Source organism: Ixodes scapularis, unplaced genomic scaffold (assembly GCF_016920785.2).
Source record: "Ixodes scapularis isolate PalLabHiFi unplaced genomic scaffold, ASM1692078v2 PGA_scaffold11__112_contigs__length_91849675, whole genome shotgun sequence".
Classification (NCBI taxonomy): Eukaryota; Metazoa; Arthropoda; class Arachnida; order Ixodida; family Ixodidae; genus Ixodes; species Ixodes scapularis.
Window position 1 is genome coordinate 3,071,831 of NW_024609837.1, and position 122,413 is coordinate 3,194,243.

The 122,413-nt window shown below is 45.6% G+C and overlaps 1 protein-coding gene across 1 annotated transcript; it reads right to left on the bottom strand.

Annotated features, from left to right (window-relative positions):
* Nucleotides 1–63,838: 63,838 nt before the first annotated feature.
* Nucleotides 63,839–119,418, bottom strand: LOC8043173 (hemicentin-1). The gene is made up of 9 exons (XM_040502037.1): nt 119,382–119,418; nt 118,832–119,179; nt 100,164–100,274; nt 95,093–95,296; nt 90,602–90,901; nt 81,691–81,981; nt 75,412–75,720; nt 66,549–66,852; nt 63,839–64,004 (listed from the first exon to the last, which is right to left on the bottom strand). The coding sequence occupies exons 1-9, from the start codon at nt 119,416–119,418 to the stop codon at nt 63,839–63,841; spliced, it is 2,070 nt and encodes a 689-aa protein (XP_040357971.1).
* Between the last annotated feature and the right edge of the window lie 2,995 nt (nt 119,419–122,413).

A 122,413-nucleotide genomic window follows, 5' to 3' on the forward strand; every position in this document is an offset into this window, starting at 1 on the left:
ACCTCGATTGAAATGACAGAGAATCGCTTGAGATCGGTGTTGCTTGTGGTGGCGTATTAGCAGGCACGTTCTGTTTTACCGTCTGTTCAGTCGGTAAAGTGGGCCTCGTCCTATTCTTTTTGTTCTTCTGCACCACTTGTTTCTAGGGGAGGGGGGGGGGGGGGGCGATGCGTTTGATGTTTCTTGCACTAAGGGCGGAAAGGACTCCAAAGAGGGTGGGTGATCTGTACGTGGGGGGCTTTGCCGTGGTCCTCGTACGAAGGTCTTGGTCTTTTTAAGGGCAGTAAGACGTACTTTGCAGTTTACGTAGTCTGCTGGATGATTGCCGCCGCAGTTAGGGCACTTCATAGGTGCTTCCCTTTTGCAATATTTCGTGAGGTGTGGTTATTCACACTTTTTGCACTTAGGGCTTTTTTTGCAATACTTCGCAATATGGCCGAGTGCTTGACAATTGTAGCACCTAGGTAGTGCCTCAATGTACTCAGTAACTTCATGCCGGGTGAACCCAAGGTTCACTTTCGATGGACGTTCTGTATTCAGACGGAAGGTGAGAACAACACAGTCGGATGGTGTTGCTGCTTCACAAGGCTCTTCTCGACGGCGATAGTGGCAGCGAGCCGCGACGACACTCTGGTTGCAGGAATTTAGCCAGTTGAGCGTCCGTGTACCTCAGACGTACTTCCTTCATTAGTCCAAAGTTCTGGAGGTAGGTAGTAGGAATGGTGACATGTACTGGTATGCCCCCGAGAGTTTGTACCTGCATGAGTGTCTTGACCGAAGAGACTTGTGCAACTTCGACCAGAAGACCACCCCTGGCGGTAAATCGGTGGCGTATAATAGGGGCCGCCTGCTGCCATGTTGACATCTGTGCTCAACATCAGCGGGTCTAGTTGCTGGAGGCGCTGTGTCTCGTTTATAGGCGTCAGGAGTACCGGGACTCCCGTTGTCCTTCGTCTGCGATGTTGCACAAGGATAAATCCTTCAAGGTCTCCTTCTGTTGATTCGTGATTCATTGTGATAACTTCTGCTGCCTGTTGTTCGGCAAATGTCATCGACGATTCAGCGGAGTCACCGTCAATGTCAGTAGGTCTTTTTCCCAGACTGGCGTGTCCTGACTGATTATCTTGGTTGTTGTGGTAGCTGTGGGCCATGTCAGCCGGTGTCTGCTGAGAGCATTTAGGACCCGACGCTGACGCCGGTGCAGGAGTACTGGGCAAAGAGGTCATGCAATAGGAGGTAGTTTCTGCTGGTGTTTAGCCATCAATACCTGCCTAGATGGAATGGGCAAGCGCAGCAGTAGGTTTAGTCGGTCCTGCTCCGATGCTCATCTTTGGACCCTTGAGCATCCCCTTTCGGGGAGCTCCAAGGGCCCTTTCGTGTGTCGGCTTGCTGGTTGGAGCGTCTTTGGCAGTCGTCGATGATAAAGGCGGGTGCAACTGGGTTCCAGGCCCCCTTCATGTTGGTGCAATGATTTGACCTTGGTCAGGAGTTCGGGATCGCACGTCTTGTTTCCTCGATAGCTCGTCGTCTTCATCGCCCTTTTAAAGAGAGATTAAAATCTTCTTCGTCCTTAACTTTATTCCTCAACTCAAACGCGCAATGGGAAATCACGTGGTCGTGCCGTGCTTGGGCACCGGTGCTATCCCTCCAAGTTTCCACCAGGCTTTCTAAACACACCACTCAACTTGTCATTCGCAAGTGATCATAACTGCCGTTACGACACTCATTGGCCACGAACGCGAATCCAAATATTCGTCAACAAATCACTTGCTGACGAGCACATACGTTCGAGTAACGCCGTGTTCGTGTCCGATGCGTGAGCTGGGGTCGGCTGATGTGCTTTGGGTCACCGTGGATGTATCACAGTGAAATAACGGAAAGGTTTCAAAGGAAAGGACACACGAAATAGTCTGCTATAATATAAAGTTTTCTCCCCGAAAAGCTGGGCTTTTGACTTGCTATCTTTTTTCCTTTTGACCCACCAAACAAAATCCATTTAGTAAAGTCCCAATTAAAAATCATTTATCCCAGCCCAAAATTTATTTCGTGTCCCCTTTAACTTGTATCTAAATCCTCAGCATTCCTTCAAGTACATTTATTTAGTTTTTTGAGTTAAAAAAAAAAACACTTATAAAATGTACTCCCAAAAACTAGTGATTGCTCTTGGTGGGTATGCAGTCTGGGCCAACTTAAGAATAGCAAAGGGGCTCCTCTGACAAACCCCTCCACTGTTTTTTTTTTTTTTTACTTTAGCAGAGCAATATTTTGAGGCAATAAGAAAGCTATCAATCATGGTGATCAGAAAGCTTTGTGGGCGGGGCTTCTCGTACAATTCTTGACCTGCCACGTCCTATAGAAATCCTGAAAAAATGAAACTGGTAAGTCAATCCTGCTCAAACCTTCCATGCGGATATCGGCCATGCACGGCGCCAACTACCCCTGCAATGCGTGCGACATCTTATTGAAGAGTGGCTATTTCCGCTCCAATTCCAATGGTGCAGACTCTGGCTCCGTGGGGATCAGAACGGCAGAAAGGTCCTTCGGTGCTCCTGCCTCCAGCGGGAGCTTCATACCTTCGATTGTGCTTCGCCATCTTGTGAGCTCCGAGCGTGCGCAGCCAGAAGCACGGCGGAAGGCGACGGGAAGAGATGCTCTGTCGTCCTCAATATCGTCGGTTACTACACATATTCAAAAGAGGCGCGAGATTTCATCTCCATCGGACACGAATAATTATCGAGAGATTCCGTTAAGAGAATTACGGGAAAACAGCGACCTCGGAAAGCAATGCACTTAGGTGGAGCTAATTGGATTACACCTCTCGTTTAAAACAAAAAAAAAAAAACACACAAGCAAACTGCTTTTTCTTATGTACAAATAACGATACGGCAGCCTCGAAACAAACAAAAGAATAAACAAACAAACAAAAACTAATCTGCATCGAACTTTTTCGTAATTAGACTCCGGAAGGTCTTTCCTTCCCACGCAACGAGTATTATTTGGTTCTGTTTTGTTTTTTTGTTTTTTTCTCGGAGCCGTTCCGCATCGGGGGATGTTTACACTTGCACAAACGCGTGATTGATGATGTTATGAGAACGCTAATAGAGAGAGACGCGTATGGCGTGTATAGTCATGTGCTGGGGGGCAGCAAACAAACCTGACGGAAAAAACAGAAAGTCGCCCACTTTTTGAGTCGTTAGGCCTTTTTGGCGGAATACTTTCCCAAGGGCCGTTTTGGCAGCCTGTACGAACTGGGATTAAGTTCCAGGTTTTTCGTTTGATATCTGCGTATACTCTGTGTGTGTGTGCCTTAGACACCGAACTGGTTGCAAGTCGCCTTTAAAGTCAGCTCTATAGTTTCAAAGAAAACAAACATTCTAGACTGAAGTTCACTTCAAAATGGTATATAGTAATGCTTCCTTCTCCTGAAAATTTTGCTTTTTTTTTTTAACGACATATTTTCACAAACGGCTTTTTGCACACTAATGATATCTTTTCTTTAAACTTGCCCACAGATTTTTCTAGTACCGCTGTCACACTAATAGTATAGAATTTTATGGAACCGTTTTTTCGCATCCGATACGGTACGACGGGCCCTCTGGTACGAACTGCGCATGCGCGAGTCTTCCGCGGTAGCGCATGCGCAGATCGTACCGAAGGACCCATCGTACCGTATCGGTTGCGCAAAAACGGTTTTCTAAAACAGTAGGACGGCCCTCTCACACCGGTCATACAAAAACCGCCGTCAGACATGTTCAAACATGCTTTAGGCGTGTCCCCAGGTCATGCCCGCATAAAACACCGTCTCTTTTGAATGATATATCAGAAGCATGAGTGAAGCTTTAATCAACGAATTATTCATCATGTTTTTAATTCGTGTTTTATTCGCGGTGAGAAGTTCGCTAGGGTCGCTTCTGTTATCCTCACTATGGGTAGTGCACGTGCTACCCACGCGGTAGTGTTTTCATTTTCATGGTGCATTGAAGCTTGGCATTGCACGCGCTTGCACCCGCAGAGCCAGTGAAGTTTCCTCACTCTGGATTGCAAACAAATTCCACCAGGCGGCGATACCTAAACTTCTCGCCGCGAATATCTGCAGAGGAAGAGGATGATGGTTCGCTGAGTAAGACGTGTCCTTGCAGCGCTCCGCTCAGCTTTGTTCGAAATGCTACATCCGATCAGCATTTCTGGTTTCGTCCCCTCAACGGAGGACAGGGAGCCCACCCAGGCTCACCTCACCACCATAGTCGCCCCCGTGGCGATCCCCGCCCTGCCCAGCAAGCAGCCCGATATCACCACCCTAAACTTCACTGGCCCAACGGGCTTTCACGTGGGCAACATCAAGTTTGAAGGCGGTTCTCTCCCCTCCACAAAACAACTAAATAAAATCTCGCAGCTTGTGCGTAACGCCCTTGCGGATCTACCTCAACATCTGCAAATCCAAGCCCTCCAATCCCCTATTGGAGAACGATTTTACATTCAAGTCCGTCTAAAAGAGACACCACCAAAGCTTCTGACCGAACAATCGTTAGACAAAAAACGCAAGGCTCAGAAGAAAGTGTCCACCCTCAATGGCGGGCACGGCAAAACGAGAGGCAATGGGCCGCTCGTCTAGGCAACAGTGCTAGAAACCTCTACGGAGGCATACCCGACAGCTAAGTCCACACCACATGACGCACAGCCGTTGAAACTCGACGCAGACACAAACAGCGAAGACTGGTACATGATTCCGTACAAAATAGAAAAGAAGGGGAAGGTGATCCTTCGTTCCCCCTGTCTCCCTCAACACCGGTGGCAACCCGCCGGCAAGAGCAAAGCAACCGAATTGCTGTGAGTTTGAGTACAAAATACGTCTTACGCACTCCCAAACATCTATCAAACCAATCTTACATCTGCTCCAAATGCAGCTCATTCCAATCTCAAAGGACTTTACGCTATTCCTGATGGAGAATAGTAACATAATCTCGCTTCGTACGAACTGCAAGAGCGTGGCAGAGGCCGTGGAGCATATGTTACCCATTTTTCCCTCAACTCCCAGCAAGTCCCTGCCCAAGTCTTCCGGACGTACGGCGCCACATACACGAAGGGGGTCATTTACGACATCTTGCCACTGAAAGAAGACCCGAAATACGAGACACTAAACTCGGACCTTGAAAGCCACAAAATACGCCTAGTCTCTGCACGACGATTAGAGAAATCAACAGGGCCGTTTTCACATTCGACGGCCTGAAGCTCCCGCACTCCGTATTATATGGACAACGCTTCATGAGAGTTTACCCAGACAAGCCAAAAGCGGTTACCTGTGGCAAATGTCACCGCCTCAGACGCAAGCAGGACATATGTTCTTACCCAGCCTTTTGCCCGCGTTGCGGCACAACTAACCCCACTTCACCCACGCCTGGCCAAGGCCCTAATTGTTTGTCTGAGGTACCCTAATGCCAGGGGTGCAAAAAGACGGGCCACCTGGGCACAGACCGTTCATGCCCTACCTGGCTAGAAACTAACAAAAAAAGTGCGCAAAGAAGTACAAAGGTATAAGGAGCAGCACAAAGGACATCAACAGCAACTGCATCAGAATAAACGGCCCCCACCTACATCTTTTTTTGAATACCTGCAGCTCCCCTCTTCACAGAGCCTGGAAAGAACCGACACAACATGTTGGAAACCTAGCCTCACCTCGACTAAAGAAATCCTAAATTACCTTGGGATTCAAGAGTCACCGACATGCAAGAAATCCGCAATATGTTCAGGTCTCTGAAAGACGAAATTGAAAGAGTTTCGACAGCCCTGAACGCCCGTATCGACAAGGCCCTCCTTGCCGAGCAGGAGTTTAACAAACGTTTACAACAGCAGCAACAGCAGCAGCAGCAACACCGAAGCTTTTTCAACCCAAATCCGGTCCGTCAGTAAAATCCCCCAGTCCGTCGCTAAACGATTAGGATCCTTCAATGAAATTGCCGCGTACTCGGTCAACGACCCGATTCCTCGAACGTCCTGATCAACGCCATACCTAGTTCTAATCCAAGAAGCCAATTCTGTTTTCATTAAATTTCGAGGCTTTACCTCCTATGCGTGCCCCTTTATCCCCAAACATCAAAGTGGCCCTCGTTCTACTTTTTGCGTGAAACCAGGCTACGCGCTAGTGTACGTTCGTACCGAGTGGCCGCAACATCAAATTGATCTCGCCCAACACTGCCACCACAGTCAAGAAATAGTCGCGGTTCGTGCAACCACCAATAAGCACAATAACGGGATCTTCGTCTCGGCATATCTTCGTCCTGGTGCAAAGCGGACAATCGATCACGATTGGATTTCTTACATTTATCAAATATACCCCCAAGAACAGAAGTTCTATGGAGGCTATTTCAACCTGCATCATCCATGCTGGGGATATACACGACAAACAAAAGAGGCCGTGCAGGTAATGGAAAGGATGACGATGTGTCACCTCCATGTCGTGAACTTGGCCGGGACTAAGACCCGCATGGAAGCCTGCGTAGGCCAGGAGACACTTCTCTTGACCTTACGTGGACCTCCAACGTCTTCTACCAACATCACGTCTGGAAATGTCTGCCTGATACCCGGGGCAGCAACCACTTTCCAATTGAAATACAATTTTCCCCCACCCGAAAGCCCTCACACACTCGGTGCCAAACGCAAGGTTCACATTACTGACTGGGATCGATTTCGCCAAGAGCTTGTCAACAGACCAAACTCTGAAGAAAACGACTTCACACCCTCAATCCAGAACGCACTAAAAACTGTCACCATTTCCGTCAACACGGACGAGGACGCTCTCACACCCGATCTTCACTTGGCTTGCCTCTGGGCAAAACGCCTTTAACTACTTCAACGTTATCGCAGAGGCCGAAAAACCCCTGTGGCTCGACAAGCCATCACCCGGGCCACCGTCGTGGCCAAGGAATACGCGAAACACCTTGAAAAGACCAGATGGCTCGATTACAGTTCGTCGCTATCCGACAGAACGTCAATTAAGCAGCTTTGGGCCACAAGTCGAGCCCTCATGGGCAAAAAGAAGAGCAAGACGGCATCCCGAACACTCGCCCTCCAGCTGGGTTTGACGGGACCTGAACTTGCGAATCTGGTGGGAGACGCGTTCTTCCCACAGCCAGCTACTCAGTTCGTATTAAAAGACCCTGTCTACTCACTCGAAATCGTTGTGCCCAACCACGGTATGGATCGGCCGTATTCCCTTGGGGAATTTAATTGGGTGGTCCACAAAAGCAAGACGCGGTCCGCACCCGGGGGCCGGAAAACGTCACCCCTGCCATGCTTCGGAACCTCCCTGACAAGACCCGCTCGCAGCTTCTTGACTGGATTAACGCAATCTGGGTATCTGGAGAGCTCCCCCAAGCATGGAAGCACTTGATCGTCGTGCCCATCCCCAAGGGGAACAAGGCCCGCAACACCATTAAAAACTTCCGCCCAATCTCGCTCACTTCCTTCATGTGCAAGACCATGGAGCGAATGGTTCTCGCCAGACTAGATTAGTACCTCGAAAACAGTAACGCATTTCACCCTGCACAGACCGGCTTTCGGACCGGCCTAGGTACGCAGGACCGTGTGGCTCTCATTTCCCACCATATCATCCGCACCAAAGGTCGAGGGCAGAATCACGCCTGCACCTTCGTCGCCGTAGATGTCAGTCGACCTTTCAACTCCGTCCAGCACTCCTCCATCATAACAGCTGCGGTCAGTCTTGGCATCTCTGGCCACGCACTCAATTTTATTCCTAGCTTTTTGGCCAACCGCTCGTTCTCAGTAGCCACTGGCCGAGAAGCAGAAAAAACCCAGCCCAGACCGAATCGGCTGGGAGTGCCTCAAGGCTCCGTTTTATCCCCGACACTTTTTAATATCGTGATGGCCGCCCTGCCGCACGCCTTAGCCGAGATTTTCGATATCGGCTTTACCATATATGCCGACGACCTGAAACTCTGGGCTTCCACACCTTGTGGGCACCCTGGCTGCTCCCCAGCCCAGTTGCCCAACTGCGAGGCAATGGTGCCGAACTTTTCCCGCGTGGCGGCGACGTTACGCCAGCCACGCGCACATCGGATGCGCCGCCTTGATAAGGCGCATCAGAGGCGGCGCACAGGGAGTCGCTGCCTGGACTCAGGCGCCGCTGGTAACCATGTTAATCGTCTCGTCCATGTCCCATTAAATGTAGTTCCTTGTTGTTGAAACCGTTGGCTCCGTGTTATTCCTCCGGGTCGGGTATGCTGGTTGGTTGTTGGTTGGTTGGTTGTTGGTTTTTATTTGCATCAAATACAGAGTACATGATACTGGAGGCTTGTGGAAAAAGCGGTCACAAGACCAGCTTGACAAAGCCACAGGCCCCCACATTGGCATTCGCAGCACTAAAAAGAAAATTATCAACATACCATACAGACTACAGCATTAACAGATAAAGCAAGATAAACAGAATAAAGAGAAGCAACAATGTTCACACTCAAATTACGAAACAACCACGCAATTGTAGGATATCTTGAAAGGCATTATCAATATAAAAAAAAAGATGACTTACATGCACAACTAGTTTCAAGTTTAATAATATTACACAGCATTTTTTACATAAGGAAAGTCGACTCAGGGCTGAAATAATGACGCAATGCTTTAAACGTAATATCTAAAAGCTCGACATTTTCGGCAGCTAATCTATTTAGTAACCTTGGCAGTTTGTTTTTCAACGTATCTTGCCCGTAGATTGTTCTGTAAGTGCTAACATTCCAAGGCTCACCATGGCGTGTTGTGTAGGCGGTAGTGTTGCTTTGTAAGTTAGCTAGTCCTTTTAAAAACTATGTTTTAGTTTTTACCTCTTGTTTAAAAGTTTTAGAGAGCCGATAATCGTACATTTTATGAATCGGCAATACATTATATTTTACGAACAACTCGTGCGTGTGAAAGTAAGACGGAATATTTTCAACAACTCTTAGGAACCGTTTTTGTAAGACATGTATTTTATGTAGATTTGCTTGAGTTGTGGATGCCCAGACTAAGTGGCGGTAGTTAAGCCTAGATGAAAACAAACTATTATAAATTAAAATCATAATATTTCGTGGCAGAATGTGCCGATTACGATAAACAAGTCCGACTATTTGGGACAGCTTAGCAACTACGGAATCAATATGTGTATCCCACGACAAAGTTTCTTGAAAAACAACCCCTAGTGCTTTAAAACTATAAACAACTGCAATGGGTGTCGAATTTAGCATTTATGGTCGATTTAACATGACACTTTTATTTTTACTACGAAACAAGACGGCTTTAGTTTTGTTTATATTTATCTTTAAGCTATTTTGGCACGTCCATTCGTCTAGTTTTTGTAACGTCGAATTTGCTTTATCGACTATCTCATTATATACATTTCCGGTTATAAATATGCTGGTATCATCAGCGTAAATAATCATATTAACATCTGATCCAACAGAGACGATGTCATTTAGATACATATTAAAAAGAAAAGTACCCAGAATACTCCCCTGTGGTACACCAAAAAGGCAAACCGACCACAACCTGCAGTTTAGAAAAACAGGAAAAGGTACTACGAAATGCACTGGACGTCGCCGAGGCACATCTTTTCCCGGTGGGACTTCGTGCCTCCCCCGAAAAGACCACTTATGTTTGTGTCGCGTCGAAAAAGTATCGTGATGCTCAAGTGGCGGAGCGACTTCATCTCGTTTTGGCCGGACGACGCATTAGTTCCTCCCCTTCTGTGCGAGTGCTCGGCACAGGAATCCGAGAGGACGCTGCTGCCGATTCCCGGTTTGAAGAAACGATAGAAACCTTTAACAAGGCGCTCAACGCCATCCGCCATATCTGCAGCTCTGGAGGGGGTGCTTCCAATATTATCACCGAACTACTGTACAAAGCACTCGTGGTGTCGCGAGTTAGCTATGGAGAACAACATTTTTGGCTCTCTAAGGCACATTGGACCAAATTAGAAACTCCCAACAACCGTGCTTGGCGCGTAATCACCGGACTTCCACACTTCACCCCCCTCAGCACTCTGAGAGCAACATCTAGAATAAATGACCTTCGGGATTTCGTCGAGACTAGAATGAGCGCTCACGAAAAGCGGCTACAACTCACCCCCTCAGGCCGAGGCATTTTGTCTCTTTTATACAAGACGACCACCAAACTTTCGCGCTATCCAGCCACACTTCCTCCATGGGAAGATCTGGCTGACATAACCACCACCCGCACACTTCCCCGAAAGGGCGATGCTCAACAGCTCGCCCGTCTAGTTTGCGCACACATAAAAACAGTCAGCCGCTGGGACCCCGCCTTTTTCGTTGCCGTATATACTGACGTCGCCTGTCTCGAAGGTCTACAACCAAAGAAGGCAATTGCGGCGCTCTTGCCTATGAGCAAGGTTGCATACCACGACGTCATCCATCCCTCCTCTTCGACCGAACAAGGAGAACTCCACGTCATTTGCCTGGCTTTAGCATCAGCCCAGGAAGCTATGTCCTGCTCCACATCCTCCTTGCGAACATTCGCCTATTTTCAGATCTACAGGAAGCAATCAAAGAATGCAAGGCTAAAGCCAGCCCTTCCAAGCTAGTGCGAAAAATTAAAAACCTCACGCCGCAACTTCGTGGCCAGGGAGTTCACGTCAAGATCGAATGGGTACCTGGCCACGCCGGGATTCCTGGAAATGAAGAGGCTCATCAATCACCCGTGCCGCACTCTTCCTCTCGGGCGAGGAGACTAGTCCCTCACATCAATCAGAACACGGATACGCGGCGCAGCGTGATCGCGCGCCTTCCTTCTGTACCTACAACCGCCAGCCCCCGTCCTCAACGTTCACGCGGAACTGGACCCGGACGAGCACTGTGCTCTAATAAGAGACGAATGTCACATTCGGCTCGAGGAACTTCTGCCCGAGGATTCGGACCCTTTTCCATCGGGGTTGGGTCGTCGAGTGGGAGTCCTCCTCCTGCGCATCTGAACGGACACAATGGTCGATTCAGCACGAATTGCAACATGGAGCTAAACCAAGTCCTCGGGCTTGTGTCAGCGCTGCAAACTCGGAGCCCGGGCCACCTTCGCCCACCGTACCTGGTCCTGCCCGGACCTGGCCCGCCACCGGCCGCTCGATATCATTTAGCTTGAAAGATGGACGCACCCTCCAGGAAAAGAGGGTGTATGCGAGCGTGTGCTGCGGACCCTTCTCGACTTCTTGTTCGAGGCGGGACTGCAAGCGGAAATCTGACTTCCCTCACGGCTTAGCAGCCAGGCGTCCGGCCATCGTTGCATTCTATCCTTCCTCTTTCCTTTTTTCGGCCAAATAATAAACGTTTTACTGACTGACTGACTGACTGAATAGTTGATTACAAAAAAATTCTTCTAAACTGGAGATTTTCTTTAAAATGGTATAATAATGCTTTCATTTCTTGGAAATCTTACTTCTGCCTTTACCGACATATTTTCTTTGGCCCAGTTTTGTGCGTTTATGTTTTTCTTTGTGTTTTAACACTGTATTCCACTCCTCCTATTGCTTTCAGTGGAGATCAACAGTCTTATTAAATAAAATAAGAAATCTCCACGCCTAATGTAAAATATGCCAACTTAAGCCATAGACAGAGTTTTGCTTTTGTGTGCCTTATTATTTGAAAAAAAGCGCTACCCGAATAATTATTTTTGGGGGGTCATTAGAAAGGTGGGAATTCATTCGCAGTGCGTAGCGTCGTAACGCAATTCGTCCTGTCAATTTGGAGATAGACTATTCATTACATTCCTAATGTTGCAAACGATTATAGAATCAAAAGCTACTTTAATACGATGTTCTTTTTTTTTTTTAATAACGAGAAAACTTAAGTCGCGGTCACACACTGTCTATACATCACACAAAAGACATGATGTCCACTGAAAACATGATAACATAATTATCTGAGGACACGCCTCAATCATGCTTGAAGCATGTTTTTAATGCATGTAAATGCATCGAACATGTCGAACATGTGCAGTATATGCAGGCTGTCTTTTGTATAATGTGTACTGTGACCGCCGCTTTAGAAAAAACACGTCGGGGATCGTTTTCCCTGTCTCCTCCTACTTGGTGAACAAGAGCCACGGATACTTACTGAGATATTCGTTGCACGTTATCCTTGGTGAAAACGTTCATCGATCACACTCCAAATAAAGGTTTGGCACCTTGGCGTTAGAAAAAAAAAAACACATCATACCCTCACCTTTTAATGTCTACCAGAGTTAAGATTCCCTCGAATTAGATTAGAAGCCCAGTTCTTAATCACCAACTTTAGTTGCGTATAATTAGAAGAAAAGTTGTGGCAGTCGCACATGGTGGTGGACATGTGCCACAGCTGGTCCCTCTAATAGCTGATTTTGTTAGGTTGAACCAAACAAACGTTGTCGGTATGTTTGCCCAGGGAAGCGAGTCCTACGAATGTTTGCCTCGACGATTCGCATACGGCCGAAATGAAGGTTCATCAACATCAATCATTAAATCTACAATTTTTTTTCGTTCTTTCTGTGCGTTTGAGCAAAGCGCTTTCCGCACTGCGTGGCCATGGAAAATCAAATTTGCACAAATCGTCTGCTAGATCAGCGCAGGTGCGCCTTTTGTGGTCAAAATATAAATAGTGGAAAGGAATTCTAGGAGTCTAATTGACCTTGCCTGATACTAAATAAATTTGTTAGATTCTAGGGTTGTGCGAATAGTCGTTCGAATCGAATAGCGCTGCGTCATTCATAGCCTTGACAGCGCATAGGAAAGCCAAGGTGGCGGTACTTTCAACAGTGCAGAAGCTAGGAAGGACGCTGCGCTATTCAATACGAACAACTATATTCGCGCACCCCTGGCTATTCAGCACACGTACACTCTACAACAAACTTCGCACGAACACTTCGCGACTTGCTTTGATCAGGGACTAATGAGCCTCAAACTTTATGCCCTATTTCGTTGACCAGGGCGAACATGTTTTACCATACTACTAGCTGTTTAATTTGTCAGAAACATGCAAGAATAAAACAGAAAGCCTGTAGCATTTTTGTGTTGTGTCGAGCGCTGCAGACATAGAAAGAAATACAAGCACTTCTTGCGTCAAGGAGCTACGAGGAGTCTTTTCTTTCAAACATTGGCCCTTCCGGAAGAGCTCATAGTTACAAAACCTTCTAACAAATAACCAAAAAGGATGCGACGATAACGAGACGATATTTCCAAGCAGTCCTTCCAAGCACTATCTACTACAACAAAATTTTATAAAACGTGCATTCTTTTTTTTACTTTTAGAAAAACCTTGTATGCATAGCAATATTATAGCTGAGGCTAATGGACTTTGTTGCAAAAATATAGTGGTAAGTCCATGGGTAAGCAAAACATTTTAAATTGAAATGTGGGTAAGCAAAATCTTTTTGATCCGGTGAAACTCTGAAACTCTGTATTAAAAAAGTAGTTGTGTGTGTGTATGCTTAAGCGTATTCGAGGAGTGTCTAGCAGGATAATCCTCACTCAATGTCTCACGTTAGAACGTCGGACGCCGGCGTTCGAAGGATTTAAAACAGTGAGTAGAAACAAGGGCAGGTAGTCTTTGCCTCTACCCTCAATCCTTCCATGACAAAAACCGTTACGGCCCAGTGTCAGATTCCATCGTCAGTTTCAAGTGATGCATAGTTACTGACAGGACACATAGACGCGTCATTATGTCACAGTTTATGCCACCTGACATCATGATGTCACGTGACATTACAGCGTCAAGTGAAGCCTGAGGTCACGTCACATTATGGCCTAACGTCGCTTGGTTACGTCAAGTGATGCCATTTCCTCGCGCTACATCGTGAGGTCGCGTACCCAGTGACGTCATGTGAGATTATGACGTCACGTGACCAGAAGACATTTTGTGACGTCATAAAGTCACGTGACGTCACACATACAGGGCGGGCCCAGCTCATTTTCATCGCGTTATCTGCGCCTCCGAGTTCATCATAATCAATACAAACTCATTTCTTCGAAGATATGCTCTAGCGCAGACTTGTACGTAATTCTTTACAAGTAACAAAATTACTTGTAATCCTTTACATTTATCAGTAATTTAGTAATAGAATAATTACATATTGGCTAGAGTAATTGTAAAGTAATTCCCTTACATATTTACGTAACGGATTCGTTGTAATCCTTACACTTTATTCACAACCAACTCCCCCCCCCCCCTTTCAAAAAAAAAAAGGTTGTTGTTATTTTGGTAAAGTCAAGCCCGGTCACACTGTCACGCGCAAAAGCGACAACCGCTAAAGAAGCATGGCACTCTTCAATTCCCCAAAGCCTTTCTTTACAACACCAAGCCCTATTTGACTATATACTTTTTAGACCCTAACAACACTGTCAGAAAATCCAAATGAATATTTCTACAAAAAAAAAAAAAGAAGTGGGGACAAGCTGTTTCCGTTTTTTCTAGTTCCTTTGATTTTCTTTTGCAATCGAAGATGGGGAAAGGAGGACACCAAGTAATTGTGTGCCTCTTGGAGAAGCTCGAGGCGGTAAGTGCACAGAAAATAATTATCAATGTTCTTCTCGGTTATAGTGACTACGACCATTTTTCTAATGTCGAAACACGAAACAACGCTCCGTTTGCCCTAAAATCAACTAAAAGAGATGTGATAATATGTGAAGGTGTTATTGCCACAAGAATCCTCGTTCGTTGCTTCACGCTTCTCATGTTCTCCTAATAAAACAGGATGTTTTTTTTCCTGCTTCTTTTCACCTATATGACCTTGCTTTAAACGCTACTTACTTTTATGTAGTTTAACTTTTAGGGTTGGCCCACTTTGTGAATACCAGCCAGGTTATCTGCATCTCAGCCGCCCTTTTTGTGCGTCAGCTTTTTGCGAGCACTTCGAAAATGATAAGAGTCTTCCTTTTTTTCTGTTTTTACACCAGCAGGACGCATCTTATCTCGAGCAGAGATTTTTACAAATAAGATAATATGATGGCTGACGTAGACTTGAGATTTTGAGAGCTTGAGGAGAGAGTGAAGCTCGTGAGCGGGGCCATAGTGTGGCTTAGTTCTCTGCCCTTCCCTGCCCGTGGCATCAGCGGACGTCACTCTAGAAAACACCGGAGCAAACTGCAGTCGGTCCGTGCTCCGTGCGTTTTTGAATGGCATCAAGAAAGGTACACACGGCAAAAGTGCCTTTACATTTTCTTGTTTTAACCGACGTTATAATTAGTTGTTATGATGATCGTTTCATTTTTTTTTTCATTTTACTTAAATTTATATATAGAACACGTTTTCTTAATCATTAATGTCTCAACTGAACCTCGACCTGTTCAGAGTCAGAATAAGAATATTGATCCAAGCCTTATTTATGATTTAATTATCACCTTACTGTTACCAACTATGTATTGCTATTGTCTGGCTACATACATAAATCAATTCTTATTCCAGCTTTGGCTAATTGTATGACGATTTCTACAGCTGCGCGATTTCGACACTAGAGAATTTTAGTAGATCCCTCCAATGGACTTCGATAACGAAAATTCCGCCGCCGCCTTTCCGCATGCACTATATCGTTATCGGGTTTCGTTATCGGAGGTATCCGAGATATCGGAATGATCTACTAAAACTCTCGAATATCAGGCAACGGCTGCAACGACGAAGCTTCGCTCTATCTTCGAGGTAAATAGTACTTCATTGCTTCGCTGAAAAAGCTCGGTGCAGAGCACAAAACATTCGTGAGGCACAATATGGCACTCCCATCCAGTGCTTCAGTTCAAAGGGTGTTCAGCGTAGCAGTCGACATCTTCGGTGAGAAATGACGCACAATGTCACACGAGACTTTCGAGAGTCAGGCGTTGCTCAAAACACTTAAACGGAACAGGTGGCAACATTAAGAGCTTAAATAACCTCTTCCCCTTCCGTTCTTACTTGAGGACAATAATGTTGGAAGCAATGCCACGAAAGTAACTAATTAGTTTTTGGGGTCACGGTACCTTACTTTTGTAGCAGGGTAACTGTAATTGTAGTTAATTACAATTTAGCCTGAAGTAATTGTAGATGTAATTCCTAACTTTTTTTTCAGTAACGTGTAGAAGTCTGCTCTAGCGTCGCCTTCATTACAAAACAAAACGTGTGAAATTTCTTTCATTGCTTCTTTAAGCCTCGTCGACTACAAATGGCAGCAATGCGAAAGTCTAGAAACGACCGTGCTCGCTGGCTGCCATACGATTATGTAGCTTCCATAACGCGATGCGGGTAATGCGGCTTATTCAACGCGCCTTGTTTTCCATATTGTACACAAGAGACGCAAACTCAGAAATCCACCAGATGGTAGCCACAAAAAAAAGAAAAACGAGTTTAATTTTTAGCAGGGAGCACAGACAACATTAAACATTGACGCGGACGTAGTGCGTCTTTCTGCATGACGAAAATAATGCAATAAAGCTAAAGCACGCTGAGCTTCTCGCAATAAAATTTAAGCAAAAAGATAACCAGTTCAATCAACAGAGTTACAGTAGAAGTCTCTTTTCTTCTCTCTCTTTGCGCGAGTGGAAGGAAAAATAAACTATACCGAATGAAGTCTGTTCATGCTAGACACTCCCAAGTCTTTTTAAGCGTCATTTTTATTTCTTTTTTTGGCTTTTTCCCTGCAGGGAAAGCTTTTTGTATGCAAAGAACAAAGGCATTTTGCTCCGAAAGGTTTATTACGAGACAATTTAGAATAGTTCATTAGTCTTCATTTGACGCGCACAATTCTTCTTTGATTCATGGAGCGCCTGAAAAATAAGCAAATTGCAAAGGAGAAACAAGATATATATTTTTTTGACACAATCATTTTTTTCCGGCAAAGGTTGTTTTTTTATATCTTCAGCTAAGCTTTTTTTTCTCTCTCTCTTTTTTAACATATCCTTAAAAGCACAGGAGAATAAATATTAGAAAACAAGTGTACACCACTAATCTGCTTCATTTTTTGCCTAAAATAAACTCATGTTTCTTGTTTTCTTTTATCAATAAATAAATGGGTTTCTTTTGATGTTGTTTACAGTGTAGCTGTTTGTGGAACTGGCATAATGGCTTCGTGAATATACTTTCGTTTTTCCTTCACTTTTTGAGTTAAGCGTAATTGTGAGCAGTAGCTCATGAAATCCCGAGGATCAGAACCAACTTTCATTACATAAAAGGATAAGTAAATTACAGTTACTTGAAAATGTAACAACTACTTTTTCGACTACTTCAGATTTTCAATAGGGCATATTTTTCTTCCGATTTAAAAATGGGCCTTTCGTACTTTTCATTATTGTATTAGAATCATTAGACTAAAAACTACACTTTTTTTTCTAAATCCACCACATATGATAAACCGTACTTGGTTCGAGGGGTCCTGGGTAGCGAGGTCGTGCAAACAAAGGGCAGGAAATGTGAAGAAAAAATAGTAACTGTTACTTTCCCATACAATCAGATTACTATTGTGATCACAACGTCATAAAGGTAACGAAATGATTACGAAATTACTCTAAAAAGTGATAGATTACAAGTAATGTGATTACTTGTAATGAGTTTGATAAGAATTTTCTACACGCGCCAAGAGGAGGACGCGTATGCGACAGTGCTGCGGAGTTGCCACTCCGGAGTTGGAATGATTCCCGGAATAATTCCGCATTTTCACGACCCCGGAATGGAATGGGAATAGAATGGCGGCAACGTTGAGCGGAATGGAATGGGAATGGAATTAAATGCCTTTTGCCCGGAATGGAATGGGAATGGAATGGGCCCGGTTCTTTATCGTTTTTTTATTCATTAAAATTTTTTTTACGTTTATCTATATCGAGTTGGTCAGCGAGTCAGTTGTTCTCAAATAAAATGAGACGGAAACGGGAAACCCGTGTAGAGCCCTTAACAGACTTATACGCAAAAAAAAGCATTACAAAAAACAAGCCTCAAAGCAAAGAACAAAGTGGGGAGGGAAGGGGGGCGGCGTGGCGCCTTTCCCTGGCGAAGTTCAACACAAATCCGAATGCGTCTGCGCCGGTTGCACGGCTCAAGGTTACATCATCAGCCGACGTGAACTTGACCCGCTGCTCTCGTGATCCGATACCCAGGAAGGAGGCCAGACGTGTCCTCGCTGTTCCGACAAAGACTTCCTACTCCTGAGTATCGTCTCAAGCGCGCTGTTTCTCGGACAGCTCAAACCTGTGCCGGCCATCTCAGGTCGCAATCCACAGGTCTCTGGATGATGCTAGCCGAAACTTGAGGACTGCCATTCATACGTTGGAGGCGGAAGGTCGGCAGGTAGGACTGTCACAAGAGGGATCACACTGTATCGATTTTTCAACCATAACAGAAGATAAGACATGTGCTCCAGGATGCGTCAGGTGGTCCACCCTATTCTCGAAAATTCCAAATGCAACTGCCGGCATGGTCTTCAACGAGTTCACCTACAACGAAAGTACGTATTGTCCTTTCATACAGCAGCGTGGGTAATGTTTAATGTTCAAGGCAACACCTACAGATACAAGGATACTCTACTTACGGTCAACTTTCTGGGGCAATCCGAGGACAAGAGAAAAGCGCGTCTACAGCTGTTGGCACACCCCATATAGCATTGGCTGCATTGCCACAGAAAGCTGACCTCCAGTATAGTTCATTCCGCCGTGACGTCATCTGATCAATGTTGACAGGGGCGCCCTTATTGGACAGGGAAGTGATGATGTTTTGATGGAATTTATCGAGAGGATGAAGTCCTTTCGCATCACTGGTCAGACAGACAGGAGGCCAGGGAAGGGGAGCGCGGTCAATCCATTGACGGAACGTTTTTTGAACCCATTAAAGACTCCTCCTCGTCCGGAACCACTACCTTTAAGGCGAAGCACCAAGCCTGCGGAAAAGTAATTTCGGGATAAAAAAAAAGAAAAACAACTTCCACTTCAAACTTAAAGCCTCATCTCAGTTGGCGTCTCAAAGAAATTTGAAAAAAATGTATTGCATTACGAGTATTTATATTTTTGCCCTCCCTAAAATGTATTCCTGTATTTGATTTTCCAAAGACTTTTTTACTCTTTTTCAAATGTATTTCCAATACTTGTCGCGATACATTTTGAAGGATATATTTTAGTATCAGTATTTTAGCTATTATGTTCATTTATCCCAGTATTTGTATTTTCAGATACATGTTTGACTATTTCTGCCCAACCCTGCAACGCAATGCAGCTGCCAAGTGCCAATTTTTACGCTTAGGAATTAGAGGAATGGAACGGAACGATTCAGCCATTCCAGGAGTGGGAATGGGCCCAGTGTTCCCATTCCTAGGAGTTCAAAGGAATTTAATTATCGAAAACTCCAATTCCCCGGAATGGAATTGGAATGGAATGGGGGGTGCCTATTCCGCAACACTGGTATGCGACTCTACCCGCGTAGTCACAAGAAGCTGAAGACATGCACGGCGTGGCTACTTTGGTTCAGGCGTTCTTGCGTCGTGGTTGGTTGTTCGGCCATCTTGTTGTACAATGCGGCAGTCTGATTGGCTCTTGGCCGATAGGAAGGTACTTGGGGTCTCGCCACACCCTGCGTACGTTTTAAGCTGTCGGTGACTACGGATCACCTCAACAGCCGTGACGTCACGCGACCGCGGTGGCGCTACTGTCCGAAATGCGCATGCGCAGATGCTTCGCCTCGGGCGAATCTGGAATCCGGTGTGGGCTAACGTGGGCCTGTTTATGAATAGCGTGTTCGTCAGTAAGAGAGCCCCGAATTCGTTTCATCTGTGGTAGACGTATCAGAATTACTTCGACTTCATAGTCAGAGGGTAGTGCAGGTCAGTTATTCGGGTGCGTTTAAGGTCTTCGATGAACACATCTTGATGAATAAAGCTGACTATGGTGCGCCAGAGGAAACGAAGAAACGCAACTAGAGATCTGCATTCAGTCGTGCGGCTACCATCGCTGCGTAAAGCCACAGCCTCGTCGCCGTGGTCAAGTGGGAAAACGTTTATGCGAATATTCCGTTGTGTCAGCTCCATTGGTTGCATACTCGGTCATGGGATGCCTCCGAACAGGGTTCGGAATACCTCAATGATTAATGGTTTTCGCAGCAAATCTAGCCGGTATTTTAAAGTTCCGCTGCGCGCACCCCTCAAAAACAATTAACGATGCGTCGAGGTAATTATTTGGTTTTACTACTACTATTTCACAAAGAAGCCAAACTCAATCTTTTCCCAGACTCTCGTCGCCATTGTAGGACGTGTAAACGCACGTCCCTCACAGAACAATAAATTCAACAATCCTTACTACATATATCCAACTACATTTCATTAGATAAAAAATTCAGGCGCACAAAGCCGTCGTCACGATGATAATAGATCGTACGTAAGACAGTGTGCAGACAATCTTAAAAAAATACGGTGACATTGGTCATACAAGAAACGCCTACAGATATGTTCGGAGCATACATATGTATAAAGAAAACATGCTTCGAAGATGTTTGAGGCTGGTCCCGCAATTAATTCGCTCATGATGTCAGCAGCAAACGCCGCGTCCTTTCTTGTACACAATGTTTAGGCAGAAGAGCGACTCCGGCATACCATCAGAAGCACCGTGCTCTCAAGAACATTCTTGTGAACGTGGCAATCATCAGTGAAACCTAAATCTTATGCTCTGCGAGTATCATAGGAACAGCGGCTGTTAAAGACCTACGCCCAGACTCGCGATTCTGCAAGGCAGAAGATCCTCCTCACCACGGGGGAGGAGGAAACAGGCAACGGTGGACAGGGTAGAAGGGGGAGAGGAGGAAGCGGAGGAAAAGGGAAAGCGCCAACTGGTCATCGGTCTTTACGACGATTCGTCGAGTTCCCAGGACCATACACCACGGGAACCAGCCGGGAAAGCTCCAGGGACGCGAGCACGTTTCGTTACTCAGTCCTGCTGCGATATGTAGCTTCATTTTTCTTGTTTTGTGGTGTGCAACGTTTAATTATTAATCTATAGAATATTTGCTGTAAAATAAGATCTTTATACTGAACATGGTTCAAAATCACGCAAAAAGAGACGAGGACAAACGAGGAGGGAACGCAGAACACAGACAGGCGCGCACTCACAACTCTGGTATATTAAGTGAAGAAAATAAAAATGAAGCGCGATTTCTTACAGGGGACAATGGCACCAGGGGGTAAACAGATCCGTCGCAGTCAAATGATCGCAAGAAGGCAACTTCTTTTTCGCTCAAAGTTACCGACGGCTGACTAACGCAGCGATCGGCCAGGCTCAAGATGGTGAACGCCTCGAGCACCTCGCGCGTTTGTTTTTCTTCAAAGTGGCCAAGGATTGATGTTTTTTTTTTTTTCCCAAGATAATGTGCACGTGCAGGTCTTACAGTGCACCAAAAGGTGACCCCTACAGTTGATGTTAAAGAAAGTGGGTGCTCTCGTAGCCGGTCATTCAGACACCGTTCGGTCTGTCCAACATTGCATCTTCCACATGAAAGAGGAACGCTGTATACAACGCCCGATGAACAGGGGACAAAAAACCGCACACGTTTTGTTGAGGCACGTGTTTTTTTTTTTTTTTAATTTTCCGCTTTTTTCCGAACTTTAGAATACATTTGTCGCATTTTTTAGGAGCTGATAGTACTACGGTTACTATCAATATCGATACTTTAAAACGTATCGAGGAAAATAAATGGCGATGTTGATGACAGTTTTTATACAGTATAGTATTCCAACTTGCTCAGAATTTCATTTTATGAATTCAGTCGACCTTTACGCTGAACGGATAGTTACACTTGCGCCATTTTTGTTTTAAGAAGTAGTAGTTTGCAGTAAACCGAAAGATAGAAACAATTTCGTTAAAGAGACATTTAGTTCGTAATATATTCCGTAAACTGTATACAGTGAAACTAAACTCTGACCAGTAAAGCGAAACAAGAAAGGATATACGCCAATAGAGTAGGTGGCAGTTGAGGGGTACACTTAATAAAAAGTAGACACTCACGCAGCTCGTAAGATGAAAACAGCTAAGGGGTAACGTCGAAGCAGCTAATATCTCATTTTGGAGCCGATAGACGGACTGCACGTTAAAGGTGCGAGCGCGATCCATACAGTGCGCATAGGCCGTTTCGTATTAAACCGAGTAACACACCGGACGAAAATTTTATAGTGTTTTGGAACCATTGAGGGTGAATTAGGTAGAGAGCATTTCGTGAGCCTCTTAGACATTTTATTAAACTATAATACTTCACTGTAGTAATTGCAGAACACTTCAAAAATCGCGCGGCCAAGTTTGGAATCCAGGGAACGACGAAACTGCATGTGTATGCCTAAACCATTCCCTGTCGTTGGTGCCGCTGGCTGAACGTCTTACGCAATGTTATTCAACATAAACTAACACCGCCTTGTGGTCACTGAAGAACGCTTCCCAAATCGGGCACTCATGTTTCGAGCGCGTACCTCCACCTAATATCACGGCCATGGATTTGCCGGCTTAACATTCGCCTAGCTGTATACTTTTCAGACGTAAATAGAGAAAATTTGCTTTGTTGTTATTTTTTAATTATCAACAGTCTCACGGTTTTGTTTCTACGTGGTGCCGTCACAGTGTCACGTGACGTCACGACAACACGTGACTCACGCTGTTATTTGACGTCATTAGGTCAAGTGGAGTCAGCGTGCAACCTGACATGACATGAAAATGTCACGTCACGGCGTCAGCTGACGCAAGGCGACAGGTGACGTGTGCTCCAAGTGAGGTCAGTGACGTGCCGAAAATGGCCCGCGTCGATATGGAGCGCGGTTGTCGGCGGTTCCACTAACTGCTATGGCGGTAAAATAAAGGAGAATAAACCTATGGACATTAATGCCTCGCTTAACACTGGCGCGGTATTTTCAGCTGAATCGACCAATATTCGGGCAGAGAACACCGCAAAACATCAAAGAACGCTTCTGCGTTAAAGCAAACAGCAACTGATTATACGTATCTTTCTCGTCCGATTCAACGAATATAAAAATATCTATAGCTTACGGTTCTCCGATTTATGAAGCCCCAAGCCCACCCACTGCTTCGTTAATCACCGATCCGAGTTGAACGCGGCCCTGATTCAACGCGAACGTTGCATGTCTAAACGCAACCAGGGCTATTTGCGAGCCAGAAACATAAATCTCATTGCGTTCCCGCTCCGTCTGATAGGCAAAAATACAGCCCGTCGTTTACGAAGGCGAAAGTCGATATTCGTTATGTGGGAGATCACTTAGGCGCTTATTTTATTAAAGATGGGATTGCGATGTTGTTATATACTCCGCTTCGCTTCCCGATGGACCGCGGAAAAGGCTATCGGAGATCGAAGCCAATTCAACGTCGTTGAATTGGCTAAGTAAACGCTCGATCATGCCGTAATTATTTGAAAGCCAATATATCAAAGTGAGAAAGCCAATAAATAAAGTGAGAAAGAGGGGTCAAACTGGTAACCAGTTTGGTCAAACTGGTTACCAGTTCGACCAGTTCGGCCAGTCTGGTGACCAGTTCGGCGTCTGGGGACCAGTTCGGCCGATCCGCTGACCAGCTCGGCTAATCTGGTGACCAGTTCGGCCAATCTGGTGACCAGTTCGGCCAATCTGGTGACCAGTTCGTCCAATCTGGTGACCACTTAGGCCTATCTGGTGACCAGTTAGAAGGCAATCTGGTGACCTGTTAGATCAATATGGTTACCAGTTAGACCAGTCTGGCTACCAGTTGCACCAGTTTGATTTCCTGTTAGACTAGTATGACCAGTCCAAATACCAGTTTGACCACTCCAAATACCAGTCTGACCAGTTAGATTTTCGAACTGGTTTTTCCAATAGGGGAATCCCAGATTCACCAGCTCTTCATGAAGCACAACACCGCTGTTTATTTGAGCGCGTCAGAAAAACGACTCTTCAGCCTCGCCGGAGATGTAGTCTCAAGAAAGTGGGAAAACATGATCGATGAACCCTTTGAGAGGCAGCTACTGCTTGAATGGGCCATGAAACAAATTTTGGGTTGGGATGAATGATTTTAAATTCGGACTTTACTAATCACATATCGTTTAGTTGGCCAAAAGAATGAGGGTAGAAAGTCAAAAGCCAGCTTTTCGGTACGAACATTTGAAAATATAGCGGACTATTTTGTACCTTCTTGCCTTCGAAAGCTCTCTTCCTTTTCACTATGATACATCCGCGGTTCAAAAAGCGCGTCACTGGCGTCAAACTGACGTCAGCAGAGCCCAGCTCACGCATTGGACACGAGAACTGCGTCACTCGGACGTATGCGCTCGTCAACAATCAATCCGGTAACGAATATTTGGATTCGCGTTCGTGGCCAGTGAGTGCCCTGACGGAACTTATTGTCACTGGGGCATGACAAGTTCTATGGTGTGCATAAAAAGCACGGTGGAAGCTAGGAGTCATCGCACCTAGGGTGCCTCAATGACCTTCTAATCGCACCGGTGCCGAAGAAATGTCACGACCACGTGATTTCACAATTCGCATTTGAGTTGAGGATTAAAGCTAAGGAGGAAGAAGTAGGGAAATCGTTTCATGACCCCTTTAAGTGCAACGACTACTGAAAAGAAAGCAATAAAGCATGAAACAAAAGCAGTTGTGTATTTGGCCGTCAAAGTAATGAGAAATGTAGCTCGTTACATTTGAGGTAAGGCAACGCGTTCTTTTAAAGAATCGGTAACGAGAAACGTATTTAATTACTCCTATAATTAGTAATGAGTAACGGTATTTAGACACTTTTTTTTTGGTAACGTATACCATACATGCCTGGAGACACCCGCATCCGCTACGTGGCGGGCGCACTCAGTGACGCGCCGGTCGCGTAGTCAAGTGATAAGGAAACCTGAAGACGTTACTGAAGATTTCACCTAAATTACCTTACCAGTTACTCGCCCAAAAACGTAACTTAGCACGTTTTATGGTCACTGAGTTTCCAAAGGACGCGTTTCTTGGGCTTAAAAAAAAAAAGCGTTAGTCTATCGTTACTCTGAATTTGTAGTTCTTTTGTTAGATTTTTCTCTCTAGAAGTTGCCACCTTCAAGGGTTTAGACGGGGACACACGGAATTCTCACATCCTGCAATATGTTGATTCAGAAAGTCAACTGGGAGTTAAAATTGTTGCGGTTATGAACATGTGTTATGCATACGCGTGGAAACATAGACGTGACAACAAAAAAAAAAAATGTGTCCATTCACCTCCATGTAGTAGTTGGTTGCTGACGTAATGACTTATTGATGTTTTAGCACGGTAAGATCGTGAGATTGAAAGTTCTCGGGTGAAAACCAATTTGAATGACTTGTGTCAAACGCATTCCCTTTCAGAAGCACAAAAAATAACGAAAGTGCGTCACTTGGTCCCCTTCTCTGAAAAGTGACTAAGCCGTTACTTTGTTATGGAAGGGATCAACCAAATGCGACAAACGTAATACGTGCTAGTCTGGTGATACTTTCGAAGCGCCCCATTGGCTACGATGGCTCGTAGCTTCCGCTCCGGTCTATGTAACGTGAAACGGGGTGCAGCAGCGGACATCTGCTACTGCAGACTACTTTATTTACATGCGCCGCAATTCGTTCGTTCGCCAGGAGCGTTATTAATCATGACGCGCCAAATCTGCCGTGCTGTGTATCTTGTGCCCATACTATATACAAGAGCGTGGTTTTGATTTGCGTTGGAAACAGCGATTTATCGACCTGATTAGCTAATGGGAAACATGGCTAACTCTGGAGTGTTCGTTCTTTTGTTTCTCCAGTGATTAAGCGACATATGGTAAGGAAATAAGTCGAGCATGTCGATTTTGTGTTTAAATAACATAAAATTTGCATGTCTCCTTCTTTTTTTTAGTTTGCTTATTTACGGTTCTAGCACAGAGGATGAACTTGATGTTTTATGCGCACTGCCTGAAAGTGTTAGCGCCAACAGACGATCGTCTTTCTCTTTTTTTCTTTTTATTATCGAAAGGACACCTTTATAACTCTTAAGGGTCACTGGATGGGTGGGAACACGACAGGGAGGAGCTTCAGTTGTACCACCTCCAGGGGGAGCTTCTTCGACAGGGCATTTTGTGCCACAGCCTCCTCTATACTGCCAACGCCTGGCAGATCGCCACGAGAAGCGGCCGCCGAAACGGAGAAGGTGGAGCGGCAGACAACGGATGAGAGGAGAGTCACGCGACAGGCGCCCCGCTGCGGCGAGACGCCGAAAAACACTTCTCCGAAGCGAACGAGTGTATTTCCGGTCCTCGCAGCCGCAATGGACCTTTTCCAAATACCGACGGCACCAGGCGGTGGCTGCACAAACTAAATCAAGGAAGTGACCTACCTGCGCTACCAATCGATAATGGGATCTGCGCTACCAGTTGCTTCTCTCTCTGAGCAGCGTCGCGTGCCCAACGCGACTTTAAAGAGGGAAATCCTTAGCGTCCACCCAAACGTCGTGTTTTTCTTTCCGTCCACTTTCTTTTTTTGTGTAACACAATTATATATATGCTGCCATTACGTGTTCTACTCGTCGATCTGCAGCCTCATTCCGAATTTCCTCGATTTTTCGTGCCGACTTCCACCGCTTGGCATCGGGCGCTCGCGCGTGCGCAGAACGCTTCTCGGAAAAGGTCCATTGTTGTGCGCTGACGTCCCGGTTCCCCGAGATATGCTCTGTGCTACCAGACCCTCGCGCTCCGAATCTTCGACCGGGCACTCTATGGCTCGGTCGTCCAACTGCCAGGATTTGGGAGTAGAGAGCATTTTAATGCATGGGCCCATCGAGTGCTCGAGCGCTCCAAAAACACGGCGCTAGTTAGGCGGTAGTAAAGTCCCTCTATCCTGGAAAAAGTGGCGCCATTCATTGTTGTAGAAATGCTCGAGGCAGGTGCCGCGCGACACTTCTGGGAAATTCATGGCGTCTAAAATGTAGCTCAGTCCTGCGCCGTGCCGCCATGATCTTCCCAAGGACTGCACCTTGCACGTGTCTCGTGCATCGATGCACCTTGCGCTACTTTTGAAACATGAAGGGACTTTAGGCGGTAGGCATGGAGCGCGCCCGCTGGTGTCCGGGCAATCGAACCACACACCCTTCCGTTCTTATTGTAACAGTGACTACAGTTTACTTGGAATCGATCATTTTGGCACTAGTCTAATTATAACACTCCGTGGCTGGCAAAACGCAATCAACGCAAAGAGCAAAAAAAAAAAATCGCCGATATTATGTTAACGCTAACAATGTCGCGCATTAAAAAAATAAAATGAATGATCCCAACTCTCCAACATCAATCACGCAATAGTAATTTCAGTAATGCGCATTGGTAAACCGTATAAGTAATCTCTGAGTACCTTTGATTTTACGTAGCGTTGAAGGTAAAAAATATATAATAGCGTCACAGATGTTTTGTTTGGTACTTATTCGTTAAAATGCGAGCTTTTGTATACGCACTTCTCAGCTATACTTGGCCGTGTTCAGGCTTCATAAAAGGAAAAAAATATTGTGCAAACACATTTTGGTAAAAGATGTTTATGTGTATCTGTTGTTTGTTTGTTTTTTGCGTGGAGTTAGTGTTTTTCTTTTCATAAAACTCATTTCTCTTCGCATCCTGATTAGCCGCGCCAGCCCGAGTAGTCGACGAACGAAATGGCATTGGCCGGAACTCCATCTTGGCGAATACCGCGAATATCGGGAAGTTAAGACGAGCGGGAAGACGGATGTTATCGTGGAAGCAAGAACGCCAACCGCAAGCAGGTGTCTGCAGCACTTGAGGAAGGCGCGCGTGGGTACTACCAGGAGCACCTCTGATTACGTCACGTTCCCGCATTACACTTTCCTCCTTTCACTGACATTTCCAGCACGGAGGAACCCCGCATGCAGCTCTCTTTGAAGGCGCTTTTCCCGAGTACACCGCGCATCATATCCAAAAATAATTTTCACGTTCGTGCCCTCGGAAAACAAGATATGACCCTGAGATGGGGAACGATAAAAAAACGGACGAACACAACAAATTGTTCGTCCGTTGTGTTCGTCCGTTTTTTTATCGTTCCCCATCTCAGGGTTTACAAGATGACGATTGATTACCAGCTCGCCTGCACTCTCTCACTGCTTACAAGATATGACACCGGCTGAGGAGCGTTTTTTGTGTGTGTGTGTGTAACGAGTAGTACTGTCGGATTGGTTGTGTACAAACTGTCTGGAGACAGTAGAGAGTTGAAAAGAACCGTTTTCGCACATCTGATATGATACGATGGTCCCTCCGGTACCAAGTGCTCATATGCCAGCCTTCTGCGACAGCGCATGCGCAGTTTCTTACCGTAGGGCCCATTGTACCGCATCGGATGGGTGAAACACCGTGTCTGGAGCCGTGGCTTTTGTACGAAGTGCGAACAGCGCGGCTGCGACTCTAAAGAAGCCATAAAACGCGGGCCCGTTACGAAAAACCGCATAATCCCTTTTCTCCTATGGGATTATCTTCTTGGGACGTCGTCGTTAATTTCCTGTGGCGTGTCCGGCCCCGAGGCTGCAATTGACTGTAGGCTTTCTTTCTTTTTTTTTGTTTTTGTCTATTCCGCAACTTTTGGGATTTAGGGCTCCATTAGCGCTTCGCTTTGAGTCTGTCTAAAAGGATTTTCCACCGTCGAAAGCTACTATTCGTTCGCCCCGATCGAGGGCCTTGTGTAGATCTCTTTTTCGAGGACGTCGAGTAGAAAGAGTGACCTTGAGATGGAGGGAGCGAATAGGTAGATGAGAAGAAAGTGAAATTTTAGCCTCGTGGATATATATATATATATATATATATTTTTTTTTTTTTTTTTTTTGCAAAATTAATATTAAGAACAGCTACCTGTCTCCAGTGTGAGAACGTCAAGAGCTTATTTTGAGCACTAGACGAAGAAAATAACAAAATCAATTTCGAGCTTAAAAAACATTGCGCAAAGAAATCAATCAACGATGCACAATAAAAAAGTTTCACAAGGGTGTCAATTCGAGCCAAAACAAACAAAGAGCTTATTCTTATTCATTGAGACGGAAGCAAAACGAACGGTCCTGTTGGCGCTGTTAATCACAGCTGACAGAAGGTAGAACCAAAACTCCAGATTAGATGAACACCAAAAAGAAGATCTTGCAGATCCATACATGCAGCAGTGTCTTCTGTGAGTACAAGCGCTAGACGGACGGTTTGTTTACACTTTTTCCCTTTGAATACGAATGACACTTTTTTTAAATCTATTTTTATAATGTACACAGTAACACATTTTTAGAGCGATAAATGCAGCACCGAAACACACCATTGCGAAACATTTTATTGCACCCCCTTCATTGGCTATATTTATGTTTCTTGTTTGTATTTTTCCTTGAAAAGCGCTCGGGAACACCCTGCAGAACGGCATGAAATTTCGGTTCGTGTAGGTGCTTACTTTAAAATAATCTCAAATTAAATGCTAGTCGCTACTCGCTCCAGACATGACAGCAGAAGTATCCTCACACACACCTCAAGCTTGTTTCAAACATGTTTGCTCCATGTGTGCCTCGAACATGTGCAGGCAGGCGGTTTTTTTGTACGATCAATGCAACTGAGCATGCATGGCCAAAGTGTCTGCAGGCCATCTTTTGTTCGATGCATTAAAAGTGTCGCCGCGTCGTAAGTCCTTACTATGGTAGTCGTTTCAAATGTAATGCTGGTCGGCACTTACCAAGGCAGCAGCGACTCGCGTGTGACTGAAGCACCTCGGACAATTAAGGGAAAGGTCAGAGCGACGATCGAAAGACCATCCCCTTTGGGAATCGCGGAGTGAGTGGCGGCGCTGGGACCGCAAACTCAATTTCTTCGCTCCCTCGAGAATCGCCAGCCGACCGAAGTCGATAAGCGAACACATGACCCAAGAACGAAAAAAGTAAAACAAAGAAGAAAAAAGTAGTAACGAAAATGGGGTTGAGGTGTTTTGTACGTCGACAGCCTCGCCTTAAGGGAATAATACGTTGCCTGTAAAATGTCGCAATGTTTTAAGGCGGCGGAAGGTCAAAGAGAATCGTCGATTTTTATTATTATTTCTTCGTTATATAGCTCAAAAATTGTGGAATCATGAAGTAAAAGGATAGAGGCAAAGGTAAGTAAAATAGCGTGTCCAGAAATAAGACAAAGAACTTTTACTGGGCCATATTCACCAAAACGTTTAAAAAACGCAGCGTTTCCTTTTCTTTTTCTTTTTTTAGGCTAGGTGGCGCAAGCTACCACCCATTGAAAAGGCTGCAGCCGTAAGCATCCATCCATTCGAGACATGGCGTGTCCCAACCATTTTATCGTCGCTCCACAACCAATGAGGTGGAGGAATCGGCCGATAAGAACGATAATTAATAGATTGCGATGCAAGAAGCGTCAACATAATAAGCGATTCCCCGCCTCTCTAAAACCGCGCTCAGTGCGCCACACTGCAACATGCAAAAGACCATTTGCAGACGCTGTCTGACGCGTGTTTCTTCCTTGCATGACGCTCATACACATATCTCGTACGAAAGATGTCTTAACACACGTTTCAAGTTTACATACGTACAAAGCAAACAGAGCTCGGACGTGCGTTAGGTCTCACTGCTCATACGTTATACAAAAAGACGCGGACACACCTGAAGCATTTACCATGAGGAAGATACACAAAAAGGGGGGACGGACAACGAAGACTTGGTTGGAAGTCTTCGTTGAAAGACTTCGTTGTCCGTCCCCCCTTTCTGTGTATCTTCCTCATGTTTAATTACTGTTAACAACAGGCTCGTTTTGTACTTAACCTGAAGCATGTTTCAAGCGCGTTTACCTCATGCACATGCTCGCTTTGAACATGCCTGCCGGCCGTTTTCGTGTGATCAATGTGACAGGACCACCATACGAGGAAGAAACACGCGTCTCAGTCTGTGTCCGCAGACCGACTTTAGTGTGGTATGTTAGCAGTGTGACCGCGGTTTAATGCTGCAAACACGGCTGTTGGCACATCGAGAAGTTTTTACTGCTTTGGCGCAGTCGAGCGCAGTAAGCTAGTAAGTATAGTGAGGAGGCTCCGGAACATGTCTCCGGAATGGCCCACAGGCCTACGCTCGCTCCCGAAGCGCCTTGCGTCAGACTCTGCACACAACCGCGCGACACGCCACTGCTTCCTGCCACGACGCGCAAAACTTTGGCAGGACCAGGCAGGCACGAACCGTCCGTTACGACTCATCCGCGAGACACTGGACGGCCCGAGCGCAACGCCAACGGTCGTTGTCTTAGGCCTAATTACGGTTGGACAGTCCTCGTGCTTTGATGGGGCGCACGCCGCTACAAGGGTGGAGAGGGGTAGGGGGAAGGAGGAAGAGAGTGAAGGGGAGACAAGAGGAGTTGTGGGGGGAAGGAGAGACTCGACAAAGAAGGATATTCCGCGCTCTGTCCCATTTTGCGGAACGAGCGGGGTTCGTGTGCCAGAGACTCTGGCGAGACTAGCTGCCGCATTGAGAAAGACTGAGTGGGGACGAGAGGGAAGCCTGCCCCAAATGTTTGCGTACCGGTAATGGGAGGAAGGATAGTTAGGCTTAGGTTCGGCGCGCACTGTGCTGGTGCTATACCTTTGGTGTGGGCGGACGTGTCGGTGCCCCTAATGGTGAGCAGGGTGCTCGCGCGGGAGCTGCATAGGACACTGGCGACTTCTGTACGAGAAAGTAACTAAGTTAGCCAGGCTTCCATTCGTGTGCCTTGCTTTTTCCCTTGAATGCAATGAGTTGCTAAACAGCCGCGAAGAACGCAGTAGATTTTGAGTAACTTCCTTGTTTGGTCGTACGTCCTGTCTTTCATGTCTTTGTTGCCGGGGGCTTGGTGCGTCCTTCAGCTCGTTGACTAAATTTCGGCTAGAATTTTAAGAACTTTATTAATCATTTGAGCACTCAACATCTCATTTGGGGCACTGCGTCTTGTTTGTACGATTTGATTGATTCTGGATGTCGGGTGAAGGTAAGCAATCTCCAAGGCTCGCCAGTGATCAAGAGCTGATCGCAGCTGGTAACGCCTTCTCCCTTCTAAAAATGCACCAAAGGTATTTTTGGTATTTTCGAAAAGGGCATCTTCACTTAATTCGCATCATTCGTCAGCTTTAGAAATGCACAAATTATCCGGATATACCAAGGACTGTAGCTTGAAACTGTAGCTCCAGATTTCGCCTCATTCTGTAACAAAAAAAAAAACTGTTCGGGAATAAAACAAACGATGTGGGCGGAATCTGTGAGTGCGCTAATTTTCATGCCCGCTGTGCATGCGCAGGCAACATTTTAGAACTACACACTTTTTTGTCGCGTTTTCATTAATCATATTTGCTCTTTCAATCCCAGTGAAAGGATTACTGCCTTTTTGGAAGGAACGCATTTACTGTTATTAGAGCGACAATGGTTCCGATAAACATCTTGAAATAGCGTGACACTGAGACAACTTGAGACAACTAGCGCAAATAAACCTTTTTGAAAATCTCAATACACATGATGAAGTCATGATAGGTCAGGCAGGGCCAGCAAACGTATGAAAAAAATAAATCGGTTCTGAATCATGCTTCAACATGTTTTCTTTCAGTGTATATGTTTAACTTTATTTCGCAACGTAACGTCCGATGATGGCTCTCTCCACACGATCAGAAATCAGCGACGAGCCGGGAACGGAGCGATCCGCTCCTTTCCTGATACGGCACCTCTTGCGACACGCCATGCGGCCATTAGGGCCACAAACCCCCCTTTCCGCGCCTCCCTCTACTTTCTTTTTTTTTTCCGTATTGCATCGATGCCGGAAGAAGCTTCCGGATCAGACTAGCTCCTGACGCGTTTTCTTCTTCCTCGCTGCAAAGAGTTCGTTGACGTGTTTGGGAGAATAGAGCCACGAAATAAGGTATACACTTCAGAGTACGGACACTTCAGCCATCTTGGTGCTTAGAACCATTGTTGCCACTTCTCTAAAGCTTTATGTCGAAAATCGGAGGAATCATATAACTGCTGCTAAAACAGCCCACGGCAGTTTAAAAAAAAATGCTATCGCCTGAGCTTTATCACACTGCATTTCAAGCTCAAGAGGCTAGATTTCTTCACTGCAGCATGCAACGCTGTCACCGAGACTCTGGCAGACCAATCACCTTCCGCCGCGTGAACCAGCGTCATTATAAATCTCGAAGACGGAATAATCTCTCGGTTTCTGAACCACTATATGCTTTTAGGGCTTTACCTTGGTTGCTAACTTGCAATAAACCTGCAAATAAAGTAGCCGGCCCTTTTGGTACGATCTCCCACTCCACTGGTATGTCTCCGACTGGTATGTTTACGGCGTGCTCAGAAGTAGTCCGTCGATTTGTGCCTGATGACGTCATGAAACGGGTCACAATGTTGCCGGTCGCGATCCAGACGGTGGCCACGAACAGCTGCGGTGGATGTGGCGAACGCCTGTCTTGTCGGATGCCGCCCTGCGGCCGTACAGCTAATGCAGAAACTTGGAGTGATGTCGCGAAGACAGCGACCCTTTGAATCCGCTACACTTTTCCTCCAGCAATTCGGTAACTAACCGCTAGGATCGCGACGTCCTCCAGCGTGACGCACCGGAACGTGTGACGCAATTTGTCGCCACTTCGAGATTATTTTCGACGGATGGGCGACATCGGACTGTAATACTATAGTATACATCTCCCTAATTAGAAGGAGAGAGAGAGAGAAAAAATGTTTACTCAATCCTCTTAATCTAGGGTGTCGGCCAGTGTAGTAGTGCGCCGCATCGATGCCGTTCCCGCAACGCTTGATGCACTCACATTTTTAGAGGTCGGACGCCGTGTAGACAGGATAGCTCCAGCAGAGTAGGACAGCGGAAGTACCTACCGTAAAATCCCGTGAGGGGCTCCACCCGCAAAGATAAGCCACCCCTATATTTGACTTGATTTGCTATATTCTTTGAAACACCGAAAAATAGCCCACTCCTAATAATCGTAACTTTCGAATCAATGATGACCTTGGCGTAAATGCGTCGTTAACTATGGCGGGATTCAAGAGAACTTTGATGAATGAGAAGTAGAGTCATCTTTGCTCTATTTCCCCTAGCCGCGATAACAAGTTTGACAAAAACACACGATCTAAAAATAGTTTTTTTTTTTTTTTAAGTTTTCTTGATTTCACGCGGAAAGTTGGTACACTCATTATTTTCACCCAATTTTCTCTCGGTTTTATGTAGCCTCTCTCTCGGGTTTTTACGGCACGAAATACATGTCCGATGATGGACACATCATTCAAATCGGGCACCTCCCTTAGTGTGACAGATCAAAGCCGCCATCTTATGCTCCCGAGTTGGACGAGTTCCACTACATAACAAGTTAATTGGTCCCGCGTATGGAGCCCCATAACAAGCTTACTATACTCCGCCCGACGTCCGTAAGAAAAATGGCAATAAGGAGCCGAGCCGATCCGCCGTCGTGCCTAATTTGGCAGACGGCGCGGCGTGCCGGACAAAGGACACGCGTTGCCCGCTCAGCGTCTGCTATAAATGAATTCCGTCGGGAACAGTCGTCGTGCGTTCGTGCGGCTAATGAGCCAGACAGTGGTTAGTTTCGTGCGTGAGAGCAAGCGCTAAGTGTCTCGAATGTTTGCATAATGGACGACGAGGTTCATTTATGGCGCCCGAGAAAAAAAGAAAGGGGGGAGAATGAGACAGCTGCTGGGACCACGAACGTGCACAACTCAACTCATTACGCCTTGCCGAACGTGTGTTCCGCCAATCGAGAACTTTTCTGACGTGCAGGGTACGTCTGAGCAACACAAAAAATGTACAGGGATTCGTTAATTTTCGTCGTAAAAATAGGCTACGCTTCTTTGGATCCTCAATAGTCGCCCGAAAGTACCGTTAGTGGACCAGACACCAACGTTTCAGAATTAAGCGTTACCTTATTAAAAAAATTAAAAGCAATTTTCAGTAATTATCGGTTGTAAAATGGTGACGATTACACGAGTACATGGGGCTGAAAGGCGCAAACTACCAAGAAAGGGGCCACATTTTCCCATCGAAAGTTTCAGAAATTCGCTTTGTCATTATATAGGAGGCTACGGTAACACCCGATGCCCACTGCACGCGCTTTCTGGATAAAAAACAAAAACAATAGCCGATAACACACTGCCGTTGTAGCACTCTAAATGCCAAGAGGGGGGATCGGTGGCGGAGTGGTCTAGCGCACACCAGCTCGGAGCACGTGGAGCGAAAGCTCGCGCTGCAGAACCCAGGGATCCTGGGTTCGAGCACCACCCCTGCCCGTTTCGATCTGGATGAGCATCGTACCGGCGTGCGGTCGTGTATCACTACTGCGTGATGCACGTTAAAGACCCCAGGCTAGCGGCTGTACCGCACTGGCTAAATTTCTCATCTACAGCTGGGAGACTCGTCGCCCCTGTGAGGCAGACCAAGTTCTAGGCTGTATAAACACACACACAACCCAATTTTTTTAAATGCCAAGATCTCGAGCCGGGAGGCGCGATCTCTCGTGCACCTGAAGGAAAAAGGAACAAAGCGAATTCGGAACAAAATTGTCAGATAGCTAATTTTGCTCCGAAGGCTTTTGTTTACGCATATCCCACGGTGGGTGAACGCGGCGCGTCGACTCTACTGTAAATTAGCGCAGGGCTGCTCAATCTTTTCTTATTTTGGGTAGTACGCTTGCTTTGTTTTTTTCTTCTGCTTGTTATTGAGTATCGTTTAGCTGCAATATTACGCTCCTCTTGAAGGTCAGATGACAACCCCCTGCTATGGATTGACGTCGATGGCTCGTAGCCTTTGCTGCGGTTTATTCCAAGTAGGGCTGGGCACTTGAATTATTAACCTAATGATCAATGCTTTAATCGCGATTAATTTTTATTCGGTTATTCAATTATATTTTACAAACCATAAAAAAAAAAGTAAAATTTAAACGCTTTCCCCGAGCAGACGTCGACTAGTACATCAGTATGAGGGCAAACTTCCGGTGAAATTTTCACTGAAGTAAACTGTTGGGGCAAGATTTGTACTTCCAAACAAGGGGAGAATGTTATGCTTCTCCCAGTGACCTCCATCGCCGTGCAAGTGTCGGCTTAGCACATAAGAGACATTGTGAACAATCAGAAGACTTGGTTATTGCCGGACAATATCAACGAACCTCTTTGCCTCGGCGGCTGAAGTAGTAATTTCTGAGTGTGGGAGTCTTTTACTGTTCTCAACTACACATCAATGTTGATTTGAAATCCGACATTGTATATTGTGCCGTTTCTAAAACAATCTGCAAAGCCAAGAATAATAATTTTGACATTAATAAAGTATAATGCGTGGTAATAAATGAAACAAATTAATTGATTAACAAAAGAACTAAAAGGTGGCGATTAATCGGTTAAAACGTTTAATCGACGCCCAGACCTAATTTTAAGGTGAAACAGAATGTAGACAGGATTACACCAAAAGCCGTAATGGTTATCCGCATTTTGGCTTCAGACTCATCATGGCAAGGGTATAACTATCGGTACCTCGAGGCATGTAGACTTAGGATAGGGACGTTGTATTGTGATGTGAATTATATATGGATGGAAGACTGTGTTGAGGCTGATGAACAGTTCGAGGTTGAAGTTTGTCGCAAACTCCGATCGGCGGAAGCGGCTCCCACCGGGAGGACAGTCGGGATGCAGGAGGAGCCAAGGACGTCCGAATCCTCACCGAGAGCACTCGGCAGTTCTCGGCGCTGTTGGTTGTCGTTAAAATGGAGCCAGCTCGAACCGTCAATCGTGACAAGGCAGCACCGGAAAAACTCGAACTATAGTTCAATCGCTAAACGTTCCATAGAGAGTGGATCTAGTCTACTGCATATGGACATGCAGCTAATTTATCCCGAATAAAGTGAATAACAATGAAAACAAATATTCCTGGCCTCTTTAAGGTCGAAACATCAGCAATTTATTCGCAAATCCAGCTCGCCGCTCGCCCTCAAGCGGACGAACGGAGAACCAGAGGAGCGGGGACGGCAGCTCCGGCGGCGGCGCGGAAACGGTGGCAGGGGCTATCGGCCTTGATGCGTGAAGCCGTTTTAACGAAAAAAGTGAGCGCGTTAAAATAGGAATTCTTATGCTCCGCCTTGCAACAGCTTTGCACGAAGGACCGGGATGTCTAATTTCATTAGGGCTTTTTGTGTAGCGCATACGCTGCGGATTTCTGGTCTTGTGCATGGCCGCCAGCTCAATCTGTGCTCAACGTGATGGAAAACACTCCCGCTAATGATGAAGAACTCTATAGTACGGTCTACGAAAGGTCTTTTCTTTGCCGTAAGTAGAAGGAAACTCGTCGCGCAATGGCATGTATGTCGAGAAATACAAATCGGGAATGGGTTCGCGTTTTAAGGCCGTTACAAGGAACATGACTATTTATTCCAAGCACTTTAAAAAAGACAGAATACCCGTACTTTCTTTCAGGTAATTAAAAAGCAAATAAAGAAATGCTCGAAGCATTTTAAGCGCGTCTGTGTTAGCCAGCCATCCATGACGAAAGCCTAAAACGCGCAGTTTTTTGCCAGAAGGACCGCAGTGTTGCAAATATCACGGTACAAAACAAAATGTAGGGTATATTAAAATATTTATTTTTGATAGAGTAATAAAAAAAAACTAAACACGCCGATTATGTTAATAGGCAATTTTTGCATAGCGTACGACACCCCTAAACTTCAGTTGGACGTACAGCGCACTGACGTTCAACCGGAGCTACCAACTTTCACGAGCGGCTAGATAGCCGAGTTATGCAGCTTATTAAGATAGTTTAAGTAAGTGTAAATGACTGTAAAAAAATAATAATAATCGTGTTCTTTTTTTGGTTCTACTGCGAAACCTAGGTTTTTTTTCTGTACTCTTTAATGAGTACTTTGCCTTTTTAATATCTTCTATTGCGTCGTCCATCAAGCCTCTTGTAAAAGTTGGGGCCGTCAGTTTGACGTCAGTGGGCTTCACGGCGAACTGATGTTTTGGAGTGTCGTATATGTGACAAGGGGTGTAAGGACTACAACATTTTTTTTTCCCGAGTATGTATGTATGTATGTATATTTGAGGTACAATCTCTTTGTAACGAGAGTCCAAGTGCAAAGTCGAGTGATGAGCACGGCAGCGCTCCTGGCGGGCGCTGAAAATTGTGCTTCAAAGGCGCAGCGCGAGCTTGCGGCTGTATTGCTACACCGCACGGTAGCCTGGGGTAACAAACTTTCTATCAATAACCATAAAGCAGTTTTATTACGTGTTGCAATACACTAAAACCGAGACGGTGAGCAGCGAGTTGTGAGGCTGTGACGCGAGGACACCAATACTGTGAACGCTGCTCTTCCGAAGCTTGACGGTCATTGTTCGCGGCTCTCTTCTTAAAGCACTAGTGGCCAGGCAAAGCGCAAACATATCTTCATCACCCTCAAAAATATTCTGCCAAAAACAGTATAACGTAGCCGGTGCCTAAAACGCGCTCGCTCACCACAATGCTTCGCAATTTGAGGCTTCTGCAACTTCTAAACAATAGCATGCTCGTTTTCCTAACGTGCATCAGCATCTCTGTCACCTGTTATATGATCCCTCCCTAACCGCTTCGCATTTGTAGACAAATAAATCATTTTTAGCGCGCTGAACAGCGTCAGCGAGCAGACGCACGGGATATCCTAGAGAATCTATCCCAATCTCTTCCGCCATCTTGGAACTACCCCCCCCCCCCCCTATAGGGCGTTGGAGTAGCGAATAGTTCTTGATAAACATAAGCAAAGGGACGTTTTTTTCAGCGTGCTCAGAGAAGGGTCCCTGGTTCTGTCCAACTAAATCGTTCGTTTTGCACCTATGACATCAATTTCATCAAGCTGTAAGGTCTTACCACCGCGTAGCTTAAGCGTCTCGTGAGTTCTTGCGATAATTTTTGGAACACTCGAGAACGCTGTACGCTTTGCATTCCGACGCACGTTCAGAAGTCAGAGTCAAATTGAGTGTGCATAAATGTTAATTCAACAGGAGGTTAGCCTCCCTCAATCTAGAAAATTCGGGTGTCAATTGAAAATTCGACCTGTAGGCCATCATCCTAAACCTCTGACGTGCATCACCCAGTGCTGATTACACGGCCTGCACTCCGGTGAGTCATGCGTTATGGCAAGTTCTTTAATGCGTTTCCTAAACCCTGGAATCGCTGCATTCCCACTGTGTGAAACTGTATCTAGATGGTTGAGGTGTGTTTTTTACTTGATAATTTATTTTCCATTCTAAACAATCCTTGCAGCCCCGGCTCAACATGATGACATGTCCGGTCCCAAGATATAAGAAAACAAACATAACTTCTGAGACATGTTATGCTGATGTGAAACTGTGGCTACCCTATACATGTCAGAGCAAAGGTTATACCAACCGTTGCAGCCTTCCATCAGCAATCTTGTATCGTTTAAAATAGAAAGTTCAACTAGCAGTTCGCAATGCATGGACTTCACATGTAACTTGTTCCCGCGTAGGACAAATCCGTAACACACACATGTACCTATAAGACTTCAAATTAATATTAGTTAAGCATTCGCGTTAAAATTTCCAAACTGAACAGCTGTTATTCAAAATGAAAATTGAAATATAATATACCATAAAAGTTTTCTGAGAGACTTCAAAGTCACCTCTTTCATTGAAAAAAGGTAAATGGCATTTAATCCTTGTTCAGGCATCTTAAGTTTATAGAAATTAAGCTCCCTCTATTAGGGTGAACAAGATTCGTCGCTAATAAAACAACAAATAAATGAAGAAACGCAAATGCGCTAACCCAGCGCTAAAGACATCACCAATATAAATATACGTATTAAAGTTTGCTATTTCATAAGTAGTGCTTCAGTTACGGGTGCAACCGATATCCCAGAGTACGTCGAGAGAAGCACAAAAGAAGGCAAGATTAAATTGCCTTGCCCTGTGGAAGCTATCGTATCGCCTTAGCTGGTCCAATTAGCGAGGAGAAGGAACAAATGGATTTCAGCCTCATTTGCAACAAAAGATTGGTGAGCCATGCTCTAATTACAATTCGTGCCGCTTCTTTCTCTCCCAATCAAAGAAGAAGAAGAAAAAAAGGCCACGGCAAATACGGTAGCATTCGTTCAAATTAACAGGGCGCGTTTTTCTTTCCTCGTTCGGGTTCTGCGGCGTGGTGATGTAGCTGTTTTGCTAACTTTCTTGACCAGGCGTTGGGCGGGCGATATCTACTGATTTGGCGGTACGTCGGCTTTCTTTTGAGATGAGATTACGCGGGTGCACAGCGATAGCAAAGTTGGAAGCGTTCAATAAAATTTAGTGTCTAAAATAGCGCTCGTCCTCTGTGCTTCTTCGTCTTTTTTTCGCTATTCTTATTATGAATATCAATTACCAACTTGCCCAGCTGACCAAGTTGTTTCAAATTAAAGTCAGCCGACAATTTATCCCAAAGCAAGAAGGACACAGTGCGGAACATAAGCCTCATGGTGCTTTGTGCAGGTTTTAGGAGGTACTGCTAAAGGCAACGTGTGCTTTGCGTTTGGGCAAGCGTTTCAAACGACGACAAAGCACTTCTAGAAGAAGGGGATGCGTTTTTCTGGACCCGTGGTTCATGTCTCTTTCGCACTCATGACAGATTGTTTCAAAACCAAATGAGAATAGACCCTTTCCGGAATTCAGTGCCATCTGGTGACTCAAATGGCAGTTTACCTTTTACTATACTAATGGCGGCAATGAACCTGTGGTCTGCAGTATTTAATGGGGCACCGTCACCTAAAAATCAACGGTAAACGAGAATGTGCACTTCACTAAGATTATTTTTTAGTCTCTTATAGTGTCGATGGCGAAACAAACGCAGTCAGTCGAAAAGAAGCGCCAACCCACATAGGCGCCTTGATAGAGTCCTATACATCAAGGGGCTTTGAAGCCGAGTGAGTGCTACTAACAGATTGACTGGGACTGAGTTAAAAATGAACGCTGACGCAGCTCTTGCGTCCAATTCCTGCTTCACGTCGCGCTAAAATCTAGAATGTATAGGGCCTCAAATCATCTGCTTAGGAGCATCTTCAACTTCTTCCTTCATCAGTAAACAGAAGGCCGCCATTAGTATAGCACATATGGCGTTTTCAGATGATGATGATAGTGATCAAAGTGGCCAGACTGAATTCCGAAAAGGGTGTCTTTGTCTTGCGGCAAGCGTCTCCAGCCAAATACGCAGTTTTTCCGCGACGTTGTGGTTGTGTGGTTTATGTTTTCATTGCATTCTGAAGATGACGTGCGGATATGAAACATTTCTTACGATACGTGTAAGGCGTCACGCTCATTGAAAACCGTAGTGGCGACTCATAAGAATCCAAAATAACGCTGTAGTGGCGTTTCCTGATCTTTTTATTTGTTATTGTCTTCAACGAAAGGTCAAGCTGCACACACTGGAATGCAAACTGCAAACAGCTGAGAGGGTAAATAGCTTAGAAATTTCATCGCGAGCGTTTTATATTTTCAAAACATGAAAGAAAAGGGGTTGTAATCATAATTACTAAAATCTGAATTCATATTTCGAGAACGAAATGTTGTTTGTAGCTCAAAGAGAATTGTTGCCCGTATTCCTCCTCCGCGTGTTTTTGAAGACTTTTTTAAATTTAAGGAAGCTATAACAGGTTGTATTTTTAATGCAAACATCTGAGCCAGAACACACACTAATACTCCACGGGCTTCGATGTTTTTTGTAACAGAAAGTGAAGCCACAAACGAACGCGAGTTTTACACATTGTATTTCGTTCATCGAAGTAAACAGTAATTATGATTATAAAGAGCACCCAATTCACAATATTTGCTATATATTTTCTGCTCTCTTTCCTTCAAACCAATTGTGACGAAAACCACTTGTCACAAACGATTATTTGTTATATCAACCTAGAAACCTTACACTGTAGCCCCAAAAAAAGCATATGCATATATTCATACATCTTGTGGCTATAGCAAAGGCACACACACACACACACACATATATATATATATATATATATATATATAGTATATATATATATATATATATATATATATATATATATATATATATATATATATATATATATATATATATATATATATATATATATATATATATGCAACACGGGCACTTCCCACAATCGTACGTGGTCTCCGAGGAGGATATAAACGAACATATGCAGATGAATGAAGCGTACCTAATCCAATAAATCAAAGAATTAAAGTTTTCCGGAACCCGCCGAAAGCCAAAATAACGGCGGAGCCAGAATCCTGGCTCCGCCGTTATTTTGGCTTTCGGCGGGTTCCTGGAAACTTTAATTCTTTGATTTATTGAATTAAGTACGTTTCATTTATCTGTTCGTATATATATACAGTGTATATATATATATAGTGTGTGCTGGTGAGTTATAAGGCCAGGGGACATAGTATAGGGGCTAATAGCAACGATCGGTGAACTAATTACGTAAAATTTGTTGATTAAAGTTTTTATAAGTGAAAATGGATAGATGATTTCAATAGCAAAATTCCTGTCATTTCTGAAAAGTCATTTTCAAAAATACTTTGAACGCATGAGAAGCGAAATTGTGCTCTAAAGTTACCACCCGTGCAGGAGAAGCAAGGCTACGCTCCGATAAGGAACCGAAACCCGAAAAACCCATTCAAATTTAGCATTCTTTTTGAACGCCATAAAATGCTGCGAGAGCCTTATATCATTGTAATGTGGGTGTTGCTAGTATTCAAATTGAAACAATCCCTTTAAGATCAATACTTAACAGATGAATTACTCAATTTTAATAAAAGCCAATAATATTTTCTTAATAAGCCCTTTGATACAGACGACTACGGCGTAAACCTTCTTTCTGTCCCATACGTAGTTTTAGCAGGAGCGATTTTACCCGCGTTTCTGGAAACACCCTGTGTGTGTGTATGAATATAATATATACAGGGTGTCACAAAAAAAAAATCTACACATTCCTTTTTACCGCAAAAATAAACTAGGCATCGCCGAACGCTCATTCTCCGCCCAAAGGTAGCGCTAGAGGTCACAACCAAATGCCAAAGTTTCAGCCCCATCCGATGACTTAATCAAAAGTTATAAGTGATTTTCTAAAAATTTCAAAGGGAAAATGGCGGCCGACGGAGTTTTCGAATACATGGGGCTCTACGGCACCAGAAACCAAAAACGGGCGAAAATGGGCTCCATTTTCCCATAGAATTTTTCAGAAAATCAGTTATAACTTTTGAATAAGGTATCGGCTCGGGCTGAAACTTTGGCATCTGGTTGTTACATCTTGCGCTACCGTTGGGCGGAGTATGAGCGTTCGGCGATGCCTAGTTTATTTTTGCGGCAAAAAGAAGTGTAAATTTTTTTTGTGGCACCCTGTATATTCGTCATCATCATTTATAATGTATAGCGAAATATATCTTGTAACAGCCTCCTGTGCGCTCCATAAAAGTATAACGCCTCGCAACAACCCCGAATGGGGTTAGTGATACCGAAATTAATGAATAATAAATGAGATGAATAAATAATAAATAAATTTTGACTGGGAATCTTTATTTTGAAGTTTTTCCTGCTGATGATTCTTCCTCCCAGGAGCAGAAATATAAGTTATAAAGAAATCCTGATCTCGTTAAGAACGACAGCGCGTGGCCAGCCAGCATTATCGGACAATCACCGGGCAAGCTCTAAGGTCTCAACACCGACTGATCCCGCGGCCAGCGCCGCTATAATCTGACACCCCATGTCGTTCTTAGGCTGTCACGGTCCACAGCACGGATCTTCCGCTAAGGTTAAGGGCATCGAGCGCCCAATATTTGCGTACGCCGCAGAAGGTTCCTCACACAGAGGGCTGCGTAATTAAACTTTCCGCCCCCCCCCCCCCCCCCCCCCCCCGTTCGACCACGACCGACGCGTGGAACGACCCATCACGCCGGGCGGCGGCCCCAATCGGCTAATCCCAATGACGCTTGACCCGCGGATTAAGCGCTCGATGGGTGTTCGTGTGTCCGAGCTGCGCTGACCGCGGATTAGTGGCGCGGGCCATTCTTTCGACCGCCCCGGGGAGATTAGCTCGTCCGCCATGTTTGTTCTCCTTTAGTGTGCAGGTTGCGTGGTGTTCTGTACTCTACTTTGTTTTTTGTAGCTGTTTTTTAGGTGCAATTTCGTAAGTTATCGAAACAGCCTACTGGACGCGGATAGATATACGAACGTAGCAGACTTCTTTTTAATCGGCCGGTGGCTTGCGCCACCTACACCTAGTGAGGAGTGTTTTCAGGAGGGGAGCTGCCATCTAACGGTAGAAATTCGAAGTCGAGAAAGAAGGACCTCGCGTTTATGCACCGTTTCACTGTGCAACGGAGCTTGTAGCCTTGGAGCCCGGCACGTGTGTATTCGCTGTCTCAGAATGCGAGCGAAACACGCACTATACGCACGAAAGTTTAAAATAGTCCCGGCTAGAATTTTTACACCAAAGCTGTTTATCGCGAGGGTTCCGTGAATTTTTTGTGTGCGTGACCTAAAACTCTGCGCTCACACCGCCGCACGCATCGCACGCGTACGCCTTCCCCGTATAAAAGATTCGAAGTAAATAACCAAAATAAATCGTTGACGAACGCGCCTGCAAGATGCCATCTGTTTTAGGCACTTCGCTTAGAACAGTTATTGCTGCAGACGCCGGAACGTGCGGCGCGTGGAACATTATTCCCTGCATTCTCCTTGATGCTCGGGTAATTTAGCAATAGGTCTGTTCAGTAGATTAGTCATCAATAGGCACCATTTTCAAGATGAGTAGGCTCTCAGGTGGATAATAAAGGTTTCTCAAAGATTTGCCGCTGTGCGATGCGCGTCGGCCATGTCTACGTTCACACTGCCCTTTCTTTGTCGTCGTTCCAGACGCTTGCGTGCTTAGTTTCCTTTCCTTCCGCTCTCCCGGGTGGTGGCCTCGTCGCGCGTGTCTAGTTTCCTCCGGCTCCTGGGGGCGGGTCTCTGTTGTGTGCTAAACAACTTCGCTGGTCATCTACCTTCACAAAATAAAAAAAACTTGTTTTTTTTTTTTTTTTGTAGCGCAGTTTATTGAAAGCGTGTGCAAAAGCGATCTCCGCGTAGAGGTGGAAGCATGCAACTGAGAAATGGAGATTCTAAAACCGCAATTACAGTTGCCAATCAGGGGTGCTACTTAAGGTAAGATGAGGAGAACACTAAAGGAAGGAGAAGAGAGGAACATGAGGTGGGGGGGGGGGGGGGGAACAGCGCATGATAATGTGTGATAGGACTTCTCTGCATTGTCAAGCGCAGCGCGTGGCTATATGGTCATTTTTACGAGCGCGAGTTAAGATGATGAACGCTGCGTGCTTCTCTCCAATATTCTATTAAAGTAAAAAGATAAAACAAAACGCACACTCCGTGTAGAGCAAAACATCGAGAAATATTTATGGAAACTGCTCCACGAAAGTCAGACAGCCTTTTTATAGTCGGTTTAGGTCCTGGCTGCGGTTTAACTTAGGACTTCCTCATTTCCTTCTGTCTGACTTCCGGTGACCGAGTAATCCGCACGCAAGGACACGTTAACGAATCCTCAGAAAGTTGTTTTGTTCTTCCAAGTGCTACGACGCATTTTTAAGACATCAGGCAAGCTGCGGTACTGCCCGGGCTAACGGCCACTGGGGCAGGCTAACTTCCAACTATCTAAGCATACACATTAACATTTTGAGACCTCGGGAAAATAAAATTTAGTTCTCTTTGCCGAAATTAATACCAACGAAGTAAAGAGACGCTCATGCCTCAGGGTAGGAATAGCCTTACAACGTATCTTAAGCGAAGCGGGTAATCTCGCCGGTCGTGCTGTGGAGCTAAGGAGTTCAGCGCGACAGCTCCGTTTTCACGTCGCCAACTGTGCCGCTCCAGTGGATGGTCTACGTGCGTTCTCTTTTTGGGAACATGAGTCGTTGGAATAATGCACGCGAGTGTCTTTGGGGTTTGTTGAACCATTGCAGTAGAGGGCTGCTTGCATAACAACCAGAGAAGACGCACGAGTCGATGTCAGAGTTTCAACTTTCCGATCAATCATGAAAACAATCTCCAATTCTCGTTACTCGTTTTCACCTAAAGAAGAAATGAAGTTTTGCACATTGTTCATACGCCACGCTTAGTAGTTCTTACTAGGGATGTCGCAAACTTTCGTCGAACCGAATTTTTACAAAGAACTTTCGGGGTTCGACTGGTTCCAGAAACCTTCGAACTTTTAACCAGAGTCGACTGGTTCGACTTCGTGGACAGCGTGGCCAGAGCTTGATACAAGCAAGTCTAGGTTTGGAGAATTTCTTTTTTATGCAAAGGTGTTTTTTTTTTAATTTTATGAACAGTTGAAATTAAGAGAAACTAATTCTAATCACTGAAGAAGCTAATAACTGATTTTTTTTTTGTACTAGATTATCTGAAATAACCATTCAGTGCTGCCCTTAATTCATTCCTTAGCCATCACTATCCAATCCGAAGTCAACTGCCCAGCCTGTCGCGAATGCGCATAACAGTCGAACTTGAGTCGAACGTTTGTCGAACTTTTCACAAGAAGTTCGAAAACGTCGAAACTGGTCGACCTCGAACCTAGACCGGTTCGCGACATCCCTAGTTCTTATGAGGTTTGATTGCCGGAGAAGGAAGCGATGCTACTAGCGTTTGAAGCGTGTACGTCTTGATAAGATATCTTATATCTAATCTCGAATGTCGGACCTACCTATACCTCACTTCTCTACATGAAGGGGGAAATCAGCAATTCTCCGCGAGGAGTCGTACTTTTTTTTAATGCGCTTTTTAAGGTGCAAACGAGTATAGGGTGGATGAAACGCGTGTGCGACTAGTCTGTTTAGCGTCCTATTTTGCAGATACATCATTATGATCTTGAAGTGGCAACAAATGACGTCAGAGAATCCGTAGGGTCATGCTGTTGGGTGTAGCAATCCTGGCGATTGGGCGTAAAAGTTCTCGAAGAAAAAAGCACGAAAGAACGAAAGCGTTTCTGTCGTCACGGTGTCCGAACTCCTGGCTGCCGAAGCTTCCGGAATCTGTCCAACTGGAGAGTGACCTGCAGAGCAGGTGTCTGCTATATCCACTACCGGTGCTGTGTCACCGCTAAGATCGTGGCAGGCGACAACGTGACACTTCCATAGGACGTCACCATGCGGAAATCGAGGGGACAAGTTTTAGGACGGGAAACACACCAGTCAGAGTAGCGTTCCAGCCATCGTAATTTCGACTGCACGGCGCAGGGCAACGTTACTAAAACGCTATGGTGGGAAGCTATCCTTTGAAACCCTGACCGCTCACGTCCACCGAGACCAAACTAAATACGACAACCCGCCACCCTTTAGCGGCTAGTCAAAACATGAAAGTTCATTTATATTGCTACTGGAAAAATGGCACAGCGAGATGGCGTCACCGGCCCTTGCGCCACTGGAGCTGAACCGATTCGGGCAGACGTGCAGTTCCCAGAGTGGCCGCTGCGGGAGAAATAGCGGCGTTGCGATCGCCATTAGTTCGGTTCTCCAGTACGGTTCGAAGCCACCTTTTCAAAAAAGGCTTTACGGCAGTTTCCCAACTGCGTTCTTCTAGTAATGTTGGTACAGGGTGAGGCAACAAAAACTGACCCATCGGCGTTCCTTCCGGCGCTGTACAGAAGCTGGGCAACGAGCCCCAGATGCATTAAGCTGTTAAAAAGAGGTTTGAATGAATTGTCGCAGTGTTTGTTGTCGCAATGTGGCAGTCGGTTTCATGCTTTAGCGTTCAACGGAAGCCAATGCGACATTTCTCCACTTTCGGCTAGTACCTGGGCCAAGTCATATTGTCGCGGAATATACGCCACACAAAATGAATAATTCTTTCGGAACATTAGTGTCGCCGTGCGACTGATCTTTATTACTTTTGTCCATTTCAATAACCATACTGTTTTTTTTTTTTAACATTTGTGGATTTAAATGAGTCCCCGTGAGACAATTCGGTGTATGCATAACGAAATATTATACTTTTTTTGCGGTTGTTGAGTTAGCTATAAAACAATATTTCAACGTTCTATCGCCACAACGCCAATGCGTGTGAATTGCTGTTTATGCATGTTCCAAAACGTTTGTGTTACAGCAGATATCGGTTTCCAAGATCTTTCGCAACCCACATCTGTCAGCGTGAGGTTTTAAATCGATAGTCGTCATTTCTTCGAGCAAACATTTCGTCGGAAGATCTTGGATTTGTGAAGACGACAAAAAATCATTTATATTATCAGCAAGTGAATGTCTTTAACCGTTCAAAAGAAACTTTTACCTGAGAAGAAAACTGAGAAGAAAAAAAACCCTTGGTGAAAAGAGCAACAACCTACGATTTTTTTCTTCGACGTTTCGGCCGGAGTCCGGCCTTCGTCAGGAAGACATGAAAGTTCATTTCTTGAACACGAAGCGTGCGATTGGTTCTGAGCCCTCACCGAACTCTGACGTCACTCTCGTTCTCGATACGAGCCGAGCCGAGTTCACGCCGAATGCTCACGCAGCCCTCGGGTCCAAACAACGGCGAACTCGTGTAATTACCACAGCTGCTACTAGGTGGCCCCGCACATTGGAAAGTGTCTAAGGCGTAACAGGTTGATAGTTTGCTTCGTGTGAGGCACAGCGTTCAAAAATACGTCGGAGGTAATACGTCAGTACAAATTTATTCTGACTTTTCTTTTGCTCATTTTGTTTCCAGTTGCCTCGTTAATTAACCTTTATTTATTCCTGCAGGGGATCGGGCAAAATTCGAGCCCACTCGTCCTTTCTCCTTTTTTTCTTTCTCACTTTTCTCGTTTATTTTTTCACGTTCTCGTTTATTTTTTTTGTCTTCTTTTTATCTCTGTTGATTTTATTTAAAATGTGCGGCAGATAAGAAGGCCAATGTGCTCCAACCTAGAACGTGTGCATTATAAAACACTCCGTCGCCGGTGTTTGTCTTTTCAGGTTTTATAAATTAATTAAGAAAAACATATTACATTCCGTTTAGTTTCGAACATATATCAAACTGAAACAAAAATTAAAAAAAAGAAAAATAAACAAAACAGAAACGTCGCTGGAAACGAAGTGTGTAAAACTTTTATGACAAGACTCACGCATTTTTTTTAAATATATTTACGTATATGGGTTTGGTTTTATTAAAATATTTTATTTTGTTTTTATATTTAGACTTTTGGGTCGAACGGGCGTTGGTTTTAGAAACGGAAAGGCTAAATAAGTAGGCGCTTATTGGGTCGCTACAATGGCCGATGTAGGAAAAAAAATAACGCAATATTCAAAAGAAACTTGATACCGTATAAGAAATAGTGCATGTGCACCAGAATCAATACATTATACCGAACCGTTCGCTCCCCCAATACATTCGCATCCAAAGGACCCGCGTCAACGTATCCTGCGTACCATTTGACTCTCCTGTAACGACGCGGAAACGAATAGCGAGCATCCGCCTTTTCGGTTCAGAGATTCGACAAAGTGGATGCTTCCGATTCGTTCACCTCTACCGAGGTATCTCCTCCCTTATCGTGTTGCGACGACTTTCTTGCCGAGCCCCGATTATTCTGCCTAGTGCCCTTCTCCCGACTGAACCTTAAAAGTGGTTCTCTAATCGACTGCCGCCTTATGACGTCATGCAGAAGTCGTGTTGTTGCCTGCAGCGAACCCTGGCGGTGTCAGAGCTGTGGAGGTGGATGCGTCCGTCAGACGCCTATTTGAGCCACAGGTCGCTCTGCTGTCGGGCAGCTTGCGGAAGCTTCAACAGCTAGGATCTTGGACGCTTTAATGACCGCAGCGACTTCCGCGGCCGCCGCTCATTTTTCTTTGCCAGAATTTCCGCTACCAACCGCCAGGGTCGCGACGTTTGATAGCGTGATACGCCGCCTTCCGTGAAGTTAATTTTTTTATACAAATCGGCAGCGCTTTCGATGTATATGGCCGCGGGACGGGACGATAAACACTCCAGTCGAGGGCACGATTCCTTCCTCGTAACCCAAAATTCAAAACTCCTTTTTTTTTTTTTTTAATGCGAAACCATTATATGTTTTATTACGCAAAAATCTGGCGTCGGCGGCGGCCTGGCCGAGCAATAGTAGCGAAAATGGCTGTCGGCGCGAAAAGTAGAAACACGTTCAGAATGCTCGGATTCACGTCAAATTTTTCAGGGAGGTTCCTGTAAACAGACTAGATTATTGCCTTTGAAAAAAACAATTTTGCCCATTTCCGTCTGGATGGGAATCGAACCCTGGCCTCCGGGGTGCGAGACGACCACGTTTCCCCGAAGCAACATCTGCTTTTTTTTTTTATTTCCTACGCAACATCTGCTCCATGGTTCTAGCTGACTAAAGGTGTGCCTAGTGCGTCGTCATGCTTTCGCATTCCCACGCGTAAGCAGTCTTAAGTATCTCTGCCGAATTTTGTTTTCTTGTGGTTATGACAATCAAATTGCCGGGCTTACTCGAACGTGACCTTTGGAGCGAAGCCACAAAATATATTCCGTGCGAGTAACAAAGCCATCTAATGTCATACAGTCGCGTGGACCACTGTTTAAAGCCGTCACCGAAATTTGTCCATTTTTTTTTCTTTCCTGAAAATCGTAGGAGGCCATATCCAGACCCAATTATAAGTTCCCGTCTTAAAAAAATCACTAGATACTTCACACTGTTGTGGCAACCGACATTGCAAGCTTTGCCTATACAGCATACAATTTCACATAATCAAACAAAGTGGAGTACAGGGCGTTTCTATATAGGCTTGAGACTATAAGGAGCCCCATCTCTTTGCCTTCCTTCATAACGTTGGGGAACCGCACAGCGCATGCGCAAAACGTCCGCGCAAGCGCCGTGCAACGCGCCCCGAAGCTGCTTGGGGCGACCCAAATCGTTTGGGGTTCCCAATCCTAAAACTCTCTAATGTCAATCGGTAAATATATTAAGGTTTTCCAATATCGGCGGTTAGAGTAACTGACTGTTCAATAATTAATTCAGGGAGTGGCTTATTATAATAAAGCTCCGTTAATCGTTCTTCGAAGTTCTCATATTGTAATGCCTCAATCTACTTGGCGGTGGGAGCCGTCATGCCAAGGTTACTTAGTTCTGTCGGTAAATATAAAACCCTTTCGCTTGTACCCACCTTTCTCGATACATATATATGTAAACGCTTCGTTTCGTTTTATTTACAAAAATAGGTTTCAACAGTCAAACAACAACCATAGTCCAAAGCAGTTAAAGTTCGAGAATCACAAAATGTAACGACGTTCCGACCACGTATTGTCAGATCAGTCCAGCACACACTCTCATGTTGTCCTTCTCACACGCGCGAAAAGGAGACCCGGTACACACAACATTTGTCCTTGAGCAAACAAAACGCCAAAGAGGTATCGAGATGATCATAGAAGGGTACACGAGAGTTGGGGTGATCTCTGAAGAAAGCGGGAGATCGGTTCCTATTAATGGAAGCATGCGAAAACATCATTCATTTCTTTCTTTTGAGCACGGTCGACTTGAGTTGCTGGGAGGGGCATGTGGTGGGCCTTGTGTTCAAGGACACTGCCACACTGAGTAGAACGAACGACAAGCACTTCTCCCAGACGTGCCAAAAACATCTTGTCAGCAGTTTCCTTTCAGCTTGAGTATTACCAAGTTGCCACGAACAAAATGTGTTCGTGGTACAGCTGAAGGCGCATGGAGTCACCCATAAACGTTGGTGCTATACCGGAGCACTGGGATGATTTTTCGTCAGCTTGTTAGGACCCCCTCCATAAAAAAAATGGCTTTCCCCGCACCTTCACGAAGAAAAAGGTTTTTCTCAGCCACACATGGAATTGAAGTCAGGTCATCGCCAAGCCTTGTCCGTATGTCCACGCTAGCCCCTCATCTCATCCAGTTCCGTGGACGATCACACACGGATGTCGGAAGGGTCGGTCTTTTACAAGTCTTCGTGGCCTCTTTTGAGGATCTGATTAAGTATAATTATTTCGTGTACGTCTCTATGTTGCTCACGCAGGCTTTAAAAAGTGTCAATGAATAGATTCACTGTGTTTATTGTGAGTGCCTTTGCGCTTGCTGGGACATCACCGATTATGAATACATCGGCTTATACTCCTTCAGTATTTTAAAAATATCAGTCCTAACTAGCAACGTCTTCAACTGAGGTAGTAACAATGGAGGGCTCTGCGACGCTATTAACTAAAACGGTTTAGCAAAATCACAAGAGTCAACGGGAAAGGCAAGCGATACCTAACATCCCACCAAGTTGGTCTTGACGCAGTGATCTGCCAATGACTTGAACAAAATACCGCGACCGCGAGTCACCCAGCGCACTACCAGACTCCACTTAAAAAGTGAAAGCCGTTTACAAACCCCTGTAACGCCGAATTGGAGCGCAGCTCTTGAGGAGGAGGAGTGAAGGGTACTGAGGGGAGGGTAGACCCCTCCTCCTTCTCCTCCTCCCCTCATTCTTTAATATGCTCCGGGGGGGGGTCACGTGACCTCGGGGGGGGGGGGGTGTCACGTGACTTCGGGGAGGGGGGTCACGTGACCTGGGGGGGTCACGTGACCTTGGGTGTCACATGGGGGTCACCTCAAGGTCACGTGACCCCCAAGGTGACCCCCAAGGTGATCCCCACGTGACCTCGGGGGGTCACGTGAGCTCAGATGGGTTACGTGGGGACCTTGGGGTCACGTGACCTCGGGGGTCACGTGACCTTGGGGGTCACGTGACCTTCAAAGGGTCACGTGGGGTCTTGGGGTCACGTGACCTTGAGATGACCTTGGGAGGGGTCACGTGACCTCGACCTTGGGAGGGGTCACGTGACCTTCAGGGGGTCACGTGGGGTCACGTGACCTTGAGATGACCTTGGGAGGGGTCACGGGACCTTGAGATGACCTTGGTTACGCCGACGGCGACGCCGACGGCGACGGCGACGCCGCTCAAGCCGGGAACGGGCCCCTAAGAGCTGCGCTCTAAAAAAAAAAGAGTCGGGTACACCAGTTTTCCCTCCTGACACTTTACCAGATGCTCTAACGAAGGTTGGTCGTCACCGACTTCATAAAAGACAGACCGGTGGGGCGTTCTTCTCCGTCGTGTATGGGCGTAGTGCTAAAAGAACGTGTAACTAAACAAACTTATGTCACGAACTCTGCCTTCATGAGCGACAAGAAAGCCCTGCTGGTGACTTGGCCAAGCGTCAGCGTTATCACCAATGTTCACAGCGAAGCGCCATGCGTGTTACTCCAGTCGCTGACAGCTTAACAAAATGCAGGGGGTGAATTATCATGTTCACGTTTCTTGCCTCGTGATTTCATATTGGGCGTTTGTATGGGCCAACACCTCGATCCCACGAGCTGTGGAGCGCTAGTGAGATGCTGGGGACTTGTCACGCTCTGCGCTCCTTAAGTTGTCTGCCACTATAACACATTGGCGTTGCAGTGTCTGCGACCGGAGCTCATTGAGTGTTTGCCTAGTAAGACCTAGCTGTAATTGTACTCTGCAGGGCTATGCGAGGACTCGATGTGACTCATCGACTGAATTCACCCAACCGTGAAGGTTCTGTCAGTTTTACGCGCAGCCGTGACCCGTCAGGCGAGCTTATTCGAATCCATCAACCTCGTTTTGCCCTCGTCCAATGTCCGCAACACTTCAGCTGCTAAGGTGATTCGCAAACGTGCTTCTGTTTGTCATCCGTTCGAAACCCTTGAATCGACAAGCTATCTCGCATGCTTGCATACTTCCAGAAGGTCTTTGCTAATAACCTATAATGGCGCGTCTCTGAGTTGGTCATTCACACCGGATATCCGCAGATTGAACGCCAGATGCAGGATGACCTCTTTCCTCGGTGTCTTCTAGCCGCACCACACGATCTTGAGCAGGTAGATAGATCACGCACTGAAGGAGGTGGCAGTCCATCGCACAGGTGTCTTCCGGGAGGGCGGAGCTTCAACGGTTGGATGTTTGAGGGCAGATGGATTCTAAGACAATCCAGGTTAGGCAGGAATGTGGACCTTGGGGTGAATCGACGTCACGATGGCCGGACTCGAACCGTTCATTCGAGGCTTCATCATCATGGGATCCTTGAAGGTGATCATGGCAGGAGGATCAAAGGCTGCGTGAAAGACATGTCACTTGAATCAGGTCACTCTTCCAGATAGTATTTGTGGTGCAGCTATGACGAACGATATAAAATGAGGACGTACTGCATTAATTAAAAACCTGTAAAAAATCATTGAGTCGAAAGTAGAGTGCCAGCATTTTTCAAGTGCTTCGTGTGCGTTTTCAGATATAGGTTCCGTCTGTTGAAATTTGTATCTTCTTAACCTCGTAAAACGCTATATTCATGACTTACTTCCGGGCTTATTGCGCTGTACGAGATTTCTCATCTGGTATGTAACAGCTTGAAACCAATATCATTCATGTAATCATCCAAATCTTCTAAAACAAAAAAAGACTATTTTATACTCTTGGAAAAAAATTCGAACTGCAGCCATTCCTTAATATCGACCGCTGTACAAAACTCATAATAACATGCCTCGAAAGCAGCCGCAGTGCTATAAATCAAAGGTAAATATAACTTGAACAATAAGACTATATATGCAAGGGTAATTGTCTGAAAGAAGTACTTACGCTCGCTAAGATATTTTTAAGGATTCTAAATATGTGAACTCAAGCCATTCCACTTACAAGTACAGGCACGCACCTTGCATCGAATGTATTTATTAGGCAATAGAAAATAATTTCGATTACAAAACAACCAATAACGTCACCTACGTCAACCCTCTCAGAAGAATGCTTACGTTAAGGCGTTGTTATTATTGTCAAGCCGCCTATTAGCATAATACAAAACCCAAAACTTACCTGCAAGCTCTGTGCCAATGTCAGTGCTTCCCTGCACCAAATCATGGTGCAAATGTTGAGGCTCCCTGGAAATGCCAATCGGTTAGTAAGCCCGATATACTGGAGGGAAACAACGCTTACGGCTATTTCTTTCAAGGGTGCTAAAGAAAAACGTATGATCGATTTAGAAGGTCGCTGATGTTACAAACACACACACAAGAAAAACTACTACTGAAAACACGTGTCTGTGTTGATCTGGGCCTCATTTGATTTCGTTCAATACGGCACACAACGTGGTAGGAGACGTTACCAAAGCCAAGAAGTAAATCTTGAGAAAAAAAAACGTGTTTTGGGGCCCGGGTAAGTTAACTATGCATCATAGAAAGCTCAAACTCCCTGAAAATCTGACGCTAGCGGTTCGGATAGGACGCGAAAGTTTTAGAACATGACGTTACCTGGATCAAGAGATAATTGAGAAAAACAAATTTTTTTATGAGCCGAAGTTCACCTAAGCCTAATGTCGTCAAAACAAAGAATTACATTGTGCGTGCCTGTACCATCTATTGCAGTGAAACAAACTTGTCAGCAAGAAAGGAAACAATATGCTATCTCTTGCCGACGAGTGTTTTTTACGGGTATAAATCCCACAAGCATTCACAATAGGATTTCTTGTTTTGACGATATTAGGCTTAGGTGGATGTAGGCTCATAAAGAAATTTCGTTTTTCTCATTTATATTTTAATCCAGGCAACGTCATTTTTCTCAAACTTCCACGTTTTATCCAAGCTGCGAGCTTCACATTCTCACAGAGTTTCAGCTTTTTTCGATACGTTGTTTTAAATAACCGGGCCAAAAAACACGGTTTTCTTTTCTTTGAAGCTTCCTGTAGAAGGAATGAAACAGATCTTCTACTTGTCGTTGTCCCATGTGGAGGTAATCCTTTCCAGCTATGCCATATTGACTATGGTCAAATAGAGCCTAAGACGTGCAGCGTTCGGCGAATCCAGTGAACCTGACTGTCGCCTCGCAGCCAATGAGATGGCAGCGTTAGCCGTTAAGAACCACGAAGAGCCAATCACGAAGCATTGAGCGTGAACACAAAAGGCACGCCCTGCGTTCTTGAAGATGTCAATGACCATGGTACGATTCTAGATCATTCTACGATCGCAGCTGCCTTTCACAACACTTGGTGACAGTTTGCTTCGCAGTGCATGAGGTGATCTCTATCACAGCCTTTGATATATGCGGCTTTCTTAAGGTAATACGTCGTGCGCATTGTCTTGTTTTGCTTGTTTCTTGTTGTTGTTTCTTTTTTTACGAGAAGGACGGTATAAGGAGCTCGACATCAAGGACGAGTTTGGCTTATCTGAGCACGTATTGGATAAGAATAACAAACCGACCAATCTCATCGTGTCCAGTACTTCCAAGTAACGACAAGATGCCACTCTGGGTCTGAAAGCTATTTGGCTTGTTTCTGTGTTCATTGTGATTTTTTTTCTTTCTTTTTTGCATATACGATCTACCCCGTGTAAGGTTTGTTCCCCACAATGTTCTTGGCTAATACCGCTAATCCGGATCCTGGTCATCTTACTTTATGAAAAAGACACCCCTGACAGCAGTTCACATGCGCATTTTGTATCTTAAAATTTGGTGCAAACATGCGGAAAAGTCGGGAAGACTGAAGGAGAGCTTAATATTGCTAAAATATAACGGGTACTAGCATTCCTGCCGAATTAAAGAGAAAAAAAATCGAGCTACTTATAGGATCGTTGGACAAAGCAAGTAACTAAGCACTGCCAAATTAATTCAGGAAGTACAAAATATGATCGTTGGACAAAGCAAGTAACTAAGCACTGCCAAATTAATTCAGGAAGTAAAAAATGGCGGACCATCTTAACTCTCGCCAAGAAGACAGATAAAACAGTATAGCTTCCAAACGTTTCAGTCCCTCGACACAATTCCGATAATCATCGTCGGAGACATTCAAACAATCCCACTTTTTGTCTTTTTTTTATTAATTAAATAAATTTTGGGAACTTGAAAAAACAAAACACCTCGTAGCCGAAACCTTTTTGGCTGCCTTCTATTTCGACCGGACGAAGCTATAAAATCCGCGCATACAAATGGCGTTTGAAAAATAATCCCCCTCCCCTTTTTCGCTCTCAAGCTTTATTGTTTACGATAACGTTTTCTTCCCGCCTTGTGCCGAAGCTTAATTTGCGCGGAAGAAACGCGACGGCCCATTTGTTCTACAAAGGCGGGTCAGCAATTTCGTGCATCGAAAATTGGTTTCTCCGCCGCACGCGTGGTCGGTTAAAAACGAAATTAATTAAAGTGAAGTCAAACAGAAGCCAACACGCAGCTTGTCTTTGACATGGGAATCAGAACATTCTTCTTGTACATCGATCGTCGTACAAAGCCAAGGGCTTCGTACGCGGATTAAAATTTCTTGCTGCTAATGGCTTATACTTACCGTCAGTGTTGTGCCCGTTACCGAAAAAAAGTAACGAAATAGCGTTACTCGTTAGTTTGGTAAAAAGTAACGCGTTATCGAGCTACGTTACTCTTTTACAAACGTAACGATATACCGTTACCGTTACTTTTTAAAAAAAACTAACGTTACTTTTACGTTACTTTTCTGTTCGAGTACATATGTTTGGCAGAGATGTATCTTAACAAGCTTGGATAAAGATAAAAATTTACCGAGTGGTTTCATAGCGTTTTGATACGCGAAGTGACTTAATTTTCGGCATGCAGATTAGGCATTAAAACTGTAAATTACCTGATTCTGTCTCCTTTAGTTGATACATTTTATTCAGACCTGCTGGCCATGGCGACGGACTTTCGTTATTCATTCCCATCTCACGCGTAGGATGAGTCGGAGATGTTAGTCTATCTGCTTTTATAGACTACTGCATGCGAACGAGGACTGCTGGAACACAACCAGCCAACCAACACCCCCCATCTGTACGCCGGTTTTACTAACAGTCCGGCTCATACTATTAACAAAGACTGATTTACTTCACTATCTGGAACAGGACACCGGTTACCAGCACACTGGCTATAATCACTTGCTGCCTCTTACCAGCAGTAGCTCTTAGTTTTTCTGTGAAAAAAAAAAAAAAAAGGTTTCGTGTTTGTAAGTTTTCTTTCCAGGTTTAGAACTTTTTTCTTAAATTTTTTTATCATGACCTTAGGGAATTAAAGACTAATCAAGTGAAAGATTCTCCTGTGTACAAAAGTGGGTCAGGAACTTTCAGGCAGCGAGGGGGAGAGCGAGGGTAAAATTATTCCACAAAGGATGTTTCCCTTTTTTTTTTTGAAACTAGAGAAATTAGCAAAATGTTTCGCCACTAGTTGTCCGCTGTTGTAAACGGATGTCTCTCCACGCCCCCCCCCCCCCCCCCCCCCCCTTGCTGTCCAGTTCTGCTGCACAAAGCAGGGGGGGGGGGAAGAGGAGGGAGGGGAGGAGGCTGTAACGCAGTCGTTCGTTCAAGCCTTGTGGGTGGTGACACTATGAAAAAAAAAAAAAAAAAAAGAGGATGAGCGGAATTAGCTGGTAGCCGAAGGTTTTTTTTTCGCCTTCGAGAAGTGAGTTTTTTTGTTGTTTTTTTAACTTTACTGTGAGGGATGCTGGTTCCGTGCAGCGATAAGCTAGTGCAGGATTTTGAGATAAGCTCGTGCAGGATTTCACCAGTTTTTGTCAAAAGTAACGAGTAACGAGTAACGAAATTTGACAGCCGATACCGTAAAAAAGTAACGGAAATACTTTACTCGGTAGTCATTCAGAATACTAACGAGTACGTTACTGCGTTAGCGAAAAATGTAACGCGTTACCAGTAACGTCGTTACTAGTAACGCGTTACCTCCAACACTGCTTACCGTTTTTTTTGTGTGATCTGGTTACTGTCCTGTCTCTTTCTGGTCCATTGTAAAAACCATAGAGTTACAGTATTATAATGTACGCTGAGGTTCAACTGGCGCTAGTGTGCAGACGAAAATTGAAGCAGACAGAAACCAGTTCAACATTAACTTCAGGTAATGCATTTCTAGGGGGAAAGAGTGAGTGCATTTTGTCCCTACGCTAGGTCATAAGAGCAAATATCCCGAATAATTCGTACGTAGTAGGTAGCTTAGAACATTTCTGAATCAGGCAGACGAAATAATTGGTCAGTTACGGCGTTTTTCTTTCAAATTCATTGCATTCAAAACGGTGTTAAAACGGCTTCGTACGTGTATTTATGTGCGCTTTCGGACACGGTTAGCGCGAACGCGACTGTGGCACTCTTCAGCATGGGGGATATACGTGCCAAACGAACGAAGGACATCTGGAAGCCAAGAAAGACGGCAAGAACTAGGCAGTAACACTGGATAAGTAGCTCCTTGTGCATGCCGACGATCAAAATAAATTGAAGACCACGTAATATATTTCGATTTTAAATAAGTAAGTGCTGCTTTATTCTTTCTGCTATGTGCCGTCATGCGTGTTATACGTTCAGAACATCACCCGTACGCTCGAAAGCTTTGATAACAAGTCCCCGATAAAAGCTGCGCGGCAGAGAAACCAATACACAGAGACACCTTTCATAGCCCATGTACTCTATTTTTTACGTTTTGAATGTTTTTATCCGCTCATTAAGATGGACGACGGGGTCATTTTTATGTAGCGACAGGACTGGCACATTGGCAATACATAAGCGTCACCTAAATGCTGGCGAACCTTGAGCACGTTTTATAATAAAACTTTGGTTGGGGGCTAGTTGTTTTATATCGATTAGAAGGTTAAAAGGCGCGAACAAAACGGGACGAAAAAAGACACAGGTACGACACGGACAGACGCGGAAATTCCTTTCGAATGTTACTTTGCTTTAAATCGTCGCTTGTTTTTACACACCTGCTGTGGAACACAGGCTTGGGCCTGAAATATAGCGAAGTTAGACATCGTTCACTGATGAACAAAATGCGCTGACTAAAGCATTACACTTTTACAGTGTTAATTAAGGTACATACCATGGGTACGGCCCAAATAACTAAGCTGTTCCATGATATTTTCCGGCAAAGAGACGAAATGCGCGCGCGTGTTTTCCCATAGGAATGCACTGGAGTACCGCAAAAGTAGACTGGTCGCTGTCTCCTTCAATTTGCATCACGGAAGTTGCATAAACACTAGCGCCAGTTGAATCCTTAGCGTACATTATAATAACTCTATGGTACAAACTAAATCTGATTCTTTTTCAGTATCGATAATATATTATCATAACGAGTCTCAAAAAGATTGATCAATATAATTATCTATACATTTTTAGAGCGCAGCTCTTAGGGGCCCGTTTCCAGCCTGAGCGGCGTCGGCGTCGGCGTCGCCGTCGGCGTCGGCGTAACCGGGGGGGGGGGGGTCACGTGACCCCCCCCCCCCCCCGAGGTCACGTGACCACCCGCAGGTGACGTGACCCCCCTCAGTACCCTTCCCTACTCCTCCTCAAGAGCTGCGCTCCAATTCGGCGTTACAGGGAGTTGTAAACGGCTTTCATTTTTTTTTCATTTATACTGAAGGACAAGCTGCCAACCGCTTGCTAGTAAACCTGGTCAATGCCCAATTAAGGCTAACCGATATCGCGTCATGTTGATCCTCACTTTTAAGGCCGGTTCACACATGCAGCGGAGCGCTAAGTTAGCGCTCATGTGGCGCTTCCTAACGCGTGATGTAGCGCTCCGTTAGCGCTTCAGTAGCGCTCTGTTAGCGCTTTGTTAGCGCTCTGTTAGCGCTACAGAAGCGCTCTGCACGCTCCTTGTGCCGTGCTTGCTGCTGCGGAACAGCGCGTGCACGGCGATTCTTTTGTTGTTGTTTTTCCTTTGGCATTGAAAGAAGAGGAAGTAAAACAGCCGTTCTCCAAGCAAAGGGTCGGGCAGGCGACCCAGAGTCATGGACTTTGAGCGACTAATTGATTGGGTACGACCTCATCGCTTTCTATTCGATATGCGTGACCCTGGTTTCAAAGACATGCAGGTAAAAACAATCGCCTTCGAAAGAGCTCTGTGTCTCGGTCCCTCAGCCTAGGAACAAGGTTCACTAGGTATACCTGTCGGTATCTCGGTGGCGAAAGATGTCGCGCACCCAGAAGGCTCTTCTGGGTGTTAAGCCGTCCACACACATATGCACTAATCGCGTATGTAAGAGCATTGGTCGCATTCCTATTTCAGTATCCCACATGTCCGCCATGGTGCTGCTGATTCACACCCAAGCACAAGAACCGGAACTGAGTGCACGCGCTAATCCGCAGCACCGCGGTACAAGAAGCGCTACTAAAGCGCTAACACGGCGCTACTGAAGCGCTAACAAGGCGCTACTGGAGCGCTAACAAGGCGCTACTGGAGCGCTAACAAGGCGCTACTGGAGCGCTAACAAGGCGCTACTGGAGCGCTAACAAAGCGCTACAGAAGCGCTAATCGCGCGCTGTGTTAGAACTCAGTCACGCGCCAGGAAGCGCCACATGAGCGCTCCTTGGAGCGCTCACGTAGCGCTAACTTAGCGCTCCGCTGTATGTGTGAACAGGCCTTTAAGGGCAAATACTAGGGATCCGAACCATCAGAAGCAATAATAGAATAGATACATTCTAATCAGCCTACTCAACTCAGCTGGGACTGTGGGCAAACTATTTATATAACAGTATACACCAACCTACACCACCGCTGACAACACGCCACTGCGGTGCCGCTGCTATCAGCCCCGCGCATGCGCAGAAGGCGCTTCAAGCGATTCTGGTTTCTGCGGACACCCGGTGCCTCATCTGGGCAAATACGGACTCGTTCGTAAGCCGCAGGTTCGTCTCTGTGTTAACCCTTTGTCTGTCCTTTCATATATAGAACAGGACTGATTTCATGATTGGCGAACTGATGGATGTTCAAGTTGAATATTTGATGGATTGATTGATCAATTGACTTCTTTACTGACTGGTTTTTATGACTCTCCACTGCGATTAATAATGAACACTGTTATCACATAAATTCTATCAAAGGTGGCGACAAACGGCGTACCGAAACAAAATGACACCCAAAGAATAAACTCGTCAAAATAACTTCAAATATATTACTGGTCGAACATCTTGGAAACACGTGAGACAGAAAAAAAAATGAGAACGATCTATACATGGTCGTTTCCCTTTTTGTTCCACGGTCTCGGGTTTTCAAGATAGCGAAACTTCTCCAGGTTGCTGGCGCCTACTTTGCTTTTTCTATCTATCACTCGACGTTCAAGCAGACCGTTTTCTTGTGTTTTTTTTTTTTTTTCATGCTAGTCGTTAAACTATTTCCCAGCACGAAATCCTACATCCTCTTTCCTAGTTTCTGCCCGAGATTAATGATCATAAGCAGACGCCTTAATAAACAACTGAGGAGACCATTTTCTCAATTGCGCTTCTTGCCCTTTATAAACTATTCGGAGTGTGCGCTTCGTTAACGTCTTAAAACATACTGCAAAAGTAAAAAAAAAAAAATACATGTAGCGTTAGTTTACGGATATAACGCACGCGATGGTTCCCACTTACCTTCATACTTAATAATTGCGCACTCCCGCTCTAACATGTTTGTTCCTCCCCCTATTAGCCATAATACGGCAGCCCTCGAGCGAGAGTACGCACTTCGCTTTGCCGTCGAAGAAACCCTTGGGTGCGTTATAAACTCATCTTTTCCTATCGCCTGGAATGTTTTCCAGCTCGGCTGTTCTTGGAAACGAGCACATTTTTCTTTTCTCGTTCATTTTAAGTATTTTTTTTTCAGGTCCGCTGCTCTACAAATGCTTTCTTTTGAATATGTGTCTCTCCTTTTAAAGCATAGAATACTTTTTTTTAACGGAACCCCCAGTCCAAAACACTTTTCAGTCCGTCCGTCCATCAGTCCGCGTATATCCCGCTAAATTTAACAGAAAAATTTACATCACGTAAATTATACACCAGTTGATTTTTTCCGCTAAAATTAGTGGGATAGTTTATGTGACACGACCTGACGTCACGATATCTTTAGACCAATTTAGTTTCTCCGCTAAATGTAGTGGAAATATTGACGTTTTTAGTTTCCCCGCTAAATTTAGTGCTGAAATTTATGTCACGCGTGACCCGATGTCACGAACCCCAAACACTAATTTTGGTTTTGATGTAACGTGTTTACTTTTTGATTGACTCCATCTGACCAAACGATTTTTTTTTTTTTTTTTTTACAGTTGAAGTGTCTGGAGTTTTTCGCAAAAATAATTTATATAGCGGTAAAAAAAAGAAGAAAAACACCAAACAGAGAAGTGTTTCTTCTGCCACCACGGCGCAATCAAGAAAGGGGGAGATGTAAATATGACGGAACCCCTACTTTCTGTAAAATTTGTCGTCCCGGTGGCCTTTTGCCAGACCCCACTGCTGAAGTAGGTGTGAACAATTTAGTCGAGAATATAAAGGAGCAAAATCTCCCTAATTCGTTATCATATCAACTGCGCTGATTGCTGTTGGAGGATATCGAGCGTAATTCTTATATGCGCATGCACTGGAATTTGCTGAATCCTGTTTAAGCTAAGGACGAAACCTGCAAGTTACAACCGCACAAAAAACGTGACTCGGGAGTTTATTATCATTTTAAAGGAGACGTTTGAGAATAGGGAACCAACCTTTCATTTCCATTCCACATCCGTCGAGCTGCGTGAAATGCAAGAAAAAAAAACAAAGAACAAAGACGTCAAGCAAAACTGATTCATATACTCATGACATCACTAATGTGCGACCTATGTTTGTGATCTAAAAAACAACTTTATTTGTGTTATTTACTTATGTTAATAAACACGAACACAAGGATCCAAAGTCCATAACCCTTCCAGTAGGCTTGGATATAAATGCGCGAGGGTGTAACCACTTTTGCATGATGCACGTTAAGGACCTCAGACAAGCAGTTGTGTTGTAGCCGCCACTCTTCCATATATGACAAAGATGCCACATGCAATTTTTCAACAGACTATACTCAATGGATAGTTTTTGTTGTCAACAAACTTGACTCTTAGACAATGCTTAAACGTAGCGGACATTTACCTCGATTGAAGAGCACTTTCCGTCGGAATTTGCCCAGCGTCAGCGCGATGAAGACGATTAAGAAAGCAGCTGCAGCGCTGAGGACGGCGGCCCACAATGTCGTCGACCCTAGGGCCCAGGCTGCTTCTGCATTCCTCAGTCAAAATAATAATAATAATTCCATTTCAGTTATACATTATTCAAGGATAAAATGATAATAATCTCTCATTTGCCACAACATTGGTTTAACACACGAACAGACACGGCTGAACGGACAACTCAAACTATACAAGTCACAATAATTTGTTATCGCCAAGGTATTGAGCTTTCAAATGTGGCCGTCATCCTTTTTTTTTTTTCATCTGAAAGCATATTGGCAACACAGAGAACATGACGACAGGTGTTATAATTTGGCAGTACAACAGATTCCCAATGGGTTATAAAGAGTTTTGATGGTAAAAAATGAGTAATGGGGAAGCTTGCTTCTGCAGGACAAAAATGATTGCGCTTCAGTCATACTTTGTTAATGACGGCCATCTGTATTTGGGAAGAGACCTCTGTATATGCTTCACAATAGAGCGGAGAAAACCCATGATCATGCAGACAAAAAAAAAAAGAAGGCGAACAAACGAACAAACCGATTAACACGCTCGTAGGCATGCGCATTCGAAAACTCTCTCTCTCAGAGATATATGCACGCAATGTTACACGTACACCCAGACATCGTAGAAAATTTCCTTTCCCGTCCAGCCGGGAATGTAATTAATAGTAGTACACATATACTTTCCGGTTTTGACCAATAACAACGATAAACATCCGTCGGTGTGGAAAATACCAAGTAGCTTAAAGCCCAAAACCACCGATAAACACCCGCTGGTGTCAAAATACAATAACATTTTAACCCGAAACACTTTTTTTTTTGCTCCAATAGGGATTGGTTTTGTCGAAACTCCATACTCTAAGACTTTAACTTTTAGTTTTTCATGGGATTTCCTTGGTCAATAATCAACGTTCGTGGCTTCCATCCTAAAGACATCAAAATGATAACCCGATGTCTCAAAAATAAATGAGCAGAAGAACGAATCCGCCGATTGTATCGAGAAGACGGATTCTTTGGGCGAGTCGGTTGTTCATGCTTGGGTGAAACAACGCACAAGAGTTACGTTTTTTTTTCTTATTTGTACCTATTTTTTGTGTGTAAATCTTGTGCGATGTTCCACCCGCCGATTCTCTTTATCACCGGAAACACCAAAATACATGCGGCCTAATTAAATTTTAATTTAATCACCTTAAACAAGATCACTTAATTAATATATCCCGGGCTCGAGCCAAAAAATTAGACCCGTTTTTTGTGTGTGCGTGTTTTTTTTTGTTTTTTTTTTCGGTCCGCATAAATAAATTGTGCATTGCAGGAAGCCGCACCTCCGCCAGATTGTGGAGCTACAGGTGAGAATAGGATGCGAAAGTTTGAGGACAGGACGTTCCCTGGATCAAAAAAGGCTCGAGGTACATCTGAGCGCTTCTTATGAGTTGTGAATGCGAAAGCATGCACGCCGCTCTTCGCTCCCTTCTTTAATCTGCGGCGAACAACGCGCTGATCTTGGGCGTGGAACGGTGGAGCCGCTGCCTCGCGGGTACGCAGCGCCATCGGGTGAGCGATCGCTCAAACTGTCGTGTGCCTTCCGGCACCAGGAAGGAACAGACAGCAACGTAGTTCCTCGCAGAACGAACCCCATGGTTCATTCCATGCGCCGTATATATTGCCACGCGGCGTACAACCGATAAGGGGCGAGTGAACGCGGTGATCAGTGATAACACAACAGTGGGATAGCAGAGTCCGGATGACACCACGCAAACTGACGCGCAGCGGCCAACTGGCGCCTCGTCCGCGCCCATTGACCGCGAAATGGGACCTTAGTGTAAAAGGTGCCGTTGGCTAGCTTTGCGCATGGTTTCATTAAGGTGCCGCTTTGCATGGTTTCAAAGCTGATGGCGTCGGCTCGCTCTATGGTACAGTTCATGCTTTCGCATCAAAATTGAAGAGAAAAACGAACCTTCTCCATAATTTTCGCCTAAACCTAAATTATTAAAAAATATATATACATTAAATAATGTATATATTTAACAAATATATATACATAAAATATATATATTGGAGGCGCTGGTGGGAGTCACTTCTGTGAAACAAGCTTGTCAACAAAAAAGAAAATGTTGTTTTTCTTGTTGACCAATTTGTTTTACTGAAATAAATGGCACAAGCGCATAAAATATGAATTGCTGTTTTTACGAAGTTAGGAGAAGGTGGTCGGTCGGCCCATAAAAGGCTTTCTTTCTCTTGTAAACCTTTTGATCCAGGCAACGCCATGTTCTCAAACATTCGTACCCTAGCCTCACCACTAGCGTCCCCTTCTCACGGAGTTTCAGGTGTAAAATGGATAGGTGGGCTAGTTAGTACATGTTCACCTCAAAATTGGGTTGTGTGTGTGTTTATACAGCCTAGAACTTGGTCTGCCTCAAAGGGCAACGAGTCTCCCAGCTGTAGATGAGCAATTTAGCCAGTGCGGTATACGTTTACCTTGTACCAACAGTTTCAGCTTTCTGCAATGCGTCGTGTGCTTATGCGGGCCAAAAAACGAAAAAACTCGGTTTGATTGTCCCGGTCGAACGCCCGTATTTTGCAAGGCTGTCCGTGCAAGAACTCGCCTTGACTCGCCAGAGTCCGTTCGAGGGGCAGCGTGACGACGGTCATGTGGACCGGCTCGCTGCGTCCGTTGGCATTCACGCCGTACAGCACGACGCGATAGCGCGTGGCCGGCCGCAGCGAGTGGACCCGGAAGCTGGCCTGACCGGAAGTGAAGTTGGTGGCGATGGCCGGGCTCTGGCCGTCGTGCAGCTCCAGCAGGAACGTCTGTTGCTGGGCGGGGCCACTGCGCTGGCAGGTCACGTGGACGCCCTCTGACGTCACTTCCTCCACCGTGCAGTTGAACGGAGTCGCCGGGGGACCTGGACAAAAAGAAAGAAAATATGGCGGTTCCTCGCTGCGCCGTGCACACAAATTGCGGCATCAGTGGAGGCACCGCTCGGAGTTACACTGCCGCGTTAGTTTAGCGGTCGGTGTTTATTTTTGCTTATTTACTTCAAATATCCTTAAGGTAAATGATGCAACACTCCCAAGGTCACGCGACCTTGGGACGTCGCATGAAATTTTGACGTCCTGTGACTTATATGGTGCCATGGGACGCCGCACGCCACGTGACATTATGGCGTAATACGACGTCATGTGAAAGTGAAGTCACGCGGCACCAGGACGGCACGTGGCTCTAAATTCCCGCTAAATTTAGCGGGAAACCTTTTTTCGACAAATTTCGCAACCACAGACCATCGCGGTTATTTGTGCGCTTTAAATAAAGTTTATTATTATTATAAAGCTGAAATCGTGATATAATGTCACTGGCACTGTAACGCCACAGTACCACGTGCCACTGCAACTTCCCGCTAAAATTAGCGGATAAATTTTTCATTAAATGTAGCGAGCCGCGACCTACACACAAACACTTCTTGAGTTCCGCTAGGAAATCTTGCCAAAAACGGTGATTGCCGTGAAAGGGGGATATTTCTTTTTGGTCTGACCTAAACACAATGTGCCTGGAGCTAGGGTTTCACAAAAAACGTTAGCGTCCCCATGGTAGGGTTTCACAAAAGTGCAACACTTAACTAATAGGCGATATGAGAAACTGCTGGGTGGTCTGGCAGCACTGTGCACGCGGCCATCTTGGCAGCGTCAAGTATATTGAGTTTCGGTCTCTCAACATTTCCAGGGCATGGACGCTCTGCCACTGAGTGCGATAAGTACACTTCATTGTTTCCTGACTTCCTATCAACCAACGTGGACTAAAGACTAGGCCGTCTTGCCTTTCGTCTCTGAGGACACTTTATTTATTTTTTTTTCGATGCGAATTCGCATGAAGTGGTACTTTTTAGCGGTAGACTACTTCACTCCAATACATGCGACTGATGATAATACATATTTCATTTTATTATTTCTTTGAAAATTTGTGTGTTTTTCTAGACGAAAGTGTCCTGGAAAATATTTTTCAGGCGTTTCAAAAAGCTTAAATTGATTTCAGATAGCATTGACCTTAAAGGAGCGATGCAACAATTTTTGTGCTGTGCACAAATACCGCTTAAAACGGATCCCTAACGTTAATGACCTATGAAACACGCGTTCGTTTTTCACCCCACGCAATAGAAGTCCCAGAAAAAAATTTAAGAAAAACGAGCAGCGTTCACCCCCTCAACTCGCAGCCAGAACAAGCGGCCACGTGACCTGGAGCCGATTATATGCCGCCAGTGTTGATCATAGCCACGCGCTGGGGTTGGCAAAGCGCAGGACACGCGCTGAGTTCCAGACATTGTTATGGCTCGGCTGTTGTCGTCGCTGCAGCGATTGGACACGGGTCACTATCCGAATGCTTTTCGATCTAGCAATTGTCACGAGCCCAAGTCGAGTGCCCACGCAATGCTCGGGTCCAATCTATGAACCGCATTCAAATATCGTCACTTGGGTGTACTGCGATCCCCGAGTTACGTCATCAAATTTTGCGAAGGAGAGATTGAATGAAAATGATCGCCTTTGTCCTTGAAATTACACCGCAACAAAGGAGTTTCTTGGCCAATGGCGTTGCGTGTGAGTATCCTTGAGTCCCAGGTGTGCCAGTAAGCTCGTGTAGAGAGAAAAACATTCCAACTGAATATCGTTGCACCGCTCCTTTAAGCACAGTTGACGGATGTTGCGCTATTAATGAAGATTTGTTCAACCCTGGCAGAATAACTGCATTGACTTTTTCAAAATAACCAACCGAGGTTCAGTGCACTAAACAGAATGTTTACCTTGGCTGCGACAAAAAAGAGAAAACAAGATTGTGAAATGAAGTTGGCACGGCCCGTGTTGCTCCAATCGATGTCCGCAACGTACGTTTTAGCCGCTGCCGCCATCGAAGTTATAGCTGCTGCGATAAACCTAAGTCGAACGCCACGTTCGATGACATTGAACGTGGCGTTCGACAAAACAGACACCAAAATTACGTCTTTGTGTATGTTGAACAAACAGACACGTCGTCCGTGTCTGTTGTGTTTTTTATCATGCATGACCACGCTTAAAATATTTAAGAATATGTTAATAAGAAAGCCTTTTGTTTAGTTTTTAGAGGTGTCTGGCAAACCTCGTTTACCGACACCAGATCAAGTGTATAGGAATCGCTGCAAGGCAATAGGATTGTTTTCTGGCTTTCCAAAGTAATTAATTTTTTAACAGCGAAGCTGTTTCAGGCTAGGGTTCCGTATTTTTTTTGGGTGCGTCAACAAAAACTCAGAGAGGGCTCGCAACGCCCTCTCTTTGTCGTCGTTCCAAGCGCTTGCGTGCCTAGTTTCCTTTTCTTTCGCCGGGTGGCGGTCCCGTCGAGTTTCGAGTTTCCTCCGGCTCCTCGGGGCGGCGATAGCCCTCGACATAGGTGTGCGTACCTTTCGTCACGATGACTACCGATCAAGACAATAAATGTGTTCGAACCTTTGCTCACATTTTGTGTCACGTGTGTGTCGTGTGCTAAACAGCCTCGCTGGTCATCCACCTTCACAAAATGGAATGGCTCATGATTTTTCTTTTTAAATATGACATTAAAAAGAGTACTTTGAGGTGCTTTCAGCTTTAGTTCTTCAGTGTTAACTATACGCATCTTCAATTGTGGTTGGTGGCGTTGATTATTAAAACTGCCATCTTTTTGCCTCGCTTAACAGCCTCGGTCTCGTCCGCGTATATTGAGCTGCTTGCGCATCAAGGATAAATCAGGCTGACGCTACAACGTGCACAAAAGGAAAAAACGAAGTTTAGAAACAAATTTGGTACAATATCCGTAAAAATATTAGGACCCGGTTCAATAGTCGTGAATGGCTTCACGCCGCGCGATAACGTCCGCATGTTTCTTCGCGTTGTCACCGTTTCTTTTTTTTTTTTTCAAAAGCTGCGTCTCAAGTAACAAGTAAAAATAAGAACAAATTGTGAGCCCTGTTCATATTTGCGTTCACGTTACGAAACGAAAGCGAAACGCAGCAACGCATTGGCATTGCATCTCTCGCGCGAAGCGTGGTCGCTTCTTTACATGGGGTCTTTGCCGGTCGGGTCACTGGTTTCATCTTTTCACCACTACGAAGATAGCGGACGTAGTTTTCGGCGCGCTACTAAATGGCGCTCTACATTTCGCACCAACACCACACGAGACAACACTTAGCACTCTTCAACTTGGAGGTAACAGTGTCCCAGTGCTTCGCTCGTGCAAGTACTTAGGCATCACGCTGTGAGACATCGAAAACTTTTTGCAAATGCATCGCACACACCTCCGCTAAGCATCCATCCGAGGAGCCAACATTCTCCGAAAACGCAACTTGTGGCGTTATAACAGTTCATTGTGCCTAGAGAATTCTGAAAGGCGGTAGTAGTACCGAGACGGACATTAGTCAATGCGGTGGTGTGTGTCCAAGCAGCGCTCATATGGAGGGTCGGCAAAGAGAGGTCGGGCGTCAGACTCTGGGCTGCCATGGGGCAGTTGCAAATGAGGCCGTCCAGGGTGGCCTGGGCTGGTCCTCCTTCCAGGCTTGGGAGGCGACCAGCAAAATAGACTACGGCGAACAACTTCGCCATATGGACAGCTGCCGATGGGTCAAGACACTTTTCACTTACATCCACTCAACAGGATTGCGAACCCTTTGGTAGAAGCGCCTCCATCAGCTCGAACGCAAGTAGGGATTTTTTTCTAACACCATACAAGCATCGACGGCGAAAGAGGGGAAGTCAGAGGTCTGGAAAAAGGTTCCTGACCAAGAGGACCAAGCAGTGGCTCTAAGACGCCCAAAACCAAGTCGACTCTGTATGAGTACGTGATACACAAGCAGACCACCGCGTCGGAGACCCGGCTGAACGACAACATTCTAGGCAGTCGCCTGGTGTTTGAAGCAAGTGTAGGGGCCCTCCGGACGCTGTCTTACAAGCGGCGGCTCGAGGACACTGTGACCACGAGTGTGTGCAGATCTTGCGGGACCCATGAGGAAATGGTGGCACACGTCGTTCTAGATTGTGCGGGTCTCCAGCCTACTCGACCACAGGACAACGGATCACATGATCATCGTTGGACCCGACTGACGCTCGCTGAGGCGTTGGGATTCCTTGTACCATCAGAGAAACCGCAGAAACTCGACAAAACAGGGCGGGGAGAACATACAGACAGGCCTGCTAGAAAGTCTAACGTGATCTTCAGCGGGCTGCACAAGCCTACTGAAGAGGCAACCAAGAAAAGACACAAGGACTAGTGGGAAAAAATGCCCATCAGGGGCCATTAAGACCCACAGGGCTTCAGGCTTGGGCACGAACTCAGTTCGAGCCCACCCGTTCCAGAGGGAAAGAGCCGCATAATGGACATCATCATAATCATGGTCCATTTCACCCCTAATTTTACAGGGGAACCCTCAATTAGTGTAAAATGTTATACACCTCGTCTGCAGCTGCGAAAAGTTTACCGTTACATTTTGAGCTAGTATAACAAAGTATTAACAGCCTCGTCGTTCAACGTCGTTCAACAAAGATTGCAGCGATTGGCTTTCCCGAGTACTTTTGCCATACGTATACGCTCCCGATTCCTCACCATGCCCCAGCTATCGACAAGAAAGTATATTCCTGCGCCCATTAGTCACGCTTACGGCCCAAGCGTGTCTGGTGCCCCAGCTATCTGCCTAAACAAATACCCAAATGTACGAAAAACACACAAATTATGTTCATTCGGCGACCAATGTACTCCACCGAATGAGCCCTAACCTGTCCGGCACGACTCTATATCTTGGGCCGCGATTGAAAAGTTTACGATTCGCAGATATCGGTTGTTCCAAGAAGTGCAGCCACAAGGGAAAATGGAAGTGATTCTTCTTGTAGCCGAGCAATCGAGAGCACGTGGCGTTTCTAATGGCACTAAACGGCACTCCAGCAGACCTATTCGGTTGTTTTACAGGGTCAAAACATCAGTTGTAGCTGTTCAATTTTACGAGTCTATGTGTCTGTATACACGCAAACAAAGAGGGACTCGTGGCAACGCTTACCGATCGATTGTTTCAAGCGGCGCTGTATCAGAAAGATTCATGTTTATCCGGACTACAAACTTCGCCTGGAATATTTCTTTTTACTTATAAAGGGACTTAGAAAGTGCCTCCGCCGCACACCATAAAAGAAATGGTATCAGCTTACACTCTTTTGTCCCATATATGGCTAGATAACAGTGCGATATAACTATACTTCGCTACAACTTTTCTTGGCAATGCAGTGGAAGGTACAGGCCCGCGTCCCCTCTCCCATTTTGAGTGTGCGCGGGCTCTCCTCCTCTCCCCGGAAATGGAGGAGGAGGAGAGCCTGCGTACACTCAAAATGGGAGAGGGGACGCGGGCCTGTACCTTCCAATGCATTGCCAAGAAAAGTTGTCGCGCAGTATAGGCTCTGTATTTTCGGATAATACCGAAAAACTCCGAAGAACACCCGCCGGTAAAATGTTTGTCAATTCGGATTTATCCAATAAACTCCTAATTGTTATGTGCCCATGCCCCGCCCCCCCCCCCCCCCCCCCCCCGCCAAAAAAAGAATGTTCTTTTTTTTTTTTACAATTTGATCAGCGCAGGATTAATGGTCCTGCGAAAATGACACCATAATTATCTTTCAAGCCTCGGACCGTTGTCAAAAGGGGATCTTACGGCTTGTCTCGTCAAGGTTGGTTCAGGGAAACAAGTCATCGTACCATTCGTGTCACGACAAAAGTCACTCTTCTGGTTTCCCGTTTTGGACATGGGATTTAGGATTTAGAGAACGGAGAGGATATATGTTTCTGTAACAGTGAAAGCTATGGACCATAGAGATTGTATAAAATAGGGAAGAGGGGCAGTTGAAACTTCTCTATTCCATCCTTAACCACTCCACCTCGCGCGGCCGCGGGATAGATTGATGGGATGACTACGAGCTTCCTTGCAGCTACCTCCGGCAGTTCATTATTTTAAGGTATCGACGTTTATCGAAGCCACACTTGTGTGCGACTTTTGTCGTGGGACAAATTAGTATTGCAGTGACACCAACGCCGAATCCAACTGAAGAAATCTTAATTCAGACAAGTGCGTTTTAGCTTTTATCTGGGCATACGTTTGCATCCGGTTATTATTTATTATTTCTAATAGGAAACACTGCGAAATTATTCTCCAAATTGTGGAGAATTGGGAATCAAAAAAATATAAACTCCGATAAGCTCCGAATATTTGGAAAAATATAAACCCCGATAAGCTCCGAATATATGTTTAGACCTAAAAATGAAGCCTGCGCTGTGGCAATACGCAATGGAAAGCGTCATGCTTGCATTGCGTAATGTCACAGCGCACACTTCATTTTGAGCTCTGAACAGATGTTCCGCCACATCATTCGCTCAGCTGATTTCCTAAATCGCAGAGACTGACTCTTTGAGTGTTTTGCGGGCAAGTAGACGCGCAGGCATTCATTAGAGTGCAGCCAAACAACAAAATCCCGAGTGACGCCGGAAACGGAGGTCGGGGGGAACGCCCCCGAGCCCACAAGGGTCTCCTTTCCGTCCAATGGCGTCGTTTTTTGTTTTTTTTTTGTTCGTCTTCGGTCGTCGTTGGGGGCGTGTCCCTCCTAACCGGAAGTCTCCCCCGGCTTCCACCTCCGGTGGCATCGTGTCGCCTTCAGATGCGTCCTACCTCCATGGTTATACGACACTAAGGTAGTCCCTGACGTGGCAGGAACGGCAGGGCGTGTCTTTGGAACGCTGGAGGCGGGACAACTGTCAGACAAATGGCAGACAACTTTCACCTTCTCGGTGACTATCCGCGAGGCGCAGTCAGCCTTTCAACTCTGACGGTGTCGATTTAGGACGACTGGGCTTCCACCGGGCTCTTTACAAACCATCGAACTTGTCGCTCGCTTCTAAGAATCTCGGTCGTGGCGTCAGGAATGGGAACCATTAGAAGGCGCCGCCGAAACATCTCGTAGTCTATAGTGGGGATTTTACGGCTGCGACTAAAGAAACGGAGAATACAATATAACGAATAACATAATCATTATTAATAATGAATTTACTCCACGCCATAAATTGATGACAGCGATCTAGGAAGTGCGCTCTAAGGCATACCTAGACGCTTCTTTGATCACCTTCAAATTGCCAGGAACGGTAAAATAAACAAAAAAGAGGAATAAATAAATACGTCCATGAAAGCTTTCATATGTTCCGCGATATAGATTCCAGGGAGTATTCATGGTTACCTGGAGGCGCAACGAACAGCCATTACACACTCAGGGCTAGGAAAATGAAACTAAGCTGCCCGATGAGTACTCATATAACGGGAGAAGCGTTCGCTGATGATGGGCTATGAAAGGGTCGGGCTACAATCTTGTTTTAACGCTACGAGCCTTTTAAATTAAATAGAAGACGTATGTCAGTCTTCACTGGTAGCTAATGCCACTCAAGCTCGTGGACGCTTGATATGAAGTAGCTGAGCGTTACTTTCTCTTTTAAGGTTTTCGACGTTGGCTCCTGTATTCCCACGTGTACTGCGCTGCGTTCTGAAAGTTCCGCGCCATAATTATTATTGCCCGCTACGGTTATCCTAAGGTGAATGTCGGATCCCTTTTAAGTTTTTTCTTGATTTATAGTACAGAGGAAAATTAGATTTTGTTTTCTTACACGTCTTTATAAATGGTTAAGATTTGTGTCATGTTATACTCTCTTATATCTGCTCTACTTATGTTGCGCATGTATGCGCGAGGTATTTACGAAATTTGGTAGCCAAGTCAAAGAGAACGGCGCTTTATTTTACATTTTTGATGGGTCGCAGGGTAGAAAGGCTTGTGTAGCAGACACTTACACGTTACTGAAAGAAGTAACTGGTGACTCATTACTCTCTTATTTCTCTTTCAAAAACTAACTAAGTACGTTATTCGTTACTTAGATTGAAAAGGAACGCGTCAGATTCTCGTTCCTTTGAATCTGTCGTTTTTAGAGTAGGAGTAACTACTTTCCTGCGTTCAGCCATGGGCGAACTAAATTCCCTCATCGTGCAAAATGTCGCCTGGAATAATAAACTGGGGACTATGGTTGCTGCGGTTGTGAGCAATTGTCACGCACGTGTGTAGAGACGTAGACGTGAAAAAATATGTATGTGCTCACTTGGTTGTACTTTATAGCTGGTTGCTGACGCAATGACCTCTTTACAGTAATACGGTTAGATTGAAGGTACTTTCTCAAGTGAAACCCAAAGTGCGTAACTTGTGTTGTACGCGTTCTTTTTAAGAAGTAACTAAATATATTTAGTCTTTACTTCGTCAGAAAGTAACGAAAGCTCGTTAGTTCTCGAAAAGTAGCTATAGGTCGTTACTTCGTTACCAAAAAAGCAACTAGATACAAGTAACGCTTTAGGTACAAGTCTGTGTGGCACTAGTCGAAGAAGGTTGACAGTAGACAATGCATCGCTCACCGACTGGAATGATCTGGAAGATGCAAGGCTCGACGCTGTCTCCGACCGCGTTGCTGGCCAAGCAGTACAGTGTGCCGTAATCCGAGTCCACCTTGGGCGTGTAGGGAAGCACGGAGCGGGCGTGGTTGGCGCCGAGCGTCGAAGACGACGCGTTTGGAGCCAGCTGGAAGTTCCGATGCGTTTGGTGGAAGGTCCAGGTGAAAGTCACGTCGCTCGGGTCCGCCTCCATGTCGCAGTGCACCTCCACGGTCTCGTGTTTGGCCACGGCGTGCGAATGCTGTCGCTTCGGAGAGCGGCACAACGGAGCGTCTGGGTAAAAGGAACATACGACGCCTTCCTATAATAAAAAGGTGGCTCGCCGTCTACTTTTCGCTCGGAGCAGCACTCAAGGAGTTCACACAACAGCTTCTGCCATCGCCTCGTATATACAGACAAAACCTGGCAGATCGCCACGAGAAGCGGTCGCCGAAATGGAAAAGGTGGAGCCGCAGACGACGGATAAAAGGAGAGCCACGTGACTGGCGCCCCGCTGCGGCGAGACGCCAAAACACACTTCTCCCGACCGAACAAATGTGTTTCGGGCTCTCGCCGCTGCAAAGCTGTGCGCTGACGTCCAGGTTTCCCGAGAAATGGCTTTTTGATGGTCTGTGCTACCAGATCCTCGCGCTCCAAATCTGCGACCGCACTCTTAGAAAAAAGGGTATCGATAGTCCTCCCCAAGGGGAGGAACGGTCTTGTAACCTATGTTCTTTTAAAAAGAGAGAAACTTTCGTCCCTGAAGCAGGGAAGCAAAGTTGCTCCGTCGCCTGCATCTCATTATGGCGGCCCCGAATCGAGCGAATCGAGCTCAATAAGGCTTAAAGAGGACGCTACGTCTTTTGTACGGGACGAGAGGAGCAGCAAATAAAGGCGTAACACGAGCTTTCCGCGAACTGTGTTTATTTCCGAAACCAGATTCCCCCCCGCAAGTACAGAAACTAACGTTTCAAAAGCAGCTACTCAGTCTTCTCGTCGTCAGCACTGCGATCTTAAACGGAGACGACCGATACCCAGTTACTTCGCGCCTTTTACGTTTTATCTTTGCTGTTCCTCGAGTCACAATTCCTTCGCCAACCGCACATCACGGAAGAATGGACAACCAATGCGCAAAACCAAAAGCCACTCTCACAAAAAAAAAAAAAAAGCTCGAAGCAGCTGTTTATTGCGTAGCGTGAAAGAAGGTTAAATCGCTTGCCACAAGAAGGCGGGGTCAAGCGGAGTAATTGCAAATAGCTAGGCTAAGTGGCGCTTGGTACCGCCCAATTCATGTTCTACGAAAAAAATATTTACTTCCTCACGCCACTTGCGCTTCCGGATCTCCAAGTACCTCTATTATACACACATGTAGACACATTGCGCATATTACAAGCATCAGGTGAACATACATTGAGCGTATACACATACATGGACAAACATCAAAACAACGGCCCACTATCCCGATCACTACACCTAAGGAAAAATTGGCTTGCTCTGTATGTTTATACAGCCTTGATGGAGATGCGCCTCAACGGGTAATCGGTCTCTTAGCTGTAGATGAGAAATTTAGCCAGTGCGGTACAACCGCTACCCTGGGATTTTTAACGTGCAACACGCAGTAGTGATCACACGAACGCGTGCCGGTACGAAACTCATCCAGATCGAAACCGGCGAGGGTGGCGGGGACTCGAGCCCAGGAGGTTCCCAGCGCAAGCTTTCGCTCCACGCTCCGAGCTGAGACGCGTTAGCCCACTCGGCCACTTCCTCCCCCACTACACCTAAGCTCTGCGTTTCCGTCTTTTATCCTGGTCGTTTTGAACGTACGGAATTTTTCGGTGACACCCTAAGCAATAAAAAATATTCCCAGCATGTTGAATTTTTTCCAGTAATGTCATACCTTTGAGAGTACTTTGAATGACTCAGGGGATCAATCTCTTAATAAAAAGAAAACGCTCGATTATGCCGTAATTAATAAAAGGCCAATAAATCAAGCCGCTTCAATGCAGTTTTAAGCCACGGGTTTGTTTCAACTCACGGAACGTCATAGCCAGTATTTCTATTGTAGTGTTTGTTTTTTCTAACTGTACTGTTCGCGCACGGCTGCAATTGCCGTCTTGAATTAATCTTTGTAGAGCGGATATTCGCTCGGCTGGAAGTGATGCTTCACGGGAAGAGAAATCACCTTTCGATCGGCTTGAATGCAGTCAAAGCCGCAACTTGCGGCAGGTGTTAAATGTACAGAGCTACGCCGAGGCAAGCTCGAAAACTTCTAGCGCTCATCCCAGTGCGCCACTTGGAGGGCAGTTTCTCCAGGAACCGTAGTATATTTAAACAGCAAAATAAAGGGTAGCTTTTTTTCGATTTTACCTACTATTATTTTTTAATGCTAAAATTCCACACTGTAAATATACGTACAATCTCCGGCAATATGAAAGACCCACTGGGAGCGCGTGGCCGAGGTGGTGGCTGGCGGGGGCGCTGCGAGCGCTCCGGGCGATTCCATTCTGCTTCGAGGAAAGGACGCTCACTCGGGCTCAGATACAGCGAAACGCGCTTATCAGATTGTGCTGAGCCCCGAGTGAGCGTCCTCCCCTCGAAGCAGAATGGAATTGCCCGGAGCGCTCGCAGCACCCCCGCCAGCCACCGCCTCGGCCACGCGCTCCCAGTGGGTCTTTCATATTGCCGGAGAGTGTACTTTCTGTCATAATTTCGTACTGTTCAGTCCTTTCCCCAGAGCGCAATAGCTCTCGAGGAAGGGACCACCGAGAGTCACAATGGCCGCTGTACGATAGGAGCTTACCGTTCAGACCAGCGTTCCAACATGACTATCCTCACGTCGATCGATTGTATCTAATCCCTCAAGTGGTTTTAAACACTTTAATGTAAAGCGGAATGTCAACCTGCGAAACTTTGCCCCCTCCGATCCCGGCCCGACCAGCGGCATTAATGCCCGACAGTTTACGTCATCTCATCTTGTTGTTACAAACTGATACGCGAACACACGATCCCATCGGCGATAATTCCAGTCTTTTGTTCACAACGCACAACACTGCCATCACGATGTAGCTGCTGTTGCTGACACGAAGAAATACAGAACCACGTTTATTGCCGGTTGCACTCGGCATCGGAAAACAGAACCGAACTCAGCACGGAAGGCACCCAGGCAGCCGGCAGCAAAACCCTCCCTGTTTTGGACGCATTTCCTGCGATTTCCATGACGTCGAAAACTTCGACACAGTTCCGCGTGGTTCCGCTACTGTAGCTCCGCGTGGGTCCCGCAGTCCAGAGACGCCCATCTTAGCCAGCGTTCTTAGCGCTGCTGGCACCGCTCCGGAACTTCGCTGTTTCTAGCAGCTTCGTTTGCTCATTTGATAAAATTAGTGGTAAAAACGTCAATGCAACCGAAATGTTCTGCGCATTCGCACTAGACGACGGAATTGCAGGCGACCTTCACTGCCACTGAAGCTCAATGAACTCAACAGCTATTTATTAAACAACGTGCGCGACCTGCTCGAAAAACGAAACCGAAAGAAGGTGAGTCGGAAGGGCGAAAGCTTTCACCCGTCTGCCGGGAGGAGGAGAAAAACGTCTCGTTCCTCCCTTCTTCTCGTGTCCGTTTGGGGGCGCGTCAGTAGAAGGGAGGAAGACGCGCCGTTGCTACCTTTTTCCTCAATTCTTTCTTAGAGTGCGGGCACTCTATGGCTCCGTCGTCGAACTGCCAGGCTTTGCGAGTATAGAGCAGGCTATGCTTTTGCAGTCACTGACGTCCTAAAAAACGCAGGTCGTGGCTTCTTCTCGCTTCGTCATTTGCCATTCGGAGCTCTTATTGCTGATTACGCGCTTCCCTCGCTTCGGAACATTAATGAGATGTTCGGTAGCTATGGCCATTATCTAGGAGGTGCGTGTTAAGCTGTGCACCTTCAGTAGTGCCGGCCTAAACACTGTCCCGCTAGCCACCGGAAATCCGATAATTGCGCTTCCTTTATAATCAGGTTAGCCGGGAAGTACTGCGCTCCAATGATCACGCAGTCTCAGTTGTAAAAAAGCGTCCACTCTATTATAGCTGACAAAACTACAGGCAAAACAATGATATTGGCTGCCTTGTGAGGTACAATGACTGTTTTAGTCTTTTTTTTAAGTATTTCTGTAACAAATACGTTTGAAAGCCCTGTTCTTGGGATAAGCATTCAGATATATGTTAACTCCGTAGCTAAATTTTCCCATAGTTATAAAATTTATATTCTCCAGGCGTGGGCATTGCCAAGATTTTAATATGGTAATTTTTACAGCCGCCAATGTCACACCAAAGCAGGCACGTTGTTCTTTTTTTTTTTCAATTTATTTTACGGACGATTTACAACACGCACACGAAATATTAAAAATTGCATTTTTATATTTCTATGCAAAAACAATTACGAAACACATAAAAAAAACACGCTCTAGAAACAATTTCACAAATTATATACCATCAAGCAACTTTATGCACAACGTCGCGAGATATATAAAATGTGCGTCGTGCAATGCAGTTTAAGAACATATATAAAAAAAATTTCTTGGCCATCATTTTAGTTTTTTTATTAGTACAGAAACGTCAGTCATTTCTCTAAAAGCAACGAAATGGCACGTCAATATTTAAAAAAAAAACTCCATCTTTTATTTATTTTAAACTATCCTTAACTCGTTTCAGTAACCTAAAAAAACTGGTGATAAGAACATTTTGAGTAGCATATCACGTCCAATTGAGAAAAGCAACAACAAACCTTCACTGAAATGCAGCTAGCTTCTCGTCGTTATAGGGGTTTCGCTGCACGATGTCGGTTTTAAAGATATGATTTCTCGAACCGACAAAAGTGTGCACAACGGTCTTGCTCTATTGCAGAGCTGTAGCAAGTCGACATAACTTAAAACCATGAAACTGGGAAAATAAAAAAGCGCACAGCGCAACAGATAATCTAAAAAACAGCCGAGTTTATTCGACTACACCTAAACAAAAAATATCAAGAAAAGAGAACATGACGTCGCGAAGATCTGACCAGACGTGGCTCGACAGGCTAAATCCCCACAACACTGTACAGGCTTCCAACAATGAGCACCACCGCCAAGCACCTGCATAGATAATCTTCGTCAAGACAATGACAACCGATCAACTTCAAAATATATGGGTGTAAGTTGATGACGTTCTCTAACCAGCTGGTTTGCGTGTGTTCGCTTCTCAAAAAGTAATACTGCCCCAAACTTTGTTTTATCTTTTTTTGCTTTCTTGTGTTGCCGTCTAAGCCCCCTTCCCCCCCCCCCCCCCCCCCCCCCCCCCCCTCGGTTTCGCGGCCGCATAGGCGGGATTTGTGTGTTTTCAATTTCCAGATCCCGAAGAAAAAAACTCTCAGCCTCTCCATTCTGCTGAAGAAGGAAGACCAGTGGAAGGTAATGACCGGCCTCAAGTCGGCACGCCAGAGTGAAAAGGCTGCCGCCATCTATGAGCGATGGCGACAACCAGAAACGTGGCTTGCCGCCGTCGCTCATAGATGGCAGTGGGTGTCCAGAGTTCGGTGTCTTCATTTCTTTGCGGGGGACACGATCCTGGGGAAACTAGCCCTTAACAGCTCCGCTATAGATGTTAAAGAAGTTAACGCTGTGTATTGCCCTGAACGCTTTACATGGCACTTTGCTCAGGTAAGCTGACATTCATTGGAAACTAAGCTTGACTGCCACTCAGGATGTCCATGTCAGTCCGGTTGTTTTCAATGGAAGATGCTTCTGCTCGGAGCCGCGCCGTGGCGCCACTTCCTTGTCGCACGCTTTTAATTGAGATGGTAGCGTTGGCCGATAGAATCCCTGAAGCACAAGTGACGAAGACAGAAGCGTAAACATGTTGAGTCACGCCCTGCACTTGTTAAGCTTCCAGTGACTGCGTAGTTTCTTACATCCTCGAGGGAGTTAATCAGCTAGTCCTAGAGCTAACCCTAGTTGCCGTAACACCTTTAGGGTGTCACGCAACGTCCTTAGAGGGCAGAAAAATACACTAAATTTTCAAGGCTATCACCATTAGGGTGTTAGCCCTGAGATTTTATGGTGTTCACCAGCACCCTAATGATGTCACTGTAGCACCCTAAAGGTTCTGCAGCAAAACCCTTATGACCTATTTTACGATAAAACTACCCTTTTATTCAAAATAAGGGTGATGAAAGGGTGTAGCCATGGCTGGTAACTGTCTGAAATTCCCTATTTGCATCTGCGCAAAACGTTTCGGCCTCAGGGAGGACTCACGTAACACCCTGAGCTTGAGCTGGCTGCTCTCGGACTCGCCCTCCGAGTTTGCGGCCGAGCAGGCGTAGAAACCGCTGTTGGAGCGGCCCACGCTCCGCAGGGCGAGCGACTGGTTGCTCACGATGACTCCCCGGGAGCCGTCGGTGTGCAGCTCGCGGCCGTTGAAGCGCCACGTGACCTCGCTGACCCCGGGGTTGGCGCGGACGCTGCACTCAAAGTAGATGTCGATGCCCTCGTGGATGCTCGCTGGGTTCAAACCGCTGCCGAGGCGGAGGTGCACCAGCGGCTTATCTATCAAAAAGAAAATCAGTCAATCATTATATTATTTGGACACAATAAAAATGGGGTAGGGGGAGGCGCAGGAGGCTTTCACGGCTAGCAGATATAGGTATAACCCGTACGCAGGGGCGCCTACTAACCAACCTCCTTAGCACACAAGGAAATAAAAATAAATTAGGAATAAAGACGGAAAAAGTTTAAATTAGAAATGAAAATGAAATGAATTTACAAGTGGAAAGAACGACGTGACTAATGGTGCAGAAGAGCATGCGAAAGGCTTCTGGTTAAACCGTTAAGGTCGTCAGTGGTCTGAGGCAGTGGCATATGCGTGCGCCAAGGGAGAAAGAGCTAGTGTCCACAGCTGATGGGAAGAGGGAGGCCTGGTGTTGTCGAGTCCGAGCACGAGGTGGCAATGGGGGATCTGGGGCCCTATGCTACACGGCGGGACCAAGGAACCGAGAAAAAGCCGTCTGCTGCGATTGGTCAGCCGCGCTGAGCTCACCAATCGCAGCGGACGGCTTTGTCCCGGTCCCCCTCTGCGATTCGAGATCCGTGGAACCGAGGCTAAGTATGATTCAGCCATAGGGGACCCGGTGGCAACGGGTAGGGGCGAATTCATGCCACCATGCGACGACTAGGGTGCCTACATGTTTCCGCTCCGCTTTAGGGTGGCGCCAACTTCTTGTTACCCTTTCCCAGATCCTCGCCCACCGCCATTTTGTCCCACTTCATATTTCGCTAAACGTACACAACGTTGAGTTTTTGTAGTCTAGACACACCGGCAACACTGTGAGGCCACTTCCGTTTCCGTTCATAAGAGGAGTCGGACGAGTCGGAGGCTCAGCGGGATGGCGGTCGTCGTGGCTGTCGCTCTCTTTATTCGGGTGTTTCATACTTTGAAGTTGCGATCTGGAAGTATCCGTTGCGTTTGTCGAAACGTGAGTCCCCTCGACAAAATGGAACGCAACAGACCGGCATAGCACGCCGAAACCTCGCCGTCGGAACGAGAGCGGTGGGCGCTCCCTAGCCCTGACGAGGATTAGCGGAGTAGCGCGAGCGCACGACTGGCGAGTGTGACAAAATGGTTGACGAAACAGCGGAGGTTGCCATGGTAACGAGGTAGGCAACACTGGTTTGTCGGCAACAGGTATCACAAACGTTGTCGCCATCCTAAACAGCGGAGCGGCGGAAACATGTAGGCACCCTAGCGACGACTATGGCTCAGTCAATATGACAACCGAGGGACTGCAGGCGCGCATCGTAGTCTGAGGGTAGATGGCAGCGTATACCAGCCTCCGCGTGGCGCGGCGCTGCACACTTCTCGGGGTCTCGATGTGGTGTTGCTGATTGGGGCTCCAGAAGGAGGACCAGTATTCGAGACGTCAAAGGACCGGGCCAGTGTATAGCGTTCCAAAGAGGCGCGAAAGCCAAACAGAAGAGCCTAAGGCCGCGAACACACTGCGAATACATCATACAAAGAGTCTTCAGACAATATCTGCGGTGCGTTTCTTCAGTATCTGACAGTTCTGTCACATTGGACGTAAAAAATAAAGCGGCTTAATACATGTTTCAAGCATACATACGTAAGCAAACATGCTTCGAACATGCTTGAGTAGTGTCATCACATGATTGCGTCATCATTTTTGCAGCTAACACCAGGTCTTTTGTATGATGTATGAGCAGTGTGACTCTGACCTAAAAAAACACTGAAATTAAAAAAAAAAAAAAGAGATGGGTCACGTATTTTTTCCGCTAATCTTTACTACGAAATAAAAAAAAAAAACTTCGCGCAATATTTACGTTCTTAGACGCAATTTTTATTAATGGACGTTTTCCGAGAAGCGTTCTGCGCACGCGCGAGCGCCCGATGCCAAGCGGTGGAAGTCGGAACGAAAAATCGAGGAAATTCGGAACGAGGCTGTAGATCGACGAGTAGAACACGTAATTGCAGCATATATATAATTGTGTTACACAAAAAAAGAAAGTGGACGGAAAGAAAAACACGACGTTTGGGTGGACGCTACGGATTTCCCTCTTTAAAGTCGTGTTGGGCACGCGACGCAGCTCAGAGAGCGAAACAACAGGTAGCGTAGCTCCCATTATCGATTGGTAGCGCAGGTAGGTCAGTTCCTCGATTTTTAGTTCGTGGAGCCACCGCCTGGTGCCGTCAGTATTTCGAAAAGGTCCATTCAATTATTTGAAATACTGTGGACCTGTCGGTCAACACACGAGTGAAAAAACACAGCAGACAGAAAACAAGACATTCAATCATGCACTCGCCACCTGAAGCGAGCAAAGGTGGGCTTTAGCTACCCACACATGCTCAAGATATACATTTCCACAAGCACAACTTGACCAAACAATCCATTCAGTTGCGATGCAAATATTTCAGGACTACAACAATTGACAACTTGCTCCAGCAGAGTGTTCCACTCAACTAAAGTTCGGCAAAATAGAAAGAGTATTTCAAAACATTGTTTCTGTACTGTTAGGGTGAAATTGCTTTCGTATTGCTCGTTCTTTTAAAGCGTGATGTAGAAGGTAAAATGTACAGTTCAGGATTAATCTTTGTCAAGCCATTAGCTACAGCGCATATTCTTTTTTTTATCTAGACACTTTCCTTCTTTTTTATAAACAGTCAAGCCGCCCTTCATTTCTAAATTGCTGTAATTTACTCGGCGCGCCTGTATTCAGAAAAAAAAAAAACCGAAGTGCCAGATTGTGTATCCATCCAATTTGCGCAACCTGCTGCTTCCTGTATGGGTCACATAGGCACCCCGCGTATTCCAAAATCGGACGTACATAGCATTTATATGCAGCTAATTGAACATCTCTATTTGCATGTCTAAGATGCCTTCTAAGAAAGCCCAACTTCTGATAAGCCTTGGAGCGTCTGTAATCTACGTATCTATTCCAGTGCAGGGTATTAACAAAAATAACTTTAATTGCCTAAATTATTCTGCTTTATTAAGTTCAATGCCGATTATAGAGCAGCGAAAGTCTAGGGCCTTTTTTTTTTATTCTAATACTGCAAGAGACAGTTTTATCCAGATGAATTACCACAACCCACTTCTTACACCACGAGAATATTTTTTCCAGGGACTGGTTGAAACTTTCCTAGTTCTGAAATGTAGCCCCTTTGGAAAGACCACACAGTCGTCTGCGAACAATTCAACTTGTACAGAGGGATAGGAATTTGTTGCGATATCATTTATTTCAATTAAGAATAAAAGGGGCTCCATCACTGATCCTAGCAGTACTCCTGAGTAAACTGCTAACGGGGAAGAGCAAACTTTAGTACAGCTAACATACTGCATTCGTCCTTATAAACAAAAACGTATTCCAGATATCAAAACCTGATTTAATCACAATAAGGTTAATTTTTGTACTAATTTGCCATGAGGTACCCGGTCAAACGCTTTAGAGTTATCCATAAATATTACGTCAACCTGACTTTGTCCGTTTATAGCAGATGCAAACTAATGTGTCCACTCTATCGGTTGCGTGACTGTCGATAGACCCTGCCGAAACCCGTGCTGGTGTTCGTACAGTAAGTTATTTTTTTCTAAGTATTTTTTTTAGATAGTTAGAAATTCTGTGTTCTACAAGGTTGCAGCATATCGTTGTTAAAGGTATTGGGCGATAATTTTGAAGGTCCATCTTGTTTCCGGACTTGTAAATGGGCACAATATCCGCACATAGCCATGTCTCCTGATAACTTGCTGTGAAGAAGGGACGCTTGAAAAATTAAATATAAATACAGCGATCAGTATATACAGCGCCAAAAAACGACAGGACCAAGACGAGAGTAAACAGGACGAGGCGCACTCGCAGCTAAAGTTTATTTATTTTCCTAAATAAACTTTAGTTGCGAGTGCGCCTCGTCCTGTTTACTCTCGTCTTTGTCCTGTCGTTTTTTGGCGCTGTATATACTGATCATGAACCAACTAGCCCAAATTTCTACTTTGCTAAATACAGCGACACCCACTCGGCACGTCTTTTCAAAAGTGCGGTGGAGATATTGTCTGCTCCGGATGTATTTTTTTTTTATTGCTTATATTTAAGTGTAGATAAAAAATGCCACTTTCTGACAAAAACAACTCTGGCATTTGTGAGTCGTCGGGTACGTAGACAGGTTTTACCGCCGTGACACCGTAAAGACAAACTGGGAGTATTTCTTGAATTCTTCAGCAATCGTAAAAGGACAAAAGGAGAAGTGACGACTTTATTGTTGATTAATTCTTGCGAAGTTTCTTCCTCCGGAGTCGAAAAGAAAAGCCAAAAGTTCTGTGGGGTCTTCCTCAAGAACCGTGAGAGCACGTTACCACAGTAGCTTTCTTTTGCTTGCGTCACAAGATCCTTTAACTCTAATCCTTACTTTGCTATTTCAGTAACATTCTAACTTTTTTTTTGTTTTTCGTCGTTTTATCTTTTATTTTAGTTGCAGAATTTCCCTCGTTTTCCAGGGATGGCTCCTTTGTGCTCACCCTTTCCTTGAAAGCGGAGGTCACGGCGCGCTCCAAGGCCCGCCCACAGATCAGTGGCCCCGCCCATTCCTACTGAATTCGCCTGTTGGCTGTTCGGCCCAACAGGCAAACAAGTATAGTGTCTCTCTTTTCCCGACATCCGGTGCGCCTAGTCTTCGCGTCTGACTGAGCCTGCTAGTCGCGCGAGCGGACGAGGCAGCAGCCTCCGGCATCGTCTGTGGTCGAAGTTCTCCAGTGGCCAAACCATAACCTCCTGCATTATCATCATCATCATCACCATAACCTCCTGCATCATGATAACACCTGCCCAATCGCCGGTTCATGGCGAGGCATATCCTGCAGATCATGGGGGGGGCAGCGGAAAATCCTGTCAATCACTACGAAGCACATCCTGGTCGCGATGTCACGAAAGGAAACCACAAGGAGGCGCTACCGAAACATCTCGGCGCTAATAGACACTGAGACAACTTGGCCGATTGCTATGGTACCGCGCTAGACCAATCGCTGCGAGAGGCGGCAAGGGAAAATGGGTAGCGCTACTGTGGCAGCTAAAGGTGCCATGTACAGTTGCTATAGTATACATGACTTGTCATCGCAACACTCTAGTGTCATTCCTTCCTTTTTTGCCAAGAAAACGAACATCAATGGTGTAAAACGTATGCTCAAAAACGTGCGCGCTAGCAGCAAGGCCATCGCACTACCCGCCGATGTGAAGTCAGTGCAAGCCATGTACACATGGCTTTTTGTTAAACCTCTGGATGACATTAATTTTTAGAAAGGATATACAGAGAGTTTTTGTTTTTTTGTTTTTTTTTTGTTTTTCGTGGGCAGCGCCATTTTGTAAAGCTCCTCTATCCCGGGAAAAGTGGCGCCATTCATTGTTGTGGCAATGCTCGGGACACGTGCCGCGCGCCACTTCTGGGAAGAACATGGCGTCTGAAATCTAGATCAGAGCCGCGCTGTGCCGCCATGATCTTCCCAGGGGCTGCACGTTCCACGCGCCTCCTGCATCGACGCACCTTGCGCTACTTTTAAAACATGAAGGGGCTTTACCATTCTGAATACCGCAGCGCCGCCTGGAGTACTTCGGATTCTGCGACCGTGCTGGTTTGTGACTGAAGCTGACCTTTTTCAGCTTTTGTTAGCGTGCAAAAATGACGATGTGCGATGAAACAAGGCTTCATGACTGCCATTCGGGTCTTTCTTCCTTTTTTCCAAACCAGGAAAGAGGAAAGCGCGTGGCAGCCCTTTCCTACTTCTCTCTCGCCCTCTTTCAGTAAAACGGCATAACCAGAGCCTTTTATACTGGGAGAGTTCGGCGGTTCTTTGATCCAGCCGCCAGTCTGGCAGCACTGATCAAACAGTCTGGCAACTGTGCGCATCCGCCATGATGTGCCTTGCCGTCTAGCTTGATTGCACCTTTGCATTTAATTGCATTATAATTATAACCTTAAATTGCAAGCTTCACCCCTGTTGGTGTAAGGCTGGTGGCGGCTGATAAAACCCGTTTGCCCTACTGACTCGAGCAGGCAGTCGGCTCACTAGAGTCCATGGAGCGAGAGACGACGATGAAAATGATCGTTCTGCGCTGCACTCTGCCAGACGTTAGATGAAAAAGAAATGGGGGGCTGCAGTGCCGTTGGGTGCTCGAACAACGCGAAAAAGGGGTTCAGGATGCACCGGTTCCCGCAAGGAAAAGAAAACCGCGCAAGGCACAAGATCTGGGAAACCAAGAAGGGCTGACTGGAAGCCGAGTTCTCGATTGTGCGAGGTAAGTTTAGGATTAACGTATGATTAACGTAACAAAATGCTTGATTTTTCGACTTTCTCCTTACGCCAACAAAAGCGCAAACGGCAAAACCTACACGCGTATACATCGCGTGTCAATGGGGACCCACTCTCCGGGAGGCACATCATGGCGGAAGCGGCGCCCGCTGAGTCCGCTAGACCTAGCGGGCCGTAAGCCCCTCCCACCCGCCGAACTCTCCCAGTATAAAAGGCTCTGGGCATAACATAAGACTCGTTTTGTTTTGTTTGTATGCGTGCGTGTTTGCGTCTGTGGTGCTTTAGTGGCCATCTAATCGTGGTTCGTCGTTCCCTTCAAGTAACATAATGAATTATTATGTATCGAAGATTAGAATAGACAAATCCGTATGCCAAAAAGTGATATTATGCTATGATTGTGTCCATTACTCAAGCTTTCTATTTCCATATGATCGAAAGTTCCACAATGCTAACAACTGTATGATAGCCCTTGAAAGTCTAATTTCATCACTTTTACATTAACCTAGATAGCACCTCCGAATATTTACGAGGACGGCTAGCAAGGTTCCGTTTCGCTGATGTTTATGGTTCGAAGAAGTGCAACCAAAAGCAGAGGTTAAAACGATTTAAAAAATGCCACTTGTAAGAGATTGTTTCTAATGACTTCAGTTGTCACCCCTACAAAACATTTACAATATTTAATCGAACGAAACGTCATTTGTACCTCTCCAAATGATAGGTACGTTGATCCGCAGGTACAAAGAAGCTCATGGAAATGCTCACCGGTCGATCACTTGCTCGGCGTTCTTTTCGAAAGCTGAATCCCAATTCGATCGACCGACTCATTTTAGAATATCTTTATTCAGTTTTTAAAATCAACAAGAAGAAAAGGCTCAATCACTTTTGTATTCAGCAGAGTCCTTATATACGTCGTGTCGATTTCCATGCTAACCGATCTACCCCTCTTACTACAGTTTGGCGACGGACAATTAAGGTATCAAAACTTCATACCATTTCACGAGAGTATCATTTGTTTATAAACAGTGTTCGTTTGACACGTTAACGAGGAATCCTATTGCCAAATGCACCCTTGCCGACAACTTTCAAATCGCTCCCGTGGTGCTAGGGTCCTGATTTGGTCTCCAGCAAAAGGCGCCAGGTTGAAACCTTGATAGAGGTTCCCTCTTCGAAACATTTCTAGGAATTTATTATACTTCGGTGAGCGTACACGCGCTTTCGGCTTCGCCACCTCTGAATCTATATGAGCCAGTGCGGAAATAGGTAAAAACTGACTTAGCATCGCTCAGCAACTCTCAATTTTGTTTCGGTAATTGTATCCTGTCTACAGTTTCATCGAAGTTGGTAGACGATTGGCAGAGCGTCCGTCTGTGGAAGAGGGTTTCCTCAGGATCAGCCGAGCCAGGTGGCCAGGTGCCATCAGAGGGCACGAATTCCTTCTGTGAACAGCTGTCATGTGCTTCGCTCCATTGCTTTGATTGGGTCACGCAAGCCTTCGCACTCGTCATATGTCATATTATGCTGAAATGGAGTAGTATAGTCGGTTGAAAGAGCACCGACGCGACCCCACACCACGGCAGGCTCTATGGCTAAAAACGCAGCATTCGGTGGTGACAACGACACAACCAACGCCTGAATTCGGTGTTGCTTGAGACGTATCTAAAGTAACACTGGATTAAAGACACAAGATTCAGTGTAAACAAAAACTTAATCTATACCGAATTCAAAGCTGGATTCAGTGAAGACTAGGACTCAGCGTATTCTGGATTTAATATGCGTGTATCCACTGTGGACGTGGACACAATATATACTGCATTTCAGCCCCTGGATCTAGTGTGGATGGTTACTCAAACTACACTACAAGCTCAAACAATACACCACCTAAAAGTCAAGGCCTGTGCATCACGTCACGGTTTGTGGATTCCTGAACCGCCTCAAGCAGTAAACATGCTAAAGCTCGACGAGTGTCCCCGCTAAGTAGCAGACGCGTCCGTCTTGGCGTCGACGTGTGCATATACGGAGCACAAGTTCGTCTGCTTCTTTTGCAAGGGTTGTGGTCACGTCAGAACGCCGAGCTTTGATTGGCTCCGATTGAAGCATAGTGGGTAAGCATCAAGGCAGCTTGCTTCGAGGTCCACTCACTGCCCTTTAGTGGGAGCCAATCAGTGCTTGGCGTCATTCTGACGTCACCGCAACGCCTGCACAAGAAGCAGACGACTTGCCTCCGCATACCGTCGCGCTCCGCATGCGGCGATGCAGATCAAAGCTAATGGGCGCTTCGCAGATCTTCTACTTAAGACGTTCGCGGGGGGGAGAAAGAAGTAGGACTTGTCTTTTAGGTGCTATTGGTTCGAGGCACTCACAGTGAACATCCAGGTTCCAAGAGTCCTCGAGGACCAGGTTTCGCGGACTGGGAACGGAGTTAGTCGCAACGCAGCGGAGCCTGGCAGCGTGATCCATGTTCGACGGCACGAAGTGGAGGACGCCCAGGGTCGTGTTGGGAGACATGACGTGCGTCTCGGTGTCATTGAGTTGGTACGGCCCTAGGAACCAGTGAACGGAGGCGCCAGGACGTGACCCGTTCACCTGGCAGATGACCTGGGCCGAGAGGTCGGCGGACAGGGGACCGCGGGGGCCCTTGATTTCCACCGACACCGGTTGCACTGGAAGATACAAAGAACGAATGGTAGAATTTACTAGTAGTTAACCAGAGCGGTCAAGTAACTAACATCGACCATTTAGAATTAAAGTAATCAAAGTTTTATTTTTCGAACAAACGGTGGAGACACCAAGGTGCACTGTAAGTACATCGTCACGGGGAACGTCGCCTTTGTGCGTTTGCAATTCCTGGTTAATCTAATTACACACACAAAACAAAGCCTAGGATTACGTCGTATTCCGCCAAACAAAGCTGAGGATTACGCCGTATTCACTGCGCGAAATTGGTTTATCTGGAGGCAAACGCACAAAAGACGACACACTTTCGGCGAAATTTTCCGTTTGATTGAAAACAAAGTATAGTAACTTGTGTTTGTTGGTGACTCGTATTAATCAAATTACGATCCCGAGCCGATCTCACGTTCGGAATGCATGAATAACGTCCGGCTCACTTTTTGCTGATGTTTCAAAATGAAGATAAAAAAAACTACAGGGTAAATGATTTTATTTCGAACACTTTTTTTTTTTTTTTTTTAAGTGGCTGAAAGTTAGACGAGTTCTGTCTTCACACTGTGCTTTTTCAGGCTCGAGGGAGATTATATGAGTTAAGATTGTCACGGCAAGTTGACTAATTACCTAGAATCTCCTAATTAACTTTTTATAAGTATTTGTTTTACAGGTTATGTTTAAATTGTAGTATTCAGGGTACTAGAGGCCGGACCAATTAAGAGCATTTGCAAAAAGGTAATGGTTTCTGAGATATAAATCTATCAGTGTTCTTGTTCTTTTGCCCGGTATAAAAAACGCGCTCAAAAAGAGCGTCCCAAGCCCTGTCCGCAATGACGCTTGGAAAAGTGGCGTCGTCCTTTCAATCATGTCAACAACTCGGCAGCGTGTCCTGGGTGGGTGCGCCGACGTCGGGACCTGAGCGACAACGTCACCCTTCTAAACGTCATTGTGACCAGGGTTTATGCGCTTTGCTTATGCCCAACTGCAGCGTCTTTCGGTATTAAAGCGGGAGAAGGGAGGGGAGGGGGAAGATGGGAGGGGAGGGGGAAGGGGGATACACACACAAAGAAAGGCAAAAATAAATTAACAGGTGATCATCTTCAACAAGTTATGAACTAGCAAGAAAACTCGAAAATTGTTCTATTAATATCTCTAGCACCATTCGTTTTTTCTCGAATTCTTTAAATTAGTCTCGCATCTTATAATAATTGCCCTCAATACTGCATTTTTAATAAATCCCCCAAAATCACTCATTAAAAAGTTGACTAACGAGTAGTTAAATAGTGAACTTAGCATAACGATTATCCCTTCATTTAATGTCCGCGAAGCCTTGAATACATGACAAAAACGGCACTCCTCAAACTCTCATCCCTCTTTTCTTTTATTCAATTGTTTGAATTAAATGTAAACAACCTGTATACAAATACTATGCGGGTGAGCTGAGTTGCTAGACCGTACTAATGTACTCAATATTCCAATCCTAAATATGAACATTTGTGTATTTGCTCTGGTGCATAAGCATCTAGCAGGAAATCAAATTCCACATTGCGAGTATTGCGCAAATAATGCTACTGATACGAATAAAAATTAATGACGCCTATAGGTGATATCGCTCCGTGCTTCCGTGAATTTCTTAACTCACTCCAAGGCCTAAAATATATATCGCAAATGGCAATAAATGTTTCACAAAGACAGTTCGAATTTCCTGCTAATAAAAAATTTGAGTGTTAAATGGAACATGACGGCTTACACTGACTAGGAAACCTGAGAATGGAGTTCCGGCAAGTGGAACACACATCAAATGTCAATCCTCTTTGCCATCGTTAACATTTCTAAAATAACTACGCAACCAGATAAATTTTAATGACTTTTTAACAAAATTATTGGTTACAATTTAAATGGCAATCATTTTGAAAAATAAAATGTTGAAACGAATATCATCGGATTCCAATTAGGATGGCAGAGAACAATTACATAACAATATCTCTTCTATACGTTCAAGTTACAAGATGTTGTGTTATTTTCAGACACTGCCAAACATCCTAAATAAAAACAATTCACGACAATCTTTGCATGCGCTACAATTAAAATTGCAAAATAACGCACCAACATCTCGCATAACATGCTTCCGATTTTGAAACGCTAGATACAAAGTTCGAACACACTTTGTTTTTACCTTCACTATTCAAGTAATTCAAGCGCACATTTCACAGACGTTTCAACGACAAAGTTTCGGTAGTTTTAGATTGTCACAAAAATATTAAATAATATTTTAAAAATGATATGTGCGTCTAACCCTAAATGCGATTTTAACAAGATATCTTGCCACTGCCGCAGCTTAAAAAGATGCAAGCCTGTATGCCAACACTTTTTTTACGCCCATTTCTATACCATTACGGTACGGCCAACAGAAGAGAACAGAACAAACAAATCGACTCATTTGTCGCATAAACTTGGGGCCGCATACATTCGGACAACAAAACAGCCTTTTCTGCCCGCAGCAGCACGCGACATCAAAGGATGCCCTTCACCAGTCAAAGACGAAATATAAAAAAAAGGCGCTCGTTCTACGAACCCGACAACATCGTCCGATCTTTGCATACGCCGTCCGCATGCTCCGCGACCCATAGCGAACCAGCCGAGCCAAACGCGTTTTCAACGACCGACTCCGCGACGTTCAATTCGTACATTACAGTCCTCTACGAAAGCCTGCAACGACTATAGCCAAGCAATGGTCGCTTTTTTGTATAGGACTACTTCAGCGTCGTCTTCCTCAAAGGGGCGCGCGGGCGATCGCTGTTATCCTTTGCTCAAACAACGTGCTACGGCTCTGATCAGGACCCCCCTTCCCGTTTCCATAGAGAACAACGGATGTCGTAGCGTCGTGGTACAGAAATGGTCCAACCCGCCCCCCATCCCGACTTTCGCGACAGTTTTCTGAACGCGAAGGCCATTGTAAAAATGTCGGGTTGGGGCCGTCACAGCAGCGTAGAGAGTATGCTCGCCAGAAAGGAAGCCTTTGTGTCGTCTCTTGAACAATGGTGCTGCGCGCGCGCCTCGCTATGCTACTGCTTCCCGAGTTTAATTGCAATAGCGGAACAGGGATTTGAGCACCCCCCTCCCCCGGTTCGTCCCTCAGAGAAGATCGCTGATTTTCTCTTCGTATTTTCACCGACCGATCGATTCTCATAACGTGTTCAATTTTGAGTTTGTCTTGTTTCCGCGTTGCCGCCCGTTGTGCTTTATTTGCCTCGGTGTAAGCGTTCGCCGATTTACCGCCGCCAATCTGTCGGTGCTCTGATTGGTCTTTTCCTACGCGTTGCTTAGTCTTGATTTGCGTCTGTGAAAACGGTTATTGATTTCTGCCTCCGACCTGTAGCCGGTCTGGTTGAACTAATGGCTCATGAGGGATTGCGAGTGGGAACGCCACTCGCAATTGAGTTGGACGCCAACATGTTTCTGCTCGTGAGAGCTAACACGTGCACGTGAAAACACGGCAAAGTTATCTTCACGCGCTATGATGCACGTCGTTGCACGCGTGAGCAAACACCCGTGGCACCATGCAATTTTTCTTGTAAAGGGCCGTCGAAACAAGACACGTTTCCTGCTGTGCACAGCAAAAAGAAAAAGAAAAAAAACGTGAACGTTGTATTTCTTTTTTTTTAAGCGTGAAAGTTCCAGCGCTTGCGTACGTTTTCTGTGGGGACATCAACCCCGCAAAAACCTCGGCTTTTCCGCCTCCTCACTGTCGTCTACATATATCGTGTTTTCGAAAGGTTAGGAACTGACAACAATAGCGGGGACTTAGCGAACAGCCGGCAGAGCGTGTGGGTCCGGACCTACGTAATGAGAACGCTCCAAGGCTTTATTTGTGATAAAGGCAAAAAATAGCTTCGCCCCCTCCCCCTCTCCGAAAAAAAAAAAAAAGCCACAAAGCGGAGAAAAAACCTCAGCTTCCTGTCTCCAGGAAATGCGGTGCACAGAAGAAAGCCCTTCACAGTGTATATCTTGGCGCCAACTTTTTTTTTTGTGCTGTGTTATTAAGGTTTGATTAATTCTTCATGACTTTCTCGCGTCTGTGTATGCTATTCCTATTATGTCGATGAATCAACAAAAGCCCCGCAACCCACTCTTTTACCTAAACTGCTAAACTACGGTTTGACTAATAGGCCCACGGATCCACTCACAGTACATGTTCACCGTGATGCTCGTGGAGACCGGCTCCGTGACGTTGCTGTTGGCGGCGGTGCACGTGAGCTTGGCCAAGTAGTCCTCGCGGGTCAGCTTGAGCCGGAACAGAGTGGCTCGAGGGTTGCCGTTTGGGGTGCGGCTCAGCACTTGCTGCAGTAATTCAGCGCCTCGCCACCAGGTCACCATGGGTTCAGGTTTTCCTGTACGGAGGGAGAGCGATGGACAAAACAAGGGTTCCAACTCCAACGGTATAGTACTGCGCACCAACGCGTCGATTAAAAACAAGCTCTCGTTTGCCCACACCGAGTGTGGACACTGCGCCTGCGGAGAAACTAGAAACGCACGAAATGGAGCATCTGCGCATTCGTACTACCGGCAGCAGCGCCACCGCAGCGAACAGACGACGGAGGGTTGAGTTCGTGTATACTCTGTTTCCTCAGAAGCCAGAACCATACCCTCCTCTATACTGACAAAGCATGGCAGATCACCACGAGATGCAGCCGCCATAATGGAAAAGATAGAGCGGCAGACAACGGATGAGAGGAGAGCCAGGTGACAGGCGCCCCGCTGCGGCGAGACGCCGAAACACACTTCTCCCGAGCGATGGAATGTCCGCTCGTGCTCCTCATGTTCCTCGCGCTACCGCCTTTTTTTCTCGTCGGGTTTGAAAACAATGTTTCGGGTCCTCGTTGCTGCAAAAGCTATGCGCTCAATGCCAGGTTCCCCGAGAAATGCTCTTTGCTACCACATCTTCGCTCTCCACATCTGCGACTGGGAACTCTATGACTCCGTCATTGAACTGCCAGACTTTGTGAGTATAGGGGAGGCTATGCCAGAACTCAGTGGGCGCTATGACACGGTGGGACCAATAAAGCAGAAACAAAAGTGCCACATCGCTGCTCTTTCCATCTCTCTCTACGCATGTTATCCAACGCCCCCCTAGTAATGATTAGAGCCCGTTCACTATACTTTGTTTAAACTTAAGTCGACCGCAGCCAAGGCTACAATCCGATGAAGACAAGCAGCACCAAAAGTGCACTGTCACAACCAGAGCGACTGAATAAACTATGCTTCAGAGTAACGACAATGCTCTCATCTGCGTGCTTAAAATCATGATTGCCAGTTATCCGAAGCTGTGTCGGAAATAAAAATAACCAGTAAAAAAAAACTTTTGCTTTAAGTTTTTGTTTTCTTCTGACTTTAGTTTCGCGCAGTTTCTGTAGAACAAAATTTGCTACGTCCTTGTTATTTCTGTAGAAATATCCACTCTATGCTTGAAACATTGTGGGAAAAACGTTTTCAGACATGTAACCAACAGGGTTTTCTCTTGAAAATGAGAACTAGCGTGTGTTATGGAACTTTCTAAAAATATTCTTGGTCTTCAGACGTTTCGTGGAGGCCTGACTCATTGAAATTGCGTGTGATGTTTAAGTACTAAAGAATGAACTGTAGAGATTGTTTTTGTCCGCTTGCTCCGTAAGTGCTTCCGTGTCAGTCGAAAGCAAAAAAGGGTTCTTTCGTAATCAATTTTAGATTCCCCGAGTAAAAATAGTTTCCCACGTAAAACTACCCTCTCTACATGCACACAGCGAGTGGTAAGTTTCTTTTCTCAATCTTATAAATCTGCGTTTTCCCGCGGCCCCGCGAATCACTTTCCTCCATAAGTTCGCGTAAGAATAGACAAAGCTCCAATTCCTTAGTTCAAATAAAACAATGCACTCTTACTTTCACTCTGTTTACTGTTTTTATTGGGTTTTTTACAAGAACTATATTGTTGTTGTTATTATTGTTTTTTTTTTGTTTGTTTTTTTCATTTACCGGAGAACTATGTTTTACGAGAAAACCCCAAACTCACTCGTCCACGCAGCCCCAAGCATACGCAGCATCGATTCTACAGAACCGCGCCGTTATATTAACAAGAAAACTGTCTTGACATTTTTCTCCTTATCACAAACATTTTTAACGGTGAAGAGTCGCCAAACTCCGCTCGCTTTCGAGACAAATAGATCTGATCCTGCACAACTAAATCATCAGCTCCCAAAAAAATCAATCCCCCCCCCCCTTTTTTTAAGAAAACTAAAACCTAGACACACATGTCGCCAGTCTAACGCTCCCCTCTCCCCTTCTCCTTTTTACGAAGTTTAAAAAGAGCGCAGCCGTAACCATCTCGAACCGGCGTCTTCGGCAAAAATACCCTCCCCATCCCCACCAGCAGCCACCATCCATTCTTTATGCCCCGAAACCTCCGCCGAAGCGTGACTCGGTCGCCACCAAACACACGCGTTCGCCCTCCAGTCGACGACATGCGCGATACCATGCGCGTCCCGCTAAGCAAGCTCTCTCTCTCGCCCTCGCTCAATCCGCGTCATTTATAATGCAGGCCCCGACCCAGTTGCCCGCACTTTTTTTTTTTTCAGACTCCAAAACGGACTCGGAGCGTCATCGGCGACGATGGCCATCGGTTTCGGAGCAGCGCACAACGTCACTCGCAAGCCGACGACGACGATAGACGTCGACCCTGGGAACGATACAACATCATAGTTTCTACGATCGTTTTGGCTCTTATTCGCTGATCCGAACGTGAGCCCATTTTTGGAGCGGGTTTCGAAGGAGGAGAGGGAGGCGAGGGGGAAAGGCGCCTGCCTTATCTTCTAGGGGTTATTGGGGGGGAGGACCTTTCGGCTCTGGGATCTCTCTACCAACGAAGACAAATGTTCGTCGCGTTTTTACGACTCCCAGGGTGGAAAACGCAATCCGCTGCAGCTGGATTCTCGACGCGACTTCTGGTTGACGGGGTTTTCGAGGAGAGCCAAGTTGTTTATTTACCAAATAAAGTTTTCGAAAAAAAATTACAAACATTAGGGGGGAAAGGGCACGACGAATGGGTTTAACCTCACCAAATGTCGTCACTGGACGCGTCTTTATTATGTGCGTCGGTGGGCATTGAAAAAAAAAAAAAAAGCAAAACAAAAGTCTGAATTTTTTTTTTCTATTTTTTTTTACTGACGTATTGCAGTCAATGCTGGGCTTGCAGTTGATTATGGGTGTTTTTTTTTATATTCTGCCAAAGCTTGACGTACAATTATGCTTTTGAGATGGGCCTTTGATTGCATCGTATGAAATTAAAAAAAAGACTGTCGTAATGTGCAAAACAAAAAGGTAGCATTGAGACTGCCATGGCTAGAGCTCCTAAATAGGCACCCCGTAGGACAGCAAGAGTTACGCGTCTTTTTCCACGTGCCGCCGCTCCGCTATTAGCTGAAATCAATCACGTGACAAAGAAAAACCCAATGCTACGAAGGAAAGGCTCTACTACGGCCGCTCCACAGCTCTGTTAGCAGCTAGCCGCTAACTATGCCACTAGCCAACTGTGCTTATGTTCTTTGCTTTTGCATGAGGCCGTATATCATCCATTCATATTCGGTATATTATCCATGTATCATTAACATAGGCATTTCGACGACGACGAAGACAGATGGTGGTCCACTGCCCGCCTACGTCTTTCGAGATTCCGGCCCATTTGGATACGCTTCTCACCATGCTGCAAGCCAAAAACGTGGACATCAGGCGTGTGACCATCAAAGGCTGACGGAGAACACTTGCGGAGCCATGGGAACGTTAGTATACCACCGCACACGAACTCGACGGGACTAGGCCTATCCACTTGGCCTAGAGGGCTATGTTGCGCTTTTTGCACTCCCAGGAGACTTGGAAGAGGGAAGTGACGTCAACGACACAGCAAACGCAGATTGGATGTTGACAGAAGAAAACGAAATCAACACCCAATCTGCATTTGCTGTGTCGTTGACGTCACTTCCCTCTCCCTAGTCTCCTGGGGGGCTATGTTGCGCTTTTTGCACTCCCAGGAGACTAGGGAGAGGGAAGTGACGTCAACGACTAGAGCAAATGCAGATTGGATGTTGACAGAAGAAAACGAAATCAGCACCCAATCTGCGTTTGCTCTGTCGTTGACGTCACTTCCCTCTCCCTAGTCTCCTGGGAGTGCAAAAAGCGCAACATAGCTCCCCTGGGAGTGCAAAAAGCGCAACATAGCCCCCCTAGTCCGTGAAGAGTGGCTTTCCCGCGTAACTTTGAATTTCAAGATGGATGAACGCGCAACTCTGTCTTCTAGGGGAGCTTATATACAGACCCTCTAGCCATGGCGACACTGCCAAGAAGTGAATACAAAGAAGAAATGCCTCGAGGTACACCTAAGCTTTTCTTATGAGTTGTGAATGCGAAAGCATGCACGTCATTTTTCCGCTCCCTTACTTTATCTGCAGCGTACTTGCGCCGACGGTCAAGCGCGCGCGTTAGCTCTCCTCGGCGCGCTGACCTTGGGCGTGGAGCGATGTAGCCGCTGCCTCGCGGACACGCAGCGCCATGGGGTGGCGGTCGTTGAAACTGAAGCGCAGCGGCCAATGGGAGCCTCGTCGACGCGCGCCAGTCAGTGGGACCGAAACCGAAATCCATTAACTTTACTCCGCTCCTTTGAGATCGGGGAAACTAGGTGCCGATTGGCTACCCTTTTCACGTGGTTTCATAGCTCGGAGCTGGCTTCACTTGGAAAAAGGATTTAAGGTGCCGTTTGGCGCGGTTTCAAAGCTGATGACGTCGGCTCGCTCCATGGGACATTAAAAAAAAAAAGTCCCGGCGTAATTCTGTCGAATACACAGAACCGAACTCCACATGGGAAGTAAACCCCTCTTGTGGAAGTGCTTCACATGTTTCCCTTCATCGCTCCAGCTGACTCGCAGAGGCCGTAGCTTTCACCTCCTTCCACCAGACTGCCGGAACACGGAAGATCGATGCTCATCCATACTAAACCACCACAAACCTCGGTGTGGATTTGAGTATCAAGGAAGTGAAAGTCAGAATGCTGGCGGACGCTTGCTGACGTTACTTTTGAATAAAAAAGTCGCTTTAACTCCATTTTACGCTCAGAACCTATTGTCACGTTTTCTGGTGCCGACGTTCATCGCATTCAAGGGACATTGTAATCCAACCTGGAAATGGCTCAAGTTCGTATCTTTCCGTCCCCACACATTGTGAAAGGCTCTCACTAACCGTCGTAAACGTCACAGGTGAGCGTCAAGTCGTCTCCTTCCAAGTATGGACGAGTCATGTTCTCGATGGCGGTCCCGTTTTCGTCCAGGATCAGGGGCTGCTTCGGAGGCACTGCGCAGAGGCAAAACAAAGGGGTGATCAGGGTGAGAAAGACAGCTGACAGAACTAACCGCCTTCGAACGCATTAAATGGGACTGATTCTATTGGGCAATTTATGTTCCGGCAACCGTAAAGACCCATTCCCACAAGGCAAACGAGAAACTCCACATTGGTCGCCGCGGATTAAACACAGTAATTGGGATAACCACAATAGCCAGTTGTGTATACAGCACACATTTTTCTTTTGCAAAAGAAATACTAACCTAACCTAAAAAATAGTTGTTTTTTTTTATGCGAAGGTATGAACTGGTCCCATGGAGCGAAGCCGGCGTTGTCTGTAACCGTCTGTAGCAGAAAAACGGCACCTAAATTCCCATTCCCAATAAAGCACAAGAAAAAGCACAGCAACGCCGGTGCTTCGTCACGGAAGCCGGCGGGTGCGCTCCAGGTCAAAGCGAACGAGCTTTAGAAATAAAGCACAAAGAAAAGTACAGCAACGCAGATGCTTCCTCTCGGAAGCCGTCGTGAAGCCGGCAGGGTTCGCCGCGCGTGCGCAGTAGGAGAGCGTGATGTCAACGCCGGAGCGTCGTGTGCGAAAGCAAGACGTGGCGCACTGCCCGAGGAAATGCGCTGCGTGTAGGAATGCTTTTGCATTCCTGCACATTAGCGGTCTTTAGTGTGTCTGCCAATTTTTTTTTTGTAAGCTTTTTAGATTTGTTTTAAAAAGCCGTGAAAGCTACATTTGTGCGGTTTGAGCAGGTGCGTTATACGGCTAGGGGGGGCATAGTGTACGAGGCTAATCATAAAGGTCGATGGGCTTATTAAATAAAATGTGTTAATGAACTTTTTATATAGTGAAAATAGACCACACGTGCAGCACTCACGCGAAGGTACCTTTGACAGGCTTCCAATCACTCGTGCTCACTTCACGAGCACCGAGAAACTGAAGCCTGTCAAAGGTACCTTCGCGTGCGTGCTGCACGTGTTTGAGGCTCGTCGGTGTCGGTTGTCTCTGTTTGTCGCTGTAGTGTGACTCGGGCATTAGGGACATGAAGCCAAAGATACAGACGTGTCAACTGTTCCGTCGGTGGGACTGAAGTTCGCGACAAAACTCGGCGAAATACACCGACAAACCGAGTCGGGCGACGCAATTATCTTGTTTTGCTATAGATAAGGCAAATAGCCGCCGAAAAACACCGCGAAAGTAAGGTAATTTCTTTTTCGGCACACACTGCGTGCCAACAACGTGCCGCTCGTCTACTACAGGGTGCCACGTGTTCGTGCAGAACACCTCTGATTGGATACATTCCGAGTTGTTGCATACATATGACAATGCCCCGAAAGGAAATGGGGCTAGCAGACTTGATCTGTGGTTGGAGTACCGTCTGCACCAAAACTGCTTTTCCGGCGTGCTCATCATTCACAAATTCGATTTTCTATGAGTGAATTTAATAAGAGCGGTTAGCCATTTGTGTCCCTTGTGTATTAACGCGGTAACGTTTAGGAGCTCTCCCGGCAGAAAAGCCGGCGTCCGTGACCGCGGGACGAAAAAATCCCGGCATGTCTCTGGTGACGTCAAACATCATCCTCGTGACGTCACACGTGAGGTCGCGTGTGACGTCGACTATTTGGCTGGTAAATTTTCCGCCAAATTTAGCGGGTCGACAGGGCCACGGCGTCACAGTCACGTGTGACGTCACGTGAGACGTGACGCTACCGACTAGCCCACACACACACTTGCACGGCTTTGGAACGAGCGCGGGTTTATATAAAAAGACCTTGCGAACGGTGCCCGATAACGCTATTTCGTCCCACTTTTAAAAAAAAACCTAAAAAAGAAATGTCTTTAACAGTCTGGTAGGGAATCGGGACACGCGTGTCAAAAAAAAAAATTAATTTTACGCGAAAAACAAAATTTGGAGCAATATTGACGGCGCGAGGCGTGATTTATTCGGCCGTCACCTCCTTTTCACTTGTTTTGTCTCTCAGCATTTCGGGCACGTGGAGAAACGGTGGATCGGCTTCGCCTTCACGATCGAGATGGTCATTCCGGAATGACCCGTGACGTCACGGACTTGGCGGGCAGAACTTTAAATAAATCTCGCGCCGTCAATATTGCCCTAAATTTTTTTTGTGCAAAATTTATTTCTTGACACGCGTTTCCCAACCAGATTGTTAAAAAAAAACATTTTTTTTCTTTTTAGAGGTCTTTTTTAGAGGCCCTTTGAAGGGCGCATAAGAAATGTATTTTTGCATTTTTTTAAGGACTCAGCTTTTCAAAGCAGGCTCTATGGCAGTTTTCCAACTGCGTTGTTCTAGCAACGTTGCTTGATGGGCATCTGGATGCCGCCATGTATGTGCTCGTGCGGGCGAGCACGTGCAAGGGCAAGCTTGCCAAAGCTACGTTCACGCGTGCGCTGCACATGCTTGCACGCATGGAGAACCACTGAGCTGCCATGCTTGCAATTGCCGAAAGTGAGGCACACTAACCGAAACATTCGAGTAGTTAGTACGTACGATGTGACGCAGGAATCGAACACATTATCTTCATAATCGTTCATTTCTAACACACATTCAGTCAACCTGTGGGAGGCACACAATCGACTCTAAAGCCCTTCGGTGTCTACAATTTGATCGAGGGATTTATGTGGGTTGAAGCGTCATTCTGACCCCTGGTATCTTTGTCACCATCGAAACTGAAAGTTGTTTAGAAAGAACAGTACAGTGGACATTTCCTCGCCTGCTATAGGAGGTATTCACTGGACGCCATATTTGAGGGCGATGTTTAGAGCGCATGCCCAGAACGAGCTCACATTAATTGCCTGCTAATTGACCGGCTACCTTGATGGTGCTAAATGCACGCTCCAAAAGGACTGGGGAAGCTCGCCGTCAGCACGCGCTCAGCAGCAGCGCACACGGATATGGCCGCCAGTGAATACTCCCTATAGACTTGCGAACGTGACGGAGTCCGATAAAATTCAAGGTCATTACCGCCATCGGTATTGCAAAAATTTAACTTCTTATTAGCCACCAGATGGTACTGAATTTTGGGAATGCTCTATGTCTAAAGCCCTTTCATGGTTCCTGCCGTTCACAGTTACGTGGGTTCCGTATCTGGTATGCGGGACAAAAAAAAAAGGGAAAATACATTTCAACCTGGAATATGCGCGACAATATAGGCGAGGCAAAACGAGAATGTGTGACAATCACGCATCTTTTTGTAAACACCATCCATTGGCGTGGAGAGATCAAAACGTTGTTTTACCGCCTACTAGAAGTGACTACATACAAGATGGCTGCGCCCCTGTAGAAAAAGTGTATATACTTCACCTCACAAAAAATCTGCAGTGCAGACAACGGCATGGGCACGAGCGCCTGACTTTGGAAAGTGCCTCCTATGCACGTGGTCTCGTTCAAACAAAAACATTCTGCTAAACTAGGTTCACGCGGCTCTGCTTCTTACTTTAATGGATACATTTAAAAGAGGGAGCATAGGGGCAGATTATGTAACACTTCACTGCCTGAAGGCAATCAAGGTGAGCGCAGGAGACACCAGACAGCTGAAACAACTGTCTCCAAAAATGTCACCAAATAAGAGCCCAAAACTGGGAAGGTCGAGCGGCCGGATGTGACAGAAGCCCATTTTGGAGCATATCTAAAGAAACACAGAGATTCTTGAAGCAGGCAAGCGAAACTTGAAAAAGAGCCTTATAGAAGCATCAGCAATCTCAAGTAACTTTTTTTCAAACCTCTCTGAACAAGCCTATAATGAACACGAACCTTTTCTTTTTCTGTCCGTCGCCATTGTCACAGGCGAGTGGTCCTAGGCCACACAATTCCGATTTCGCTTAATGGCATTCCATCCCCACCACGTCCCGATCGCCATCTATTTTATTTAGGCGTTTGTCTCAAACCTCTGTACTTCCTGGGAATGTATTTCCTACATTCGACGATTTGGCGTACCTTACAAGTAACCCACCATCTGAAAGTAAAACGTTCTTCTACCGAAAAACGATTTTCTAATCCTTGAAGTTTCCTCGCGTGTACGGCCGCTTAGTTCCCAACTGCCGCACAATACCCAGGCTACACTCTAAAAAAAACCCGTGCGGCTACTTTCCCGCACAACACTCGGAGAGCCAATCACCACAACTTACGGAAGCAGCTCAGCAAATGACGATGCTGAAACATATGTTTAGAACAAAAAACGCAGCCTGAGTTGTGACATTAAGCAATGCAAAACGTCACGCTTGCATTGCTTAATGTCACAACTCAGACTGCGTTTTTTGGTCTAAACATAGGCTTCGGCATCGTCATTCGCTGAGCTGCCTCCGTAAGTCGCGGTGATTGGCTCTCCGAGTGTTGTGCGGGAAAGTATACGCACGGGCGTTTTTTAGAGCGTACCTGTGAAAACACGCATGAAAAGCGACCCTTCCGCAACATCTTAACTGCGAACCACCTCTTGACATACGTCGGCGTCTCGCTCCCCTCTTGCCCCTCTATAAGGAGTATTCACTGGGCGCCATATTTGTGGGTGATGTCTATAGCGCATGCTCTGAACGAGCCTACATTAATAGGCTGCTAAGACCGGCAATCTTGAGGGTGCGGAATGCACGTGACAAAAGAACTGTGGAAGGTCGCCATCAGAAACGCGCTCAGCGGTCGTGCACACAGCCATGGCCGTCAGTGAATAGTTCCTATAGTCCCATACATCCAGAACATCTATACCCGGTTTCGACTTAAGATGGACCGCTGCGGTCACTACGGCCAATCCTAGCCAATGCAGCGCTATAGATATATCGCGTTACTACCCACTCCACGAGCATCCCTGCTCTCCTTCCGAAGCTCACGTGACACTCCCATGGCATATGATTAACTTCGGTGGCTTATAGACGCTTTACACACGCGCCAGAATACAGCCGCCATTGCTGACCTTCTCTTGTTTCACCGAGATACCGAGGCACTGAAATTGGTGTGGACGAGCCTCCACAAAAGCCAATGCTGGGGAGAAAGGTAGAATAAAACCTAAGATTTCAATAACCTAGCCTGCTACCGTAATAATGAAGTGAACTAAGCGTAATAAGGGGAAACAAAAATTAAAGGTCAGTTATGGCGGTGCCCATGCACAGCTGCTGCAAAGCGTCTATAGCGTCTGCCGTGGTTCATCGTAAGGCTACGCAAGGTGAAAGGGGTGGTGGACCAAACATTTCAGTGTCTGTAACATGTGGCGCACGATCTTTCCACGAGCCAGCAGCCGCGGGTGTGCGCGAGTACGAGCAACAAAATTTAAGTCTTAGTCCTCCGTTCACGCTTAAAGTGTGGTTCACATATTTGCAACGGTTGCGTTCGCATGCAACCGAAACGACTATAAGGACCAAAACACCGCAACAATCATCACTAATGGATTACTTCGAGAAGCTACCCCTTGCACTGCTTGCCATGCTGTGTGCTGCGAACACTTGCCCCAGTGACTTGGACATTACGGTTGTTTCATCATCACAGTAGGGCCTGGTGTAAAAAGGCAAGCGGATAACTGGTCTAACAAGCCCGTAGCTTTCACTTGTGGAGATGAAACTCCTGTCTTTCTTCGCCTCTTGCCCAGAGCTCTTACATTTCACTGTTATCTTAAGCGTGAACGGAGGAGCTATGACATCAATTTCGCTGCGTGTGCTCCCGCACACCGGCAGCTCCTGGATCGTGGAAAGGTTGTGCGCCACTTATTATGTACACTCAAATGCTTGGTTAAGTATCCCTTTAAACTGAATATAGTGTACGTAACTCCCCGCGGCAGTTTTGTTCCGCCCGCCGAGCTCATTACGATGGCCACAATGGATAAGTAATTATCACACCATCGCCGCGGCCGCATTACTAGCGGACAAGCGTGGCGTGGTTCCATTGTGGGCAGGGGGCGGCGAGGGGTCGACGTCTACATGGTGCGCAAACCTCTAGTTCCCCCCCCCCCTTTTTTGATCAATAGAAGCTGTTCATTTGGCACTAACTAAACGCGCACGCGCAAGTACCACATGCCCCGCCCCCCTCCCCTTCTCCTAACACAAGCCGCGAGGGTTAATGGTTATTGGGGACACGTTGTATGGTGATCAAAGTGCACTCGTGGGGTAGTTGGCTAAACATTTTGAAACGAACACAGCGCAAATGGATAAGAAAAAGTAGAGGGAGAAGGCAAGAAGAAATTCGTCGTTTGTTGTTCAGGCAGAGGAGGTTTAGTCTGCTATACTCGTTTGCCCCTCAACAAGTCAAAAACGAGTTTTGCGCATTATACATGAGCAGCGCGAAGTAGTTTTTACAAGATTTTGCTGTCGGTGGAATAAGCGTTGCTTGGCGTTTGACACGTGTATGTCTTGATAAGATAACATGTATTTAATCTAAACTGCGCCTAGACGTAACTTAATTCTCCACATAACAGAGAGAAATGTCCAAGTTGATGTTCTTGAGGGCAAATCCGATCATAAAATGATTGTTTGTTTTATCCTTGTTCAAGAAACACTCCGCCATCTTTCTTCAAAATTTACTGTACTGACCTTTAACAGTGCTGATGATGTAAGTGTGTTATCGCACATTTATTCCGAATGTTAGTCCTTTACCTAAGACAAAAGTCAATAAAAAATCATAATCCATGAATCAATCGAGAAATCAATCACACAAAGCGTAAAATTAAAAAAAAAAAGAACTGAAATCGCTAAAAGGTAAGGAAGGCAAAGGGGGCAGACTTGTACTTTCTGAGCTCATAAAATTTTAAAAAATAAAAATAAATCAAGTCAACACTATATATTTTAATGTTTACCCTTCAGTGTTTTTTTGTTTTTTGTTTTTTATTTAAATGCTCTCAAGAAGTTTGGGAACTATGTAAACCGCTAAAATAAATCGTCCTGATTTAGCCTTCGAAGATTTAAGTAGAATAGCAAATGAGCGCAATAATTACTTTCAACCTGTTTTCACAAGAGGTAATGTACGACTTTGCAACCTCGATCCTAAAGCCAACGTCTTGAAGCCCTTGCTCATAAATGAAGAGGGAATTCTCACCTCTTGCTCAACCTTGAAGCGGAGAAAGAAAGCGGTCTTGATAATATACCTAGCAACTTAAAACGGTATGCTGAATGGATGAGTAAATATTTGTGCATAATTTTAGCGAGTCTCTTAACACTTGTCAGGTGCCCATTGAATGGAATAAACGCAAGGTCAGTCTCATATATAAAACGGGCTACAATGCCAATCCTTCCAACTACAGGCCGATTTCCTTCACATGTACTTGCTGCAAACTACTAGGACATATTATACTGAAGCATATAACAATTCTTGAGCACAAGCGCCTTCTCTTTCCTCATCAGCTTTCGACCGCGTCTCACACAGCAAATTAATTATAGTAGAGCTGGACAATTGATCGATTAACCTACTAATAAATCGAATAATGCTTTAATCGCGATTATATGTTTTTTACCGGTGAATCGGTAAATTTTTGACTAACCAAACGAAAGTAAAAGTCGAACGCTTTCATCACGGAAACCCGGACGAGTACACCCGTATGAAGGGCAAACTTTAAGTCAAATTTTTGAATGACATAAACTGAAGGGGTAAGATTTGTAACTCCAGAAAGGTGCAAAAGGTCACACGTGTCCTGGCCACTTCAATGCCATCCGAGTGTCCATTTAGCGCAGCGGAGGCTATTGTAAGGCTGCGGTAAATAGTGTGCATGTTGCGGCTGCTTCGCCGGCGGGTGTGTGTTCTTTTATTATTTGTTTTTGCTCCCGACGCATTCGGCTCGAGTGTTCGGAGCGCATGGCGCATATAGCCTAGTTTACATGAAAGCGACTTCAGCGCATCGACTCCACTCGATCTTCGAACGAAGCCTACGCGGCAACGTTTACATGAATGCGCACCAAGCACGCGAAGGTGGCGTCACGCCGTGTCAAAGCTCGAAGTTATGCAGTTTCGGCACCAGCCGCATCACATTTTCCGGTAATATCGCACGTGGAGGCCTTTCGAGGCGTTCAGTGCCCGCTGTCTTCGGTGCTGTGGTAGAAGTTTCGAGACAGAAGAAACATCAAAACCCAAGCGTTTGCGGCTCCAGGCCGGGCCGCCGGGTCACTCTGGACCAGAGGCGACGTGTGTGCGCATGCTTTGAGGAAGCCTCCGCGCTTCGCCGCGCCAGACCTCGCCGATCGCGACCGGACCAACCGGACCCCGAGTCCGAAAGGCTCCTGCGCAGCCAGGAACGGCATCGAGGTAGGAGCTCCTCGTTCTGCGCTATCATGTGCTCTACAGTGCTCGGAGCTCTCGGTATCGTTCGTGCTTGCGCCGAAGCCTTTGGGACCCCTTCGGACGCGCAAGTCGTACTTCGCAAGGCTTGGACGGGGGCCGCCCTCACCGAGCAGCTCCGCTATATTCCGCTTACTTATGATGGCAATGAAAGCTCACCTTTGTTCTCGGGAAAAAATTGCGGACGACCACACGGGACCGCTCTCCGCGCCGCCGACGAGGTTGGCAACCGCCATGTCCTCGGCTGTTCACTAGCTCCCGCAGCAAGTGCCTTGCCATATTCCTCCCCGTTTCAAAACGCGATGCGACCTCCGTTTACATGGACTGAATGAATGCGCACTCGCCACCTCGATCCACCTCTGTCTAGCGACTTGAATACGATGCGCTTTCTTTGCGCATTATGCCGTTTACATGACCGCATTGAATACTACAACTGGATTCGATGGGAATAAGTCGCATTCATGTAAACGCGGCTTATGATGTGGCTGCCGCGCCGGCGGGGGTGTGCTCTTTTATTATTTGTTTTTGCTCCCGACGCCGCCGGCCTGAGTCTTCGGAGCGCGCGTGTTACCCGATCCGGGCAGTCGGCGCCCAGGCGCCAGCCAGGCGGCGAACAATGCACGGGCCGATTAGACAAGGAATTTGGTTCTGGCGGTTGGAGAACTGACGGGGTGTTGTATTTGCTGTCGGACATTTATTGGACAGGTGTATACCACGTGATCTTTTTCGGGTTTAAAATATTGGTCGGTCCTGGCCAGAGGGAGAGAAGGACCTTTCCTACAGAGCCCGTGTCGGGCGAGAGAAGGACGATTTTGGCGTATGAGCTGGGCGCGCACGCAGACTTGGAGGCGCGCAGCAATGATGCCGGGTCCCTGACTTTCTGTAACGAACGTACAGAGTCAGTAATTATTCGGACTAATAAACACCTGGAAAACGTCAGTCATCTAATGGCTCCTGGATTCAGCTTCACCAACAGGAGACGCCGAGGACCATCGTCATCAGAGAAGTACTAAGAACCAAAAAGAAACTTTTACTGCTATTGTAAACAACCAGAGGATGTCGCTCTTGCCGGAGAATGTCTACGAACTCCTTCGTCTCATGCAGCCGAAGTAAAAATTTGTGAGTCTCTTTCAACTATTCTTAACTACAGGTTGATTCATAATCCAAGTTCTATATTGTGCTGCTTTCACGTATTCAGCAAAGGCAAACGAAAAATATGATTCCAAACTTGTTTTAATATTATACATAGAAATGAGCGAGACCGATTGTTCGATTAATTAATCGATTAAAGGGTGACGATTAATCGGGTTAAAACTTTCAATTGACGCCCACCCCTATTACTTACTAAACTAAAACTACCTGTCTACATCTTGTAGACCCTGCGAGGGGGAACAATAAAAAAACGAACGTTTTTTTATTCTTCCCAATCTCAGGGTCTACAAGATGTCGATTTATTACCAGCTCACCTGCAGTTAATCACTGCTTACAATTCTAACTACTCGTTCTTAATTCGTCCTATATGAGCAAGAGGAATCAAAGACCGTCATAGTTATTTCCAGTGTCCCACAGGGCTCGATCCTGGCCCCAGTTTTCTTCCTTCTCTCCATAAATGATATAACTTACAACATACCTCTTAATATTCGTCTGTTCGCCGACGACTGTAAAATATACCGAAAAATAAACTCATTTGATAATCGTAGAGTTTTAAATAACGCACTTCCACTGGTAAATGACTGGTGCTCTGACTGCCGAATGACTCTGTAAGTTAACAATTTTTTTGCGTGTCAGTAACAAAGAAAAAATTCGATTTCTCAATTTATGTACGGCCTAAGTAAATTAACACTTTCACGGGTTGATCAACGTAAATATTTGGGTCTAATAATCACCTCAGACTAACGTTGGAATTGTCATGTCGCTTATGTAACAGCACGAGCCTTCAAAAGACTCATGTACTTGAAACGATTACTTAAACTGGCCACGACAGCCACAAGCTTACTGACTTACACTAGTCTAGTTAGGCCCACACTAGAATACGCTAATATTGTTTGGTTCGTTCCCTCACACAAAAGCCAACATATCTAAACTGGAGAAAATGGAACGTAGGTAAATAAGGTTTATATGCAATAAATTCAGGCGCGCGGACTCACCAAATTAACTTCTTGGAAAAACATATATTTTAATTTTAGCTAGCAGAGCTAAACAGCTTAGGCTAACATCCTTGTACTGGCTTCTTCAAAATGCTTCAAAATGGATAAATCCGAGTATGTTTCGCATCCTAATACTAGAGGAACGAGGCAATTGATGGTATCATTAATAGGTGTGTTAACAATCTAGTGCATGGGTCGAAACATGAACTGAATGAAACCAAGAAAAAGGAGAATGCGATCGGACTAATATTGTTTGAAAATGTTTTTCAATTTGTCGTTTTAACCAGCCATTATTTTTCGAAGGAATTGAAAGAAATACCCGACAGGATAAAAACAATCCGGCACACAGAAACCTATGCAATTCCAAAAAATATATCCAGAATACGAAAAAAAAAAGAAACTATTATGTTCGTGCAATATTTAATAGCTTGCCTAAAGACATCTTAAGCCTGTCATCTAAGAGGCAGACGTATAAAAAAAAAATGAAAGAGTGATGTTTTCTGTCGAACTGAAATGCTGAACAATGAGGTATTGCGTAAGAGCTGAGCTTTTTTCTACCGAGTTTATCTCGTTATATACTTGTGGATTCTTGCCATTATATGTTTAAATGTGCAATGTTCCTTTTGTAACCATTGAGTGATTGTTATTGTCGAATAGGGTGTTACTTAACAAATGAATTTTCTACTTGGGCGCGAATTTCGTTGTTGACTGTGTTCTTTTGAATATTTCTTTCATGTTTTACTTATATTTAACCGTCATTTGTATATACATGATGAAAATGACTGTACTGCCATGTCCCGCATAAAACCGTACATACGCTTAAACGGGAAGGATTGTATGAGAGCTTTTTCTGTAATAAAATACATTTATCTCATCTTATCTTACCGTAAACACAGTACCAGCTTGTCTAAATATTCCTTTAAAAACGACTGTTTTCGGTACTCTTTTTTTCTCTTAGTCATCAGAGAATAAAACTAACTTAATCATTCCATCACTAGCAGCGCAAAAAAAAAAAAAAAAAAGCCACAGGGTCTCTTATATTATCCCGAAGACGACTTGAAACCGAAAGTTCAAGCGCCGATGCATTGAAGACAAACACCCATGATTTACTTAATTCACTTTGATTCCTCTTAATTCGCTTTGCCATCTTTCTTATTTTGATTGCCTCTGATTCGCCTGAGTGGTCACGTAAACGTGACAGCGAACCTCCGAAGACAGCGCGCTCTCTGAAGACGGACGTTTGAAGCACTTTTAGTGTGTTTTCGTCGTTTTCATGTCGTCGACGATTCAAGGGCTTTCAAGGTCGACTGAACGATGAGACATACAAAGCCTTCGCCCTAACAACCCAATTCCCAGCACATCCAAATCCTTTGTCACACAGAGATGAGTGGTGCAAGATTGCATTCTTTTTTTTTTTAATTTTATAACCAGCACTGGCCTGCTGTGTATTTTTTTGTATGTTTGTTATAGAGATCAATTCTGATTTGTTCCTTTTTAGACACCCTTCAATAACATTTATGAGTATGTTCTGACTTTCAAGTGTCAATTATGATTCATGCAAGTTTCTCGTATTGTCTGACCTTTTTTTGTAAGGTCCCTCTTGATACTGGCAATATTTTCAAATAAATAAATAAATAAACAATAAAATCAATAATTCTTCGTCACGAGCCGGCCTTTCTTTACCACGGTTCTTGAGGTGAAAACCAGTAGAGTAGGGCGACATTGTTACACCCTGTAGATGAGAAATTTAGCCAGTGGGGTGCAACCGCTAGCCCGGGCTCTTTAACGTGCATCACGCAGTAGTGGTGATACACGACCGCACGCCGGTACGATGCTCATCCAGATCGAAACGGGCAGGGGTGCGGCTCGAACCCAGGATCCCTGTGGTTCTGCACAGCGGGCTTCCGTCCCACGCGTCATCCGGCCACCGATCCCCCAAGGAGAAGAAATGCCGAGCGCTGACTTAACAAAAGACGTTTGATGTATACAAGAAGTATAAAGAGAAAGCTACTTCTCTTCCTTCTCCGTGTCCATTAAATGCGCATTATGTCCAGTGCTCGTCACACTTCTAGGAAAGTCGTGCTTGTTCATCGGCTGCGCTTGTTCCAGCGGGACCCGGCCTAAACCATGCATTGAAAGAGCAATGCCGTAGTAGGGAGCGACCATTTTTTCCCAAAGGCTGCTTCACACACTTATGACGGCTGACGACCGAGTGCGATAAGACCTCTTGGGATCTCTTGCGACGAGAAAACATACTGGCGCAATCTATAGGGCGCCGTAAAACAGTTAAAATCTCCGCGCTTCCTTTCCTTTCTTTTCTCGCATAAATTTTTTTCTTGGCATCAAAAAGCTTGTTGACAGAGCAGCACGCTCTTAAAATAACTTAACGAACACTCGTCCGCGATGCATCTAACATATGAATGACCCCAATAGCACACAATTGTGTCGGCAAAAATACGTTTTCTTTTCTTTTTTTTTTTTTTTGGGGGGGGGGGGGGGGAGGGGGGAGTGTAGGGTATTAAAAAGCGCGAAGAAGCCAAAGTAGCCAAACTTGACCTTCATTGTGCTTTGGACGGAGTCTGGGTATTTAGTTTGCCAAGCAATTGCCAAAGCTTCAGTGTTGCTCGTTTGATTGTCATCTGGCATCTTTTGAGCCTAAGTCGCCAAATAAGTGCCAGAGTTAAGATAACTTCGGCCTAAACTGCCAAACAAGTGCAGGATTTAGGCTTACTTGTAGGTTCTTCGACTCATACGTGGGATCTCTGGCTCAAGTCATGCACTTTAACAATCATGAGGATGAGCCAAAAAAACAAAGTCATAGAAACGCCAATCAAAAACACTGGCACTGTTTCCTTTGAGCACAACCGTTTTGTTTATTTATTTTATTTCGAATTACTAGCTGCAACCTTATACGAGGTCATAGCAGGGGTGGATCACAAAACAATATCGCCCTCAATGCAAAGGCAAGGTCCATAGAGACTTCTGCACATATAACACATACAACGGCATAAGAGCGCTATTTCAACAGCATTACTACCCTTAAAAGTGAATACACACAGCACAACATAAACATCGAACATATTTCACAATACGCTGTTAATATCGCAAATAAAGTTTCCTAGTCCAAGCTCTCTTACACTACCCGGTGGTTTATTCAAAATTTCAATACAGTTGAAAAAAAATAATACTTACCTAAAACAGTCCAGAGAATAGAAGCATATAGGACAATGTTGAATGAGACAAGGCCCAAGTTGGGCCACTAGGACTACCAAGCTTCAGTCAAGTAGGGCGTTTCTCTGTCGTGCTACCTGGGATTAAGCCTTCTTTAAATAAAGCCTAGAAATCATGCCTACATGGTGCCTGAAACCCGACTCTGACTAGTGTTTTTGCAGCACCTTACGTACTTCGTTTATGCAGTTTTCGTCTGGTGCTGTCACGACTGGAAAATGCTGTAGCTTGCTGCTGTCCTCGCGGTGGTACAGCAGCAGATGCCGATAGGACATTCGATAATCAAGTTTTCAAGCGTGTCATCATCCTTTGAACACGCTCGGTGAGTCAAGTTCTTGGAGCCTATCCCCGATCGTTTTTGTCCTCACATTCTAATCTCAAACAGTAGCAAAAAAAAAATAAATAAATAAAAAATCTCTCCTAGAATCGCATGCGTGTTGACTGTTATTTCCATGGTTTAAAGTGACTTGGACTTAAATTAATTTGCCTTTTGCTTTTGCTACTACTTTAATTATTTTCATAAACATATTTCTTAATGAGCGTGTTCCAATTTGATTTTTGTATTTTTTATCAACATTGATCATGTACGAATCGCTATAAATCTTTGCACCCGCCTCATTCATTATCCGCAATCGATCATCAAACTTTATTTTACTAGCACCTCCATGGAGTTTGTATAATAGCTACACCATCTACCTTGATACTCCCCCACTCTGTGACTTACTTTGCACAAAATCGCGGGGCAGATGGCAACCGACCCTACACTGCTTTATTTCTAATATCAGGTGAACTTCACGTTTAATAATTGGTAGCTGTATTTCAAAACGCTTGGCCTCCATCGAACTTTCTCTTACCACTTAACACAGACAAAGCCAAACTTTGTCACAGCTCATTCCTATCATCTTCACCAGTTTCATGATCTTTTTCCTCATTTATTGAGGTACTTAATACCTTCATTTAAATACGCGTACACACAGGTACACTACGATACAGTACAATCTGTTTTATTTCTCCGCAAATTGATGAAGGTGGGACTTGTACTCATTAACCCAGTCAGCTTGTTCCATAAAATGATGGAGGCAAACAAAATTCTGCCTAAACGCCGGTCTAATCCTCATAGGTAAAAAAATGAGTCGCATAGGCGTCAAATGGTGGACTTGTCTAAAACGCCAGTTTTTGTCCAGTGGTTCGTTTGCATTTCTTTCTAGCGCCTATAAGCAGGCTGAATTTTGTCAGTGTGATTGTCTTTTATGACAGCTGACCATAACGTTTCTACTTGTAGCGGATTGATACCCCAATCGCAACAAAAATACATTTTCATCTGTCGGCAAAACAAAAATAGCTATTTGAAGATACCAAAAATCTTTCGCATAAAAAGTATTCAAAAACATATTTAACTATGGGCCCTTTCAATAGGGAAGAGCCAATTATCTTCAGGCTTTTTTTCAGCTTTGTGTGACGGGTGTTTGAAGTTTGCCGCTGTATTCTCGGTAAAAACACTCAGACGCTTTTTTCTTTCTTTCTTTTGAACGGGAGCTTATTGCATGGAAATAAACTCGATCGAAAACATTTATATTCGAGACGTCTTTACAACAAAAAGCTTAATATTGCCGCTGCGCTACCGATACTTGCCTTTTACGGTGGTAGCAAGTTGATTAATGATTGACTGATTGATTGAAAACATGTATTTTTCATCAAAAATGAGGATCCTCGTTTACGGGCTGTGTGCCCTGAGACGAGGGGATGGGGGTTTGTGCGGTTCTATTGTGGGGTGGATGACTCTGGTGCTATCAGAGAAATGAATGAATCCCCGGCTTTCTGATGAACTCCAGCACAGAATCCAGGACAGCGCTTCGGTCTTGTTCTTCGCCTCTTGGGTGAGCCCAGGCTTCTGCTGTCGTCGGTTTGTCTTGGGCTTGCAGATTCATCCCGCGCCGTATTCCGGTGTTCTTTGATGCCACTGGACGCCTTTAGCAAGTGGCTTAGGGATGCCGCCTTATCTTCTCTGGGTGCCTAACGGATTGATTCTTAATTTCTCTGTATCCCAAGGGCTGCTAGTTTGCTGGGCGTTACTGCCGTGCCTGTCCGAAATCTCTTGAGTCGTGTACTTTCCCATCTTCTCTATACGCTTGATAGCAGGTTCATACGAGCATTATATAAAGTATGAAGCTCGCACTGACGTCAAGATGAGTGTGCGAGCAGCGAAGAATAGCGGGACGCAATTACGGAAACTCGAAATCACATAGTTTGGTTTTCAGAACACCCGCAATGATACTTTAATTTTGCGTTCGTCAATAACGCCAATAAGATTACTTGGCTCTCTAAACAGAGTTTAAGAGGAAAGAAAAAAAGGCATTAATATCACAATCAGCGGCGTTCGAAGAACGCAGTCTGAGCGCTACCATTTTCACACTCAAATATAGATTTGGAGCGGTATCATTCTGCAAGCGTCCACTTTATACGGGGTTCAAGACACGTTAAAATCGATGTACCCGCCCCCCCCCCCCTTTTTTTTTTAACGCCAGTCGTGAGAATTTCGGCGATCTAATCAAAGGGCATTCCGCCGAAATCGGGCGCCACATTCCGCTCCTGATGAGAAATGCCGATCGGTGGCAGCGTTGAACTCTAATTTTGTTTGAACTCGAAACACACCGTGTGGGTGCGCGAGCGTGTTTCGTTCCGATTGGAGCTCTTTCGCGTCTTGTTCATACTAGACGAACAATCGACGCACAGTGATAGCGGAAATCTTGGTATACTTAAATTATATTACAGTCATTGTCGGCTTATAAGAATCACAAAGCGTCGCGTATTACGTTCACGCCCCTTTGCTTTGTGATTGGTTCTCCTCGGTGTTCGACAAAATAATCGATAATAGTATTTAAGTTAAGTTACTAAATGCCTGCGTCATAAAGTATTTTAAATACTACTCAAGTTACTTTCACTGTAAAGTATCTTGAGTACATTACAAAAACTTAGAAATGGAATTTCATCGCTTTCAATGATACTTTCGCATTGCGTTATTTGTATCGACATCAGTAACAACGGCAATTACACAGCTGCGCAAATCTGGTTTACCAGAATGGTTTATTAGCACCCAACAACACAAAACAAAAAAAAAAGTATCGTAGGGCTATTTTATGCAGTTCATCAATGAGGAGCCGGATATTGTCACGAATGACAAATGATGAGGCGGCGAATAACTGAAGAAACTAAACGTTTAAAGGGGCGAACTTGTGCCCAAAACCAAATAGAGAAAAGCTAGCGTGGCAGGCGTCGATGTCGGCGAAACAGCAGGATCGAGCGCTGGGGCGAGACTGACTCCGGGCCGCCACTCCGAGTATCTTTTGTACCCGCGTGGGTTTCTGGAACATCCGGCGTAGAACCTTCGGCGCGTAGAACATTCGCAAACTCGATCAGACGACAAGGTTCTCGAACTCAAGAGAATGTCAAGTTGAGAGAATAAATAAAAGAGGAGTCGGCTCCCTGGAATCGAACCCGGAGCCTCCGCGCTAGAGCCAAGCGCGGTAACCAATCGGCCACACACTCTCTATAGAAACTCTATAGAGACAAAAGGCGCCTATAGGAACGGGAGGGGAGTACCTTCATTGTACGAACTTTGGGCTGAAATATGGGTCACAATCGGCAAAAAAGCGATGTTTTCACGAGCTCAATCAAAGTCACCGTTGCTAATCGGAGCTAGCAACGGGATTTGGTTGCTCGAAAGAATGTTCACGTTTGCTCATGCCACGCCCACGCCACTCCATACCGAAAAAGTCGGAACATGGCGAAATGTCAAAAATGTATTTCAGATAATGAGTACAAAATACTCAGAAATGTTAATAAAATAGAGTATCAAATACTATCGATCAAAAGTATTTGCAAGATATCAAGATATTTCAAAAAGTATTTGAAATACAGTATCTTGAGTAGAGTATTTCAGATGGGCACAAGTCTGGTTCTTCTGCACTCTTATCGGCTATTGCCACAACCTCATTGGCTGCCAGACTCATTATGAGATACTCTGAATTCGCCACGCCTCGCGTTGCTTAAGTTGTGAAGTGACCGTCCAACACACTGCACTATACAAGCAAGCCCGCCTTTACCAACACCCACTCGGGGCCATTCTACAAAACACACAGCAAACCTTATGATAAAATTATCTGTTGAGTGATGCCTCGACCATGGGAGAGGCCCCCATGGTCGAAGCATGTTCGTTTGATAGAGCCTTTTTGAAAGACTGCCCCCTCTGTTGGAAGCTGTGGACTCCCTCTACAATGGCGGACTAAAACCGCAACGTCACGGTATCCTTTATGCGTTTTGTTGAATTCAAAACACACACACGGAATAAGGTAACGAACACAGTGACGTTGTACTTTCGACGCTTTTTGATTGGATCGTCAGCTCCTAGCGTTGGCCAACCTCCAACGTTCCTTATCTTATGGAATGACTCGCACGTTCCACGATGTCAGTTGTTCCACCATTGTGAACGTTCCGACCTTCGAATAATCGGCACGTAACTTTGGAAAGCGGTCTATACAGACTGATATATGCTTAAAACATGTTTGCAAACAGTTTTTTTTTATGACCAATGTGGCAGGATTAGTATACAACGAAGAAAAATGCCTCAGACAGAGTCTGCATGCTGTTTTTTTGTATGTTGTATCAAGCCGCGGTTACACTGCTTATACAGCATACAAAAACATGGTCTGCAAGCACTGTCGGAGAGGTTTTTCTTCATTGTATGACAGTCCTATCGCATCGGTCGTACAAGAACTGTCTACAAGCATGCTTGATGCATACATAGGAAAGAAGAACACACGCATCGAACACGATCAGTATGTCGTGTCCGCAGCTAACACCATATCTTTTGTACGATGCGCGAGCGGCATTACCGTGGCTTCCAAAGTTCTCGCATTCACTCACCGATGACTACGAGGTGAGTGGTGAGCCTCCTCGTCCAGTCCTTCTTGAAGTCCACGGCGCACACGTAGGTGCCGTTGTCCGAGTACCTCAACCGGTCCACGCTGAGCACGGCCGGACTCTGGATGACCGAGAAGTAGGCACGTCCTTGGAGGCTGGTCAGCTGGGCGCTCTGGCGGATCTGCGACAGGCTGCCCGTCTTGGGGTTCACCTCGACGCTGTACACCGGGTTCGGCCCGGAGTCCTTGAACCAGCGGATTCGGACGGGGAAGTCGCCGGGTCCCGGGGCGGTGATGTCGCACGCTAGCTGGACCTGGCTGCCCTCCAGGGCTGTGAGCAGCTGGGCTTCCGCTGTCGAAATACAAGAAACGATTGTTCTTGTTACGAACGGAGTGTTTTTTCCTTAACTCGACATCGCCAATCTCGGCGCATCGGCATCTCAGTAAGACACAAGGAGGTCGATGATGGCGGCTTTTTTTAGCACTTCCGGTGATAATGTCTATGACAAGCTGTCAGTTGACGAACTCCTTGCTTGCAGGACCCCCTCCCCAACCTCTATGTTCCTCAACAGTCGACTGAAGCGGCACCATTGTCGTATGCTGCGGCATCTGTCTGAACTGCGGTTAGGAGGATGCGCCGCAGTATGCAATTAGCGTGGCGCTTTAATCAACTCGTCACGAACGTTCGAGGAGAGAGGGGGTTCGTGCTTCGTCGCAAGTTTGACAACCGAGTTAATCTTATAAAGGTGAAGGAGACTGTAGCGTCCATTTCCCTTTACGCCCTATGCTTTTTTCTCTGAAAAGAATGTTACTTTTACCATATTATCTTTCGTTCTTTCGTAGTCGAGGTCACCAACCCGCTCGTATCATGAAGGTGCAATTATTCGTTTTGGTGTGGAATAACGGACAAGAAAAATGCAGTGTACGGCTAATGAGGGCGGTGTTCCTTGCTCTCGCATTGGTTCCTGATTGCCTTTAATAGGGGTAGGGGAAAGGAGGGGGGCTGCAATCTCATTAGCCCTCTATGGATCTTGAGATTGTTCACGCACTGTCTTAATTAACTCTTTGACGGGCCAGTTTTTTTTTTGTTTTTTTTTTGTTTTTTTTTTTCTTCTAAGAGATGTTCTTTAGTTGTTAGGTTTCCAAATGAATAGTATAAATAAAAAATGAAGGCGCAGTTGTTCTTTTCTTTATTTACTTAGCCGGAGCACTCACAGCGCTCGCAAGCTTTTCAGGTATACAAGCATCGAATGTAAATATTAAAGGCGAAAAATTGTCACCCTTCTTTCATTAGGTTCGATTCTGAAAAGTCTGCTTGCCGACATTCCAGCGGTTTCAGATTCCAAACCGGAGGTACTTTACATAACTTTCAAGGAAAGCTCTGTAAGCAGTGAGAGAGTGCAGGCGAGCTGGTAATCAATCGACATCTTGTAAACCCTGAGATGGGGAACGATAAAAAAACGGACGAACACAACAAAATCTCAATTTTTTATCGTTTCCCATCTCAGGGTTTACAAGATGTCGAAAGCTCTGGTCCTCGAATTAATTTCTGAGAAGCGTTAAAAGTATGAATCGGAAGAGCCGACGCTCCAGTTTGTGTGACTACCGGCAGAGCAGCAGACACGGGAAGCGACCATCTCGCACGTATTACATGCGCGAAGCGTCTAATTTCAAAACTATCAATGATTCCGTCGAATCGAAATATCGTACAAGTAGAACGTTTATATTTTGCGAACGATTTAACAAGAGCAACAGCTCCAGCGATGCGGGCGGTTTCACGCTTAGGGTGGGATCTTCAAATTCACAATCGCCGCCGTACATGTAAGGCGACGAGCGTGAAAGGGTTCAGCTTTACTTCATAACATTAATTACTTTCGTTTTAGAGCGGAAACTCAGGGGCGCGCCGAAGTTACCACTCGTGAAGCAGGCGCAAAGCTAGCAGTGGCGGAACGCGGTCATGATCTGATCATTCGCGTTTTGCCACTGCTAGCTTTGCGTCTGCTTCACGAGTGGTAACTCTGGCGCGCCCCCGACTTTCCCACGAGCTTCAAGTCGTTCTAAAAAGAGTTGATTTAGTGTTTTTCGATGACGCTAAGTCAGTTTCTAATTGGAACCATATGTCTAGTTTCACGAATTAAAAAGTTAATTAGCGAATTGTAGTTATTTCGCCCACTAATCGCAAAGATCAGCCGCCCACATAATGTCCCCATGGCCCTTTTATTTATTTTTTCTTCCGCAGACAAACTTTTTGAAACTCCTATGTTCAGGTTTCAAACCTTCCACATATTGTAAAATGGGACATTGGAGTTGGATATATAAAAAGTGCGCGTTAGGTCGATGTTGAAAACCATTATCGGATATTTCTTTCTCCGTTCATCTGCCTGATTGACAGCAACTTAGGAAACGACCGGCGTGAACAGCCTTAAGTGCTCCCACATACAAAAAAAAGGAAAAAACTTAGAATAAAAAAAAAATATCTATATTGGAAGCTCCTTTTTGAAACTTCTACGGATAAAGCTCTAAATTTCGACTGTCCAAAAAGACAAGGGAATTCTCGAGCCCCAGCTTTGTATTGCTGCTTAAAATATTTTTGCCGTGTTTCTTTTATCTCTCATCTCCGTCTCAGTGAACTGGAGCGAAGAAAAAAAAAACCGAAACAAAGAACAGACCCAGGAACAGGCCAACGAGAAGCCATTGTCACAGGGCCAGACAATTCAAGCGGCACTCATCCAGTGCTCGTTCATTCGATGGCTCGGCAGAAGCCAAGCGCCGTAGCGCCTTAAGATGGACCGCAACGGAAGCTATACGCGCCATTCCAGCCAATCCAAAGACGTGCCAGTGTCACGTGACCTTCGAAAAGCGTACATCAGCGCATTCTCTCCTAAGCACGTTCAGACGTGCATGTAACACGTTAGAAAAAACGCCTTTTTGCATTCAGCTTTTTTTCTTTTCTTTTTGGTAACGAAGTAACAGTTTAGTTGTTTATTTACCAGAGAAGAAACGAGCAACGTATATTTGTTACTTTTTAAAAATAACAATTAACCGCATTTAGTTCTTTCTGGATAATAACCTGTTCGACACAAGTTACCCAACTTGGTTTCCACCCAGGTTCGCGCGTGTGATTTCTCCGTCGAAAGAACGCAAGGTAGACTCTAAAAGAATGTAATGCGCTGAAGACGGCCTAAGACACAAAGAAATCCTAACCTCGGCAACTAGCCAGTAAATCTGAGGGTTAACATATATTATATTGTTACGTATATTTTTTCTTCGCACAGGCATAACAGATGCTTCCTTCCGCAGCAATGCTAATCCTTAGGTGATTCTTAAAATCAACGTGTAGCATGGTGTGGGAAATTCAGTGTGTTCAGGATAACGACTCAAGATATTGGAAGGCAAACACTGCGTCAGAAAAACGTCGCACTCGGCATGACAAGCAAGAAAGGTGTTACATTTGAACTGAATCAACGCGTCTCTCTTTAATCTCAGTAGCGAGTAATGCCTTAGTTATTCCTTCAGGCAGTAACGAGTGTTTAGCATGATAACAAAACGCCGAGACTGAGAATAAAAACAACGCATACACTTTTTT

Bases quoted from the DNA above. Each gene is read 5' to 3' on its own strand.
- LOC8043173 (XM_040502037.1), bottom strand. From the start codon at position 119,418: ATGGTGCCGCTTCAGTCGACTGTTGAGGAACATAGAG. The intron at 119,180-119,381 runs GTTGGGGAGGGG...GTATTTCGACAG, and splicing joins GACTGTTGAGGAACATAGAG to CGGAAGCCCAGCTGCTCACA. The intron at 90,902-95,092 runs GTGAGTGGATCC...TGTATCTTCCAG, and splicing joins CATCACGGTGAACATGTACT to TGCAACCGGTGTCGGTGGAA.